Source organism: Ranitomeya imitator, chromosome 2 (assembly GCF_032444005.1).
Source record: "Ranitomeya imitator isolate aRanImi1 chromosome 2, aRanImi1.pri, whole genome shotgun sequence".
Taxonomy (NCBI): Eukaryota; Metazoa; Chordata; class Amphibia; order Anura; family Dendrobatidae; genus Ranitomeya; species Ranitomeya imitator.
This window is the reverse complement of record NC_091283.1, coordinates 307892633-308036811: the sequence shown is the minus strand read 5'-3', so window position 1 is coordinate 308036811 and position 144179 is coordinate 307892633. Positions and strand designations below refer to the sequence as shown.

General features: G+C 45.4%; 1 protein-coding gene across 2 annotated transcripts; it reads left to right on the top strand.

The window, feature by feature from the left end:
* Positions 1–41795: 41795 nt before the first annotated feature.
* LOC138663372 (oocyte zinc finger protein XlCOF22-like) lies at positions 41796–97775 on the top strand. Of its 2 annotated transcripts, none has more exons than XM_069749550.1 (7): positions 41796–41847; positions 52214–52363; positions 52493–52672; positions 52756–52879; positions 52963–53063; positions 53245–53335; positions 96351–97775. In XM_069749550.1, exons 1-7 carry the CDS (start codon positions 41821–41823, stop codon positions 97454–97456), a joined length of 1779 nt encoding a protein of 592 aa, XP_069605651.1. In that variant the 5' UTR covers positions 41796–41820; the 3' UTR covers positions 97457–97775. The 2 variants fall into 2 exon arrangements, with proteins under 2 accessions (XP_069605651.1, XP_069605649.1); XM_069749548.1 differs by having other exon boundaries at positions 96348–97775.
* Positions 97776–144179: the final 46404 nt, after the last annotated feature.

Here is a 144179-nt window from a genome sequence, read left to right as displayed (position 1 = left end):
GTAAAATTGATAAAGCAGTTTTATTCTTCGGGTTAGTACAATTACATCGATATCTCATTTTTTTCTTTTTTATGTTTTGGCGCTTTTATACAATAAAAACTATTTTATAGAAAAAAATATTATTTTTGCATTGCTTTATTCTGAGGGCTATAACTTTTTTTTATTTTTTCACTGATGACGCTGTATGATGGCTCGTTTTTTGCAGGACCACATGACGTTTTCGGCAGTATAATGTTTATTTATATCCGTCTTTTTGATTGCGTGTTATTCCACTTTTTGTTCGGCGGTTTGATGATAAAGAATTGTTTTTTGCCTAGATTTTTTTTAGGGTGTTCACTCAAGGGGTTAACTAGCAGGACAATTTTATAGGTCAGATCGTTACGTGCGTGGCGATACTAAATATGTGTACTTTTATTGTTTTTTAAAATTTACATAAAGAAATGTATTTATTGGAACAATATATATATATTTTTTTATTTATTTAGGATTTTTTTTTATCACATGTAAATATTTTTTGTTTTTTTACATTGCCCTGGGAAGGAAGGTGGGGGGGACACATCACACTAGAGTGTCAGATCACTGATCTGACACTTTGCAATGCACTGTGTCAGATCAGCGATCTGACGTGCACTGCTGGAGACTTGCAAGCGTTTGCTCTGAGCAGGCGCTTGCAAGCCACCTCCCTGCAGGACCCAGAAGGCCCCCCCGAGGCCATCTTGGATCCGGGGCTGCAGGGAGGAGGATGGAGGAGGCACTTGGAGCAACACAATCAAATCGTGTTGCTCCGAAGGTCTCCGGGAAGCACGCAGGGAGCCCCCTCCCTGTGCAATGCTTCCCTATGCCCCCGGAACGCTGCGATCATGTTTGATCACAGTGTTTCGGAGGTTGATGTACCAGGAGCGGTCTGTGACTGCTCCTGACACATAGTGCCTGATGTCAGCTGCGATAGTCAAAGTGGTTATCCTCAGATCAACTGGCCATGTACCTTGTATGGACTCAATGGACTGTCATCTTCCTACACTTGTTGTTACCTCCTCTCTGTGTGCGTGCCACAGGTGGAGTAACTGACCCTGGAATATGAAGCCAGGTTGTGATCCTCGGATCAACTGGCCTTGTATGGACTGGCATCTTCCTACGCTTGTCGTTAACTCTTCTCTGTGTGCGTGCCACAGTTGAGATAGCGACCCTTGAAGATCTGTAGTCACAGCTGCTATTATCCCGGCAAGTCAGCGGAAGGGCGAGACTCTGTAATGTGCACGATCTTGGGTACTGTGCTGGGATTGCCTGTTTTGTGGTTCAATAAAGCATTGCCACACTGTTTTACCCTCACCCTGTGTTGCCTGAGTAGCGTGTTACCCATGTTAAAAGGAGAGCTGGAGTTCGGCGAGACTATTCCTGGTCCATGCGTTTTCGGCTAGTTTGTGGCACTCATAGCATATCCGGCAGTGACAACCATAGACTTCTGCTGGAGAACTCTGGTTGTCATTCCAACCCATCGGTGACCCGCAATCATGTGATGGGGTCACTGATGGGTGGGATTTCCGATGCGCTTGCTGACATGTGCCAGAAAAGATGTGGGCTCAGCGCTGGAGCCCACATCAAAGTGAGGGAGTCCGACATCGGGGTACATTTACGATGTTGGAAAGGGTTAAAGGGGATTGTTTTTACAGAGACAGAAGTGGTAATCAATCATGTATACATACATATACAGTGGGGCAAAAAAGTATTTAGTCAGTCAGCAATAGTGCAAGTTCCACCACTTAAAAAGATGAGAGGCGTCTGTAATTTACATCATAGGTAGACCTCAACTATGGGAGACAAACTGAGAAAAAAAAATCCAGAAAATCACATTGTCTGTTTTTTTAACAATTTATTTGCATATTATGGTGGAAAATAAGTATTTGGTCAGAAACAAACAATCAAGATTTCTGGCTCTCACAGACCTGTAACTTCTTCTTTAAGAGTCTCCTCTTTCCTCCACTCATTACCTGTAGTAATGGCACCTGTTTAAACTTGTTATCAGTATAAAAAGACACCTGTGCACACCCTCAAACAGTCTGACTCCAAACTCCACTATGGTGAAGACCAAAGAGCTGTCAAAGGACACCAGAAACAAAATTGTAGCCCTGCACCAGGCTGGGAAGACTGAATCTGCAATAGCCAACCAGCTTGGAGTGAAGAAATCAACAGTGGGAGCAATAATTAGAAAATGGAAGACATACAAGACCACTGATAATCTCCCTCGATCTGGGGCTCCACGCAAAATCCCACCCCGTGGGGTCAGAATGATCACAAGAACGGTGAGCAAAAATCCCAGAACCACGTGGTGGGACCTAGTGAATGAACTGCAGAGAGCTGGGACCAATGTAACAAGGCCTACCATAAGTAACACACTACGCCACCATGGACTCAGATCCTGCAGTGCCAGACGTGTCCCACTGCTTAAGCCAGTACATGTCCGGGCCCATCTGAAGTTTGCTAGAGAGCATTTGGATGATCCAGAGGAGTTTTGGGAGAATGTCCTATGGTCTGATGAAACCAAACTGGAACTGTTTGGTAGAAACACAACTTGTCGTGTTTGGAGGAAAAAGAATACTGAGTTGCATCCATCAGACACCATACCTACTGTAAAGCATGGTGGTGGAAACATCATGCTTTGGGGCTGTTTCTCTGCAAAGGGGCCAGGACGACTGATCCGGGTACATGAAAGAATGAATGGGGCCATGTATCGTGAGATTTTGAGTGCAAACCTCCTTCCATCAGCAAGGGCATTGAAGATGAAACGTGGCTGGGTCTTTCAACATGACAATGATCCAAAGCACACCGCCAGGGCAACGAAGGAGTGGCTTCGTAAGAAGCATTTCAAGGTCCTGGAGTGGCCTAGCCAGTCTCCAGATCTCAACCCTATAGAAAAGCTTTGGAGGGAGTTGAAAGTCCGTGTTGCCAAGCGAAAAGCCAAAAACATCACGGCTCTAGAGGAGATCTGCATGGAGGAATGGGCCAACATACCAACAACAGTGTGTGGCAACCTTGTGAAGACTTCCAGAAAACGTTTGACCTCTGTCATTGCCAACAAAGGATATATTACAAAGTATTGAGATGAAATTTTGTTTCTGACCAAATACTTATTTTCCACCATAATATGCAAATAAAATGTTAAAAAAACAGACAATGTGATTTTCTGTATTTTTTTTTCTCAGATTGTCTCCCATAGTTGAGGTCTACCTATCATGTAAATTACAGACGCCTCTCATCTTTTTAAGTGGTGGAACTTGCACTATTTCTGACTGACTAAATACTTTTTTGCCCCACTGTATGTGTGTGTGTTTGAAGCCACGCCCATTCTGCATAGCCCTGCCCACTCCGCATAGCCACACTCCACACGCAAAGCCCCATATAATAAATATCTAATAAATATATATACAGTTAGGTCCATATATATTTGGACAGAGACAACATTTTTCTAATTTTGGTTATAGACATTGCCACAATGAATTTTAAACAAAACAATTCAGATGCAGTTGAAGTTCAGACTTTCAGCTTTCATTTGAGGGTATCCACATTAAAATTGGATGAAGGGTTTAGGAGTTTCAGCTCCTTAACATGTGCCACCCTGCTTTTAAAGGGACCAAAAGTAATTGGACAGATTCAATAATTTGAAATAAAATGTTAATTTTTAGTACTTGAGTTGAAAACCCTTTGTTGGCATTGACTGCCTGAAGTGTTGAACTTATGGACATCACCACTTTAAGGGAGGATATTAGCGAAGGAAATGAGGATGTCGAGTCCATATGGGTCGAAATTCATGGAGGGAAAAATGGTAACAAAATTCTCATTGGGGTCTGTTACAAACCCCCAAATATAACAGAAACCATGGAAAGTCTACTTCTAAAGCAGATAGATGAAGCTGCAACCCATAATGAGGTCCTGGTTATGGGGGACTTTAACTACCCGGATATTAACTGGGAAACAGAAACCTGTGAAACCCATAAAGGCAACAGGTTTCTGCTAATAACCAAGAAAAATTATCTTTCACAATTGGTGCAGAATCCAACCAGAGGAGCAGCACTTTTAGACCTAATACTATCTAATAGACCTGACAGAATAACAAATCTGCAGGTGGTCGGGCATCTAGGAAATAGCGACCACAATATTGTACAGTTTCACCTGTCTTTCACTAGGGGGACTTGTCAGGGAGTCACAAAAACACTGAACTTTAGGAAGGCAAAGTTTGACCAGCTTAGAGATGCCCTTAATCTGGTAGACTGGGACAATATCCTCAGAACTAATAATACAGATAATAAATGGGAAATGTTTAAGAACATCCTAAATAGGCAGTGTAAGCAGTTTATACCTTGTGGGAATAAAAGGACTAGAAATAGGAAAAACCCAATGTGGCTAAACAAAGAAGTAAGACAGGCAATTAACAGTAAAAAGAAAGCATTTGCACTACTAAAGCAGGATGGCACCATTGAAGCTCTAAAAAACTATAGGGAGAAAAATACTTTATCTAAAAAACTAATTAAAGCTGCCAAAAAGGAAACAGAGAAGCACATTGCTAAGGAGAGTAAAACTAATCCCAAACTGTTCTTCAACTATATCAATAGTAAAAGAATAAAAACTGAAAATGTAGGCCCCTTAAAAAATAGTGAGGAAAGAATGGTTGTAGATGACGAGGAAAAAGCTAACATATTAAACACCTTCTTCTCCACGGTATTCACGGTGGAAAATGAAATGCTAGGTGAAATCCCAAGAAACAATGAAAACCCTATATTAAGGGTCACCAATCTAACCCAAGAAGAGGTGCGAAACCGGCTAAATAAGATTAAAATAGATAAATCTCCAGGTCCGGATGGCATACACCCACGAGTACTAAGAGAACTAAGTAATGTAATAGATAAACCATTATTTCTTATTTTTAGGGACTCTATAGAGACAGGGTCTGTTCCGCAGGATTGGCGCATAGCAAATGTGGTGCCAATATTCAAAAAGGGCTCTAAAAGTGAACCTGGAAATTATAGGCCAGTAAGTCTAACCTCTATTGTTGGTAAAATATTTGAAGGGTTTCTGAGGGATGTTATTCTGGATTATCTCAATGAGAATAACTGTTTAACTCCATATCAGCATGGGTTTATGAGAAATCGCTCCTGTCAAACCAATCTAATCAGTTTTTATGAAGAGGTAAGCTATAGGCTGGACCACGGTGAGTCATTGGACGTGGTATATCTCGATTTTTCCAAAGCGTTTGATACCGTGCCGCACAAGAGGTTGGTACACAAAATGAGAATGCTTGGTCTGGGGGAAATTGTGTGTAAATGGGTTAGTAACTGGCTTAGTGATAGAAAGCAGAGGGTGGTTATAAATGGTATAGTCTCTAACTGGGTCGCTGTGACCAGTGGGGTACCGCAGGGGTCAGTATTGGGACCTGTTCTCTTCAACATATTCATTAATGATCTGGTAGAAGGTTTACACAGTAAAATATCGATATTTGCAGATGATACAAAACTATGTAAAGCAGTTAATACAAGAGAAGATAGTATTCTGCTACAGATGGATCTGGATAAGTTGGAAACTTGGGCTGAAAGGTGGCAGATGAGGTTTAACAATGATAAATGTAAGGTTATACACATGGGAAGAAGGAATCAATGTCACCATTACACACTGAATGGGAAACCACTGGGTAAATCTGACAGGGAGAAGGACTTGGGGATCCTAGTTAATGATAAACTTACCTGGAGCAGCCAGTGCCAGGCAGCAGCTGCCAAGGCAAACAGGATCATGGGGTGCATTAAAAGAGGTCTGGATACACATGATGAGAGCATTATACTGCCTCTGTACAAATCCCTAGTTAGACCGCACATGGAGTACTGTGTCCAGTTTTGGGCACCGGTGCTCAGGAAGGATATAATGGAACTAGAGAGAGTACAAAGGAGGGCAACAAAATTAATAAAGGGGATGGGAAAACTACAATACCCAGATAGATTAGCGAAATTAGGATTATTTAGTCTAGAAAAAAGACGACTGAGGGGCGATCTAATAACCATGTATAAGTATATAAGGGGACAATACAAATATCTCGCTGAGGATCTGTTTATACCAAGGAAGGTGACGGGCACAAGGGGGCATTCTTTGCGTCTGGAGGAGAGAAGGTTTTTCCACCAACATAGAAGAGGATTCTTTACTGTTAGGGCAGTGAGAATCTGGAATTGCTTGCCTGAAGAGGTGGTGATGGCGAACTCAGTCGAGGGGTTCAAGAAAGGCCTGGATGTCTTCCTGGAGCAGAACAATATTGTATCATACAATTAGGTTCTGTAGAAGGACGTAGATCTGGGGATTTATTATGATGGAATATAGGCTGAACTGGATGGACAAATGTCTTTTTTCGGCCTTACTAACTATGTTACTATGTTACCAGATGCTGTGTTTCCTCCTTTTTGAAGCTCTGCCAGGCCTTCACTGCGGTGGTTTCCAGTTGCTGTTTGTTTGTGGGCCTTTCTGTCTGAAGTTTAGTCTTTAACAAGTGAAATGCATGCTCAATTGGGTTGAGATCAGGTGACTGACTTGGCCATTCAAGAATATTCCACTTCTTTGCTTTAATAAACTCCTGGGTTGCTTTGGCTTTATGTTTTGGGTCATTGTCCATCTGTAGTATGAAACGACAACCAATCAGTTTGGCTGCATTTGGCTGGATCTGAGCACACAGTATGTCTCTGAACACCTCAGAATTCATTTGGCTGCTTCTGTCCTGTGTCACATAATCAATAAACACTAGTGACCCCGTGACTCTGGCAGCCATGCATGCCCAAGCCATCACACTGCCTCCGACGTGTTTTACAGATGATGTGCTATGCATTGGATCATGAGCTGTACCACGCCTTTGCCATACTTTTCTCTTTCCATCATTCTGGTAGAGGTTGATCTTGGTTTCATCTGTCCAATGAATGTTCTTCCAGAACTGTGCTGGCTTTTTTAGATGTTTTTTAGCAAAGTCCAGTCTAGCCTTTTTATTCTTGATGCTTATGAGTGGCTTGCACCGTGCAGTGAACCCTCTGTATTTACTTTCATGCAGTCTTCTCTTTATGGTAGATTTGGATATTGATACGCCGACCTCCTGGAGAGTGTTGTTCACTTGGCTGGCTGTAGTGAAGGGGTTTCTCTTCACCATGGAGATTATTCTGCGATCATCCACCACTGCTGTCTTCCGTGGGCGCCCAGGTCTTTTTGCATTGATGAGTTCACCAGTGCTTTTTTTCTTTCTCAGGATGTACCAAACTGTAGATTTTGCCACTCCTAATATTGCAGCAATTTCTCGGATGGGTTTTTTTCTGTTTTCGCAGCTTAAGGATGGCTTGTTTCACCTGCATGGAGATCTCCTTTGGCCACATGTTTACTTCACAGCAAAACCTTCCAAATGCAAGCACCACACCTCAAATCAACTCCAGGCCTTTTATCTGCTTAATTGAGAATGACATAACAAAGGGATTGCCCACACCTGCCCATGAAATAGCCTTGGAGTCAATTGTCCAATTACTTTTGGCCCCTTTAAAAACAGGGTGGCACATGTTAAGGAGCTGAAACTCCTAAACCCTTCATCCAATTTTAATGTGGATACCCTCAAATGAAAGCTGAAAGTCTGAACTTCAACTGCATCTGAATTGTTTTGTTTAAAATTCATTGTGTTAATGTCTATTACCAAAATTAGAAAAATGTTGTCTCTGTCCAAATATATATGGACCTAACTGTATAATATCTAATATATCTATTTCATAGGCACATCTTCTTGACCACAACAGCTTACACTGCCTGTGTTGCCCATAGCAACCAATCACTAAGCATCTTTCATTTCACCAGAGCTGTTTAAAAGATGAAAGCTGAGCTGTGATTGGTTGCTGTGAGCAACAGTTTTCCTTGTAGACAGTTGTGGTAACTGAGGCCTATTATTCTTCTCATTTCTATGCTGTTATCGTCCTTCTGGAAATTGCACAATTTATTACTCTGCCGACACAGACCACCCTGTGCCACAATCCAAAAAGATTTTGTCTGGCCGCACCCTACAACAGTACCGTCTCTATGGACATTTTTCATTTATATTTGGACACCCTGTGCCACAGACTGCAGGGGCCCAGAATCAGGAACTTCTCTTTGTCTGGCATGAAGTATCTCATTAACTTCAAACACAGATAAAAAAAGAAACACAAGGCGGACTTCTCCAATCCAGGAATCATTTTACTCAGTGTAACAGTTCCACCCTGACAATGCCGGGTTCACTTTATACCTATTTATACAGCTACAACTAATGCCGCTCTAAATTAGAAGAAAATCTGGCACTCCTTAATGCATCAAAATGAAAGATATTTATTGAAAATATGAGAGTCTCAAAATTATGTAACGTTTCGGTCTAAAATTGGACCTTCTTCAGACTGGCTAATACAGAAATAGAACATCGTGGCTAAATATTATAATGAATCAAGACCTGATGACACTGGACAGCTCACAATGCTATACAATAACTAAATTACCAAAGTTGTACATTATTGTAGTAGAACAGGGTGTGGAGAATGGGATGAACTGGATATATGAATTCATATGTATATGGAGCGCCCCCACGTCAGGGCAGCGGGGTACTCGGATCCGGGCACTTCTGTAGTCAGTGGGGATGTCACGGTGGCTAGACCCGGTCCGTGGCCCTTTGAGGGGCGTCCAATAGAAGGGACAACAGCTTTTAGGATAATGTTCGTGACGCCACCTGTGGTCAGGGTGACCGACGCTGCTTACGGGTCCGCTGGGGTGATGTTATGGCAGCTAGATTGTAGACCTTCCCACAGGTGAAGTATGTCCCCAGGGCTTCCCAGAGTATGGATAGAGGATGATGGATGATGTAAGGCGCAGTGAATAACGAGGACACAAGGTTGCAGTCTCTTTACCTTTACTGAAGGCTTCAGCATCCACAGTCCAGGCTAGGGACCACAGGGTAGGCAGAGTCCGGCCGGTCTGAAGGCAAATCCAGAGTCCCCTTATCCAGGTGGAAATCAATAGCCTTCCCCTAGCGCGCAGTAAAGGCCCCTTCACATTAAGCGACGCTGCAGCGATACCGACAACGATCCGGATCGCTGCAGCGTCGCTATTTGGTCGCTGGAGAGCTGTCACACAGACAGCTCTCCAGCGACCAACGATGCCGGTAACCAGGGTAAACATCGGGTAACTAAGCGCAGGGCCGCGCTTAGTAACCCGATGTTTACCCTGGTTACCATCCTAAAAGTAAAAAAAAAACAAACACTACATACTTACCTACAGCCGTCTGTCCTCCAGCGCTGTGCTCTGCTCTCCTCCTGTACTGTCTGTGAGCACAGCGGCCGGAAAGCAGAGCGGTGACGTCACCGCTCTGCTTTCCGGCTGACCGGCGCTCACAGCCAGTGCAGGAGGAGAGCAGAGCACAGCGCCGGGGACAGACAGCGGTAGGTAAGTATGTACTGTTTGTTTTTTTTTTACTTTTAGGATGGTAACCAGGGTAAACATTGGGTTACTAAGCGCGGCCCTGCGCTTAGTTACCCGATTACTGGTTACCAGTGAAGACATCGCTGGATCGGTGTCACACACGCCGATCCAGCGATGTCAGCAGGAGTCCAGCGACGAAATAAAGTTCTGGACTTTATTCAGCGACCAACGATCTCCCAGCAGGGGCCTGATCGTTGGTCGCTGTCACACATAACGATTTCATTAACGATATCGTTGCTACGTCACAAAAAGCAACGATATCGTTAACAATATCGTTATGTGTGAAGGTACCTTAATACAGTAGGTCCCTACTTGCATAAGCTCCAATAAGGTCCTCACTGTTGTTACTCCTCTCACTGTTCCCCATGGTCGGATAGAACAAAACACATATGACCGATGGCCTGAGGCTTTTTATAGGGACCCTAGAGACGCCCCAGCCCCCACAAGTTGCCACCGTGCCTCCTGTTTAAATGGTCGGGCAGCTAACGTGGAATTAACTGTCCTGCCAGTCTCTGAAGTAACGGCATAGAGCTCGTTACTCCCTCGGTGTTCTGGCTACCAGATCTACGCTTCAGAAAGAGGCAGCCTGCTTCTAGCTGGTCTCCCTCTGATGTTTCACTCCTGTTCATACGACTTCGTTGCTCACTCACTGCAACACACTTCCTTTCGTGTCCTTTCCTAGGACGCTGCCGCATGGGATGCAGGCGCAGCTCCGTGTACCCTCATCCTCCTCAGACCGCAGTCTGGATCTGACTGGAGATCACTCCAGCCAGCTCGACCTGGAGACCTTTCCTCGTCGGTCCCCAGCCAGGAACTCTCTCTTACTTCCTCCCCAACCCACCAGTTTTACCCAAGTGTGAGGAGTGGCCTAGTAGATAGAACCTTTTCTCCCCCTGGTGGTCTGGAGTGTGAAGTGTATGTAATGTTCGTGATACCTGGACAGAAGATCTCCCTCATAGCCTTCAGACATAACATCACTCCCCCTGGTGGAAGAATAACATTACTGCAACGAACCAGGACTCTGGGGCGCTGCATATATAAATACACACATCTCAATCACAGATGTCTTAGTGTATAGTACAATTTAACAGTGCAAGTAAAGGAAAAAAAATGAAAGAAAGGAGGGGAAAATTGTATAGAAATTTTTTTTTAAATGTATAGAAAGAAAAAGGAAAAGAAAGGTTTAAAGTAGAAAAAATGTTATTTGAAGAAAGAAAATTTTTATTGAAAAAAGGAAAAATGGTAAAAGGAAAAAAAATAAAATGAAAAAAAAAAAAAAAAAAAACGAAAAAAAAAAATAAATGAAAAAAACACTAATTGGAAGATAAATAAAATACTACTTAGCAGATAATGGGAATAAGTAATGGTGCCCAGTATAATTAGCACACAGGAAGTATAGAAAAGCTCCCAATGGAGTGCTGTGATGGCAAAATATAGTGTTAAGTTCAGAAATGCCAAAATGTGCAACAAAATGTCCCCCAGAGGGGTATTGTCCCCAGTATCGATGGTTCCATGGCCACTGTGCCTCCTTCTGAGTGACAACATTAAGATAAGTGCTCTTTGCTTGACATCATACTCCTGATGAACCTTGGAAGAGGGGAAATGCGTTGAGTTGCAGTGTAGCTCTGAGTGGCACCTTTTTGTTTTTTGTGGTTTTTTTTACACTGTTATATATTGTTCAGAGGAGTTTTTCTTATGATCTTGGTTGCAGCATCACTGTAATACGGGATGTGCCTGATGGGACAGACAAGGAACATATGATAATAGAAATAATACTATGTGGGCAATGTGCAATCCATATAGATTATGGCCATATGATTTATCTATCCGGGCTATGTGCAACTGAATCATGCTATGTCATTTATATTTGGGAAAATATCTATGTTCAAAATCTATGAAGTATTATTATTATTTATTTATATAGCACCATTGATTCCATGGTGCTGTACATGAGGAAGGGTTACATACAAGTTACAGATATCACTTATAGTAAACAAACTAACAATGACAGACTGATACAGAGGGGCGAGGACCCTGCCCTTGCGTGATTACATTCTACAGGATTATGGGGAAGGAGACAGTAGGTTGAGGGATGCAGGAGCTCCGGTGTTGGTGAGGCGGTAGCTTCGGTAGTGATGAGGAGGCAGCGGGGTCAGTGCAGGCTGTAGGCTTTCCTGAAGAGTTGGGTTTTCAGGTTCCGTCTGAAGGATTATGGGGAAGGAGACAGTAGGTTGAGGGATGCAGGAGCTCCGGTGTTGGTGAGGCGGTAGCTTCGGTAGTGATGAGTAGGCAGCAGGGTCAGTGCAGGCTGTAGGCTATCCTGAAGAGATGGATTTTCAGGTTCCGTCTGAAGGATCCGAATGTGGTTGATAGTCGGATGTGTTGGGGAAAAGAATTCCAGAGGATGGAGGATATTCGGGAGAAGTCTTGGAGGCGATTGGATGAGGAGCGAATAAGTGTGGAGGAGAGAAGTCTTGGGAGGACCGGAGATTACGTGAGGGAAGATATCGGGAGATTAGTTCAGAGATATATGGAGGAGACAGGTTATGGATGGCTTTGTAGGTCAGTATTAGTAATTTGAACTGGATACGCTGAGGGAATGGGAGCAAGTGAAGAGATTTGCAGAGGGAGGAAGCGGAGGAGTAGTGAGGAGAGAGATGAATTATGTAATAATATAGGGCACGGCACTCTTGGCTTCTAGGAGGTGCACAAGTTGGGTTTCCAACCCGTCAAATCAATGCAATAAATACTTGGCACTCAGGAGATGATAGAAAGTGAACAATTCGTTTATTGGGTGCATCCACAGTTTAAACGTTTTCGGTCTATTAAACAGACCTTCATCAGAAAATAGGTGCTGGATTACTGGAAGCCACGAGTAGAGTGGGCCCACAGGGGTGCCACTTATAGGGCAAGTCCAGGAGAACTGGGCGCCTAGGAGAGACTGGAGCTGCAGGAGTGGAGCGCTATAAGGAGGCGAGACACTCGCAAGGGAAGTAGCGCTGAGGACTCCAGAGAGACAGGCACCGGACCGCTGTGGTAGCGTCACACCTGTGGACGCTACCACAGCGGTCCGGTGCCTGTCTCTCTGGAGTCCTCAGCGCTACTTCCCTTGCGAGTGTCTCGCCTCCTTATAGCGCTCCACTCCTGCAGCTCCAGTCTCTCCTAGGCGCCCAGTTCTCCTGGACTTGCCCTATAAGTGGCACCCCTGTGGGCCCACTCTACTCGTGGCTTCCAGTAATCCAGCACCTATTTTCTGATGAAGGTCTGTTTAATAGACCGAAAACGTTTAAACTGTGGATGCACCCAATAAACGAATTGTTCACTTTCTATCATCTCCTGAGTGCCAAGTATTTATTGCATTGAGAGAGATGAATTAGTCGGGCAGCAGAGTTAAGGATGGACTGGAGAGCTGCAAGGGTGTTAGCAGGGAGGCCGCAGAAAAGGATGTTGCAGTAGTCAAGGTGGTAGATGATGAGGGCATGCACAAGCATTTTAGTAGATTGACAGTTGAGGAAAGGATGGATTTTTTAGATATTTTTGAGATGGAGGTGACAGGAGGTGGAGAGAGCTTGGATGTGTGGTTTGAAGGACAGGGCAGAGTCGAAGGTTACTCCGAGGCAGCGGACTTCCGGTATGGGGGAAAGCATGATGTCATTGATTACAATAGATAGGTCAGGTAAGGAAGATGTATGGGATGGAGGAAAGATGATGAGTTCAGATTTGTCCACATTGAGTTTGAGGAAGCGAGAGGAGAAGAAGGAGTATATGGCTGATAGGCACTCTTGGATTCTGGACAGCAGAGCGGTGACGTCTGGGCCAGAGAGGTAGATCTGAGTGTCATCAGCATAGAGGTGGTACTGGAATCCATGGGACTTTGAGTTGTCCCAAGCCAAGTGTATAGATTGAGAAGAGTAGGGGTCCTAGAACAGAGCCTTGGGGGACTCCAACAGAGAGAGGGTGGGATGAGGAGGTAGTGTGGGAGCCATCATTGACTTCATTAGCCAGTAATATGGGAATATATACCCATGTTAAGAATATGGATGTGGCTATGAGTGAAAGACCCTTGCTGTTAGTGATTTAGGCTATATCCATATTATGTCAGAAGTGATTTAGGATATATCCATATTTTATAACTTGGCACCTGTCTATGATATGAGGTGCTAGTTTCTGCTAACTCTTTGTAGGAGCAATACTAGTCAGTAATATTCTCTATGTACTTAAAGTAGTAAGAAGAGGCAACATTAGACTAGTTATATCCTTATTTCAGATAATTTATTGTACAGTTTAATCAGTTGCATCTTGGAATATTTACTACATTGAAACATATAGCCTCTTCTTTTTCTTTCACCCTTCATTTCTCCACTCCCTTGCCAATAAAGGGCATATAGGGCTAGCAGGGTCAGCTGTCGTCGAGCGGGGGCACCAGGGCACAGGTTTTAGGATGCCATCCTCCACTGGTAGGTAGGTGATTCAGGTCCGCACAGGGTCAGGCACCTCCCTGTGGTGTTGTTTTTGGTTGTTTTGGTGATGGTGTCTTTATTGATGCATTTACAATTTTAATCAGAATTTAATAAAGATATTTTTAATGATAGGAGATATGGCAAGCCCTTAATTATGTTCCTAGTTACTTATTCCTCTGAACTGTGAATCACTTTTTATGTATAGCACAGTCCCTTAGTATATAGTGTACTCACTTATTATGACTAACACAGTTCCTTAGTATAAAGTGTACTCACTTATTATGTATAACACGGTTGCAGCGCCCCAGGGTCCTGGTCGTTGCAGCAATGTCATTTTCCTCTAGGGGGGATTGATGTTACGTTTGGAGGCAATGAAAGGCAACTGAATCCAGGTATCACAAACATGCAACACATTTCGCACTCCAGGCCACCAGGGGGAGCTATGCTCCTATTTATTAGGGCACTCTTCACACTTAGGTAAAACTGGTTGCCTGGATAGGAAGTTAGGCACCTGCTGGCTGAGCTTTGCTCAGGTAGTTGGTCCCTAACAGGTGTGGGAGCCTGTCAGATGCCGAGACAGAAGGACATGGAGCTGCGCCTGCCCTAAGTGCGGCAGTTCCTAAGAACGGTCACAGAAAGAGAATTGTATTGTAAAGAGAGTGAAGAAGTCATAGCAAAGGAGTGGATACCAGGAGGAGTTCTGCCCTGCACAGGCTGCCTCCTTCTGAGGCGCAGGAACACCGAGGGAGCAACAGTCCTTTATGCCTTGCTCCAGAGACAGGCAGGACAGCTAATTTCACGTTACTGATCCGCCCCTACACCCAGGAGGCAAGGTGGCACCACTTAGAGGCTGGGGCATGATAGAGTCCCTGTAAAATGCCTCAAGCCACCGGTCATACGGGTTTGTCCTATCCATCTGGGGGACAGAGAGAGAGAGACATAACACAAATAACATCTACAATATCTGTGAGGACCTTATGAGAGGCTTAGCAGTAAGGTACTACAACACCACAGCACTTGAGGAAGGCTACTGATTTCTATCTGGACAAGGGGACTCTGGATTTGCCTCCAAACCGGCGGGACTCTGCCTGCCCTGTGGTCTGGTGCCCTGGACTGTGGATGCTGAAGCCCTCAGTAAAGGTAAAGAGACTGCAACCTTGTGTCCTCGTTCTTCACTGCGCCTCTCACCATGCACCATCTACACACTGGGAAGCCCTGGGGACATACTTCACCTGTGGGAAGGTATACCATCTATCTGCCATAACATCACCCCAGCGGACCCCTTAAAGCAGCGTCGGTCACCCTGACCGAATACCACAGGTGGTGTCATGAACATTATCCCTTTAAAGACCTTTGCCTTTTACACGGACGTCACAAGGGCCACGGACCGGGTCAGCCACCGTGACATCCCTCCTGTGAACTGAAGGACCTGGTACCGAGTACCCCTTGCCCCCGGGGGCACTCCAGTTTTGGCATCACGAACAGGATCTACTTAAGCCTGAAAATCGGGTCATGTGCGCCTAGAGACTGTCCCAGAATCGTGATTGAACTGTGATTTACTAAAGGACTGTGTATTGCAAAAGACCGCCAAAATTCCCACCAAAACCACCGCCATTATCGCGCCACGAGGAGCACAGGAGAAGAAGACAGGCGTGCCAACATGGGAGGAGACTACCAAAGCGGCGCCAAAAGTGACAACCGCCTCCTCCGATTGCTGCTACAAGAAGACGTGCCCAGCAGCCAAGGAGGTCCGCCCCCTTATTGGCAATGGCGGGAACAAGGAGAAGGAGCCCCGCCCCCAGAAAATAGAGGCGCAGCGTGCATGTGCGGCCGCAGATCCAGGAGCAGAGATGGCAACCAGCGGGTACCTGAATGACGACGAAGTGACCCAGAACTGTCTCGAACCACCAGAGGAGTACCCGGGCCTATCGCCACCAGAGGATGTAGGCTTCCTGGGGTCGCTAGCAGAGGAGCCGAGCCACCAACACAGTCGGCCCTGTGCAGGAAGATCGCACTGGAAGAATCGCAGTCCGGGCAGCAGCAGACTCCAGTGTCCTCATCAGCGGAGCAGACCGGCATCGGTGGAACCAAATCAGACGCATGAACAGAAAACGCCCCTGCCCCACGTAAAACGCCGACCTACAAGACCAAACGCCGTAAACCGTGTCCAGCAATATGGGGAACTAGGGCTGAGCGAAACGGATCGGACAAATTAAAAAATCACCAACTTTCGGCAAAGTCGGGTTTCGTGAAACCCGACTCGATCCTAGTGTGGAATCGGCCATGAGGTCGGCGATCTTCGCGCCAAAGTCACGTTTCGTATGATGTTTTCAGCGCCATTTCTCATCCAATGAAGGAGGACGCAGAGTGTGGGCAGCGTGATGACATAGGGCTCGGTCCCCACCATGGTAGAGAAGGGCATTACAGTGATTGGCTTGCTTTCTATGGCGTCACAGGGGCTATAAAGGGGCGTGCACGCCAACCGCCATCTTACTTGTGACGATCTTAGCATAGGGAGAGGTTGCTGCAGCTGCATCAGAAGAAGGGATATAGTTAGGTTACAATACAGTCCAAAAAGGAAAGAAATGAGCGGCACTGCCCCCACAACTCGGGTCCACACTGGACCGGCTTCAGGTGGTAACACAATATCTTGCTCGATGTCACTCTCCACAAACCGTGATAACATGGGACTTCGGGTGCTCTTCAGAAATAACAGTCTATAGTCCACAAATTCTTAAAAGGAGAAAATGAAGGCACTCACCAGTCTTCCAAAAGATTCCTTTATTAACACCAACTCCAGATAAAATTCATGGCCGGGGGAGAAGGAGCCGAAGCTCGTGTGAGCAGAGGGGGACGACGGCCGTTTCGCGCTGTGCCTGCGCTTCTACGGGTCAATCTGTGCTCAGGTAAGACAGCGGAAATAGTGTACCGGCCCTGACACCTCCCACTACCAAAACCCTCCCACAAATCACGAAATACACCAAATATAAAAAGCACATTTAAAAACATTAAGACAAACATCTGAGACTACTTCTAAAGCTCTAACATGAATCTATATACTATGTTCACAGTAATATCGTACCCGAAATATTGGCATAGATTCAAGCTTGCAATCTACCTGACTCCAGGGTATTGCCTCTGTCTCTATAAGAAAATGGACATGTCCACACGATCATTGAAGCCAAGCGGACCCAGCGCATTACTGCGCATGATCCACCTGGCCTCACGTCTCAGGAGTAAGTTATTCCAATCTCCTCCTTGGGCCGGCTGAATAACCCTTTCTATTCCAGCAAAGGTAAGACATTGCACATTACCACCATGCTCCTCTCTCACATGCGAAATCAGACGTGGGACTCCTTTCCCTGTCACCACAGACCGGCAATGTTCGCGAAAACATATATGTAGTGGCCGAATTGTCTTCCCAATATAATACAACCTACATGGGCAAAATATAACATACACCACATGGTCAGTTCTACAAGTGATGAAATCATTAACCGTGTGTTCCACGGCTCCCATACGTAAAACGCGATCGATCGTATGTTGTCGGCAGTATGAACAGTGCCCACATTTAAAATTGCCTTTGGGCGTGACAGAACTGAGCCAATTACTACCCTGCTTAGTAATGCGGTTCCTCACTATTTTATCTCTCAGTCTCACGCTCCTTTTGTTGGCTTTTAGCGGGCCTCTCACTACTATCTCCGACAGCTCTCTGTCACGTCCTAACAAATGCCAATTCTTCTTTATGGCCAACCTTATTTGCTGATCCATGTTACTATATTTGAAGCAAAAAGTAAACCGTTTCTCCAAATGTTGATTACGAACAGTTACCTTCTTGTCTACTTCTCTATTTCTCCTCTCATTACTCACTCTGTCCAAGGTGGTAGTTAATAACTTTTCAGGGTACCCTCTCTGTTTAAATCTGACCTCCATCTCTCTAGACTGACGCAGGAACCCCTCTTCCGTGTTGTTCATTCTACTTACCCTCACAAACTGACTGTATGGAAGGGCTCTTTTTGTATGCATAGGGTGAAAGCTGTCATAATGCATCATAGTGTTGGCTGCTACCGGTTTCCGATAAAGTGACATACAGATCTTCCCTTCTTTCACCTCTACTAGGATGTCCAGGAATTCTAGCCTCTGACCTCCAAACACGGAGGTGAAAGCCATATTCATGTCATTGACCTGATTTAAACTTGTTACAAAATCCTCGAATACGTCCTCCATGCCGTCCCAGATCACTACTATGTCATCAATGTATCTCTGATAAAATATGATGTGCTGCAAGAAGACATTTTCACTAGAGTATACATATTTCTCCTCAAACACACCCAAAAATAAATTAGCGAAGGTGCATGCTGCCGGAGTCCCCATCGCAGTCCCAACTTCTTGTACGTACCAATCATCCAAAAAGGTGAACGCATTGTGAGAAAGGATAAAATTTAACCCCTCACACACAAATCCAACGAAATCCCGACTTTTGCCTGTGGAATTCAGAATTAACTCAATTGCTTCAACCCCTATTTTCTGCGGAATCCTGGTGTACAAACTCTCTACATCGATTGATGCTAGAGAGAAAGTCTCCTGCCAGTCAAAACCTCGTATTCTATTAAGAAAGGAATTTGTGTCTTTCAAATAAGACGGAATGTCCTTCAAGATAGGGCGTAACAACCAATCTATGTACTGGGACAGGGGCTCAGTGAGCGACCCTATCCCAGACACTATTGGTCGCCCAGGAGGACACTCCACCGATTTGTGCACCTTAGGGATGTGGTACCAGTGGGGTCTGGTGGGGAACTTCGGCAGCAGCCTCTCCGCTTTCCGTTTGGAAATTACTCCCAACTCTACGTATTTCCTCAGATAAGTTCTCAACTCGGCTGTGTACTTTGATAGAGGGTTCTTGAGGAGAGGTCTGTATACTGTTTTATCCGACAACTGGCTCTTGGCTTCAGTGACATAGTAGGATCTGGGAAGTAACACTATCTTATCTCCCTTATCGGCAGCCCTCACTACCATGTCCTCCCACTTATTGATTTCTCTCATAGCTTTTTCTTCATCAGTTGTTAGGTTATTAGGGGCTTTAAGATACATCAATGCCTCCACATCCCGTATTACCTGCGCTTCAAATAAGTCTATTAGGTTGCCTGGAGATGCCATGGGCATAAATCTAGATGGGACTCCTCCCCTGAACGGGGCTTCACTCTCTTTATTCTCCCCACTCTGATTCACAATTTCATCGGTCAGTCCTACTAGCAACTCCGCATCGTCTTTCGTGTCAGCTAGTGCACCCGTCCCTGCCATGAAGCCCAACGGACCAATAGAACAGGGACTCTCTCCTTCCAAATTTCCATCATCCGTATTTTTATTATTAAACATTTTAAAGAGGTGAATTTTCCTGATCGACTTGAACAAATCAATTTTGAAATCAGTCAAATCGAAATCTTGTGGGATACTAAACCCTAACCCCTTGGACAGTAGTGATAAATGAGCTGAAGTCAAAACATGGTCAGTTAAATTAATAACAACATTTTCTACTGGGCTAATCAATATCTACGTGTCCACGCCACATGCTTCCGTTTTCGCTGTTTGCCCACGTCGTTTGTTCTTTCTACCCCTCTGGGTCTTTCTCCTAAAGGGGTCGAAACTCCAGGGGCTTCTGCTCCAGCTGTTGCAAGACATTCCAGGGAGCCTGTCGACATACCCGTACTGTCACTACAACTGGACTCGGATTCAGTAGTGAGATAGTCTCGTTTACGATTTTTGTTATTATTAACGTGATTTCGCCTCCATCTAGTGCCGTTTTTGCCTTTGTTACCGCCTTCACTGGAAGTATTCCAGGAGAAAACTCGGCCCGTATCAAAGTCCATTTTATCTCTTATATATTTATCTCTTTTCCTCTGCTTTATATTCGCCTGAATGGGTACGAGTTTATTATCCAGTTTCTTATGAAAAACGTCCCACTGGTTCTCATTGAGTCTGGATTTCAGCTCTTCTTGTGTCTTATTCAATTCGGCATTCACTACTTCATAATTCTGTAAATTAGTTTTCAGAACTAATGCCAATAATTCTTGTGAGCATTTCAACATAATACTTTCCTACTCCTTTCGGAAGGCGATATTATCATTATGCTGTGAAATTTGCTTCCAGACTCTTAGTCCACGTGGGACTCTTCCATTCTCACAGTATGATCTTAACGATTTATTCGTCCAAAAAAGTTTGACTTCCCTTTCTGCCAAACTCGTCATCTTAAATTCTAAGGCTTTAGTGCTTAACGCGTGTATCTCATCCCCCTGCTCACACTCTTGAAAATAATTTTCTACGTCCACCCGGCCAGCTTGTAATCCCAATCTGGGTTGAACGGTTGAGAGATCCATCTGTTCCATGTGTTGTAATCAACCACTTCGGACACTTCACCTGTCGAGTCTCACCTGGGACGTGCTCAGCTGAGTGCCTGAGTGCCTTCATTTTCTCCTTTTAAGAATTTGTGGACTATAGACTGTTATTTCTGAAGAGCATCCGAAGTCCCATGTTATCACGGTTTGTGGAGAGTGACATCGAGCAAGATATTGTGTTACCACCAGAAGCCGGTCCAGTGTGGACCCGAGTTGTGGGGGCAGTGCCGCTCATTTCTTTTCTTTTTGGACTGTATTGTATGCTATCTGTTGGAGCTGAGCACGTCCCAGGTGAGACTCCACAGGTGAAGTGTCCGAAGTGGTTGATTACAACACATGGAACAGATGGATCTCTCAACCGTTCAACCCAGATTGGGATTACAAGCTGGCCGGGTGGACGTAGAAAATTATTTTCAAGAGTGTGAGCAGGGGGATGAGATACACGCGTTAAGCACTAAAGCCTTAGAATTTAAGATGACGAGTTTGGCAGAAAGGGAAGTCAAACTTTTTTGGACGAATAAATCGTTAAGATCATACTGTGAGAATGGAAGAGTCCCACGTGGACTAAGAGTCTGGAAGCAAATTTCACAGCATAATGATAATATCGCCTTCCGAAAGGAGTGGGAAAGTATTATGTTGAAATGCTCACAAGAATTATTGGCATTAGTTCTGAAAACTAATTTACAGAATTATGAAGTAGTGAATGCCGAATTGAATAAGACACAAGAAGAGCTGAAATCCAGACTCAATGAGAGCCAGTGGGACGTTTTTCATAAGAAACTGGATAGTAAACTCGTACCCATTCAGGCGAATATAAAGCAGAGGAAAAGAGATAAATATATAAGAGATAAAATGGACTTTGATACGGGCCGAGTTTTCTCCTGGAATACTTCCAGTGAAGGCGGTAACAAAGGCAAAAACGGCACTAGATGGAGGCGAAATCATGTTAATAATAACAAAAATCGTAAACGGGACTATCTCACTACTGAATCCGAGTCCAGTTGTAGTGACAGTACGGGTATGTCGACAGGCTCACTGTAATGTCTTGCAACAGCTGGAGCAGAAGCCCCTGGAGTTTCGACCCCTTTAGGAGAAAGACCCGGAGGGGTAGAAAGAACAAACGACGTGGGCAAACAGCGAAAACGGAAGCATGTGGCGTGGACACGGAGATATTGATTAGCCCAGTAGAAAATGTTGTTATTAATTTAACTGACCATGTTTTGACTTCAGCTCATTTATCACTACTGTCCAAGGGGTTAGGGTTTAGTATCCCACAAGATTTCGATTTGACTGATTTCAAAATTGATTTGTTCAAGTCGATCAGGAAAATTCACCTCTTTAAAATGTTTAATAATAAAAATACGGATGATGGAAATTTGGAAGGAGAGAGTCCCTGTTCCATTGGTCCGTTGGGCTTCATGGCAGGGACGGGTGCACTAGCTGACACGAAAGAGGATGCGGAGTTGCTAGTAGGACTGACCGATGAAATTGTGAATCAGAGTGGGGAGAATAAAGAGAGTATAGCCCTGTTAAGGGGAGGAGTCCCATCTTGATTTATGCCCATGGCATCTCCAGGCAACCTAATAGACTTATTTGAAGCGCAGGTAATACGGGATGTGGAGGCATTGATGTATCTTAAAGCCCCTAATAACCTAACAACTGATGAAGAAAAAGCTATGAGAGAAATCAATAAGTGGGAGGACATGGTAGTGAGGGCTGCCGATAAGGGAGGTAAGATAGTGTTACTTCCCAGATCCTACTATGTCACTGAAGCCAAGAGACAGTTGTCGAATAAAACAGTATACAGACCTCTCCTCAAGAACCCTCTGTCAAAGTACACAGCCGAGTTGAGAACTTATCTGAGGAAATACGTAGAGTTGGGAGTAATTTCCAAACGGAAAGCGGAGAGGCTGCTGCCGGAGTTCCCCACCAGACCCCACTGGTACCACATCCCTAAGGTGCACAAATCGGTGGAGTGTCCTCCTGGGCGACCAATAGTGTCTGGGATAGGGTCGCTCACTGAGCCCCTGTCCCAGTACATAGATTGGTTGTTACGCCCTATGTTGAAGGACATTCCAGCTTATTTGAAAGACACAAATTCCTTTCTTAATAGAATACGAGGTTTTGACTGGCAGGAGACTTTCTCACTAGCATCAATCGATGTAGAGAGTTTGTACACCAGGATTCCGCAGAAAATAGGGGTTGAAGCAATTGAGTTAATTCTGAATTCCACAGGCAAAAGTCGGGATTTCGTTGGATTTGTGTGTGAGGGGTTAAATTTTATCCTTTCTCACAATGCGTTCACCTTTTTGGATGATTGGTACGTACAAGAAGTTGGGACTGCGATGGGGACTCCGGCAGCATGCACCTTCGCTAATTTATTTTTGGGTGTGTTTGAGGAGAAATATGTATACTCTAGTGAAAATGTCTTCTTGCAGCACATCAAATTTTATCAGAGATACATTGATGACATAGTAGTGATCTGGGACGGCACGGAGGACGTATTCCAGGATTTTGTAACAAGTTTAAATCAGGTCAATGACATGAATATGGCTTTCACCTCCGTGTTTGGAGGTCAGAGGCTAGAATTCCTGGACGTCCTAGTAGAGGTGAAAGAAGGGAAGATCTGTACGTTACTTTATCGGAAACCGGTAGCAGCCAACACTATGATGCATTATGACAGCTTTCACCCTATGCATACAAAAAGAGCCCTTCCATACAGTCAGTTTGTGAGGGTAAGTAGAATGAACAACACGGAAGAGGGGTTCCTGCGTCAGTCTAGAGAGATGGAGGTCAGATTTAAACAGAGAGGGTACCCTGAAAAGTTATTAACTACCACCTTGGACAGAGTGAGTAATGAGAGGAGAAATAGAGAAGTAGACAAGAAGGTAGCTGTTCGTAATCAACATTTGGAGAAACGGTTTACTTTTTGCTTCAAATATAGTAACATGGATCAGCAAATAAGGTTGGCCATAAAGAAGAATTGGCATTTATTAGGACGTGACAGAGAGCTGTCGGAGATAGTAGCGAGAGGCCCGCTAATAGCCAACAAAAGGAGTGTGAGACTGAGAGATAAAATAGTGAGGAACCGCATTACTAAGCAGGGTAGTAATTGGCTCAGTTCGGTCACGCCCAAAGGCAATTTTAAATGTGGGCACTGTTCATACTGCCGACAACATACGATCGATCGCGTTTTACGTATGGGAGCCGTGGAACACACGGTTAATGATTTCATCACTTGTAGAACTGACCATGTGGTGTATGTTATATTTTGCCCATGTAGGTTGTATTATATTGGGAAGACAATTCGGCCACTACATATACGTTTTTGCGAACATTGCCGGTCTGTGGTAACAGGGAAAGGAGTCCCACGTCTGATTTCGCATGTGAGAGAGGAGCATGGTGGTAATGTGCAATGTCTTACCTTTGCTGGAATAGAAAGGGTTATTCAGCTGGCCCAAGGAGGAGATTGGAATAACTTACTCCTGAGACGTGAGGCCAGGTGGATCATGCGCAGTAATGCGCTGGGTCCGCTTGGCTTCAATGATCGTGTGGACATGTCCATTTTCTTATAGAGACAGAGGCAATACCCTGGAGTCAGGTAGATTGCAAGCTTGAACCTATGCCAATATTTCGGGTACGATATTAATGTGAACATAGTATATAGATTCATGTTAGAGCTTTAGAAGTAGTCTCAGATGTTTGTCTTAATGTTTTTAAATGTGCTTTTTATATTTGGTGTATTTCGTGATTTGTGGGAGGGTTTTGGTAGTGGGAGGTGTCAGGGCCGGTACACTATTTCCGCTGTCTTACCTGAGCACAGATTGACCCGTAGAAGCGCAGGCACAGCGCGAAACGGCCGTCATCCCCCTCTGCTCACACGAGCTTCGGCTCCTTCTCCCCCGGCCATGAATTTTATCTGGAGTTGGTGTTAATAAAGGAATCTTTTGGAAGACTGGTGAGTGCCTTCATTTTCTCCTTTTAAGAATTTGTGGACTATAGACTGCTATTTCTGAAGAGCACCCGAAGTCCCATGTTATCACGGTTTGTGGAGAGTGACATCGAGCAAGATATTGTGTTACCACCTGAAGCCGTTCCAGTGTGGACCCGAGTTGTGTAGGCAGTGCCGCTCATTTCTTTCCTTTTTGGACTGTATTGTAACCTAACTATATCCCTTCTTCTGATGCAGCTGCAGCAACCTCTCCCTATGCTAAGATCGTCACAAGTAAGATGGCGGTTGGCGTGCACGCCCCTTTATAGCCCCTGTGACGCCACAGAAAGCAAGCCAATCACTGTCATGCCCTTCTCTACCATGGTGGGGACCGAGACCTATGTCATCACGCTGCCCACACTCTGCGTCCTCCTTCATTGGATGAGAAATGGCGCTCGTCCCCCTCTGCTCACACGAGCTTCGGCTCCTTCTCCCCCGGCCATGAATTTTATCTGGAGTTGGTGTTAATAAAGGAATCTTTTGGAAGACTGGTGAGTGCCTTCATTTTCTCCTTTTAAGAATTTAGGGATATAGTTAGGGAGGGAAGATTAACCCCGAAACGGCTTGTGCTGTAGCGATTTCCACTGTCCAACACCACCTTTTCTTTGCATGGACAGTGGAGTTTATAATTTTGTGCATCAGCGCTGTAGCTTATTAGGCTGCCTTATAAGGCTCCCTGATAGCTGCATTGCTGTTTGTACGCCGCTGTGCAAACCAACTGCTTTTTTAACCCCTTTACCCCAAGGGTGGTTTGCACGTCAATGACCAGGCCACTTTTTACAATTCTGACCACTGTCCCTTTATGAGGTTATAACTCTGGAACGCTTCAACGGATCCTGGTGATTCTGACACTGTTTTCTCATGACATATTGTACTTCATGATAGTGGTAAAATTTCTTTGATAGTACCTGCATTTATTTGTGAAAAAAATTGAAATTTGGCGAAAATTTAGAAAATTTCGCAATTTTCAAAATTTGAATTTTTATGCAATTAAATCACAGAGATATGTCACACAAAATACTTAATAAGTAACATTTCCCACATGTCTACTTTACATCAGCATAATTTTGGAACCAAAATTTTTTTTTGTTAGGGAGTTATAAGGGTTAAAAGTTGACCAGCAATTTCTCATTTTTACAACACCATTTTTTTTATGGACCACATCTCATTTGAAGTCATTTTGAGGGGTCTATATGATAGAAAATACCCAAGTGTGACACGATTCTAAAAACTGCACCCCTCACGGTGCTCAAAACCACATTCAAGAAGTTTATTAACCCTTCAGGTGTTTCATAGGAATTTTTGGAATGTTTAAATAAAAATGAACATTTAACTTTTTTTCACAAAAAATTTACTTCAGCTCCAATTTGTTATATTTTACCAAGGGTAACAGGAGAAAATGGACCCCCTAAGGAACTTATCTAGAGGTGTGGTGAGCACTTTGACCCACCAAGTGCTTCACAGAAGTTTATAATGCGGAACCGTAAAAATAAAAAATCATATTTTTTCACAAAAATTATATTTTTGCCCCCAATTTTTTATTTTTCCAAGGGTAAGAGAAGAAATTGGACCTCAAAAGTTGTTGTACAATTTGTCCTGAGTACGCTGATACCCTATATGTGGGGGTAAACCACTGTTTGGGCACATGGTAGAGCTCGGAAGGGAAGGAGCACCGTTTGACTTTTCATGCCAAAATTGTCAGGAATTGAGATGGGACGCCATTTTGCATTTGGAGAGCCACTGATGTGCCTAAACATTGAAACCCCCCCACAAGTGACACCATTTTGGAAAGTAGACCCCCTACGGAACTTATCTGGATGTGTGGTGAGCACTTTGACCCACCAATGGCTTCATAGAAGTTTATAATGCAGAGCTATAAAAATAAAACAAAATTTTTTCCCACAAAAATTATTTTTTAGCGCCCAGTTTTGTATTTTCCCTAGGGTAACAGGAGAAATTGGACCCCAAAAGTTGTTGTCCAATTTGTCCTGAGTACGCTGATACCCCATATGTGGGGGGGAACCACCGTTTGGGCGCATGGGAGGGCTCGGAAGGGAAGGAGCTCCATTTGGAATGCAGACTTAGATGGAATGGTCTGCAGGTGTCACATTGCGTTTGCAGAGCCCCTAATGTACCTAAACAGTAGAAACCCCCCACAAGTGACACCATTTTGGAAAGTAGACCCCCTAAGGAACTCATCTAGATGTGTTGTGAGAGCTTTGAACCCCCAAGTATTTCACTACAGTTTATAACGCAGAGCCGTGCAAATAAAAAATATTTTTTTTCCACAAAAATTATATTTTAGCCCCCAGTTTTGTATTTTTCCAAGGGTAGCAGGAGAAATTGGACCCTAAATGTGGTTGTCCAATTTGTCCTGAGTACGCTGATACCCCATATGTTGGGGTAAACCCCTGTTTGGGCACACGGGAGAGCTCGGAAGGGAAGGAGCACTGTTTTACTTTTTCAACGCAGAATTGGCTGGAATTGAGATCGGACGCCATGTCGTGTTTGGAGAGCCCCTGATGTGCCTAAACAGTGGAAACCCCCAATTATAACTGAAACCCTAATCCAAACACACCCCTAACCCTAATTTCAACGGTAACCCTAACCACACCTCTAACCCTGACACACCCCTAACCCTAATCCCAACCCTATTCCCAACTGTAAATGTAATCTAAACCCTAACCCTAACTTTAGCCCCAACCCTAACTGTGGCCCAAACCCTAGCCCTAACCCTAACCCTAGCCCTAGCCCTAACCCTAAACCTAGCCCTAACCCTAGCCCTAACCCTAGCCCTAACCCTAACCCTAGCCCTAACCCTAGCCCTAATCCTAGCCCTAGCCCTAACTCTAGCCCTAACCCTAGCCCTAACCCTAGCCCTAACCCTAACCCTAGCCCTAACCCTAACCCTAATGGGAAAATGGAAATAAATACATTTTTATTTTTCCATAACTAAGGGGGTGATGAAGGGGAGTTTGATTTACTTTTATAGCGAGTTTTTTAGCGGGTTTTTATGATTGGCAGCCGTTACACACTGAAAGACGCTTTTTATTGCAAAAAATATTTTTTGCGTTACCACATTTTGAGAGCTATAATTTTTCTATATTTTGGTCCACAGAGTCATGTGAGGTCTTGTTTTTTGCGGGACGAGTTGACGTTTTTATTGGTAACATTTTCGGGCATGTGACATTTTTTGATCTTTTTTTATTTCGATTTTTGTGAGGAAGAATGACCAAAAACCAGCTATTCATGAATTTCTTTTGGGAGAGGCGTTTATACCGTTCCGCGTTTGGTAAAATTGATGAAGCAATTTTATTCTTCGGTTCAGTACGATTACAGCGACACCTCATTTATATCATTTTTTTATGTTTTGGCGCTTTTATACGATAAAAACTATTTTACAGAAAAAATAATTATTTTTGCATCGCTTTATTCTCAGGACTATAACTTTTTTATTTTTTTGCTGATGATGCTGTATGGCGGTTCGTTTTTTGCGGGACAAGGTAATGTTTTCAGCGGTACCATGGTTATTTATATCTGTCTTTTTGATCGCGTGTTATTCCACTTTTTGTTCGGCAGTATGATAAGAAAGCGTTGTTTTTTGCCTCGTTTTTTTTTTTTCTTACGGTGTTTACTGAAGGGGTTAACTAGTGGGCCAGTTTTATAGGTCGGGTCGTTACGGACGCCGCGATACTAAATATGTGCACTTTTATTGTTTTTTTTTTTTTTTATTTAGATGAAGAAATGTATTTATGGGAATAATATTTTTTTTTTTTTTTCATTATTTAGGAATATTTTTTTTAATTTTTTTTTACACATTTGGAAACATTTTTTTTTAAACTTTTTTACTTTGTCCCAGGGGGGGACATCACAGATCAGTGATCTGACAGTTTGCACAGCACTCTGTCAGATCACTGATCTGACATGCAGCACTGCAGCCTTCACAGTGCCTGCTCTGAGCAGGCTCTGAAGCCACCTCCCTCCCTGCAGGACCCGGATACGCGGCCTTCTTGGATCCGGGCCTGGAGCAAGCAGGGAGGGAGGTAAGACCCTCACAGCAACGCGATCACATCGCGTTGCTGCGGGGGGCTCAGGGAAGCCCGCAGGGAGCCCAGTGGCGTAGGAAGGGGGGTGCGGGGGGGGCGGTCCGCTCCGGGCGGCACAATGCGGGGGGCGGCCGGCGCTGCAGAGCAGGAGGAGAAAGAAAAAAAAAAAAGACGCCCCTTTAAATCTTCGGGCGGTGCCGTCCGCCGCCACGACCAGGCTCCCCCCACCCCCGGGGCCCCCACCCCCCGCTCTAATACTCACCTCTCCTGGTTCCTGCGGCAGCTACAGCATCAGAGGGCGCGATGACGTCATCACTGTGCGTGCCGCTCAGCCTCTCTGTCCTGAGCGTCGCAGAGCCGGAGAGACGCTGACTGCACCGGACCTGCGCTAGGAACGGGAGAGGTGAGGATTTTACTTTTTTTTTTTTTTCTTTATGTCTGACTCTGGGGGCAATGCTGGACACACTGGGGCAATACTGGAGACCATGGGGCAGATTGCTGGACACACCGGGGCAATACTGGAGACCATGGGGCAGATTGCTGGACACACTGGGGCAATACTGGAGACCATGGGGCAGATTGTTGGACCCACTGGGGCAATACTGGAGACCATGGGGCAGAATGCTGGACACACTGGGGCAATACTGGAGACCATGGGGCAGATTGCTGGACACACTGGGGCAATACTGGAGACCATGGGGCAGAATGCTGGACACACTGGGGCAATACTGGAGACCATGGGGCAGAATGCTGGACACACCGGGGCAATACTGGAGACCATGGGGCAGATTGCTGGACGCACTGGGGCAATACTGGAGACCATGGGGCAGATTGCTGGACGCACTGGGGCAATACTGGAGACCATGGGGCAGAATGCTGGACACACTGGGGCAATACTGGAGACCATGGGGCAGAATGCTGGACACACTGGGGCAATACTGGAGACCATGGGGCAGAATGCTGGACACACCGGGGCGATACTGGAGACCATGGGGCAGATTGCTGGACACACTGGGGCAATACTGGAGGCCATGGGGCAGATTGCTGGACACACTGGGGCAATACTGAAGACCATGGGGCAGAATGCTGGACACACTGGGGCAATACTGGAGACCATGGGGCAGAATGCTGGACACACTGGGGCAATACAGGAGACCATGGGGCAGATTGCTGGACACACTGGGGCAATACTGGAGACCCTGGGGCAGATTTCTGGACACATTGAGGCAATGCTGGAGACCCTGGGGCAGACTTCTGGACACACTGGGGCAGATTTCTGGACATACTGGGGCAATGCATTTGCACTACTAAAGCAGGATGGCACCATTGAAGCTCTAAAAAACTATAGGGAGAAAAATACTTTATCTAAAAAACTAATTAAAGCTGCCAAAAAGGAAACAGAGAAGCACATTGCTAAGGAGAGTAAAACTAATCCCAAACTGTTCTTCAACTATATCAATAGTAAAAGAATAAAAACTGAAAATGTAGGCCCCTTAAAAAATAGTGAGGAAAGAATGGTTGTAGATGACGAGGAAAAAGCTAACATATTAAACACCTTCTTCTCCACGGTATTCACGGTGGAAAATGAAATGCTAGGTGAAATCCCAAGAAACAATGAAAACCCTATATTAAGAGTCACCAATCTAACCCAAGAAGAGGTGCGAAACCGGCTAAATAAGATTAAAATAGATAAATCTCCGGGTCCGGATGGCATACACCCACGAGTACTAAGAGAACTAAGTAATGTAATAGATAAACCATTATTTCTTATTTTTAGTGACTCTATAGCGACAGGGTCTGTTCCGCAGGACTGGCGCATAGCAAATGTGGTGCCAATATTCAAAAAGGGCTCTAAAAGTGAACCTGGAAATTATAGGCCAGTAAGTCTAACCTCTATTGTTGGTAAAATATTTGAAGGGTTTCTGAGGGATGTTATTCTGGATTATCTCAATGAGAATAACTGTTTAACTCCATATCAGCATGGGTTTATGAGAAATCGCTCCTGTCAAACCAATCTAATCAGTTTTTATGAAGAGGTAAGCTATAGACTGGACCACGGTGAGTCATTGGACGTGGTATATCTCGATTTTTCCAAAGCGTTTGATACCGTGCCGCACAAGAGGTTGGTACACAAAATGAGAATGCTTGGTCTGGGGGAAAATGTGTGTAAATGGGTTAGTAACTGGCTTAGTGATAGAAAGCAGAGGGTGGTTATAAATGGTATAGTCTCTAACTGGGTCGCTGTGACCAGTGGGGTACCGCAGGGGTCAGTATTGGGACCTGTTCTCTTCAACATATTCATTAATGATCTGGTAGAAGGTTTACACAGTAAAATATCGATATTTGCAGATGATACAAAACTATGTAAAGCAGTTAATACAAGAGAAGATAGTATTCTGCTACAGATGGATCTGGATAAGTTGGAAACTTGGGCTGAAAGGTGGCAGATGAGGTTTAACAATGATAAATGTAAGGTTATACACATGGGAAGAGGGAATCAATATCACCATTACACACTGAACGGGAAACCACTGGGTAAATCTGACAGGGAGAAGGACTTGGGGATCCTAGTTAATGATAAACTTACCTGGAGCAGCCAGTGCCAGGCAGCAGCTGCCAAGGCAAACAGGATCATGGGGTGCATTAAAAGAGGTCTGGATACACATGATGAGAGCATTATACTGCCTCTGTACAAATCCCTAGTTAGACCGCACATGGAGTACTGTGTCCAGTTTTGGGCACCGGTGCTCAGGAAGGATATAATGGAACTAGAGAGAGTACAAAGGAGGGCAACAAAATTAATAAAGGGGATGGGAGAACTACAATACCCAGATAGATTAGCGAAATTAGGATTATTTAGTCTAGAAAAAAGACGACTGAGGGGCGATCTAATAACCATGTATAAGTATATAAGGGGACAATACAAATATCTCGCTGAGGATCTGTTTATACCAAGGAAGGTGACGGGCACAAGGGGGCATTCTTTGCGTCTGGAGGAGAGAAGGTTTTTCCACCAACATAGAAGAGGATTCTTTACTGTTAGGGCAGTGAGAATCTGGAATTGCTTGCCTGAGGAGGTGGTGATGGCGAACTCAGTCGAGGGGTTCAAGAGAGGCCTGGATGTCTTCCTGGAGCAGAACAATATTGTATCATACAATTATTAGGTTCTGTAGAAGGACGTAGATCTGGGGATTTATTATGATGGAATATAGGCTGAACTGGATGGACAAATGTCTTTTTTCGGCCTTACTAACTATGTTACTATGTTACTATGTTACTATGTAATGCTGGAGACCCTGGGGCAGATTTCTGGACACACTGGGGCAATGCTGGACACTGGGGTAATATGCTGGACACACTGGGGGTAATATGCTGGACACACTGGGGGTAATATGCTGGACACACTGGGGCAATGCTGGACACTGGGGGTAATATGCTGGACACACTGGGGGTAATATGCTGGATACACTGGGGCAATGCTGGACACTGGGGCAATGCTGGACACTGGGGCAATGCTGGACACTGGGGGTAATATGCTGGACACACTGGGGGTAATATGCTGGACACACTGGGGCAATGCTGGACACTGGGGGTAATATGCTGGACACACTGGGGGTAATATGCTGGACACACTGGGGCAGACTGCTGGACACACTGGGGCAATGCTGGACACTGGGGCAGATTGCTGGACACACTGGGGGCAGTGCTGGACATACTGGGGCAGATTTCTGGACACACTGGGGGTAATATGCTGGACACACTGGGGCAGATTGCTGGACAACATGGGGGTAATATGCTGGACACACTGGGGCAGATTGCTGGACACACTGGGGCAGATTGCTGGACACACTGGGGGCAGGACTTGAGGCATGGGCAGAATGTAGATACGGGGCATGATTGGAGACACGGGGCAGGATTGGATCATGGGGCAGGACGGATACGATGGAGGCTGGTGGGGCAGGATGGGGAGATCATATGGTGTAGAATGGATAGTCATGAGGGCAGGATGTGAGAACATATGGCTGGAGCCAGGAATGAGATAAACGGGGCCAGGGTGGGGAATAGTGTTACCATAGGGGCTAATTAAGGGATATTATTACTGCAGTGATGTATTTATTTTATTTTTTGAGTATACTGTTTTAAATGGGGAGGCGGTCCTGTTACTGTGCAGAGTGACACTATATCACCTTTTTTTCTTCATGTGATGTAATGTAGAAGTTGTGAAAAATTAAGTAATGTGTTCTGCAAGCGGAGCTCGAGATAACTGTGTTATTTCCTGCAGAAACGAGTGCTGGCTGGAAGGAATGATGGCGGTCTGTGCTGGATGAAAGATGAAGGACTTCACCTAGAGACGTCACTGGTGAGTCAGTGTTACCTATACTCTGACACTATACACTGTATACTATATACAGCGGTCCTGTGTACAATGTCACCAGTGATCACTGTATTATCTATACATTATATACAGAGTTCCTGTGTATAATACCACCAGTGATCTCTGTATTACCTCTACACAGACACTGCATACTAAGTAGAGATCTCCTGTGAATACTGGCACTTATGGTGATAGTATTGTGTTTTTTTTTTTTATTACTGATCAGTATTGTAGTATTCAGTCACTATGTGGTGGTAATATGTGGTCTGGAAATGGTGTTGTGGTATTAGTCCCTTGTATGTAGTATTATTCGGTCACTATGTGGTCTGGTCATGGTGTGGTGGTATTAAGTCACAGGTTTGGCATGTGGGGGTGACACCATTAGGCCCAGTTTAAGTTCTACAAAACAGGAAAACCATTTTTGGTAACCTTTGTGTGTATTGAGCCGGGGGAGGGGGGGGCGCCAAACTCGGGAACAGCCCCGGGCGGCAAAAGATCTAGCTACGCCTCTGAGGGAGCCCCCTCCCTGCGCGATGCTTCCCTGTACCGCCGGCACATCGCGATCATCTTTGATCACGGTGTGCCGGGGGTTAATGTGCCGGGGGCGGTCCGTGACCGCTCCTGGCACATAGTGCCGGATGTCAGCTGCGATAAGCAGCTGACACCCGGCCGCGATCGGCGGCGCTCCCCCTGTGAGCGCTGCCGATCGCTATGACGTACTATCCCATCCAGGGTCAGATAGGCCCAGGGCACCTCGACGGGATAGTACGTCTAAGGTCACAGAGGGGTTAAAAGCAAAAATCCTGTTGCTCCTTTCTGCACAGTTCTCTTGTTTATTTGTCCACACTTTTGTGTGCAGCAGTCCTTTTTATTGCTGCCATATTTGTCCTGAGATCATTGTAGGGAGATTGAAATTGTACTACAGCCCTTGTATTTTTTGATATATCTTCCAGCCACGTTCTGCCACTTACATTGTGTAGTGTAAGGGTATGTGTCCACGTGCAGTAAATGCTGCGTGTTTGACGCTGCATAGAGACGCAGCGTCAAACACGCAGCGTCCAGATGTTACAGCATAGTGGAGGGGATTTAATGAAATCCTGTCTCCACTATGCGTGGTAACACGCACGCGGCGGCCCTGCGACTCCGGACTTGCTGCGCGTCTTTTCAGATCACAGCATGTCCGTATATCTTGCGGTGACGCTGCGGCGCCGCAAGATATAGCACAGGACCCTATGCGATGGGTGCGATGATCCCGGATGTGTGCTATGAACACATCCGGCATCATCGCGTCCCAGAAGGGGGTGGGGCTTAGCGCAGAGCGGCAAAGCCGCTCTGACGATACCGCCGGCCATCCTGAAGGTGGACACATACCCTTATACACTGGGCATGAGTTTTGTTGCAGTCTCCCCCACAAAAAAGGGAGATTTAAATTGTCACTAAGTGGATCTACGTCAGTTCTGTTAGTTTGTCGTACATCTTCCAGCCACGTTCTGCCACTTAAATTGTGTAGTGTAATAGACTGGGCCTGAGTTTTGGTGCAGTCTCCCCCCCAAAAAAAGGTAGATTTAAATTGGCACTAAGTGGATCTGCAGTGCCCCAGAGTCCTGGTCGTTGCAGTAATGTCGCTCTGCCACTAAGGGGAGTGATGTTATGTCTGATTGCACTAAAGGAGTTCACCTGACCAGGTATCACAGTCACACATTACACTTCACACTCCGGCCACCAGGGGGAGCAAAAGGCACTATGTATTAGGCCACTCCTCACACTCTGGTAAAACTGGGGGTTGGATAGGAAGTTAGAGAGAACGCAGCCTGGGAGAGCTCCAGGGAGGACCTGTCAGAGGTGGGTTCCTGGCAGGTACCTAGCAGAAGCACAGAACGTTACAGAGCCGAGCCTGCACTACCTTGCGGCGGCATCCTAAGGAAGGACACGAAGAGAAGGATATTGTGGAGAAATGAGAAACAAGATCACAGCACAAAGGAGAACCAGTAGGAGTCGTGCCCCGAGATTGGCAACATCCTACTGAGGCACGTAGCCGGAACACCGAGGAAGTAACTGACTCCAAGCATTACTTCAAACAGCGGCAGGACAGTTGATTATAGGTTGGCTGTCTACCTTACATCACCTAAGCAGACATAGGGGGCAAACGTGGAGAGGGGCATCTCTAGGGTCCCAGAATAGCTCCGAGCCTTCCCGTCAAATGGGTGCGTCCTAGCCAGATATACTTGGGGGACGGAGAGAGAGAGAAAGAACGAATACGAAAGTTGTGAGGACTATCCCGAATGCTCAGCAGGGAAGAACTACAACACACAGGCGCTAGTTGGTAGGCACTGATTTCCACCTGCAAAGTGAACTCTGGATGTGCCTTCGGGCCGGCCGGACTCAGCCAGCCCTGTTAGCAGTGCTCTGGATTGCGGATCCCGAAGTCTTCAGTAAAAAGGTAAAGAGACTGCAACCCTGTGTCCTCATTATTAACTGCGCCTCATATCATCGCCACCTACACTACTGGGAAGCCCTGGGGACATACTTCACCTGTGGGAAGGTATTCCATCTCGCTGCCATTACATCACCCCAGTGAACCCCTCAGCAGCGTCGGTCACGCTGACCGAATACCACAGGTGGCGTCACGAATCCTTGACAAACTTGCATCACCTTTCATTGGACGCCCATTAGCAGGGTCACGGACCGGGTCCAGCCACCGTGACAACCCTAGAACCGAGAAAGAGAGGACTGTTACCGAGTACCCCGCAGCCCTGCGTCTGGGGGCGCTCCAACTCTACATCAGTTCTGTTAGTTTGTCGTACATCTTCCAGCCACGTTCTGCCACTTACATTGTGTAGTGTAATACACTGGGCCTGAGTTTTGTTGCAGTCTCCCCACAAAAAAAGGGAGATTTAAATTGGCACTAAGTGGATCTATGTCACAGTTCTGTTAGGTTGTCTCACATCTTCCAGCCACGTTCTGCCACTTACATTGTGTAGTGTAATACACTGGGCCTGAGTTTTGTTGCAGTCTCCCCACAAAAAAAGGGAGATTTAAATTGGCACTAAGTGGATCTACTTTACAGTTCTGTTAGTTTGTCGTACATCTTCCAGCCATGTTCTGCCACGTACATTGTGTAGTGTAATACACTGGGCCTGAGTTTTGTTGCAGTTCCCCCCCCCCCCAAAAAAAAGGGAGATTTAAATTCTCCACAAGTTTATATACACCTTCTACCTTGTTTCACAGTACCATATAACGGTTGTTATTTTGGTTAGATTTTTCCAAAAATGAGGAAGTCTGGTGGAAGAGGCTGTGGGCGGTCGTTGCCAGCTGGTACCGATGGTGATGGTGGTGGTGGTGGAGCATCTGGTGGTAGTGGGAAAAGCAAAATAGCGCCAAAGGCTCGAGGTGTTGAGCCAGCATCATCGTCTGGCTACACAAGGCCTCGAAGGCTCCCTTATCTGGGAGTAGGAAAACAGCTTTTAAAGCCGGAGCAGCAGGAAAAAGTTTTGGCTTTCCATGCTAACTCAGCCTCTAGCTCTTTTGGCTCCTCTTCAGAAGGTTCAAAATCTAAAAGCAGCGAGTCATCAGTGGATGCTCCCGGTCAGGAACAAGTCGCTTCCTTGTGTCCTTCACCCAAACCAAAAGTGAAGGATGCGGCAGGAGAAACTACAGTTTACTCCATGGAGCTCTTTACACATACCGTGCCTGGGTTAGAGAGGGAAATTGTTAAAAGCCCATTACAAGATGAATCGGACATGGAGTGCACAGATGCACAGCCACAGTTAGATTATTATGCTGTTCCGTTGACTCAGATCACTACATTGCCCTCGCAGTGTACTGAGCCAGAATCTGACCCTGATGAGACTATGGTGCCCCGTCACAAACGCTGTAGTACCTTACACGGTGACACAGAGGAAGGTGCACATGACGTTGAAGAGGAAGTGATAGATGACCCAGTTGTTGACCCAGATTGACAGCCATTGTGGGAAGAGTGTGCCGCTGCCAGTAGCTCAGAAGCAGAGGAGGATGATCCACAGCAGCCATCTACATCGCAACAGCTTTCATCTGGCAGGCCCGTATCTGGCCAAAAATGTTTGTCAAAACCAAAAACAGTTTTAGGACAGCGTGGCCATCCAGTGAAAGTAGCACAGCGTGCAATGCCTGAAAAGGTAATCCATAGTAGGAAGAGTGCAGTGTGGGAATTTTTTAACCAAGATCCAAATGATCAGTGCAAAGTTATATGTAAGAAGTGCTCAAAGACCTTTAGCAGAGGGAAGAATCTCCTAAATTTAAATACAACGTGCATGCGTAGACATTTAACCAGCATGCACTTGCATGCCTGGACTAACTACCAAACGTCCAGTACCGTTGGTGCACCTGCTCAGAATGAAGATAGTCAGCAACGCTACATTGCTTCCCTCACTGTAAGCCCACCGGTTAGGACAACACCAGCAGCAAATGTGGAGGTATCGTCGCAAGGCCAAAGCAGTCAGGGAATCACAAGGTTCTTGGTAGGAAACACTGTAGGTAGGCCAACATCAAGAATACCATCACCAACTCTCTCTCAATCTGCCATGTCCACCACCACCCCCGCTAGTTCCACCATATGCAGCTCTCCAGTCCAGCTCACTCTACAAGAGACTCTCGTTAGGAAAAGAAAGTACTCATCCTGTCATCCACGTACATGGGGTTTGAACACCCACATTGCTAGACTAATCTCGTTAGAGATGATGCCCTACCAGTTGGTTGAAAGCGAAGCTTTCAAAGCCCTGATGGCCTACGCAGTACCACACTATGAGCTACCCAGTCGACACTTCTTTGCGAGAAAAGCCATCCCAGCCCTCCACCAGCATGTCAAAGACCGCATTGTCCATGCACTGAGGCAATCAGTCAGTAGAAAGGTGCACCTCAAAACAGATGCATGGACCAGGAGGCATGGCCAGGGACGTTATGTGTCCATCATGGCGCACTGGGTTAATGTGGTGGATGCTTGGTCCACAGGGGAGAGCCATAGTGGGACAGTTCTGCCTAGCGCACGGTCTAGGAAACAGCTTGCTGTAGGCGTTCGTCACCCCTCCTCCTCCTCCAGAAGTGAAAGCTCGTCCACAGAGCGCAGTCGCACGACCACTCCATCCGCAGCTGCCAGTGTTGCACACGAGGTGTCCCATTATGGAACAGCTAGTGGTAAGCGTCAACAGGCTGTGCTACAAATGAAGTGTTTGGGCGACAACAGACACATCGTGGAAGTACTGGCCGAGTACTTGCAGCAAGAAACTCAGTCATGGCTGGGCAGTGTACATCTTGAGGCAGGCAAGGTAGTCAGTGATAACGGAAGGAATTTTATGGCTGCCATAGCCCTTTTAGAACTGAAACACATTCATTGCCTGGCTCACACCTTGAACCTGGTGGTGCAGTGCTTCCTGAAAAATTATCCAGAGTTACCAGCCCTGCTCCTGAAGGTGTGAAGACTTTACTCGCACATTTGCCGGTCGCCCGTACCCTCCAGCCGAATGCAGAACCATCAGCGATCGCTGAATCTTCCCCAGCACCGCCTAATAATCGACGTTGCAACAAGGTGGAACTCCACACTGCACATGTTTCAGAGGCTTGCTGTCATTTGTTTGTGGGAGGATACATATACATGGGCAGGCAGTTGGATGGCAGACATGGAGTAGTCTGGTGTGCAGTGGTCGAAGCTCCAAGACCTCTGTCAAGTCCTTCAGTGTTTTGAGGAATGCACACGGCTGGTAAGTGCAGACGACGCCATCATAAGCATGAGCATCCCACTAATGCGCCTGCTGATGCAAAGTTTGACGCACATCAAGGAGCAGGTATCTGCAGCCGAGGAGGAGGGAAGCCTTGATGACAGTCAGGCATTGTCTGGTCAGGGAACTCTCCTGGACGAGGTGGCGGATGAAGAGGAGGAGGAGGATGATGGGGATGAATATTTATGGGAGGAGGATGCTTCTCAGGGGGCAATACAAACTGGTGGCGTTGCAAGGTCAGGTACAGGGTTTTTGCGGGCCACAAGTGATGTAGATTTTCAAGAAAGTGCTCCTCAACCTAGCACAAGCAGTGAATTGACACCTGGAACATTGGCCCACATGGCAGAGTATGCCTTGCGTATCCTAAAAAGGGACCCCCGCATTATCAAAATGATGACCGATGATGATTACTGGTTGGCCTGGATCTCGATACAAAGGAAAATTACAAAATATCATGCCACATGAGAACCTTGAGCAAATATTGGCTACCAAACAAGCAACTCTTGTAGACCGTTTGGTTCAGGCATTCCCAGCACACAGCGGCGGTGATGGTTCTCACACAAGCTTTAGGGGGCAACATGGCAGAGGTGTTAGAGGTGCACAAATCCGAAGTGACGTTGGACAGAGGGGTTTTATGACCAGGTTGTGGAGTGATTTCGCAATGACCGCAGACACGACAGGTACTGCTGCATCGATTCAAAGTGACAGGAGACAGCATTTGTCCAGTATGGTCACCAACTATTTTTCCTCCCTTATCGATGTTCTCCCTCACAGGTCATTCCCCTTTGATTACTGGGGATCTAAAATAGACACCTGGCCTGAATTGGCAGAATATGCATTGCAGGAGCTTGCTTGCCCAGCTGCTAGTGTGCAGAAAGAGTCTTCAGTGCTGCTGGTTCAATACTGACCAAAAAAAGGACACGTCTGGCTACCCAAAATGTTGATGATCTAACCTTCATTAAAATGAACCAATCATGGATTTCAAAGTATTTTGCCCCACCTTCCCCTCCTGACACATAGCTTGCCTTAAAAATGTCTTGCTTTTGGTCTCCTCTTACTGACTGCTCCAATTCCTCCATTTGCAGCTGCTGAATGTCCACCATAGGCCATTTTTATATCTCCGTAAATGGGCTGACTCCCCCACAGGGGCCTGGTCACCACTTGGCGCAAGCACCTGTGCGAGTGCCGTTTGCCTGGACAGGTGGGTGTGCCCACTCTTGGGCGACGGCACTGGCACAGGGTCCCTCATTGTACAGTGAAGTGTCTCTGATGGTGGTGGTGCACAACCAACGTCAGACACACTGTCGTAATATGAGGGGCCCTGTGCCAGTACCGCCGCCCACGAGAGAGTGTTCCCCCCCAGCTCGAACAGTGCTCTACCACTTGCAAAACTTACCTCTCCCTGCTCCACCACTGTGTAGTCTGTGCTGTTAAATCCTTCAATGGCACTGCCAATACAAATTTGTTGAAATGATAGATGATAGTAAAAATATACAGGGGCCCTGGCCTCCATTTAGACCAGTGAATACTTTGCGCCAACTACCACTGTCTACTACTCAGCAGAGGAGCCCACCCTTGTACCTAGCTATGCCACCAGTTTATTTATGAACATTTTTTTGGCTGACATTTAGCCCACTTTATTATTTTGGCCTACTAACTGTGTCAGTCACTTATTACAGTTGTCCTCCACTGAACAAAGCAATGCCACCTGTGTACTCCTGTTACCAATTTTGAACTGCATTTCGCCTACTTACTTACTCGGGCCTAGTAACTGTGTGAGCCTCTCATTACAGTTGTCCTCCTCCGCTGAACAAAGCTATGCCGCCTGTGTACTCCTCTTACCAATTTTGAACTGCATTTAGCCTACTTTTTTATTTTGGGCATACTAACTGTGTCTGCGCCACTCATTACAGTTGTCCTCCACTGAACAAAGCTATGCCGTCTTTTTAGTCCTGTTGCCAATTTTGAACTGCTTTTAGCCTACTTTTTCATTTTGGGCCTATATCTGTGTTTCCTTCTCATCCTGCCCATTGCCCAGCCACTGCTAGATGAGTCTGCTGGTACATTGACCCAGACCACTACATTCCTCTTGCACTCTACACAGCCAGAATCTGACCCTGCCGAAAGTCAGGTTCCCCTTCCCGCATACTATACCACCTTACACTGGAACAAAGAGGAAGGTGCAAATGAAAGTGCAGGTTCCTTCATCAGGTTGGGGGGGCATACTCATTGGCACTGGCACAGGGCCCTCATAGTACGCAAAAGTGTCTCTGCCAGTGGGAGGCGCCGCCCGCCGTCAAACACACCGCCGTACTATGAGGGGCCCTGTGCCAGTGCCAACTATTGGGCAAAGTTGAAATACTTACCTCTCCCTGCTCCACCGCCATCACGTATGCCGCGTTTCCTGGGCCCACAAAAATCTTGAGCCAGCCCTACCCCCCCACAACTTTAGCCAAATGACCCCCTGTTTTCAATGCCTAACTATTATTATAAATTAAGACTGACAAGCTTAATAATACGAATTGATGTTTTTGGCATTAAAATGGGCACTGTAGGTGTTTTACTGTCCTCCACTCTCTGCCGACTTTGATTCCCCATTGACTTGCATTGGGTTTCGTGTTTCGGTCAATCCCCGTCTATTCGCAATAATCGGCCGATTTCACCCGACTTTTGAGAATGTCGGGTTTTGCGAAACCCGACTCGATCCTAAAAAAGTAAAAGTCGCTCAACTCTGCCCAGGACCCCAGCGCTGCAATGCTAACCACTGCGCCACCGTGCTGCCCTATGAACCAGACAGCTCTTCGCCTTGCTTCTCATAAATTTTGAAGGAGTCACGCTTTGATGCAACATAGTTTTTTAAGCTGGTCAGTGATGCCACAGCAGTGGGCCTGTGTATACAGTATGGTACTGGGTAGGACAGAGCTGCAAGAAAGATACACAGACATACACACACAGACAGACAGAGGGTGAATAATGGCGGAAATGTCACTGACTGAAGAGAAGTTTCCATGTAGCGCAGAGGTGTCAAACTGCATTCCTCGAGGGCCGCAAACAGGTCATGTTTTCAGGATTTCCTTGTATTGCACAAGGTGCTGGAATCATTCTGTGCAGGTGATTAAATTATCACCTGTGCAGTACAAGGAAATCCTGAAAACATGACCTGTTTGCGGCCCTCGAGGAATGCAGTTTGACACCTCTGATGTAGCTTCTTCACTGCGGATATCATTCCCTGAGACCCCTGATCATGTGACCCCTGACTCCTCCCCTCATGTGACCTCATCACAGGTCCTGTGTGCACAGAGCAGCCATATATGTGGAGTGCGGCTCTGCAGGTGGAGGTATGTGGAGATTCCCCATTACTGAGCATGGGGGACATTAACCCCTTCAGCACTGAGACTCTTTTGGGGTTGTTGTTGCCCCTTTGTAAGAATTATAACGTTTTTGTTCTGTTTCCTGTAATAGATACATACGACCCAACTATGGAGGACAGGAAGTGAGGGAACGGATTGTTCTCCTAGTACAGGGTCCCTTTCTTGGCCCCCACACAGTGTAGTGCCCCCATTATGCCCCTGTAAGCAGGGTTCTGCCCCACAACCAGCTGCCTCGGGCACTTTACCATGAGCTGGTACCTCAGATTCTTCCCCGCACTCCTTTCCTTTGCTTGGCGCCAAATCTGTTCTGCCTTTGGGGCTCTGGCCTTTATAATATCAGTAACCTGCGTCATCAAGGTCTCCTGACCAGGTGCACCATCTAAACTCTTCCTCCCTGAAACCTCCCTCTACCCATTGATGTCACATGGTCCCGTCTGGACAGCAGATAGCAGTCTTTTTGTACAAATGCAGCAGAGCCCTGAGGAGTCTTTTTTATGACACTCCTTTTTACACCCTTTATGCAATATATATGATGCCGCTCACACAGTATAATGTTTCCACAGTACTGGCATCTCTCGTAAAAAAGGTATTTTCACACTACCGCCATACGCCCACACACAGTATAATGTTCCTACAGTACCTCCATACCCCCACACACAGTATAATGTTCCTACAGTACCGCCATACCCCCACACACAGTATAATGTTCCTACAGTACCGCCATCCCACCACACACAGTATAATCTTCTCATAGTACCTCCATACCCCCACACACAGTATAATGTGCCTACAGTACTTCCATCCCATCAAACACAGTATAATTTTCCTACAGTACCTCCATACCCCCACACACAGTATAATGTTCCTACAGTACCTCCATACCCCCACACACAGTATAATGTTCCTACAGTACCTCCATACCCCCACACACAGTATAATCTTCTCATAGTACCGCCATACCCCCACACACAGTATAATGTGCCTACAGTACCGCCATACCCCCACACAGTATAATGTTCCTCCAATACCTCCATTCCACCACACACAATATAATGTTCCTACAGTACCGCCATCACACCACACACAGTATAATCTTCTCACAGTACCCCCATCCCACCCCACACAGTATAATGTTCCTACAGTACCTCCATCCCACTACACACAGCATATCATGTCATAGTACCTCCACAGTATAATGTTCCTACAGTACTGCCATACCCCCACACACAGTATAATGTTCCTACAGTACCTCCATCCCACCACATACAGTATAATCTTCTCATAGTACCGCCATACCCCGACACATATCATAATGTTCCTACAATACCTCCATCCCACCACATACAGTATAATCTCACAGTACCGCTATACCCCCACACAGTATAATGTTCCTACAGTACCGCCATACCCCCACACACAGTATAATCTTCTCATAGTACCGCCATACCCACACAGTATAATGTTCCCACAGTACCGCCATACCCTCACACAGTATTTTGTTCCCACAATAGTGGCTTCCCACAGACAAAGGATAATGTTTCCACAGGACTGGCATCCCCCTCACACACCGTATAATGTCCCCACAGCACTGCCATCCCCCCACTTTCTTTACTGCCCTCTATATGCACAATATGGTACCATCCACCTCACTGACTACCTCCGACCACCGACAATTAATTAAATACTCACTTAGCCTCATTCTTGGTGCAAATACTAATGAACCCAGGATCTATGAGATATTTACCATACACTAGTTGGATAGGCAGGAGTGTGTCATCCATAAAGGTAGCCCACTCAGTTGCTATGATGCCTACGAATCGACAGTGCTTGTGGGATGTGGTATTGGTCACCCTCTCCATCCCATCATCACAATTTCAGCGATATCCACATTCCCATGACCGTAATACCGTTGAATAGATTAGTGAATCAGGGAGTGGAAAGCTCCTGATCCACCATTCAGCCTTCACTTCTGAGTCTGAGACTCCGTGCACTGCAGGCACAATGATGTCACTACATCAAACCCGTATTATGGAGCCTCAGTACTCATAACGCACAGACCAGAGCAGCACACCTCAGGAATCGGGTTGGCTGAGTTGTGTGTTTTTTTTTTTTTTTAAATATCAGGAATTGTGGTGGGGTTGTGGTGGACTGGGGTTGTGGTGGACTGTAAATACCTCTATACTGAGTGGGGTTTTTATTTTGTGTGGCAGGTTGTGGTGGCCATAATTAGAGGTGAGCGAATATCTTCGGAAAACGATCGCCAAACATAAATTTGCACAACTATGGTACATTCAGATTCATGATCGGTAACACGAGCATTTTTCTTAAGATGGGAAAAAGTTGGTAACATTTGGTAAAAGACATAATAGAAGCTGGCAATACATGTGCGTTAGTAAAATCACTGCCACCAATGTGGGAGACTGGGGTTCAAATCTTTGCTCTGCCCTGATGGACATAATATACCAGTAGTGGTTCATAACACCACGGTGCCTATCTCAATAAACAGAGGGAGTCACCCAACGTTTCAATATTATAAAGAGAAAGCTATTATCACAACTTGAGATGGATCAACTGCACTGCATATCCACCCCACATGAAGACCTGGAAGAACAACAAGTGCAACCCCTGGAAATTCTGATCCAACCCAGCAACTAGAGAGCAGTGCAGCTGGTCTGAAACAAAAGATCTTATATAAACTAAGATAAACTAAATACCATCAATACCAGAGATTGACTGCCAATGCTCATCAATAAAAGACCACCAAACAGTATGCTAGAGGATGCCAATAGAGCAGCTCTTGCATCAATACTTACCAGAACCATAACTCAAAATAATAACCTGATCTATGCTACTGCCTCAGCAATCATGGAAATGCTTGGCTATACAACCAGCAGTATGTGCCCCCTTGGAAAAAAAGACTGTAGACAAAGATCAAGGTGCCACGAAGGGAAGTCAGCCAACTATCAGAAATACAGAAGTTTGTAAAGATGAAGAATAAGACCAAGCTAGACATGTACAAAGGCCTGACCCCATATGAAGAGACTGCTGAACAAAGGCTCACAGCACTCACTGCAAGACTAGGGAGATACATTATTGAAGCTGAGGCCAAGAAGATAAATGCCCTGTTCTCCAAAGAACCATCCAAAGTGTGCTCCCAACTAAAGAGGAATAGCGCAAAGGCAGCAACTCCACCAATAGCAGAGACTGAACAATACTGGAGGAACATATGGGAGAAGGAAAAAACACAACACTAGTGCAATGTGGCTGCAATATTTGAGAATGAAACAGAGCAACCACCTAGAGCAAGAACCAGTCACTATTACAGAAGCAGACATCCAACAGCGGGTCAAGAACATGATCCTCACCTACTGGCTAAAGAAATTAGCATTGGTACATGAACACGTGGCAAAGCAGATGAACCAACTGCTAGAAGCAAGCCACCATCCAGCTTGGTTAACACACGGAAGAACAGTGCTGATCATGAAGGTTCCTCCCAAAGGAACAGCTCCATCCAACTACCGCCCAATAACCTGCTTTACAACAACATGGAAACTTCTGTCAGGCATCATAGCCACCAAGCTACAGAACCATATGAACCAGTACATGAATCCAGCTCAGAAAGGCATTGGGACTGACACCAGAGGCTTTAAGCACCAGCTCCGAGTAGATAGAGCAGTTGCTCAAGACTCAAGAACCATACAGACCAATCTCAGCACAGCCTGGATTGACTACAGGAAAGCCTATGACTCAATGCCACACACATGGATCTATGAATGCTTGGCTCTGTACAATGTCAACAGGAAATTAAGAACCTTCCTCAGAAACTCACTGGGGCTATGGAGAACAACATTGGAAGTCAACTCAAGACAATTGCACAAGAGACTATCAAATCCAACTATTTGAGACTATCAAATGCGGCATATACCAAGGTGATGCACTGTCCCCATTGCTGTTCTGCATAGGCTTGAACCCCTCAGTCAGATAATTACAGAGTCTGGCTATGGATACAAGTTCAAGAGTGGAAGCACCATCAGCCACCTACTCTACAGTAATGACATCAAGCTGTATGCGAAAAATGAATGAGATATCAATTACTGATCCACCTGACAAGGATCTACAGTGAAGACATTGGATGTCTTTCGGAAGGGAGTGCGTGTGTGTGTTGAGCTGCGTGTGTGTGTGAGCTGCGTGTGTATGTGTGATGCTGCGTGTGTGTGAGAGCTGTGTGTGTGTCATACAGTGGGGCTGTACGTGTGTTGCATTATACAGTAGGGCTGTTTGTGTGTGTGTGTCATTTTACAGCTGGGCTGTGTGGGTCATATAATGGGGCTGTGCTTGTGTGTGTCATTATACAGTGGGGCTGTGTGTGTTTGTGTCATTATACAGTGGGGCTGTGTGTCATTATACAGTGGGGCTGTGCGTGTATGTGTCATTATACAGCGGGGCTGTGTGTGTGTCATACAATGGGGCTGTGCGTATGTGTGTGTCATTATACAGTGGGGCTGTGCGTGTGTGTGTCATTGGTGCATTCACTCTGTGTCATTCTATGTGACTGCAGACTTGTGCTTCTCACATTGCTCGCAGTGCTGTGGTTATTTGGCGGGTGTGTGGCTGCAAGTTTGTGATTTGCATACATGCGGTCACATGCTGACTAGACTGGCATGGCCTAATGCAACTGTATTGAACAAGGCAAAAACAGTCTAGTCGAAAAGTGGCTGGGAATATATATCGCATACTTGCGGTTACAAGACCACCTGCTGCCGGCACCAGAGAATCTTCACAGCACACGATATGAGAATTCACACATAGTGACTGTAGACATGTAGCTTAAGATCCGACAACCCCTTTAAGGATGTGCCGCTACTCACGGGCCATTGCTGTGTGCATGTCCCCAGGCCAAAATTTGCCAGCCAGCCCCTGCTGATGGAGTACAATTACCAGCAGGGCACATAGCAGATGTACAGACATGATACAAGTACCTCGGCATCCCACAGGTATACGGTAACCATGATGAGGAGGCAAGGAAAGCAGCAACATTCAAATACCATCAAAGGGTAAGATAGGTCCTGAAGAGCCAGCTCAATGGGAAGAATAAAATCTGCGTCATCAATATATATGCCCTGACAGTTATCAGATACCCTGCTGGCATAGTGTTCTGGCCAAAAGAAGAGATGGAAGCTGCAGATGTGAAAACACAAAAGCTCCTCACAATACATGGAGGTCTGCACCCTAAGTCTAACACCCAAAGATTGTATACCAACAGAAAGGAGGGTGGTCGAGGCTTGATAAGCATCCAAGCCACCATCACGGATGAAACATCCAGGTATCCAGGAATACATCAGAAAAATGGCACCAAAAGATAAGATGCTGAGAGAAAGCCTAAGGCAGCAACAACAGATCTGGAAGGAAGAACGGGAACATGAAACGCCATGGCAAGACAAGCTGCTGCATGGGATGTACCATCGACAGATAATGGAGGTGGCTGACATGGAGAAATCCTACCAATGGCTGGAGAAAGCTGGACTCCGAGACAGCACAGAGGCACTAATCATAGCAGCACAAGAGCAAGCACTAAGTACCAGATCCATAGAAGCAGGAATCTACCACACAGGACAAGAATGCAGAATATATGCTAAGAAACCTCAGAAACCGTCCAACGCATAGTGGCAGGATGCAAAATGCAAACAGGAACAGTGTATACTGAACGCCACAACCAAGTATTGGGAATTGTATACAGGAACATCTGCACAGCATATGGGCTAATTCCCCCTAAGTCCAGGTGGGAGACCCCAGAAAAAGTGGTGGAGTATGAAAGGGCTAAAATCCTTTGGGACTTCAAGATCCAGACGATAAGCAGGTGTTGGCTAACCAACCAGACATTGTGATGGTAGACAAGGATCAGAAGACAGCAGTGATAATAGATGTGGCAGTTCTAAGTGAGAGCAACATCAGAAAGAAGGAATATGAGAAGCTGGAGAAATACCAGGGCCTCGAAGAACTGGAGAAGATGTGGAAGGTGAAGGCAACAGTGATTTCCGTGGTAAATTCAAGGGAATGGAGCACACTCAGCAAATCAGGTGGTGCAGGCTGTACTTGGTAAGAACCCAATACCAGTCAAATAAGCGAGAAAACAGCCGCACTCTCTTGGGTTATAGCTTGCAAAGTGGTGTATTTATTCACATGTGTTTGACATTCACATGTGAGCCCACACACTTCCAGGAAGCAGGATACCCCAACGCCACACCTAGAGGAGCCCTTTTTGGGACCTAATTTCAAACTTTCAAACAGTATCAGCTACTCAGTTTGAGAAAGACCCGGAATTGGGTCAAAACGTCACTTTTTTCTTATCCTGCTGTATGTGTACATATATTTGAATGTCAAACACATGTGAATAAATACACCACTTTGCAAGCTATAACCCAAGAGAGTGCGGCTGTGATTTCCGTGGTGACAGGTACACTTGGAGCTGTGACCCCCTAAGTGGGAAGAATGGCTACAACAGATCCCAGGTGCAAAATCTGAGCTCTCTGTCCAGAAAAGCGCAATGCTATGAACAACTAAGATCCTGCGCAGAACCCTCAAACTCCCAAGCCTCTGGTAGAGAACAATGAGAAAGGACAACAAAGACCACCTTCATTGGGGATGAGAAGGAAGTTTTTTTTATAGATGTCAGTGACATAATGTATATACGTATATACACTGCTCAAAAAAAAATAACAGGAGCACTAAAATACCACATCCTAGATATCTCTGAATGAAATATTCCAGTTGCAATTTTTTATTCATTGCATAGTGGAATGTGTTCAGAACAATAAAACATAACATTTATCAATGAATATCCCATGAAGGTCTGGATTTGGAATGATACTCAAAATCAAAGTGGAAAATCAAATTACAGTCTGATCCAACTTCAGTGGAAATGCCTCATGACAAGGAAAATATTCTCAGTATTGTGTGTAGCCTCCACGTGCCTGTATGACCTCCCTACTGTACAACGCCTGGGCATGCTCCTGATGAGGCAGCGGATGTTCTCCTGAGGGATCTCCTCCCAGACCTAGACTAAAGCATCCGCCCACTTCTGGACAGTCTGTGGTGCAACGTGACGTTGGTGGATGGAGTGAGACATGATGTCCCAGATGTGTTCAATCGGATTCAGGTCTGGGGAATGGGCGGGCCAGTCCATAGCTTCAATGCCTTCATCTTGCAGGAACTGCTGACACACTCCAGCCACATGAAGTCTGGCATTGTCTTGCATTAGGAGGAACTCAGGGCCAACAGCACCAGCATATGGTCTCACAAGGGGTTTGAGGATCTCATCTCGGTACCTAATGGCAGTCAGGCTACCTCTGGCAAGCACATAGAGGGCTGTGCGGCCCTCCAAAGAAATGCCACCCACACCATTACTGACCCACTGCCAAACCGGTTATGCTGAAGGATGTTGCAGGCAGCAGATCGCTCTTCACGGCTTCTCTAGCCTCTTATCACGTCTGTCACATGTGCTCAGTGTGAACCTGCTTTCATCTGTGAAGAGCACAGGGCGCCAGAGGCGAGTTTGTCAATCCTGGGCTTCTGTGGCAAATACCAAGCGTCCTGCACGGTGTTCGGCTGTGAGCACAACCCCCATCTGTGGACGTCGGGCACTCAGACTATCCTCATGGAGTGGGTTTCTAACCGTATGTGCAGACACATGCACATTTGTGGCCTGCTGGAAGTCATTTTGCAGGGCTCTGGCAGTGCTCCTCCTGTTCCTCCTTGAACAAAGGCAGAGGTAGCGGTCCTGCTGCCGGGTTGTTGCCCTCCTTCGGTCCCCTCCACTTCTCCTGGTGTACTGGCCTGTCTCCTGATAGCGCCTCAAGCCTCTGGACACTACGCTGACAGACACAGCAAACCTTCTTGCTACAGCTCGCATACATGTGCCATCCTGGATGAGCTGCACTACTGGAGCCACTTGTGTGGGTTATAGAGTCTGTCTCATGCTACCACGAGTGTGAAAGCACAACCATCATTCAAAAGTCACCAAAACTTCAGCCAGAAAGTATTGGTACTGAGATGTGGTCTGTGGTCCCCACCTACAGAACCACTCCTTTATTGAGGGTGTCTTGATAATTGCCAATAATTTCTTTCTGTTGTCTATCCCATTTGCACAATAGCATGTGTAATTGATTGTCAATCAGTGTTGCTTATTAAGTGGACAGTTTGATTTCACAGAAGTTTGATTTACTTGGAGTTATATTATCTTGTTTAAGTGTTCCCTTTATTTTTTTGAGCAGTGTGTATTATATAGATCGATAGAAGAAAAGCTGGTAATTCAGCAGCCGCGGTAGTGTAGAATCACTGCAGGAACCCGACAGGATAGAAGACACGGATTACATACATTAAATACAAATAGATTAGGCAGATATATAGATATCAGTGACAAATACAATTAGTACAGTGTGTGCAGCTTACTGTACATGTATTTAATTAATAAATGATAATTTTTCTGAAAAAAATTTTGTGAGCTCTGTGAGATCTCTGCTAGCACCGCGAGGAAGTCGCACGGTGCAGAGGCGAGTTCTCCGGGAGAATTTCACTGCGGTGAATTTCAACTCGCCTCTGCACTGTGCGACATTCTCATGGTGCTAGCAGGGATCTCACTGAGGTCACCGCAGTTCAGTCCGGCTGAGATTGCAGCCTCAGTGATGTCACCACTAGTCACTGATGCTGCGTTCCCAGCAGCTCATTCACCAGTGGTTCTCAGCCTGGACGGTCACATCTTGGCACCGTCCAGGTTGAAAACTATTTCTCCCCCAGACATGGATTACGGTGTGGGACAGAACGACAGACAGGTATGGGTATATTGATGTTTTTTTTATTTTTAGTTTTAGTCCAGGAGATTGAGGGCTTTGGTTGAATTAGACGACTGTGTAAGTGTGGTTTAATTGAGATTTTTAGGGTATGTGCACGCGTTGCATAATTTTCCGCACAGAATCTGCATCTCTTGGCAGAAAACGCAGGCCAAAATGGTTGCAGATTTAATGCGGAATTGATGCGGATTACTTGCGGATTTGATGCGGATTGTCTTGCGCTTTTTGATGTGCGGATTTGCCTTACTCAATGTATAGGCAATGGGTGCAGAAACGCTGCATTTCCGCACATAGAATTGGCATGCTGCAGAAAATAAACCGCTGCGTTTCTGGGCGGAATTTTCCACAGCATGTGCACAGCGGTTTTTGTTTTCCATAGTTTTACATGGTACTGTACACCGCATGAAAAACTGCTGCAGACCCGCAGGGCCAAATCCGCTGCAGATCCGCAGCCAAAGCCGCAACATGTGCACATACCCTTAAATGAATCTCTGTCATTCTTTCAATTAAAGGACTTTTTTCAGGGTGTCTGTGTTTTCTTACAATGTGACTATGGGGTTAGAAATGCAGGCGTCTTATTGACGCCTCCCCATTAATAACCTCAGGGCTTGATGACACCGGACAATACAAAGGTGACACCAACTCCCCCAACTATTACCTCCAACTATTACCCCACTTGCCACCGCTAAAGGGCAAGTGGGAAGAGAGAGGCTAAGTGCCAGAATTGGTGCATCTTAGAGATGTGCCTTTTCCGGGGTGGCTGAGAGCTGATGTTTTTAGCCTGGGGGGGCAGTATCCATGGCCCCTTCCTAGGCTATTAATATCAACCCGCAGCTGTCTACATAGCCTTTGCTGGTTATTAAATATAGGGGAACTCTACGTCACTTTATTTTGGGGGGTCCCCCATTTTAATAGCCACTAAAGGCTAATTATACAGTTGTGAGCTGATATTAATAGCCTGGGAAGCTCCATGGGTATTACCCCTTTCATAGGCTATAAATAAACGTCTGTGTGTGAATCAGACCTGAGATCTAACGTGATAGAAGATTACAGTGCGGGGAATTCGAGAAACATTCATATAGACGGCCGGTGGTGATGGAGTCAATGACCGACTCTGGCCAAATATGTTTCTAGAGCCGTAGTAAAAGATGAAGATGTCGTCCTCATCATGAAGTAGTTATTTCTCATGTCGCGTGTAATGAATATCTCCTGCAGTATTGCTAATGCCGATTCCAGTGTCGGTAAATGAGACGAGAATTAGCGTTATGGAAGATGAGCCTATGAAAAACGTATTCAGCTGCCGACTCCGAGGAAGAAACTGCTTGTTGTCTGCGGCCTAAATATATAGGTTTTATTAGTAGATGTAAAGAAGGAAACTAAATGCTGTAAAATAATAAATCTCCTCATATGTTCCCCTTATTATCTCCAGTAATTGTATTATTACACAGGATTTTTATGATGTTACATCGGCCCATCTTCTCATTCAGGTCTCTACAATATCGGATCCTCTCAGTGAAGATCTTCTACAAAAGAAAATGTTCCTGATTTACCCATCAAAGATGGATATGGACAAAGAAAAGATGGCAGAGGAAATATTACACCTCACCCTAGAGATCCTCTTCCGGCTTACTGGAGAGGTGAGAGATTCTGATGACATCACATTACCTCATTCTTATCTATGGGAATAACAGATGGACAGAACCGGAGAGGTGAGGACTCTGGAAATGTCTGTAGTGAGATTTATTATTGTGTCTCTCCATTATCAGGATTGCACAGTGGTGAAGAAGACCTCTAATGATCGCTGTCAGGACCCTGTTTCTGAGGGATACGGAAGACCCCTGAGCCCAATCATGGGGACCCCACCTCACCACCTGATACATGAGGACATTAATGACCAGAAGATCCTAGAGCTCACCTACAAGATGATTGAGCTGCTGACTGGAGAGGTGACACTGCTGGGAATGCTGGGACATTATACAGTAACACTATGAAGAGTTCGGGGGGATGACGCTATCATTGTATGTGTCAGATTCCTATAAGGTGTCAGGATGTCGCTGTCTATTTCTCCATGGAGGAGTGGGAGTATTTAGAAGGACACAGAAATCTGTACAAGAACGTCATAATGGAGGTTCCCCAGGCCCTCACATCTCCAGGTAATAGATAGGACTAAATACACACGGCCTATAATTATCTGTATGTAAAGAATTAATTCACTCCCTGTATGTGTTTCCTCCAGATCTATCCAGTAAGAGGACAACACCAGAGAGATGTCCCTGTCCTCTTCTTCCACCACAAGACTGCAAGCAAGAAGATCCCAATGCTCCTCAGGATCATCAGGTAGATGGAGAGAAGGTGTCAGGAGATCTCCCCTATGATGTGTAGACGCCGGTGAAGCTCCTGTGCTCAGTCTTGTTTTATCCCCCAGTATGTGTAGTGAGAACGGTGGAGATGGAGGATTAGAGCTGATCATAGATGTGACTTCTCCATCTGTCGGTGACTTTTATAATATTTGTTTCAGGGTGAAGATCTGACCCATATTAATGCTACAGAGACATATGTGAGAGATGATGAGTGGTGTAAAGAGGAGATTCCTACATATGGCTACCCAGGTGAGAAGTAACCACTAAATGCAGAGAAGTCACAGATTCTTCTCAGTCACCGGCTGTTAGGGCTAGCGGAACGCACCGAGTAAAAATAGATGTTTATTATAAATGGTGCGTTCGCAGCCTGGGGTCCACCGTGCAGGAGGATCCTGCTGCTAGTGAATGGTGGCACTGTTTGGCGGTATAGACTAGCTCTGTTACTTCACAGAGCAGCCGCGAGAGGAAAGCACTGAGCCCTGTTAGCTTTACAGGAGCACAAGCTTACTGCCGAACTGATAGCAGTCAGTGGTTATGCACACACGCAATCTCCTCACCGGAGGTGCCGGTATTCTAGGGGCTTATTTCAGCCAGGTCCCTGAATCACGTTCACACAATCTCCTCGCCGGAGGTGCCAGCATTCTAGGGGCTTAATCCAGCCGGGTCCCTGAACACATACATGCATAACCCAGTGGCGTATCTAGGGGGGGCAGCCGGGGCATGTGCCCCGGGCGCAGCTGGCAGGGGGGCGCAGTTGGGCCGCCAAATGTCTCCCCTGGCAGCTGCATTCTGCCGCCCCTGCACTCGGAGTCAGCTGTTCTCTGTGTCGGACTGTCAAGCTGACATCCGGCACAGAGACGCTGCAGCGCGCGGCTCCCAGTGTTCAATTGTACTCGTATCTTACGGACATGAGTACAATTGAACATCTGACTGCAGTGCCTGTCTAGAATGGAGCTGATTTTGGGAGGTAAGATGTCACCGGAAGGGGCGGGGCCTCCTTCAGTCCAGTGAAGACAGATAGCAGGAACCAGGAAGCTGCTGGAGTCGTGTGAGGAGGACTGAGGGTCTGCAACATGCAGCCATGTGAGGAGATTACCGAGGTGTGTGGGGAATGGAGGGATAATGATGAGGGGCTGTGTAGTGGATGATGAGACGCTGTGGGGATTGGAGGGATAATGATGAGGGGCTGTGTAGTGGCTGATGAGACGCTGTGGGGAATGGAGGGATAATGATGAGGGGCTGTGTAGTGGATGATGAGACGCTGTGGGGAATGGAGGGATAATGATGAGGGGCTGTGTAGTGGATGATGAGACGCTGTGGGGAATGGAGGGATAATGATGAGGGGCTGTGTAGTGGATGATGAGACGCTGTGGGGAATGGAGGGATAATGATGAGGGGCTGTGTAGTGGATGATGAGACGCTGTGGGGAATGGAGGGATAATGATGAGGGGCTGTGTAGTGGATGATGAGAGGCTGTGGGGAATGGAGGGATAATGATGAGGGGCTGTGTAGTGGATGATGAGAAGCTGTGGGGATTGGAGGGATAATGATGAGGGGCTGTGTAGTGGATGATGAGAAGCTGTGGGGAATGGAGGGATAATGATGAGGGGCTGTGTAGTGGATGATGAGAAGCTGTGGGGAATGGAGGGATAATGATGAGGGGCTGTGTAGTGGATGATGAAACACTGTGGGGAATGGAGGGATAATGATGAGGGGCTGTGTAGTGGATGATGAGAAGCTGTGGGGAATGGAGGGATAATGATGAGGGGCTGTGTAGTGGATGATGAGAGGCTGTGGGGAATGGAGGGATAATGATGAGGGGCTGTGTAGTGGATGATGAGAAGCTGTCTGGGGAATGGAGGGATAATGATGAGGGGCTGTGTAGTGGATGATGAGACGCTGTGGGGAATGGAGGGATAATGATGAGGGGCTGTGTAGTGGATGATGAGACGCTGTGGGGAATGGAGGGATACTGATGAGGGGCTGTGTAGTGGATGATGAGAGGCTGTGGGGAATGGAGGGATAATGATGAGGGGCTGTGTAGTGGATGATGAGAAGCTGTGTGGGGAATGATGATGGGCTGTGTAGTGGATGATGAGGGGCTGTGTGGGGAATGGAGCATGATGAGGGGCAGTGTGGAAAAAGAAGGAATGATGAGGGGCTGTGTGGGAGAAGGGGGGTGATGAGAGGCTTTGGGGGAGAAGGGGGGTGATGAGGGGCTGTATGGGGGTGATGGGCTGTGTGGGGAATGCGGGGATGAGAGGCTGTGTGGGTGATAATGGGGGGCTGTGTGGGGAATGGGGGATGAGAGGCTGTGTGGGTGATAATGAGGGCCTGTGGGGAATGGGGGGATGATGAGGGTCTCTGTGGAGAAGCGGGGTGATGAGGGCCTTTTTGGGGAATGATGAGGGCCTGTGGGGAATGGGAGGATGATGAGGGACTGTGTAGGGGTGATGAGGGGGAGATGGGGTTGATGAGGGGCTGTGTGGGGGATCAGGAGATGGGGGTGATGAGGGGCTGTGTGGGTAATGGGGGGATTTATTGTGTGGGGTTGAATTGGAGTGGAGATGGGAGATTTGAGGACACAAAATGAACAGCAAAGGGGGTGATGGGGCACAGAATAGAAACTGAGTAGTGGGTTCGTAGCATGGGGGCAGTGTAAGGGCACAGCCAGGAGGGGACAGTATACCAAGGAGGGGGAGTGTGATGAGAGAGTACAGTATAAATACTGAGCCCTATATGGGGGACACAGTGTGAGAGGACAGTGTGAAGAGGGGACCGGTATGGAAAGGAGAGGTCAGTGTGAAGAGCATGTATCATAAGAGGGACAGTGTGGGGGTCATATTTTGTGAAGACAATATAGTGAGGGGCAATTTTTCATTCAGGAGCATTATAATGACACTTGTATCTTTAAGGGCATCGTGAAGATGAAGAAAAGAAGAACGACTCCAGAGACGACATCATCTATAAGGTACCTGGATGTAAATGTTAATTGTGATACTGACTAACTCTCATGTTTTATTTATGTTAGGAGCATTAAAGGGGATGTCCAGGTTTGTAATGAGTCTGCAGTCATTCTTCGTGACTGCAGACTTCTGAGTTCTCACAGTGCTCATTGCACGCTGTCAGGATTCTCTCGTGCTGGCAATTTACATACATGTGGTCACGTGCTGACTAGACATGTGTGGCCTCCGTCAATGAAAATGAACTGAGCGAGGCCGGGCACGTCTAGTCGGAATGTGTTCAGAATTATACAAATCACATGCTTGTACTGACATGACCGTCCACCGGCAAGGGAGAATCCTAAAAGTGTCCAGTGCATTCGTTGTGAGAATTCAGAAGTCTGCGATGTCAGGATTCAGGTCAGCAGGTTCCAGTAGTCGTCACATGGACACGTCACTCATATGTGACTTTCACACTTATGGTCTGGTGACAACGAGCTTTTCTTCTGCTTCTCAGTTTTTCACTGAACATTGAGAGCATTAGGGAGAGGAGCTTGTGGGTACATGACTAAGTGCGCAAATCGCATATGTGCTGGGGGGGGGGGGGGGGGGCGCCAAAATGAATTCTTGCCCCGGGTGCCAGAAACCCTAGATACGCCTCTGGCATAACCACACTGGCGCAAAGCACATATTTGAATTGATGCTAGCGCATGGCCATGCGAGCCTTAAATAGTTGCAGCACATTTAGGACCTCTCAGAGAAGGACCAATGGAGTTGCTGCAGTACCTGAGCAGGTGACCCAAGATCTCCACTGAGAGATCTTGCCCTTGGCATGCTCAGAGTGCAAAGCAGGACTTAGTCCTAGCACCTACAAGGACCTTCCAGGAAGGACCAATGACCTAGCTGCAGTATCTGATCATGTGACCCTCGATCTCCACTGAGAGATCTTACTCTGGGCATGCTCAGAACGTGAAAAGCAGGACTTAGTCCCAGAAGCATCTGCTCACCACTGCCCAGCTCTGACTTCAATGGCAGAAGCAGGAAATGCAGCAGTAACTCTTAGCACAGAGTCAGACTGAGCGAGACGCTGGGATCGATGTCTCCGCTGAGCAGGCTCCACTGCGGCAGGAGAAGAATGGGAGACCGCAGCAGAGATGGCCCGAGATTCCCCCTGTGCAGAGGCAGGAACTCGACCCCTAACACCGGCTCTGGCTGCTTTATCGGTGGTGTAGTCCGGAAGTATTACCATGATCACCATTTTACCTCTGGACCACAACATTCTCCTTCACCCTAAACTATTCATATAACTTTGGTCATTGAAAGCTCTTTTCTATAGAACTTACAACCTGGAGGATCCATCTACCCCCTGGTCATTCTTAGTTTTCCGCTGTGTCCTACTATGGGACAAAAAAATATTTAGAGTCCTCAGTGGTTGATACCTTTTAATGGCTAACTGAAAAGATGGTAACAAATTGCAAACTTTGGAGACTACTCAGGTCTCTACTATGGGACAATCATTTTGTGCAGGCTGATTGCTTCTATAGCATGCAGATCTGCATGCTATACAAGCTATCAGCGCTGCAGCTTCTATACACTGACCTGAGAGACTTCCTGATTATCACTGCGCATGACAGGAAGCCTCTCAGGTCTGGAGACCCAGATGTCGTCATGACCAGTGGTACCAGTGACCTGTCACAAGCCAATACAGATGAATATGTAGTCAGAGCAGCACATAAAGCCCCGCCCACCCAAAGCCCCGTCCCAGAGCACAAGAATCTCATTAACTGAAAACTACAAATACAGATTAAACAACAATCACAAGATGGATTTCATCAACAGGTATCACTGTAATCAGTATAACGGCACCCACCTGACAGTGTCTGTAGGTTACTGTGCCTAATCCTGCTGACAGGTTCCCTTTAAGACACCTCAGCTCTGCACTATTATACACAGTTCTCTTTAAATGTGTAATATTTCTTCTTGAAACTCATCTGACAGAAAATATTGGACCTTACGATAGTTTAGATTTTGAAGTCACCGAGCCCCGTGCTCTAATTTCCCCAGAGAGGTTTCACCACTAGCTACTCATTTATTACTGATGGAGACTGTTCAGTTTGAGCATTTCAGTAGATGTTATTGTCTATAGTCACAGTTTTTGATTATAGTAGTGTCCAAAATACTCTGATTTATCCTCTTCCTGCAGCCAGTTTTGTGTTCTTAATCAGGCGCCATTTTTACAATTTTACATTTTGATGTGTGTCACTTTATATGGGGATAACTCTGGAATTATTCACAAAGGATAATAGAAAACAAATCGATCTTACAAATTATATTTTCAACTTCTCACAATACCGTACATACGGTTGTACACTACTCTCTGGGTACATGGCAGTGTTCAGAAGGGAAGGAGCGCCATTTAGCTGTTTGAATGCAGATCTAGCTGGAATAGTTTGCTGACACAATGTATTGGGAGCACTGTTCGTGGTCAACTGACAGCTCAAAAGATCTCCACCATGAACATGCTTGGCACTATCTTCTCTGCTTTCGATATCCCAAGAATTGCCTTGATCATCGCCTATAACACCATTACATGGATCTGGACTTACACTGGGACCTCTAGGCTTGGACCACGGTGTTACCTGTTATGACCTGGTGGTAAGGACAATAATGGACCTAGTGGGTAAGAGCACACGGAATGACCTGATAGTGACTAATAATATAGGACGAGCTCTGAGACGTGGGAACTCTGCTGACCGCAATCCCTAATCCTATCACACACACTAGAAATAGCCGTGGATTGCTCCTAACGCTCCCTATGCAACTCGACACAGCCTAAGAAACTAGCTAGCCCTAGAGATAGAAAAACAAAGCCTACCTTGCCTCAGAGAAATTCCCCAAAGGAAAAGGCAGCCCCCACATATAATGACTGTGAGTAAAGATGAAAATTACAAACACAGAGATGAAATAGATTTAGCACAGTGAGGCCCGACTTACTGAACAGACAGAGGATAGGAAAGGTAACTTTGCGGTCAGCACAAAAACCTACAAAAAGACCACGCAGAGGGCGCAAAAAGACCCTCCGCACCGACTCACGGTGCGGAGGCGCTCCCTCTGCGTCTCAGAGCTTCCAGCAAGCAAGACAAAAATCAAAATAGCAAGCTGGACAGAAAAATAGCAAACCAGAGAAAAACAAGCAGTAACTTGGCTTCAGCTGGGAAGACAGGTCACAAGAACGATCCAGGAGAGAGCTAGACCAATACTGGAACATTGACAGGTGGCATGGAGCAATGATCTAAGTGGAGTTAAATAAAGCAGCCAGCTAACGAATTAACCTCGTCACCTGTAGAAGGAAACTCAGAAGCCGCAGCTCCACTCACAACCACCAGAGGAAGCCCATGGACAGAACCAGCCGAAGTACCATTCATGACCACAGGAGGGAGCTTGACAACAGAATTCACAACAGTTACCTGCTATTCTGTGGTATTAGATGGCAAGAAGAATATTCGGGTAGCAGGGTCAGAATCGGAAGAACAGAATACAGAATCAGAAGAAACAAGAGTAGTCAGTAAACGGGCCACAGTCACAACAGGAAACAAATACACAAGCCGCAAGCTGAGCACGGAGGACTGAACCAGAGGAGAACAACGCTGTTTCTGACAAATTTCAGCCATGTACTTTGAGCTTTAGTAGGGTGTGGTACTTTCCAATTGGCTGAAGTAGGGAGCAGATTACTCCAGCTGGACAGCAGGAACAGATCCCAGAGGACATTGGACACACCATATGCAGAAGCCATAATATGACTAAATGACAGAAAACCAGAATAGTCTAAATCCTCATAAAGTGTTTACATTTTATAAATTCATTCATTGAGGGTTATAATCTATACACATGTGGTCAAAATTTTTGGTACCCCTCGTTTAACGACTGAAAAACCCACAATGCTGACAGAAGTAAAAAAATTACAAAAGTAATAAATAAAATATCTATGAAAATGAACAAATGAAAGTCAGACATTGCTTTTCAACCATTCTTCCACAGTATTAAAACAAAAAAATAAAACTCATGAAATAGGCCTGGACAGAAATGATGGTACCCCTGAAAATAATGTGACAAAATGGATGTTAAATCGTGGTGTGTCCAGTAACTAGCATCACAGGTGTCTACAATCTTGGAAACAGTGAGTGTCCTATATATAGGGCTACAGATACTCACTGTGCTCTCTGGTGACATGGTGTGTATCGCACTCAACATGGACCAGAGGAAGAGAAGGAAAGAGTTTTCTCAGGAGATTAGAAAAAAATTATAGAGAAACATGTTAAAGGTAAAAGTTATAAGGTCATCTCCAAGCAGCTTGATGTTCCTGTGACTACAGTTGCACATATTATTCAAAAATATAGATCCATGGGACTGTAGACAACCTCCCTGGACGTGGCCGCTGGAGGAAAGTTGATGACAAATCAAAGAGACTGATAATACGAATGGTAGCAAAAGAGCCCAGAAAAACTTCTAAACAGATTAAAGGTGAACTTCAAGCTCAAGAAACATCAGTGTCAGATCGCACAATCTGTCACTGTATGAGCCAAAGTGGACTTCATGGGAGACGACCAAGGAGGACACCCGTGTTGAAAACAAATCATAAAAAAGCCAGACTGGAATTTGCCAAACTACATGTTGACAAGCTACAAAGCTTCTGGGAGAATGTCCTATGGACAGATGAGACCAAAATGGAACTTTTTGGCAAGGCACATCAGCTCTATGTTCACAGACAGAAAAATTAAGCATATCAAGAAAAGAACACTGTCCCTACTGTGAAACATGTAGGAGGCTCTGTTATGTTCTATGGCTGATTTGCTGCATCTGGCATAGGGAGTCTAGAATCTATGCAGGGTACAATGAAATCTCAAGACTATCAAGGGATTCTAAGGGTATGTGTCCACGTTCAGGATTGCATCAGGATTTGGTCAGGATTTTATGTCAGTATTTGTAAGCCAAAACCAGGAGTGGAACAATTAGAGGAAAAGTATAATAGAAACATATGCACCACTTCTGCATTTATCACCCACTCCTGGTTTTGGCTTACAAATACTGACATAAAATCCTGACCAAATCCTGATGCAATCCTGAACGTGGACACATACCCTTAAGAGAAATGTGCTGTCCAGTGTCAGAAAGCTTGGTCTCAGTCGCAGGTCATGGGTCTTGCAACAGGATAATGACCCAAAACACACAGCTAAAAACACCGAAGAATGGCTAACAGGAAAACATTGGACTATTCTGAAGTTGCCTTCTTTGAGCCCTGACCTAAATCCTAGTGAGCATCTTTGGAAAGAGCTGAAACATGTCGACTGGAAAAGGCCACCTCCAAACACGAGACAACTGGAGCAGTTTGCTCTTGAGGAGTGGGCCAAAATACCTGTTGAGAGGTGCAGAAGTCTCATTGACAGTTACAGGAATCGTTTGATTGCAGTGATTGTCTCAAAAGGTTGTGCAACAAAATATTAACCCTTTCACTCTAGAGCCTGTTTTTGCCTTTGTGAGCGGGCCAATTTTTTCAATTCTGACAAGTGTCACTTTGAAGTCATAACTCTAACACTTCAACGAATCCTGGTGATTCTGAGATTGTTTTCTTTTGACATTTTTCTTTATGATAGTAGTAAAGTTTTTCTGATATAACTTGCGTTTATTTGTTAAAAAAATGGAAATTTTGCCAAAATTTTGCAAGTTTTGCAAATTTTCAAAATTTTAGTTTTTATGCTCTTAAATCAGTCATAACACACAAAATAGCTAATAAATAACATTTCCCACATGTCTACTTTACATCAGCACAATTTTGGAAATAATTTTTTTGGTTATAAGGGTTAAAATTTGACCAGCAATTTCTTATTTTTACAACAAAATTTACAAAACCATTTTTTTAGCGACCACATCACATTTTAACCCCTTTCTGACCTCTGACGGGATAGTACTTCCAAGGTCAGAAGCCCCTCTTTGATGCGGGCTCCGGCGGTGAGCCCGCATCAAAGCCGGGACATGTCAGCTGTTTTGAACAGCTGACATGTGCCCGTAATAGGCACGGGCAGAATCGCGATCTGCCCGCACCTATTAACTAATTAAATGCCGCTGTCAAACGCTGACAGCGGCATTTAACTACCGTATACGGCGCTCACAGCTCACCTGATTTTCTGCTACGTAGCAGAGAACAGCAGATCGCTGCTATGTAGCAGAGGCGATCGGGTTGTGCCTGCTTCTAGCCTCCCATGGAGGCTATTGAAGCATGGCAAAAGTGAAAAAAAAAAGTTTAAAAAATGTGAAAAAAATAAAAAAAATATAAAAGTTTAAATCGCCCCCCTTTCGCCCCAATCAAAATAAATCAATAAAAAAAATCAAATCTACACATATTTGGTATCACCGTGTTCAGAATCGCCCGATCTATCAATTAGAAAAAAGCATTAACCTGATCGCTAAACAGCGTAGTGAGAAAAAAATTCGAAACACCAGAATTACGTTTTTTTTGGTCGCTGCGACATTGCATTAAAATGGAATAACGGGCGATCAAAAGAACGTATCTGCACCGAAATGGTATCATTAAAAACATCATCTCGGCACACAAAAAATAAGCCCTCAACCGACCCCAGATCATGAAAAATGGAGACGCTACGAGTATCGGAAAATGGCGCAATTTTTTTTTTTTTTTTAGCAACGTTTGGATTTTTTTTTTCGCCACTTAGGTAAAAAATAACCTAGTCATGTTAGGTGTCTATGAACTCGTACTGACCTGGAGAATCATAATGTCAGGTCAATGTTAGCATTTAGTGAACCTAGCAAAAAAGCCAAGCAAAAAACAAGTGTGGGACTGCACTTTTTTTGTAATTTCACCGCACTTGGAATTTTTTTCCCATCTTATAGTATACGACATGCTAAAACCAATGATGTCGTTCAAAAGTACAACTTGTCCCGCAAAAAATAAGCCCTCACATGGCCAAATTGACGGAAAAATAAAAAAGTTATGGTTCTGGGAAGGAGGGGAGTGAAAAACGAACACGGAAAAACGAAAAATCCCAAGGTCATGAAGGGGTTAAGTGAGTTTGGGGGTCAATATGACAAAAAATACCCAAAAGTGACACCATTCTAAAACTGCACCTTTCAAGGTGCTCATAACCTCATTCAAGAAGTTTATTAACCCTTCACGTTCTTCACAGGAATTAATGGAATGTGGAAGGAAAAAATAATCATATACTTTCACAAAAATTTTCCTTTAGACCTAATTTTTTTTTACTTTCACAAGGGTAGCAGGAGAAAATGGACTTTCTCCTGAGCATGCCAAAACCTCATGTGGGGAAAATCTACTGTTTTGGCGCATGGCAGAGATTGGAAGGGAAGGAGCGCCATATTGGAGAGCAGATTTTGCTGGAATTGTTTGTGGGTGATATGTCACATTGTGAGAGCCCCCGACGTGTCTAAACAATGGAAACCCCCCAACAAGTGACCCCATTTTGAAACCTAACCCCCCTCCCCCCCCCAAAGGAACTTATCTAGATGTCTGGTGGGCACTTTGAACCCTCAAATGCTTCACAGAAGTTAATTACGTACAGCTGTGAAATTAAATAATCATATTTTTTCCACAAGAAAATATATTTTCGCCCTCAATTTTTTTCCAATAGCTAACAGGAGAAATTGGACCCCAAATGTTGTTGTGCAATTTGTCCTGAGTATGCTGACACCCCATATGTGGGGGAATACTACTGTTTGGGTACATGGCAAAGCTCAGAAGGGAAGGAGAGCCTTATTGGAGAGCAGATTTTGCTGCAAATGTTTGTGGGTGACATGTCAAACTGTCAGAGCCCCTGAGGTGCCAGAACAGCATGAGCCCCCAAAAGTGACTGCATTTTACAAAATACTTCCCTGAATGAATTCTTCTAGTAGAGCAGTGAGCATACTGACACCACAGCTGTTCCATAGAAAATTATACCATTGGACAGTGAAGAAAAATAATTACATTAGTAACATAGTAACATAGTTAGTAAGGCCGAAAAAAGACATTTGTCCATCCAGTTCAGCCTATATTCCATCATAATAAATACCCAGATCTACGTCCTTCTACAGAACCTAATAATTGTATGATATAGTAACATAGTTAGTAAGGCCGAAAAAGGCCGAATTTTTACCACTGAAATGTTGTTTAAACCCCAGAATTTACATTGGAAAATAGGTAGATAGGTAAATGGTCACTACACCCATAGATGAATTCGCAGAGGGGTGTCATTTCCAAAATGGGGTCACTTCACGGGGGATTTTGCTGTTATGGCACTTTGGAGAGCCACTAAGTGACAGAGCAACAGAATCCCCCTGGAGGGCCCCTATTTTGGAAATGACACCCCTCTGGGAATTCATCTATGGATGTAGTGACCATTTCCACTACATGGATGATTTCCAGAAACACATAGTGGAAGTTTTAGAGCAAAAATTGCAAAAATGTCATTGTAGTGCCCAATATATTGTCCCCAGCTTGCGTCTCTAGAGACACCCCCCCACCTACCCCCAGAAATTAAGTCAGCTCTACTCAAATGTGTCTGTCACTAAATAAACCAAATGCTTGACTGTCAAAACAGTTTAAAAACGTGGTTCTGTGTGGAAGATTTTAAATCAGCCATGGAGGCATAAGGCTGGCAAATATGGACATTGTGGACAATAATAGCGGGTATCATGCCTCATTCCTCACTTGGAACATACACGACATCTTCTCTGGGGGTTCTTTCTTGTTTCAGTTGCTGGAATGAGTGCAATAAAATGTCGGCCATTGAGTCTTCTGACATCTTCAGATTATAAAGGATTGGCGGGGACAACATTTTCAAAAACAAGATTTTCAATTACCTTATCCTGATAATCAATCAAAGTATCTGCATTTCCGGCTTTTTTGTATAACACAAAAGAATTATATGTGACCACCTGAAACAAATAAATGACTAACTTTTTATACCAGGTATATGATTTTCTTGATACCTGGTATGGCTGTAGAACCAGGTCTGCAAGGTCCACAGCCCCATATATTTGTTGTAGTCAATAAAAGACACAGGTTTTGGAGTAGTGGATCCCTTTTGGTCTGCAGTGTCCCTTGTGGCATCTTTGTGGATCGAGCTCAGGATAAAAATATCTTTTTTATCCTTGTACTTAGGGGCAAGCAGCTCTCCATTGCGTAAAGCCCCTGACTGCCCCTTTCAGAACTTTTCATTGACCAATGTTTGTGGAAACCACTGATGGTTTTTGCGAATGGTCCCACAAGCCCCTATGTTATGTTCAACCAGACTTTTAACCCCTTCCTGACCTTTGACGCCACGTAGGCGTCATGAAAGTCGGTGCCAATCCGACCTGTGCCGCCTATGTGGCGTCATGGAAAGATCGCGTCCCTGCAGATCGGGTGAAAGGGTTAACTCCAATTTCACCCGATCTGCAGGGACAGGGGGAGTGGTACTTCAGCCCAGGGGGGGTGGCTTCTAGTGGCTACGATCGCTCTGATTGGCTGTTGAAAGTGAAACTGCCAATCAGAGCGATTTGTAATATTTCACCTAAAAAACTGGTGAAATATTACAATCCAGCCATGGCCGATGCTGCAATATCATCGGCCATGACTGGAAACACTGATGTGCCCCACCACCACCGATCTCCCCCCTAGTCCTCCATTCTGTGGTCCGCTCCCCTCCATCGCCCTGTTTGCTCCCCCGTCCTCCTGTCCGCTCCCCCTGTGCTCCTATGCCACCCCCCGTGCTCCAATGCCCTGTGCCCCGATCTCCCCTCCTCATACTTACCGAGGCTCCCGGTGTCCGTCCGTCTTGTCCATGAGCGCCTCCATCTTCCAATCTTCGGCCGGCAGATTCGTTCCATGTACATTTTGATCACTGTGATAAAACCACACAGTGATCAAAATAAAAAAAAAAGTAAATGAACCCCCCCTTTATCACCCCCATAAGTAGGAACAATAATAAAATAAAGAAAATATTTTATTTTTTTTCCACTACAGTTAGAACCCTTAGAATTAGGCTATGTGCACACGGTGCGGATTTGGCTGCGGATTCGCAGCGGATTGGCCGCTGCAGATTCGTAGCAGTTTTCCATCAGCTTTACAGTTCCATGTAAACCTATGGAAAACCAAATCCGCTGTTCCCATGGTGCGGAAAATACCACACGCGAACGCTGTGTTGTATTTTCCGCAGCATGTCAATTCTTTGTGCGGATTCCGCAGCGTTTTACACCTGTTCCTCAATAGTAATCCGCAGGTGAAATCTGCACAAAAAACACTGGAAATCCACGGTAAATCCGCAGGTAAAACGCAGTGCCTTTTACCTGCGTATTTTTCAAAAATGGTGCGGAAAAATCTCACACGAATCCGCAACGTGGGCACATAGCCTTAGGGTTAGGGTTGGAATTAGAGTTAGGGTTGGAATTAGGGCTAGGGTTGGAAATAGGGTTAAGATTAGGCTTGTGGTTAGGGTTATGGCTAGGGTTAGGGGTGTGTTGGGGTTAGGGTTGTGGTTAGGGGTGTATTGGGGTTAGGGTTAGGATTATGGTTAGGTTTGGGATTAGGGTTAGGGGTGTGTTGGGGTTAGTGTTGGAGTTAGAATTGAGAGGTTTCTACTGTTTAGGCACATCAGGGGTCTCCAAACGCAACATGGCGCCACCATTGATTCCAGCCAATCTTGCGTTCAAAAAGTCAATTGGTGCTCCCTCCCTTCCGAGCCCCGACGTGCGCCAAAACAGTGGTTTACCCCCACATATGGTGTATCCGCGTACTCAGGACAAACTGGACAACAACTTTTGGGGTCCAATTTCTCCTGTTACTCTTGTGAAAATAAAAAATTGCGGGCTAAAAAATAATTTTTGAGGAAAGAAAAATGATTTTTTATTTTCACGGCTCTGCGTTATAAACTTCTGTGAAGCACTTGGGGGTTTAACCTTCGTCCGGCTGAGTAGGTACAATTGTAACTATTCCGTTTTAAAATTGCAATAACTTTTTTTTTCGAAAACCCGTAGAAGGCTGAAATTTTGTGACATCTCAGCAGTTTTGGTCCAGAATATATTGGCCAAATTTCAATAAAATATATATGAAGGTACAATTGTACCTCTGCAGCCTGTTAACCCTAGAACGCACACCCATAGAAATCTACACATTCACGCACCTGGGGCCTTTTAGGCCTGTTTACAATTATCATGGAATAACTCAAATAAAAATACTTTTCAAAGTTTATTGCAAAGTAAGGATGCATTCCCACTAGCGCAGGGGTCCGCCAGGACGGGATTCCGTAATGGATCTGACCTCCTGGTGACCCCAGCTAAGGCTGGCGGACGCATACCTGGGGCCTTGCAGGCCTGTCAGGTTACTTGTTTTCTATTTTCTGTAAAATTACTTTAGTTAGAATTTTGAAACTCTAGGTATTCCTCAGGTATATAGTTGTTAGTAATTTCCAGTTGTTCATATATTTTTATGTTATAGGCATTTCGGTATAACAACCTTTTTTGGGGACTACCCCATATTCACGCACCTGGGGCCTTTTAGGCCTGTACTAGGTTTACATGTGATACTCAGTCTTTTTGTCTGTATTGTTGCTGGGGAAGAACTTTTATGACTCTGCTATTGCTGGGAAGAGTGTGGATTCTGCATGACAACATGGTCATGTGATCCCAGGTCAGGTCATGTCATGTGATCCCAGGTATGCGTTCTAGGGTTAACGTTGTAAAATTATGCAGCCTGACGAAGGTTAAAGTGGTCACCGCACATCTAGGTTAGTTCCATGGGAGGTCTAGTTTCCAAAATGGAGTCACATGTGGGGGAGCTCAAATGTTTAGGCACACAGTGGCTCTCCAAACGTGACATGGTGTCCGCTAACGATTGGAGCTAATTTTTCATTCAAAAAGTCAAATGGTGCTCCTTCCCTTCCAAGCCCGGCCGTGTGCCCGAACAGTGGTTTACCCCCACATATCACTGTACTCAGGATAAAATAGATCCTAAAATTTATTGGGCAATTTCTCCTGTTGCCCATGTGGAAATTAACAAATTAAAGCCAAAATAATTTTTTTGTGAAAAAAAGTACTTTTTCATTTTTACGGATCAATTTGTGAAGCACCTGGGGGTTCAAAGTGCTCACTATGCATCTAGATAAGTTCCTTGGGGGGATGTTTAGGCACACAGGGGCTCTCCAAACGCGACATGGTGTCCGCGAAAGATTGGAGCCAATTTTTCATTGAAAAAGTCAAATGGCGCTCCTTCCCTTCCGAGCCCTGTCGTGCGCCCAAACAGTATTCCCCCTCCCCCCACATATAGGGTATCGGCGTACTCAAGACAAATTGTACAATAACTTTTGGGGTCCAGTGTATCTTTTTACCCTTGGGAAAATAAAAAAATTGTTGCTAAAAGATCATTTTTGTGACTAAAAAGTTAAATGTTCATTTTTTCCTTCCATGTTGCTTCTGCTGCTGTGAAGCACCTGAAGGGTTAATAAACTTCTTGAATGTGGTTTTGAGCACCTTGAGGGGTGCAGTTTTTAGAATGGTGTCACTTTTGGGTATTTTTAGTCATATAGACCCCTCAAACTGACTTCAAATGTGAGGTGGTCCCTAAAAAAAATGGTTTTGTAAATTTTGCTGTAAAAATGGGAAATCGCTGGTCAACTTTTAACCCTTATAACTTCCTAGCAAAAACAAATTTTGTTTCCAAAATTGCGCTGATGTAAAGCAGACATGTGGGTAATGTTATTTATTAACTATTTTGTGTCACATAACTCTCTCGTTTAACAGAATAAAAATTCAAAATTTGAAAATTGCGAAATTTTCAAAATTTTAGCCAAATTTCCATTTTTTTCACAAACGCAAAAATTATCGACCTAAATTTACCACTAACATGAAGCCCAATATGTCATGAAAAAACATTCTCAGAACCACTAGGATTCGATGAAGCGTTCCTGAGTTATTACCTCTTAAAGGGACACTGGTCAGAATTGGAAAAAAACGGCCAGGTCATTAAGGTCAAAATAGGCTGGGTCATGAAGGGGTTAAATAGGGGTATGCTGGTGTAGTAGTTGTCAACATACAGATTGTAGCCTTTTTGTAAAAATGGAGTTATCAGCTTCCAAACGATTTTTCCAGATGTCGCCAGATAAGTAGGGCATCCTGGTGGGTTTAGTTGTCTATCTTCTCCTCATAAATGCGAAAAGCTAATGTATATCTGGTTGAACTCTCGCACATTTTATAGAGCTTTATTTCGAACCTTGCCCTCTTAGAAGGAATAAATTGCTTGAGGTGCAGTCTTCCTTTGAATTTTACAAGGGACTCATCAATGGAAATGTTCTCTGTTGGGGTGTAAAGCTTTAAGAACTTTTCTGTCAAGTCTTCGATGATGGGTCTGATTTTGAACAGTATGTCATGTTCTAGGGCATTTCTGGGCAGGCGTCGACTGTTGTCTTTAAAATGCCAAAATCTCGTAAGCATTTCATAATGGGTCCTAGGAAAAATGGCAGGAAACATTGGGGTGGCTTGAACAGGACCAATAGGACCAAACTTTTTTTTTAACCATTCAAATTTTTATTGAGTAAAGAACACAACACGTGTAAAGTAAAAAAAAGAAAGGGGAGGGGGGAGAGGAATACAATCATTTATAGAATGTCCACTAGAGAGAGAAAGGAATATAACCACAGAGACATGAATGCAAACAAAATTATATAAGCATAACAGGCATTTTGATTAGCTAGGAGAGGGAGGGGAAGGGTAATCAGGAGAAGATATAAAAGATGACGAGATCAAAGGGTCCCACCACGTGAGGACCTTATTTTTTTTTATTAAAGACAATCAGCTGTGCTTGATTCATAGCTAAAGTGGAGGTTAATCTTCGATATTAATTCAGACCTGGAGGGAACAATAGGTGCTCTCCAATGTCTTGAAATGCAATGTCTAGCTGCTACAAGGATATTAGAAATAATGGGTTGAAGGGGAGGCGGGAAATCCATAAGGGAAATACCTAATACTGCTAAAGGACCATTTAAAATGAAAGGGAGTTGGGTTACCTCTGCTAGAATAGACTCGACCTGACGCCAAAATATTTTAATACAGGGGCAGTCCCACCAAACATGAGCCAGCGAGCCAATGAGATTGCAATTTTTCCAGCACAAAGGAGAGGAGGAATGCTGAAATTTAGCTAATTTAGTGGGAGTGAGGTACCATTGGAGATGGATTTTTTTAACCTGCTCAAGGTGACCAAGACATGAGGAAAATTTGGATGGGTGTATCATAGCATTATTCCAGTCCTCCAGGGAAGCCTCAAATGAAAGGGCAGCCTCCCAAGAGGACATAAAGGGGAGTCTATCAGTAATACCATAGGAGAGGAGGGCTTTGTAAATAATGGAAATACCATTAGGGATCAGAGTATTTGGTCTGAAAAATCTCTGGACTGGAGTCTCCTCACCCAAGGGGGATGCGGGCACCCCAAATAGGCTGCGACATCTCAAGAGGCTACGTATTTGAAAGTATTGAAAGAAGGCCCTAGCACGTAGGGAATAGAAGGTAGTAAGGTCTAAAAATGACCTCAAGCCAGACAAGTCATATAAATCACTCACTAGAAGTACCCCGCATTCTCTCCAGGCAGATAGAGACATACCCTCTATCGCATTGTCCAGAGCCTGCAGAGAAACATAATGAAATAAAAATGGTAAATGAGTAGGGCATAGTCCCGACCATATTTTAGATGCAGAGTTAATTGATTTAACCCCTTCATGACCCAGCCTATTTTGACCTTAAAGACCTTGCCGTTTTTTGCAATTCTGACCAGTGTCCCTTCATGAGGTAATAACTCAGGAACGCTTCAATGGATCCTAGCGGTTCTGAGATTGTTTTTTCGTGACATATTGGGCTTCATGTTAGTGGTAAATTTAGGTCAATACTGTGTTTATTTGTGATAAAAACGGAAATTTGGCGAAAATTTTGAAAATTTCGCAATTTTCACATTTTGAATTTTTATTCTGTTAAACCAGAGAGTTATGTGACACAAAATAGTTAATAAATAACATTTCCCACACGTCTACTTTACATCAGCACAATTTTGGAAACAAAATTTTTTTTTGCTAGGAAGTTATAAGGGTTAAAATTTGACCAGCGATTTCTCATTTTTACAACGAAATTTACAAAACCATTTTTTTTAGGGACCACCTCACATTTGAAGTCAGTTTGAGGGGTCTATATGGCTGAAAATACCCAAAAGTGACACCATTCTAAAAACTGCACCCCTCAAGGTGCACAAAACCACATTCAAGAAGTTTATTAACCCTTCAGGTGCTTCACAGCAGCAGAAGCAACATGGAAGGAAAAAATGAACATTTAACTTTTTAGTCACAAAAATGATTTTTCAGCAACAATTTTTTTATTTTCCCAATGGTAAAAGGAGAAACTGAACCACGTAAGTTGTTGTCCAATTTGTCCTGAGTACGCTGATACCTCATATGTGGGGGTAAACCACTGTTTGGGCGCACGGCAGGGCTTGGAAGGGAAGGAGCGCCATTTGACTTTTTGAATGAAAAATTGGCTGCACTCTTTAGCGGACACCATGTCACATTTGGAGAGGCCCCGTGTGCCTAAAAATTGGAGCTCCCCCACAAGTGACCCCATTTTGGAAACTAGACGCCCCAAGGAACTTATCTAGATGCATAGTGAGCCCTTTAAACCCCCAGGTGCTTCACAAAATGATCCGTAAAAATGAAAAAGTACTTTTTTTTCACAAAAAAAGTTTTTTAGCCTCAATTTTTTCATTTTCACATGGGCAACAGGATAAAATGGATCCTAAAATTTGTTGAGCAATTTCTCCTGAGTACGCCGATACCTCATATGTGGGGGTAAACCACTGTTTGGGCACACGGCAGGGCTCGGAAGGGAAGGCGCGCCTTTTAACTTTTTGAATGGAAAATTAGCTCCAATTGTTAGCGGACACCATGTCGCATTTGGAGAGCCCCTGTGTGCCTATGCAATGGAGCTCCCCCACAAGTGACCCCATTTTGGAAACTAGACCCCCCAAGGAACTTATCTAGATGCATACTGAGCACTTTAAACCCCCAGGTGCTTCACAGAAGTTTATAATGCAGAGCCATGAAAATAAAAAATAATTTTTCTTTTCTCAAAAATGATTTTTTAGCCTGGAATTTCCTATTTTGCCAATGGTAATAGGAGAAATTGGACCACAAATGTTGTTGTCCAGTTTGTCCTGAGTATGCAGATACCCCATATGTGGGGGTAAACCACTGTTTGGCCGCACGGCAGGGCTCAGAAGGGAAGGCACGCCATTTGGCTTTTTAAATGGAAAATTATCTCCAATCATTAGCGGACACCATGTCGCGTTTGGAGAGCCCCTGTGTGCCTAAACATTGGAGATCCCCCACAAATTACCCCATTTTGGAAACTAGACCCCCAAAGGAACTAATCTAGATGTGTAGTGAGCACTTTGAACCCTCAAGTGCTTCACAGAAGTTTATAACGCAGAGTCATGAAAATAAAAAAAAAAAATTATTTTCTCAAAAATGAATTTTAGCCCGCAATTTTTTATTTTCCCAAGGGTAACAGGAGAAATTTGACCCCAAAAGTTGTTGTCCAGTTTCTCCTGAGTACGCTGATACCCCATATGTGGGGGTAAACCACTGTTTAGGCACATGCTGGGGCTCGGAAGTGAAGTAGTGACGTTTTGAAATGCAGACTTTGATGGAATGCTCTGTGGGCGTCACATTGCGTTTGCAGAGCCCCTGATGTGGCTAAACAGTAGAAACCCCCCACAAGTGTCCCCATTTTGGAAACTAGACCCCGAAAGGAACTTATCTAGATGTGAGGTGAGCACTTTGAACCCCCAAGTGCTTCACAGAAGTTCATAACACAGAGCAGTGAAAATAATAAATACGTTTTCTTTCCTCAAAATAATTTTTTAGCCCAGAATTTTTTATTTTCCCAAGGGTTACAGGAGAAATTGGACCACAAAAGTTGTTGTCCAGTTTCTCCTGAGTACGCTGATACCCCATGTGTGGGGGTAAACCACTGTTTGGGCACACGTGGGGGCTCAGAAGGGAAGTAGTGACTTTTGAAATGCAGACTTTGATGGAATGGTCTGCGGGCGTCACGTTGCGTTTGCAGAGCCCCTGGTGTGCCTAAACAGTAGAAACCCCCCACAAGTGACCCCATTTTGGAAACTAGACCCCCCAAGGAACTTATCTAGATATGTGGTGAGCACTTTGAACCCCCAAGTGCTTCACAGACGTTTACAACGCAGAGCCGTGAAAATAAAAAATCATTTTTCTTTCCTCAAAAATGATGTTTTAGCAAGCAATTTTTTATTTTCTCAAGGGTAACAGGAGAAATTGGACCCCAGTAATTGTTGCGCAGTTTGTCCTTAGTATGCTGGTACCCCATATGTGGGGGTAAACCACTGTTTGGGCACACGTCGGGGTTCGGAAGTGAGGGAGCACCATTTGAATTTTTGAATACAAGATTGGCTGGAATCAATGGTGGCACCATGTTGCGTTTGGAGACCCCCTGAAGTGCCTAAACAGTGGAAACCCCTCAATTCTACCTCCAACACTAACCCCAACACACCCCTAACCCTAATCCCAACTGTAGCCATAACCCTAATCACAACCCTAACCCCAACACACCCCTAACCACAACCCTAACCCCAACACACCCCTAACCCTAACCACAACCCTAATTCCAACCCAACCATAGCCCTAAGGCTATGTGCCAACATTGCGGATTCGAATGAGATTTTTCAGCACCATTTTTAAAAATCCGCGGGTAAAAGGCACTACGTTTTACCTGCGGATTTACCGCGGATTGCCAGTGTTTTTTGTGCGGATTTCACCTGCGGATTCCTATTGAGGAACAGGTGTAAAACGCTGCAGAATCCGCACAAAGAATTGACATGCTGTGGAAAATACAACGCAGCGTTCCCGCGCGGTATTTTCCGCACCATGGGCACAGCGGATTTGGTTTTCCATATGTTTACATGGTACTGTAAACCTGATGGAACACTGCTGCGGATCCTCAGCCAAATCCGCACCGTGTGCACATAGCCTAATTCTAAAGGTATGTGCACACGCTGCAGAAAATGCTGCGGATCCGCAGCAGTTTCCCATGAGTTTACAGTTCAATGTGAACCTATGGGAACCAAAAATCGCTGTACACATGCTGCGGAAAAACTGCACGGAAACGCAGCGGTTTACATTCCGCAGCATGTCACTTCTTTCTGCGGATTCCGCAGCGGTTTTACAACTGCTCCAATAGAAAATCGCAGTTGTAAAACCGCAGTGAAATGCGCAGAAAAACCGCGGTAAATCCACGATAAATCGGCAGCGGTTTAGCACTGTGGATTTTTCAAATCCGCTGCGGAAAAATCAGAATATGTGTGCACATACCGAAACCCTAACCCTACCCCTAACCCTACCCCTAACCCTACCCCTAACCCTAACCCTAGTTCTTACCCCAACCTTAGTGAAAAAAAAAAAATTCTTTATTTTTTTTATTGTCCCTATCTATGGGGGTGACAAAGGGGGGGGGTCATTTACTATTTTTTTTATTTTGATCACTGAGATAGGTTATATCTCAGTGATCAAAATTCACTCTGGAACGAATCTGCCGCCCGGCAGATTCGGCGGGCGCACTGCACATGCGCCCGCCATTTTGGAAGATGGCGGCGCCCAGGAAAGAAGACGGACGGACCTCGGGCGGCCAGGTAAGTATAAGGGGGGGGAGATCAGGGCACGGGGGGGGCGTCGGAGCACGGGGGGGTGGATCGGAGCATGGGGGGGGTGGATCGGAACACGGGAGGGAGGATTGGAGCACGGGGGAGGATTGGAGCACGGGGTGAGGGATCGCTGTGCGGGGGGGTGGATCGGAGCACGGGGGGGGTCGCTGTGTGCGGGGGGGGGATCGGAGTGCGGGGGGGTTTGATTGGAGCGCGGGGGGTGTGATTGGTGCACGGGGGGAGCGGAGCACAGGACGGAGGGGAGCGGACCACAGATCGGGGGGCTGGGGGGGCGATCGGAGGGGTGGGGTGGGTGCACATAAGTGTTTCCAGCCATGGCCGATGATATTGCAGCATCGGCCATGGCTGGATTGTAATATTTCACCAGTTTTTTAGGTGAAATATTACAAATCGCTCTGATTGGCAGTTTCACTTTCAACAGCCAATCAGAGCGATCGTAGCCACGAGGGGGTGAAGCCACCCCCCCTGGGCTAAACTACCACTCCCCCTGTCCCTGCAGATCGGGTGAAATGGGAGTTAACCCTTTCACCCGGCCTGCAGGGACGCGATCTTTCCATGACGCATATGCTGCGTCATGGGTCGGAATGGCACCGACTTTCATGACGCAGCGTATGCGTCAAAGGTCGGGAAGGGGTTAAGAGACGATCCCCACAAAGAGGGACAGAGGAAACAAAGTTGTAATAATAATCTGAGGGACCTCCTAGGGGTATAGTGTGACTCAATGTTGAACCACTGAAGAAAAGCGTTCCCCTCCCACCAAATTTTAAGGGGTTCTAGTAGGGCAGCCCTGTGATACAGTTGGACTCTGGGAGCGCCAAGACCACCTCTCGAGTACGAGAGTGCCATTAATAAACGTTTTATTCTGTGGGGTTTGTTATTCCAAATAAATCGATCAATAATTGATTGGAAAGCTTAAATGTACCTAGAGGGAATGGTGAGAGGGAGACACCCAAAGAGATATGAGTTTAGGGAGAATTAACATTTTAGATGTTTGAATCCTAGCCATCCAGGATAGATGAGAATTGGAAAATTGGTCTATATCCTTTTTAATTTTGAGGAGCGTCGTGTCGCAGTTGATACGAACGATATCTTTTAAGTGAGTTATTTGTATGCCCAGATACGTGAAACCGAGAGGAGACCAGATGAAAGGATACTTGGCTTGAATTTGAAGTTGAAGGGGGGTTGGAATAAACAGGGGAAAAATTGTAGATTTGGATAAGTTAAGTTTATAGTAAGAAGCTTCAGCAAAGTGAGAAAGGATAGTGGAGACCGCAGACAGTGAGTCGAGGGGAGCAGAGCAGGTTAAAACTACATCATCAGCATAGAAGCCCATTTTATGTTTATGATTCCCCACCATTACACCCTTGATATCTGGGCACTGCCTCACAACAGCCGTAAGGGGCTCCATAATCAAAGCAAAGATGATGGGGGAGAGAGGGCAACCTTGGCGAGTTCCATTCAAAATAGAAAAGGTACGAGATTTAAAGCCAGCTGAACAGACAGAAGCACATTGATTGGAGTACAGGGCCATAATAGCTGTGAAGATTTGACCAGTGAGGCCGAATTTTTGCAGGGTATAATCAATATATCCCCAATGTACCCTGTCAAACGCCTTCTCAGCATCGAGTGATAGAAACACACTGGAGAGGCTCCCTCTCTCCACCACATCCAGCAGGTCAATCAGGCACCTTGTGCCATCTCTAGTTTGCTTACCCGGCACGAACCCAACCTGATCTGGGTGAACCAGAGTGGGAAGAACCGACAATAACCTGTTAGCCCAGATTTTAGCATAAATTTTTACATCACAATTTAGAAGAGCGATGGGATTAAAGTTACCAGGAGAGGTCATAGGCTTCCCTGGTTTGGGAAGGGTTGCTATAGAAGCTTCCAACACCTCCTTCCCGATGGTGCCTATTGACAGCCAGTAGTTGAATAGACGCAGGAGATAAGGAGAAAGAATAGGAAGAAACTGAGAGTAATAGGAGAAGGAGAAACCATCTGGACCTGGAACAGAATGTTGTTTGGCCTCCCTAATGATTTGAGATGTTTCAGAGACTTCAATAGGGGCATTAAGGAAAGATAGCTGTTCTGAATTAACCGAAGGAAGCTTCGCTTCATTCAAAAAGGCGACTATAGAGGCTTGAGAGGGTTGTGGAGTATTTGGATCAGAGTCAAGATTATATAACGAGGAGTAATATGATGCCAATTCCTCTGCTATGTGGATTGGGTTATAGATACGGGAACCATCTGGTTTTAGTAGGTAATGAATTTTGGATTGGGCTTCTTTTTTTTTAACGCGTCTAGCGAGTAAAGCACCTGCCCTATCACCCATAGAATAGAATTGAGCCTTCAATTTCCTGAGCGAATTCTCTGCTCTGCGGAGGAGGAGTTGGCGAAGGTGAAGGCGTGCTGTAGAGAGGTCAGAAAATAGTTGAAGGGCAGTTTTAAGAACCTGGTTGTATTTGCGTTTAGGTGTCGCCGCCATTTTAATAAAGAGGCCACGAGCTACTGCTTTGTGTGCAAACCAGAGGGAGTCATCGCGCACCTCCGCAGAATCATTGATAGAGAAGATTTCCTGTTCTCAATTAGTTGGGAGTTCGTTTGCTCAGTCAGGAGGTGGTCATTAAGGCGCCATTGCGAAGGGGGTCTAATTGCCAACAGGTCTATCAGGGAAACAGTCACTGGCGCGTGGTCAGACCAGGTTATATTGCCTATAGTGGCAGAGATACAACGGGGAAGGGCCAAATCATCTACCAAAACATAATCAATTCTGCTGTAGGAACCATGCCTAGGCGACCAAAATGTGTAGTCTCGTTCATTGCAATGAAGATATCGCCAAATATCGTGGAGATGGCAGGAGTTGATGAGTTGCGCCGCCTCACCCCTGGACAGGGAAGAAGTCGAGCAATCTAGTTTTTTAGATACGGGGATATTGAAATCTCCCGCAACCAATTTATAACCATGCTGAAAATCGCCTAGCGATTGAAAAAAGCTATTCAAAAACTTAATTTGGCCAAAATTTGGGGCATACACAGAGGCAATGGTATAGGGGGCATTATAGATTAAACATAATACTATAATAAATCTACTCTTGGGATCAGTTACAGAGCTGATCAGCTGGAAAGAATTAGCTTTACTACAAAAAATAGCCACCCCAGCTTTTTTAGTTTTCCCATTCGCAAAGAATTGGTGGGGATACAGGTTCGAGTACATTCTTACATTATCTTGTTCTAGCAAATGTGTTTCCTGTAAACATATAATATCATGATTAGTTTTAGAGAGTTGGCGCCATACGAGCGATCTTTTACCGGGGGAATTAAGGCCATTAACATTAATAGAATATAATGAAATACTCATAATGAACAATTATAAAATTGCGTATGGGGTTATGCACTCTGATAAACAGTCAAGGGTTGCAACAGAATCGTGGACTACCAAGTAATACCAGCAAAGAATGTGGTAAGGGAAGGAAGGGGGGAAACAGAACAAACAGCAAAAAAAAAAATAGTACAAAGGACCATTCAGGGAATTCCTGAGTCCAAAGATGAAAAAAAAAAAAAAACAATACACCTGTGGGGCAATAGACTGAGGAGGGACCCAGCCAAGGGAACCAAGCTCAGCAGAAAATTACTTCAAAAAAGAAAAATGAGAGGAAAAGTAGAACTATGCTGGGAAAAAGGAAAAATCCAGCCAGGAATCGGAAAAGTTTGTAACGTCAGGTGACCTTCCAGACCGGGATAATGCGGCGTCTTCCGGTTTTAGAACCTCCAGGCCTGGGGGAGTCAGAGGAAGAAGAAGGGGATCCGGGAGGAGTAAAGACCCCATTGGATCAGAGTCTTGGCTGCTTGTGATGGGGTTAGGCATGTGGTAACCGATCCGTCTTTGCGAATGCATAGCTTGGTGGGAAATCCCCAACGGTATAATATACCTTTCTCTCTCAGGATTGTGGTATAAGGCAGGAAAGCTCTATGCAGGGCTAAAGATCCTGGAGATAGATCAGGAAAGACAAAGATGTTTGCAAAGTGTTCGGGCAATGTCGGCTTAGCTCTGTGCTTGAAGAAATTCTTCTTTCATAACAAAAAAATGGATGGGCTAGTACATCTCTAGGAACAGAGGGGTCCAGACTTGAGGGTTTGGGGATCCGATGGATACGGTCAATTATGATGCCATCCTTAACAGCATGTGGGAGGACAGCAAGAATAAAGTCTTGTAGGAAGGCTTTGAGATCTTCAGCACCAACCATCTCCACAATGCCTCTGAGCTTGACATTATTCCTCCTGGACCTATCCTCTAGGTCCAGGGTTTTAGAGTGGGTTTTAGTAGCAAGCAATTGTAAATTGTTATGGGCGTCTCATAGTTCATTATGCGAGGCCACCAGCTCGGACATTTTATTCTCTAGATGATCTGTGCGGCTCCCTAGTTCATCCACCTCCCCTCTAAGTTCTGCCAGCATGGAGTGCATGTCTTCTTGCAGGGAGGTCCGGAGACCTCCCAGCATATCTCTCAGAAGAGACTCTGTGACCAGGGCATCAGAAAGTTCAGCCGCAGCTGTGCTCGAGGAGGATTGAGAGCCACGGCACACTACACGAGAGAATCTGGGAGACGGCGGCACCATCTTGGATTTCTGGAGCTGTTGCGAGGAGGCCGCAAAGAAATCAACTATGCGCCTAGAGGGGTCCGGTGTGGCCGGATTTGGTCTTCCCCATGTACTCACCAGCAGGTAAGGAGTTGGTGTGGGGAGATTCGGGGCAGAAGGTGCCGTCAGAACGTCGCTGTGTGCCGCTTAGTGAATCCTGGGTACGGAGCTAGGGTTGAGCGACTTTTACTTTTTTAGGATCGAGTCGGGTTTCGCGAAACCCGACTTTCTCAAAAGTCGAGTCGAGTGAAATTGGCCGATTATCGCGAAGAGTCGGGGATCGACCGAAACACGAAACCCAATGCAAGTCAATGGGGAAGCATAGTCGGCAGTGAGTGGAGGCTAGGAAAACACCTACAGTGGCCATTTTAATGGCAAAAACATCCATTCTTGTTACTGAAGCTTGTCAATCTTAATTTACCTTATAATAATAGTTAGGCATTGGAAATTGAGGGGTCATTTGGCTAAAGTTGTGGGGGGTAGGGCTGGTTCAAGTTTTTAGTGGGCCCAGGAAACATAGACTACATCATGGCAGTGGAGCAGGGAGGGGTATTTCAACTTTGCAAGTGCTGTGATCCTGAGCAAGCAGGGGGGCCCACTCATTCGCATTGGCACTGGCACAGGGCCCCTCAAAGTACGGCGGTGTGTTTGTATGGCGGGGGCGCCTCCCACCGGCAGCGACACTTTTGCGTACTATGAGGGGCCCTGTGCCAGTGACGTCGCCAACGAGTATGCCCCCCCACCTGATGAAGGAACCTGCACTTTTATCTGCACCTTCCTCTTTGTCCCCGTGTAATGTGGTATAGTATGCGGGAAGGGGAGCCTGACTTTCAGCAGGGTCAGATTCTGGCTGTGTAGCGTGCAAGGGGAATGTAGTGGTCTGGGTCAAAGTACCAGCAGACTCATCTAGCACTGGCTGGGCAATGGGCAGGATGAGGAGGAAACACAGATATAGGCCCAAATAATAAAGTGGGCTAAATGCAGTTCAAAATTGGTAACAGGACTAACCAGGCGGGATTGCTTTGTTCAGTGGAGGACAACTGTAATGAGAGACTGACACAGTGAGTAGGCCCAAATCAGTAAGTAGTCTAAATGCAGTTCAAAATTGGCAACAGTAGTAAACAGGTGGCACTGCTTTGTTCAATGGAGCAAAACAGCAAGGAGCGGCAGACACCGTTAGTAGGCCCAACCAAACTAGTAGGCCAAATGCAGTTAACAATTTGTAAATATAGGCTGAAAGCCTGAAGATCGAAGCTCAGGAAAACAAACCAGGAGAACACCAAGGAGCCGCAGACACCGTTAGTAGGCCCCAACCAAACTAGTAGCCCAAATGCAGTTTGCTATTAAAAATATAGGACGAAAACCTGAAGATCGAAGCTCAGGAAAACAAACCAGGAGAACACCAAGGAGCGGCAGACACCGTTAGTAGGCCCAACCAAACTAGTAGCCCCAATGCAGTTTCCTATTAAAAATATAGGCCGAAAGCCTGAAGATCGAAGCTCAGGATAAAAAAACAGGAGAACACCAAGGAGCAGCAGACACCGTTAGTAGGCCCAACCAAACTAGTAGCCCCAATGCAGTTTTCAAATTCCTATAGGCTGAAAACCTGACAATTGAAGCTCAGCTGTAGGACAGCTGTATTGAGTGGCGCAGACAGACACAGGTAGTAGGCCTTAAACAAAAAAGTTGGCTCAATGCAGTTTAAAAAAGGTTACAGGGGTGCACGGGCAGCATTGGTGTGGTCAGCGGAGGACGATTGCCAGGAGGGACCGCAGACAGACTTACTAGGCCTAAAATAAAAAAGTAGGCTCTATGCAGGTTTAAATAGGTTACAGGGGTGCTCATACAGGTATTGTACATATGACCAGGTTTTAAATACATCAGATAGGGATTACATACATTAGCTAGGACTGCTCTGATATGGGTATACCTTGACGTTTGGTAGAGCAGCTTAATATGCATTTTTTGCAAAAAACATATCAACCAAATACCCTGTTTTTTCCATCTTTTTACCAGCACTTGTTGTCCACTGTGATTTTTTTGCAACAGAGTGTTTTTGGTTTTACTGTGCTTTTTTGTGTTTTCAAGTCTCTTGGTGGTGTGAACATGTCTCTACGGGCTTGTTCACTGTGCGTGCAGCTCATATGTTCTGGTTTTACATGATTGTTTTCTTGTGTCCACAAGACTGGGGAGGCCTCTACCCCTCTTTTTTTGAGCCGTTCTGTCCAGCATGTCCACATGGACATTCCTTTTCTGAATCCTGCTCATACAGGTATTGTACATATGACCAGGTTTTAAATACATCAGATAGGGATTACATACATTAGCTAGGACTGCTCTGATATGGGTATACCTTGACGTTTGGTAGAGCGGCTTAATATACATTTTGTGCAAAAAACTATCAACCAAATACCATGTTTTTTCCATCTTTTTACCAGCACTTGCTGTCCACTGTGATTTTTTTGCAACTGAGTGTTTTTGGTTTTACTGTGCTTTTTTGTGTTTACAGGGGTACACAGGCAGCATTGGTGTGGTCAGCACAGGGACAATTGGAAGGAGGGACCGCAGACAGACTTACTAGGCCTAAAATAAAAAAAGTAGGCTCTTTGCTGCAGTTTTAAATAGGTTACAGGGGTACACAGGCAGCATTGGTGTGGTCAGTGGAGGACAATTGGAAGGAGGGACCGCAGACAGACTTACTAGGCCTAAAATAAAAAAAGTAGACTAGATGCAGGTTTAAATAGGTTACAGGGGTACACAGGCAGCATTGGTGTGGTCAGCGGAGAACGATTGCAAGGAGGGACCGCAGACAGACTTACTAGGCCTAAAATAAAAAGTAAGCTCTATGCAGTTTTAAATAGGTTACAGGGGTACACAGGCAGCATTGGTGTGGTCAGTGGAGGACAATTGGAAGGAGGGACCGCAGACAGACTTACTAGGCCTAAAATAAAAAAGTAGGCTCGATGCAGGTTTAAATAGGTTACAGGGGTACACAGGCAGCATTGGTGTGGTCAGCGGAGGACAATTGGAAGGAGTGTGACTCCGTTAGTAGGCCAAAATAATAAAGTGAGGTTAATGTCTGGCAAAAATGTTTTTTCACAAATAAACAGGTGGCATACCTAGGTACAGTGGTATTTGGCGCAAAGTATTAACTGGTGTAAATGTAGGACAGGGCCCCTGAATATTTTTACTAGTATCATACATGTCAACAAATTGGTATTGGCAGTGCCATTGAAGGATTTAACCGCACAGACTAAACAGTGGTGGAGCAGTGAGAGATAATTTTGCAAGTGGTAGAGCACTGTTTGAGCTGGGGGGAACACTCTCTCGTGGGCGGCGGTACTGGCCTCATGTTACGACGGTGTGTCTGACGTTGGGTGTGCACCACCACCGCCAGAGACACTTCATTATACTATGAGGGACCCTGTGCCAGTGCCGTCGCCCCAAAAGTGGGCACACCCACCTCTTCAGCCAAACGGCACCAAGTGGTGACCACGGCCCCGTGGGGGGAGTCAGCCCATTTAGGGAGGTGTAAAAATGGTGTATGCTGGACATACAGCAGCTGCAAATGGAGAAATTGGAGCAGTCAGTAAGACCAGTCCTAAAGCAAGACCTTTTTACAGGAAAGCTAGGTGTCAGCAGGGAAAGGTGGGGCAAAATAATTAGAAATCCATGATTGGTTCATTTTATTGAAGGTTAGATCATCAACATTTTGGGTAGCCAGGCGACTCCTTTTTTTGGTCAGTATTGAACCAGCAGCACTGAATACTCTTTCTGATAGCACACTAGCTGCTGGGCAAGCAAGCTCCTGCAATGTATATTCTGCCAATTCAGGCCAGGTGTTTATTTTGGATGTCCAGTAATCAAATGGGAATGACTTGTGAGGGAGAACATCGATAAGGGAGGAAAAATAGTTAGTAACCATACTGGACAAATGTTGTATCCTGTCACTTTGAATTGATGCTGCAGTACCTGTCATGTCTGCGGTCATTGCGAAATCACTTCACAACCTGGTCATAAAACCCCTCTGTCCAACGCCACTTCTGATTTGTGCACCTCTAACACCTCTGCCATGTTGCCCCCTACAGCTCGTGTGAGAACCATCACCATCACCGCCGTTGTGTGCTGGGAATGCCTGAACCAAACGGTCTACAAGAGTTGCTTGTTTGGTAGCCAATATTTGCTCAAGGTTCTCATGTGGCATGATATTTTGCAATTTCCCTTTATAGCGTGGATCCAGGAGGCAGGCCAACCAGTAATCGTCATCGGTCATCATTTTGATAATGCGGGGGTCCCTTTTTAGGATACGCAAGGCATAATCCGCCATGTGGGCCAATGTTCCAGGTGTCAATTCACTGCTTGTGCTGGGTTGAGGAGCACTTTCTGGCAAATCAACATCACTTGTCTCCCTCAAAAACCCTGTACCTGACCTTGTAACGCCACCAGTTTCTATTGCCTGAGAAGCTTCCTCCTCCCATAAATATTCATCCCCATCATCCTCCTCGTTCTCCTCCTCTTCATCCGCCACCTCGTCCAGGAGACTTCCCTGAGCAGACAATGGCTGACTGTCATCAAGGCTTCCCTCGTCCTCGGCTGCAGACGCCTGCTCCTTTATGTGCGTCAAACTTTGCATCAGCAGACGCATTAGGGGGATGCTCATGCTTATGATGGCATCGTCTGCACTAACCAGGCGTGTGCATTCCTCAAAACACTGAAGATTTTGTAGCTTCGACCACTGCACACCTGACAACTCCATGTCTGCCATCCAACTGCCTGCCCGTGTATGTGTATCCTCCCACAAATACATAACAGCACGCCTCTGTTCGCACAGCCTCTGAAGCATGTGCAGTGTGGAGTTCCACCTTGTTGCAACGTCGATTATTAGGCGGTGCTGGGGAAGCTTCAAAGATCGCTGATGGTTCTACATACGGCTGGAGTGTACGGGCGAACGGCGGATGTGCGAGCAAAGTCTTCGCACCTTCAGGAGCAGGGCGGGTAACCCCTGGATAACTTTTCAGGAAGCACTGCACCACCAGGTTCAAGGTGTGAGCCAGGCAAGTAATGTGTTTCAGTTGTGAAAGGGCTATGGCAGCCATAAAATTCCTTCCGTTATCACTGACTACCTTGCCTGCCTCAAGATATACACTGCCCAGCCATGACTTAGTTTCTTGCTGCAAGAACTTGGACAGAACTTCTGCGGGGTGTCTGTTGTCCCCCAAACACTTCATTTCCAACACAGCCTGCTGATGCTTACCACTAGCTGTTCCATAATGGGACACCACGTGTGCAACACTGGCAGCTGCGGATGGAGTGGTCGTGCAACTGAGGTCTGTGGACGAGCTTTCGCTTCTGCTGGAGGACAAGGAGGAGGAGGAAGGGTGGCAAATGCCTACAGCAAACAGTTTCCTAGACCGTGGGCTAAGCAGAACTGTCCCAATATGGCTGTCCCCTGTGGACCCTGCATCCACCACATTAACCCAGTGTGCCGTGATGGACACGTAACGTCCCTGGCCATGCTTACTGGTCCATGCATCTGTTGTGAGGTGCACCTTTCTACTGACAGATTGCCTGAGTGCATAGATAATGCGGTATTTAACATGCTGGTGGAGGGCTGGGATGGCTTTTCTCGCAAAGAAGTGTCGACTGGGTAGGTCATAGCGTGGTACTGTGTAAGCAATCAGGGCTTTGAAAGCTTCGCTTTCAACCAACCGGTAGGGCATCATCTGTGAGATTAGTCTAGCAATATGGGCGTTCAAACCCTGTGTACGCGGATGAGAGGATGAGTACATCCTTTTCCTAATGAGAGTCTCTTGTAGGGTGAGCTGGACTGGAGAGCTGCATATGGTGGAACTAGCAGGGGTGGTGGTGGTGGACATGGCAGACTGAAAGAGGGTTGGTGATGGTATTCTTGATGTTGGCCTACATACAATGTTTCCTACCAAGAACCTGGTGATTCCCTGACTGCTTTGGCCTTGCGACGATTCCTCCACATTTGCTGCAGGTGGTGTCATAAACGGTGGGCTTACAGTGAGGGAAGGAATGTAGGGTTGCTGACTAGCTTCATTGTGAGCGGCTGCAACAACGTTATGGGACGTTTGGTAGTTAGTCCAGGCTTGCAAGTGCATGGTGGTTAAATGTCTACGCATGCAACTTGTATTTAAATTTTTGTCATTCTGACCTCTGCTAAAGGTCCTTGAGCATTTCTTACAGATCACTTTGCACCGATCATTCGGATCTTTGTTAAAAAATTGCCAGACTTCACTCTTCCTACTATCGAATACCTTTTCAGGCATTGCACACTGAGCTACTTTAACCGGATGGCCACGCTGTCCTACAACTGTTTTTGGTTTTGACACACGTTTTTGACCAGATACGGGCCCGCCAGATGAAAGCTGTTACGATGTTGATGCCTGCTGTGGCTCCTCCTCTGCTTCAGAGCTACTGCCAGCGGCACCCTGTTCCCCCAATGGCTGCCAATCGGGGTCAAGAACTGGGTCATCTATCACCTCCTCTTCTATGTCCTGTGCACCTTCCTCTGTGTCACCGTGTAAGCCGGTGCTATAGCGTTCGGGACAGGGCACCATAGTCTCATCAGGGTCAGATTCTGGCTCAGTACACTGCGAGGGCAATGTTGTGATCTGAGTCAATGGAACAGCATAATAATCTAGCTGTGGCTGTGCATCTGTGCACTCCATGTCTGATTCATCTTGTAATGGGCATGGCCTGTTAACAATTTCCCTTTCTAACCCAGGCACGGTATGTGTAAAGAGCTCCATGGAGTAACCTGTTGTGTCGCCTGACGCATCCTTCTCTGTTGTTCTGGGTGAAGGACACAAGGAAGCAACTTATTCCTGACCGGGAGCATCCACTGACGACGCGCTGCTTTTAAATTTTCCACTTTCCGAAGAGGAGGCGAAAGATCTAGAGGCAGAGTCAGCAAGGAATGCCAAAACTTGTTCCTGCTGCTCCGGCTTTAAAAGCGGTTTTCCTACTCCCAGAAAAGGGAGCGTTCGAGGCCTTGTGTAGCCAGACGATGACGCTGGCTCAACAACTCGAGACATAGGTGCTATATTGCTTTTCCCACAACCACCTGATGCTCCACCACCACTACCATCATTACCAGCTGGCATTGACCGCCCACGGCCACGACCTCTTCCACCAGACTTCCTCATTCTTGGAAAAATGTAACCAAAGTAACAAACGTTATATGGTTCTGTAAAACCAGTTAGAAGGTGTACGTAAACTTCTTGTGAATATAAATCTCCCTTTATAGGTGTGTGAGACTGCTGGGAAAATCAGGCCCACTGTATTACCCAACACAGTTTCTGTGTCAGAAAGTGGCTGACAGATATGCCACAAACAGGACTGACGCAGATGCACTTAGTGGCAATAGAAATTTCCCTTTATAGGTGTGGGAGACTGCTGGGAAAATCAGGCCCACTGTATTACACTGCACAGTTTCTGTGTCAGAAAGTGGCTGACAGATATGCCACAAACAGGACTCACGCAGATGGACTTAGTGGCAATAGAAATTTCCCTTTATAGGTGTGGGAGACTGCCGGGAAAATCAGGCCCACTGTATTACACTACACAGCTTCAGTGGCAGACAGCGGCTAGCAGATATATATATATATATATATATATATATATATATATATATATATATATATATATATATATATATATATATATATATATATATATATATAAGGGACTGTGCTACAATAACAATCTCCCTACAATGATCTCAGGACAAGTATGGCAGCCAGCAGTAAAAAGGACTGCTGCACACAAAAGTGTGGACAAACAAGGAAACAAGATAACTGTGCAGAAAGAAGCAACAGGATTTTTGCTTTGAAAAAACCAGTTGGTTTGCACAGCGGCGTACAAACAGCAATAATGTAGCTATCAGGGAGCCTTATAAGCTACAGAGCTGATGCACAGAAATCTAGCCTCCACTGTCCCTGCAAAGAAAAGGTGGTGTTGGACAGTGGAAATCGCTACAGCACAAGTGGTTTGGGGGTTAATATTCCCTCCCTAACAATATCCCTGCTTCTGACGAAGCTGCAGCAACCTCTCCCTATGCTCAGATCGGCAGAAGAAAGATGGCGGACGGTGTGCACGCCCCTTTATAGCCCCTGTGACACCGCTGAAAGCAAGCCAATCACTGTAATGCCCTTCTCTAAGATGGTGGGGACTGAGACCTATGTCATCACGCTGCCCACACTCTGCGTCCACCTTCATTGGCTGAGAAATGGTGCTGAACGCGTCATATGAAACGCGACTTTGGCGCGAAGATCGCCGACCCCACACTGGGATCGGGTCGGGTTTCATGAAACTCGACTTTGCCGAAAGTCGGCGACTTATGAATTTGACCGATCCGTTTCGCTCAACCCTATACAGAGCTCCCGCGCTATTCGACCTGCTCCATCGGCAGTCAGGCCACGCCCCCCCAGGACCAAATTTTTGTTAACCAGCCCCATAGCTAATGTAAGTCTGAAAAATGTTTTCATTTCCAGGACATTAGTTGTTGTCCATGAATTTGACCTAGCATAATAAGATTGTGGATTATGGCTGATGAATTGGGACATATATAAATTTGTTTGTAGGATAATATGCTCTAGCAAGCTATCTGTCAGAAACAAATTAATAAGATTAACTGGTGCAAAATTTTCCGCCTCCACATTTATACCAGGAATGGCATTTAACCCCTTAAGCCCCGAGGGTGGTTTGCACGTTAATGACCGGGCCAATTTTTACAATTCTGACCACTGTCCCTTTATGAGGTTATAACTCTGGAACGCTTCAACGGATCTTGGCGATTCTGACATTGTTTTCTCGTGACATATTGTACTTCATTTTAGTAGTAACATTTATTCGATATAACTTGCGTTTATTTGTGAAAAAAACGGAAATTTGGCGAAAATTTAGAAAGTTTCGCAATTTTCCAACTTTAAATTTTTATGCCCTTAAATCACAGAGATATCTCACGCAAAATACTTAATAAGTAACATTTCCCACATGTCTACTTTACATCAGCACAATTTTGGAACCAAAATTTTTTTTTGTTAGGGAGTTATAAGGGTTAAAAGTTGACCAGCAATTTCTCATTTTTACAACACCATTTTTTTTTAGGGACCACATCTCATTTGATGTCATTTTGAGGGGTCTATATGATAGAAAATACCCAAGTGTGAGACCATTCTAAAAACTGCACCCCTCAAGGTGCTCAAAACCACATTCAAGAAGTTTATTAACCCTTCAGGGGTATCACAGGAATTTTTGGAATGTTTAAATAAGAATGAATATTTAACTTTTTTTCACACAAAATTTATTTCAGCTCCAATTTGTTTTATTTTACCAAGGGTAACAGGATAAAATGGATGCCAAACATTGTTGTACAATCTGTACTGAGTTCGCTGATAGCCCATATGTGGGAGTAAACCACTGTTTGGGCGCATGGCAGAGCTCGGAAGGGAAGGAGCGCCATTTGACTTTTAAATGCAAAATTGACAGGAATTGAGATGGGACACCATGTTGCGTTTGGAGAGCCACTGATGTGCCTAAACATTGAAACCCCCCCACAAGTGACACCATTTTGGAAAGTAGACACCCTAAGGAACTTATCTAGATGTGTGGTGACCACTTTGACCCACCAATTGCTTCACAGAAGTTTATAATGCAGAGCCGTAAAAATAAAAAATCATATTTTTTCACAAAAATGATCTTTTCGCCCCCAATTTTTTATTTTCCCAAGAGTAAGAGAAGAAATTGGACCTCAAAAATTGTTGGCCAATTTGTCCTGAGTACGCTGATACCCCATATATGGGTGTAAACCATTATTTGGGCGTATGGCAGAGCTCGGAAGGGAAGGAGCGCCATTTGACTTTTCAATGCAAAATTGACTGGAATTGAGATGGGACGCCATGTTGCGTTTGGAGAGCCCCTGATGTGCCTAAACATTGGAACCCCTCACAAGTGACACCATTTTGAAAAGTAGACCCCTTAAGGAACTTATCTATATGTGTGGTGAGCACTTTGACCCAACAAGTGCTTCACAGAAGTTTATAATGCAGAGCCGTAAAAATAAAAAATCTTATTTTTTCACAAAAATGATCTTTTCGCCCCCAATTTTTTATTTTCCCAAGGGTAAGAGAAGAAATTAGACCACAAAAGTTGTTGTGCAATTTGTCCTGAGTGCGACGATACCCCATATGTGGGGGTAAACCACTTTTTGGGTGCATAGCAGAGCTCGGAAGGGAAGGAGCGCCATTTGACTTTTCAATGCAAAATTGACTGGAATTAAGTTGGGACGCCATGTTGGTTTGGAGAGCCCCTGATGTGCCTAAACATTAAAACCCCCCACAAGTGACACCATTTTGGAAACTAGACCCCATAAGGAACTTATCTAGATGTGTTTTGAGAGCTTTGAACCCCCAAATGTTTCACTACAGTTTATAACGCAGAGCCGTTAAAATAATTTTTTTTTTTTTTTCGCAAAAATTATTTTTTAGCCCCCAGTTTTGTATTTTCACAAGGGTAACATAATAAATTGGACCCCAAAAGTTGTTGTCCAATTTGTCCTGAGTACGCTGATACCCCATATGTGGGGGGGAACCACTGTTTGGGCGCATGGCAGAGCTCGGAAGGGAAGGAGCGCCATTTGGAATGCAGACTTAGATGGATTGGTCTGCAGGAGTCACGTTGCATTTGCAGAGCCCCTGATGTACCCAAACAGTACAAACCCCCCACAAGTGACCCCATATTAGAAACTAGACCTCCCAAGGAACTTATCTAGATGTGTTGTGAGAACTTTGAACCCCTAAGTGTTTCACTACAGTTTATAACGCAGAGCCGTGAAAATAAAAATTCTTTTTTTTTTTCACAAAAATGATTTTTTAGCCCCCAGCTTTGTATTTTTACAAGGGTAACAGAATAAATTGGACCCCAAAAGTTGTTGTTCAATTTGTCCTGAGTACGCTGATACCCCGTATGTGGGGGGGAACCACTGTTTGGGCGCATGGCAGAGCTCGGAAGGGAAGGAGCGCCATTTGGAATGCAGACTTAGATGGATTGGTCTGCAGGCGTCACGTTGCATTTGCAGAGCCCCTGATGTACCCAAACAGTAGAAACCACCCACAAGTGACCCCATATTGAAACTAGACCTCCCATGGAACTTATCTAGATGTGTTGTGAAAACTTTGAACCCCCAAGTGTTTCACTACAGTTTACAACGCAGAGCCGTGAAAATAAAAAATCCTTTTTTTTCCCACAAAAATGATTTTTAGCCCCCCAAATTTTTATTTTCCCAAGGATAACAAGAGAACTTGGACCCAAAAAGTTGTTGTCCAATTTGTCTCGAGTACGATGATACCCCATATGTTGGGGTAAACCCCTGTTTGGGCGCACGGGAGAGCTCGGAAGTGAAGGAGCACTGTTTTACTTTTTCAATGCAGAATTGGCTGGAATTGAGATCGGACGCCATGTCGCGTTTGGAGAGCCCCTGATGTGTCTAAACAGTGGAAACCCCCAATTATAACTGAAACCCTAATCCAAACGCACCCCTAACCCTAATCCCAACTGTAACCCTAACCACACACCTAACCCTGACACACCCCTAATTCTAATCCCAACCCTAATCCCAACCGTAAATGTAATACAATCCCTAACCCTAACCCTAGCCCTAACCCTAGCCCTAACCCTAACCCTAATGGGAAAATGGAAATAAATACATTTTTTTTAATTTTATTATTTTTCCCTAAGGCTAGGTTCACATTGCATTAGGGAAATCCGTTTAGCACTAGCGGATTGCGCTAACGCAATGTCTTTTTAGGTGTCGTGTTTAGTGGTCGCGTTAACGTCCCCGCTCTGGAAGATCGGGGATCGGACCTCGGGCGCGCCGCGGACGCTGCAAGCAGCGTCTGAGGCGCGCCACAAAAGAACGGCACCTTGCTAGCGCGAGCCGAAAATGGCACGCTCTAGCGATGCGCTACACCCGAAAATCACATTGCTGTCAATGGTTGTGCTAACGGACCCGTTGCACGGCGTTAATTGTGACATTTTCGCCGTGCAACGCTGTCCGTTAGCGTTAACCCATTAACGCAATGTGAACCTAGCCTAACTAAGGGGGTGATGAAGGGGGGTTTGATTTACTTTTATAGCGAGTTTTTTATATCGGATTTTTATGATTGGCAGCCGTCACACACTAAAAGACGCTTTTTATAGCAAAAAAGTTTTTGCGTCTCCACATTTTGAGACCTATAATTTTTCCATATTTTGGTCCACAGAGTCATGTGAGGTCTTGTTTTTTGCGGGACGAGTTGACGTTTTTATCGGTTACATTTTCGGACATGTGACAGTTTTTGATCGCTTTTTATTCCGATTTTTTGTGAGGCAGAATGACCAAAAACCAGCTATTCATGAATTTCTTTTGGGGGAGGCGTTTATACCGTTCCGCGTTTGGTAAAATTGATGAAGCAGTTTTATTCTTCGGGTCAGTACGATTACAGCGATACCTCATTTATATCATTTTTTTTATGTTTTGGCGCTTTTATACGATAAAAGCTATTTTATAGAAAAAATAATTATTTTGGCATCGCTTTATTCTCAGGACTATAACTTTTTTATTTTTTTGGTTATGATGCTATATGGCGGCTCGTTTTTTGCGGGACAAGATGACGTTTTCAGAGGTACCATGGTTATTTATATCCGTCTTTTTGATCGCGTGTTATTCCACTTTTTGTTCAGCGTTATGATAATAAAGCGTTGTTTTTTGGCTCGTTTTTTTTTTTTTTTTCTTACGGTGTTCACTGAAGGGGTTAACTAGTGGGCCAGTTTTATAGGTCGGGTCGTTACGGACGCGGCGATACTAAATATGTGTACTTTTATTGTTTTTTTTGTTTTTTTTTTATGTAAAGAAATGTATTTATGGGAATAATATTTTTTTTTTTCTGCTTTATTTAGGAATTTTTTTTTTATTTTTTTTTACAAGTGTGGAAATTTTTTTTTTTACTTTTTCACTTTGTCCCAGGGGGGGACATCACAGATCACCGATCTGACAGTGTGCACAGCACTCTGTTAGATCGGTGATCTGACATACAGCCGGGCAGGATTAGAGCTGCAGCTGCAGCCTGATCCTGACCCGGAAGTGCTCCCTGCAGGACCCGGATGCAGCCCGGCGGCCATTTTGGATCCGGGGACTGCAGGGAGAAGACGCTCGGTACACGGTGAGCACATCACCGTGTACCGATCGTCTCAGGGAAGCCCGCAGGGAGCCCTCTCCCTGCGCGATGCTTCCCTGCACCGCCGGCACACCGCGATCATCTTTGATCGCGGTGTGCCGGGGGTTAATGTGCCGGGAGCGGTCCGTGACCGCTCCTGGCACATAGTGCCGGATGTCAGCTGCGATAGGCAGCTGACACCCGGCCGCGATCGGCCGCGCTCCCCCCGTGAGCGCGGCCGATCGCATATGACGTACTATCCCGTCCATGGGAATTAAGTCCCAGGTCACCTGGACGGGATAGTACGTCATATGGGATTAAGGGGTTAAATTAGAGATGACTGGAGTAGCTGAATCCGAAGCCTTCCACCTGGGCAATGTTGCATCAAGAGGCAAAGCCCCTTGGACATTGGTGTTTGCCAATTCACGAGCACTAGGGACAGCGCTAGTACTGTGCATTGTTCCCTGAGTTGGAGACATTTCTCCAGAAGCGCTATTTGTCCTTCTTGTTCTACTGGTCCTTGTGTGTGAGGATGGACCAGAATCACTGCTCATTTCTGAGCTATCACTGTCACTGCTACTAAAGTCCTCGAAATCCACACAGCCATCTGGCACTGCACTTTCTTCGCTGTCAGAACATAAAACTGCATAAGTCTCCTCTGCACTATAATACTGACAGGCCATTTTACTCGCTTTTTTCCCCCCGGAAATAGAAAACACTGACGTGACTGACTGACGTGTCGTGACTGATGTTACCAAATTATTGGGGAGGCAATTGAGGAAATCCTAATTCTTTAGCCTAACCCTAACTTTAGAATAAACCCTAACTTTAGCCTAACAGCAACCCTAACCCTAACAGCAACCCTAACAGTAACCCTAACTTAAGCCTAACAGTGACCCTAACGTAAGCCTCGCAGTAACCTTTACTTAAGCCTAACAGTGACAGTATCCCTAACCCAAACTGTAACCCTAACTTTAGCCTAACAGTAACCCTATCAGTAACCCTAACTTTAGCCTAACAGTAACCCTTACCCTAATAGTATCCCTAACTTTAGCCTAACAGTATCCATAACCCTAACTTTAGCCTAACAGTAACTATAACCGTAACAGTAACCCTAACTTTAGCCCAACAGTATCCCTAACAGTAACCCTAGCTTTAGCCTAACAGTATCCCTAACCCTAACAGTAACCTTAATTTTAGCCTCAACACTAACCCTAACTATAGCACTAACCCTAACCTAATCTGTTTTTTTTTTTTACTTTTATAACAAGATCGCTGAATGACACAGCTGTTTCAGCAGCACTTGTAACACTGTTTCTCCTCTAATCTCTCACTGACAGGAGATCTGAGGAGAAACAGCATTTTTATGAGGCAGATCACCCAGGAAAGTTCGTTGCTACAACAAACTTTCCTAGTGATTTGTCTCATTGGCTGGTGTGACACTGACGTCATCACGACCTGAACTAATCAGATCTCGATGAGGTCGGGGTCACAGTAAGTGTTGTGCGCTGGAATTGCCTTGTTATGAGGTACGTGGGGGTCCCGATGAGCACAAAACCGCCGACTGTAGACAAACGTCGGCACTGCACAAAGCCCTGCTAGTGCCGACGTTTATTTCTTGTTGGCGGTCACGAAGTGTTTAAGTTAAGGGTTCCATCATTTCTGTCCAGGCCTATTTCAGAAGTTTTATTTTTTTAAATTTTCTGCGGAAGCATGGTTTGAAGGCAATGTGTGACTTTCATTTGTTCATTTATAGATTTTTGATTACTTTTATTAGATTCAAGTTATTTCTGTGATCATTGTGGGTTTTTCTGTCATTAAAAGAGGGGTACCAACAATTTTGACCATGTGTGCAACAGGAATTAATATTTTTGCTCCCCAGCCACTTTCCGGAAATTCACACGCAGTGGATGTTTGAGAGTGAAAATTACACATTTGCCATTTTATTACCCAACACATAGTGCCCAGATTGTACTCCAGGAGACACACACCGCAAATTAAGTGGTTTCTTCTCACTATATAATATTGCTAAATACAGGGATCCTAAATGTTGTTTGAGCACACTGCAAGACTCAGAAGTGAGAGCGTATTTTGCTGGATTGGTTTATAGAAACTCTGTTGCTTTTCCACAGCCTATGAGCCACTAGTAGTGTGGAAACCTCTGTTTTTTTCATTGACAGATGATGGACCTGAGCGGGGACTTGTTTTTTGTGAGATGAGAATTGGTATTATTCTCACCTACATAACATTGATTGGTTTGTTTTTATTCGATAATTGGGAGGCAGAATGAACAAACAGTTGAACACCATGTGCAGCGCCCCAGGGTCCTGGTTGTCACAGTAATGTCATTCTTTCACCAGGGGGAGTGATGTTACGTCTGAAGGCAATAAAGGAGATTACTTTACCAGGTATCACAAACCATTCAACACACTTCACACTCCAGTCCACCAGGGGGAGCTATGCTCCTATTTAGTAGGGCACTCTTGACAATTAGGTAAAACTGGTGTTCTGGATAGGATAATAGGCAGAAGCGAACTGGGCTTCACCCAGTGAGCTGCTATCTGAGCTCCACTCAGGTAGTGGGTCCCTGACAGAGGTGGGATCCTGTCAGAGGCCTAGACAGAAGGCCACGGAGCTGCGTCGGCCCGACGTGCGGCAGCATCCTAAGAAAGAGACATTCAAAGGGAATTGTGTTGCAGAGAGTGAGAAACGAAGTTATAGCAAAAGGAGAGGAGAACCAGAAGGAGTTCTGCCCTGTAAAAGGCTGCCTCTTTTCTGAGGCACAGGATCCGGTAGCCGGAACATCAAGGGAGTCATCGTCTCCAAGCCTTGCTCCAGAGACCGGCAGGACAGCTAATTCCATATTAGTTGCCCGACCTTTACCCAGTAGGCACGGTGGCAAGTTGTGGGGGCCGGGGCGTGCTAGAGTCCCTGTAAAAAGCCTCAGGCCATCAGTCATATGGGTTGTTCCTATCCATCTGGGGGACAGAGAGAAAGACGTAACATCCAGAACACCACCAACAGTTGAGAAGCTCAGCAGTAAGGTACTACAACATCCAGGCGCTAGAGGAAGGCTACTGATTTCCACCTGGATAAAGGGGACTCTGGATTTGCCTTCAGACCGGCCGGACTCTGCCTGCCCTGTGATCTGGTGCTCTGGACTGTGGATGCTGAAGCCTTCAGTAAAAAGTTAAAGAGACTGCACCCTTGTGTCCTCGTTCTTCTCTGTGCCTCACACCATCCACCATCTACACTCTGGGAAGCCCTGGGGACATACTTCACCTGTGGGAAGGTGTACCATCTAGCTGCCATCACATCACCCATGCGGACCCCTAAGCAGCGTCGGTCAGCCTGACCGAATACCACAGGTGGCGTCACGAACATTTCCCCTTTAAAGACCTTTCTCCCCTTTTATTAATGGACCTCCCGAGGGCCACGGACTGGGTCAGCCACTGTGACATCCCCCTTGAGAACCGAAAAGCCCGGTACCGAGTTCCCCTAGCCCTTGGGGGCGCTCCACATGCACTACTGGTTCATCCAACAAGGTTTTCTATTAGACTGTGAACTGTCATTGTCTTGGTAAATAAAGGTTTTTTACATAGCTTGCCATTTTTATGGACAGTTTAAGTAGAAATATTCAAAAATATAAAATTCAAGGATATTTTATTTAAAAAATTGTTTTTTATCTTAGCAGATGACTGTACCAGGAGATCAGTGGGACAGCTGACATCTTCAATTTTTAAATCTGATGATCTTGAGATCCTACAAGATACAACTGAAGTGAATGCCATTACTCCAGATATATCATCATCCATTCACAGGCAAGATCTGTCATCTGATCCGATGAAACAGGTCCCATCTTCTGATTCATTACTGACTACTAAGGAAAATCAAAGTCACAAAAGAGGCATTAGAGAACAAACTGCTCCTAAAGCAAAGAAGCCTTTTTCATGTTCAGAATGTGGGAAATGTTTTAACCATAAATGGCATCTTGTTAGACACCAAATAATTCACACAGGTGAGAAGCCTTTTTCATGTCCAGAATGTGGGAAATGTTTTAAAAGGAAATCAGATGTGGTTAATCACCATAGAACTCACACAGGGGAGAAACCTTTTTCCTGTTCAGAATGTGGGAAATGTTTTAAAAGGAAATCAGATTTGGTTAGTCACCAGAGAACTCACACAGGGGAGAAGCCTTTTTCCTGTTCAGAATGTGGGAAATGTTTTGCCCTCAAAGAGAATCTTGTTAGACACCAAATATCTCACACAGGGGAGAAGCCTTTTTCATGTTCAGAATGTGAGAAATGTTTTAACCGGAAAGGGAGTCTTGTTAAACACCAAATAACTCACACGGGAGAGAAGCCTTTTTCATGTTCAGAATGTGGGAAATGCTTTAACATGAAAGGGAGTCTTGTTAGACACCAAATATTTCACACAAGGGAGAAGCCTTTTTCATGTTCAGAGTGTGGGAAATGTTTTAACCAGAGAGGGAGTCTTGTTAAACACCAAAGAACTCACACAGGGGAGAAACCTTTTTCATGTTCAGAATGTGGGAAATGTTTTAACCAGAAAGGGAGTCTTGTTAAACACCAAAGAACTCACACAGGGGAGAAGCCTTTTTCATGTTCAGAATGTGGGAAATGTTTTATCCAGAAATCAGATTTGGTTAATCACCAAAGAACTCACACAGGGGAGAAGCCTTTTTCATGCTCAGAATGTGGGAAATGTTTTAACCTGAAAGGAAGTCTTGTTAAACACCAAAGAACTCACACAGGGGAAAAGCCTTTTACATTTTCTTAATGTGTGAAATATTTAACTTGGAAATTGTAGACATCACATATGGAAGAAGCCTTTTTATGTTCATAATGATGGAATAGTTTTAACCAAAATTGAATTTTCTTAAATGGGTTGTCTCTTGTCATTACTTATGTTTGCTGACAAAAGGATAAAGCTAAACTTTATTAATTCCAAATGTAAAACTATACCCATAATTTACCCCCTGAAGGTTAGTCAGTAGGTGACTAATAGAAAAAACATGTACCCCACAGTTAAGTATATAGGGTGAGGTGACATATACACACTCACTCTCCAAGCCTCTCATTTCTACGGGTTTCATTGTCCTCACCAAAGGCGACTCATCAGGGGACAATTTAATATTGACCTATATTCAAGCGAGACTAGACAAAAAAAAACCTAAAGTCATGTATCATGTTATCCAAAACAGTCAGAATACCAGTTACATATTGGCAGATCCCAGACCTCAATCTGTACACTTTGTAAGTTTATAAGCCACTCCAGTGTCAGGAATAGATAGTATGTGAAAATACAGTATAGTTCTTGTGTTTTTCTCCTATAGGGACTGCCCTAGTTTGGTATTGTAACAGGTGTTAATTAGTAGTGCAGACAAATTGTTCTAGACTAAACGCCATTTTCATATTCCCCAATATGTACCACTCAGGGAAAACTTACCTGCTCCAAAGATCAATAGCAGCTTCTAACCAATGGCCATGCTGCGGTCTGTCAAGGAATGAGTGCCATATCGTTATAAAGACTAGGGATGTGTGCAATCATAATGTCTGGGAGATCTGTGCCATTATTTAGTATGAATATGGAGATTATCTCTGAAAGTTAAGTGTTCCCTGAGCAGTATATACTGTATTTTCACATCCTATCTATTCCTGACATTGGAGTGGTGTATAAACTTACGAAGTATATAGTTTGAGGTCTAGGATCTGCCAATATGGGGCTGGTTTTCTGACTGTTTTGGATAACATGATACATGGTTTTTTTTTCGTCTAGTCTCGCTTGAATATAGGACAATATTAAATAGTCTCCTGATGAATGAATCCAATGAATATTCATTTCTCTTAAGTAGCGGCACACGTGACCGCCGGCAGGAAGCTGGTGGTTGACACTGCGCACTACTGAAGAGCAATGAATACTCGCCGCTCTGTGTGCACACAGTCCCGGCGAGTACTCTGGCAGCTGTTCTCTGCTTGTGATGTCCCTGCCATGTGCTGCTTACAAGCATAAAGCAGCTGCTGGTGCAGCGCCCCAGAGACCTGGTCGTTGCAGTATGACGCTCTGCCACTAAGGGGAGTGATGGTACGTCTGATGGCACTAAGGAGTTCTCCTGACCAGGTATCACCAGAACACATTACACTTCACACTCCAGCCACTAGGGGGAGAAAAAGGCTTTATTTATTGGGCCACTCCTCACACTGGTAAAACTAGGGGTTGGGGAGGAAGTTAGTCAGAAGCTGACTGGGTTGGATTCAGGCAACATCCCGTGGCAGGGGATGTTGCAGGGAGAAGACACAGGGGGGTCCCTGTCAGGCGTGGGAACCTGGCAGGTGCCTAGCGAACAGAGCAGAACATAACGGAGCCGCGCCTGCACACCCCGCGGCGGTATCCAAGAGAGAGACACGAAGGGAAGGATATTGTGGAACAGTGTAAACGAGATCAAGCACAAAGGAGTACCAGTAGGAGTCTGTTGTGAATTCTGTTGTCGGGCTCCCTCCTGTGGTCATGAATGGTACTTCGGCTGGTTCTGTCCATGGACTTCCTCTGGTGGGTGTTTCTGAGTTTCCTTCCACAGGTGACAAGGTAATTCGTTAGCTGGCTGCTCTATTTAACTCCACTTAGATCTTTGCTCCATGCCACCTGTCAATGTTCCAGTATTGGTCTAGTTCACTCCTGGATCGTTCTTGTGACCTGTCTTCCCAGCAGAAGCTAAGTTCCAGCTTGTATTTCTTTGGTTTGCTATTTTTCTGTCCAGCTTGCTATTTTTATTGTTGTCTTGCTTGCTGGAAGCTCTGGGACGCAGAGGGAGCGCCTCCGCACCGTGAGTCTGTGCGGAGAGTCTTTTTGCGCCCTCTGCGTGGTCTTTTTGTAGGTTTTTGTGCTGACCGCAAAGTAACCTTTCCTATCCTCGGTCTGTTCAGTAAGTCGGGCCTCACTTTGCTAAATCTATTTAATCTCTGTGTTTGTATTTTCATCTTTACTCACAGTCATTATATGTGGAGGGCTGCCTTTTCCTTTGGGGAATTTCTCTGAGGCAAGGTAGGCTTTATTTTTCTATCTTCAGGGCTAGCTAGTTCCTTAGGCTGTGCCGAGTTGCATAGGGAGCGTTAGGCGCAATCCACGGCTATTTCTAGTGTGTTTGATAGGATTAGGGATTGCGGTCAGCAGAGTTCCCACGTCCCAGAGCTCGTCCTTTATTATCAGTAACTATCAGGTCATTCCGTGTGCTCTTAACCACCAGGTCCATTATTGTCCTGACCACCAGGTCATAACAGGAGTCGTGCCGTGAGACTGAGGCAACATCCTACTGAGGCGCGTAGCCGGTGGCCGGAACACCGCGGGAGTAACTGACTCTAGGCCTTACTTCGAACTCCGCAGGACAGTTAATTATAGGTTGGCTGTCTACCTTACTACACCTACGAAGACATAGGGGGCAACAGTGGGAGAGGGGTGTCTCTAGGGTCACGGAAGACATCCAGGCCTTCCCGTCATACGGGTGCGTCCTAGCCATAACATACCTGGGGGACGTTGAAACTAGAAACATCTGGAACCAAAGAGAGAGAGCTCTAGAGAACGAACGAGAACAGCAGTTGTGAGGACTATTCCGAATGCTCAGCAGGGTAGGACTACAACACACAGGCGCTAGTGGTAGGCAACGATTTCCATCTGCAAAGGAAACTCTGGATGTGCCCATCGGACCGGCCGGTCTCAGATAGCCCTGTTAAGCGTGCTCTGGATTGAGGATCCTGAAGTCTTCAGTAAAGAGGTAAAGAGACTGCAACCCTGTGTCCTCGTTATTGACTGCACCCTACACCATTACCATCCACCTTACTGGGAAGCCCTGGGGACATACTTCACCTGTGGGAAGGTATACCATCCAGCTGCCATTCCATCACCCCAGCGGACCCCACAGCAGCGTCGGTCACCCTGACCGAACACCACAGGTGGCGTTACGAACCCCTGACAGACTGCACCACCTTTATTGGACGCCCCTTAGCAGGGTCGCGGACCGGTGTTATGTAGGCAATCCAGTGACACAGTGTGCCAGCAATCAGAGCACATACAGTGATCTGATAATAACCCAAAAACAATAGAACGAGCTCTGAGACGTGGAATCTCTGTAGACCGCAATACCTGAACCTATCCTAAACACAACTAAAGGCAGCTGTGGATTGCGCCTGACACTACCTATGCAACTCGGCACAGCCTGAGGAACTGACTAGCCTGAAGATAGAAATACAAGCCTGACTTGCCTCAGAGAAATACCCCAAAGGAAAAGGCAGCCCCCCACATATAATGACTGTTAGCAAGATGAAAAGACAAAACGTAGGGATGAAATAGATTCAGCAAAGTGAGGCCCGATATTCTAGATAGAGCGAGGATAGCAAAGAGAACTTTGCAGTCTACAAAAAACCCTAAAGCAAAAAACCACGCACAGGGGGCAAAAAGACCCACCGTGCCGAACTAACGGCACGGCGGTACACCCTTTGCGTCTCAGAGCTTCCAGCAAAAACGAATAGACAAGCTGGACAGAAAAAACAGCAACAAAAGCAAAGAAGCACTTATCTAAGCAGAGCAGCAGGCCACAGGAAAGATCCAGAAGCTCAGATCCAACACTGGAACATTGACAAGGAGCAAGGAAGACAGAATCAGGTGGAGTTAAATAACAAAGCAGCCAACGAGCTCACCAGAACACCTGAGGGAGGATGCCCAGAAGCTGCAGTACCACTTGTGACCACAGGAGTGAATTCAGCCACAGAATTCACAACAGTACCCCCCCCCTTGAGGAGGGGTCACCGAACCCTCACCAGAGCCCCCAGGCCGACCAGGATGAGCCACATGAAAGGCACGAACAAGATCTGGAGCATGGACATCAGAGGCAAAAACCCAGGAATTATCTTCCTGAGCATAACCCTTCCATTTAACCAGATACTGGAGTTTCCGTCTAGAGACACGAGAATCCAAAATTTTCTCCACAATATACTCCAATTCCCCCTCCACCAAAACCGGGGCAGGAGGCTCAACAGATGGAACCATAGGTGCCACGTATCTCCGCAACAACGACCTATGGAATACATTATGTATGGAAAAGGAGTCCGGGAGGGTCAGACGAAAGGACACAGGATTGAGAATCTCAGAAATCCTATACGGACCAATAAAACGAGGTTTAAATTTAGGAGAGGAAACCTTCATAGGAATATGACGAGAAGATAACCAAACCAGATCCCCAACACGAAGTCGGGGACCCACATGGCGTCTGCGATTAGCGAAAAGTTGAGCCTTCTCCTGGGACAAGGTCAAATTGTCCACTACCTGATTCCAGATCTGCTGCAACTTGTCCACCACAGAATCCACACCAGGACAGTCCGAAGACTCAACCTGTCCTGAAGAGAAACGAGGATGGAACCCAGAATTGCAGAAAAATGGAGAGACCAAGGTAGCCGAGCTGGCCCGATTATTAAGGGCGAACTCAGCCAACGGCAAAAAGGACACCCAATCATCCTGGTCTGCAGAAACAAAACATCTCAGATTTGTTTCCAAGGTCTGATTGGTTCGTTCGGTCTGGCCATTAGTCTGAGGATGGAAAGCCGAGGAAAAAGACAAGTCAATGCCCATCCTACCACAAAAGGCTCGCCAGAACCTTGAAACAAACTGGGAACCTCTGTCAGAAACAATATTCTCAGGAATGCCATGCAAACGAACCACATGCTGGAAGAACAAAGGCACCAAATCGGAGGAGGAAGGCAATTTAACCAAGGGCACCAGATGGACCATTTTAGAAAAGCGATCACAGACTACCCAAATGACCGACATCTTTTGAGAAACGGGAAGGTCAGAAATGAAATCCATCGACATATGTATCCAAGGCCTCTTCGGGACCGGCAAGGGCAAAAGCAACCCACTGGCACGTGAACAGCAGGGCTTAGCCCTAGCACAAATCCCACAGGACTGCACAAAAGTACGTACATCCCGTGACAGAGATGGCCACCAGAAGGATCTAGCCACTAACTCTCTGGTACCAAAGATTCCAGGATGACCAGCCAACACCGAACAATGAAGTTCAGAGATAACTTTACTAGTCCACTTATCAGGGACGAACAGTTTCTCCGCCGGACAACGATCAGGTTTATTCGCCTGAAATTTTTGCAACACTCGCCGCAAATCAGGGGAGATGGCAGACACAATGACTCCTTCCTTGAGGATACTCGCCGGCTCAGATAAACCCGGAGAGTCGGGCAGAAAACTCCTAGACAGAGCATCCGCCTTCACATTTTTAGAGCCCGGAAGGTACGAAATCACAAAATCGAAGCGAGCAAAAAATAACGACCAACGGGCCTGTCTAGGATTCAAGCGCTTGGCAGACTAGAGATAAGTAAGGTTCTTATGATCAGTCAATACCACCACGCGATGCTTAGCTCCTTCAAGCCAATGGCGCCACTCCTCGAATGCCCACTTCATGGCCAGCAACTCGCGGTTGCCCACATCATAATTACGCTCAGCAGCAGAAAACTTCCTGGAAAAGAAAGCACATGGTTTCAACACTGAGCAACCAGAACCTCTCTGTGACAAAACCGCCCCTGCTCCAATCTCAGAAGCATCAACCTCGACCTGGAACGGAAGAGAAACATCTGGTTGACACAACACAGGGGCATAACAAAAACGACGCTTCAACTCCTGAAAAGCTTCCACGGCAGCAGAAGACCAATTAACCAAATCAGCACCCTTCTTGGTCAAATCGGTCAATGGTTTGGCAATGCTAGAAAAATTACAGATGAAGCGACGATAAAAATTAGCAAAGCCCAGGAACTTTTGCAGACTTTTCAGAGATGTCGGCTGAGTCCAATCCTGGATGGCTTGGACCTTAACCGGATCCATCTCGATAGTAGAAAGGGAAAAGATGAACCCCAAAAATGAAACTTTCTGCACACCGAAGAGACACTTTGATCCCTTCACGAACAAAGAATTAGCACGCAGGACCTGGAAAACCATTCTGACCTGCTTCACATGAGACTCCCAATCATCTGAGAAGATCAAAATGTCATCCAAGTAAACAATCAGGAATTTATCCAGATACTCACGGAAGATGTCATGCATAAAAGACTGAAACACAGATGGAGCATTGGCAAGTCCGAACGGCATCACTAGATACTCAAAATGACCCTCGGGCGTATTAAATGCAGTTTTCCATTCATCTCCTTGCCTGATTCTCACCAGATTATACGCACCACGAAGATCTATCTTAGTGAACCAACTAGCCCCCTTAATCCGAGCAAACAAGTCAGATAACAATGGCAAGGGATACTGAAATTTAACAGTGATCTTATTAAGAAGGCGGTAATCAATACACGGTCTCAGCGAACCATCCTTCTTGGCTACAAAAAAGAACCCTGCTCCCAGTGGTGATGACGATGGGCGAATATGTCCCTTCTCCAGGGATTCCTTCACATAACTGCGCATAGCGGCGTGTTCAGGCACGGATAAATTAAATAAACGACCTTTAGGGAATTTACTACCAGGAATCAAATTGATAGCACAATCACAATCCCTATGCGGAGGTAGGGCATCGGACTTGGGCTCATCAAATACATCCCGGTAATCAGACAAGAACTCTGGGACCTCAGAAGGAGTGGATGACGAAATAGACAAAAATGGAACATCACCATGTACCCCCTGACAACCCCAGCTGGATACCGACATAGAGTTCCAATCCAATACTGGATTATGGGTTTGTAGCCATGGCAACCCCAACACGACCACATCATGCAGATTATGTAGCACCAGAAAGCAAATAACTTCCTGATGTGCAGGAGCCATGCACATGGTCAGCTGGGCCCAGTACTGAGGTTTATTCTTGGCCAAAGGTGTAGCATCAATTCCTCTCAACGGAATAGGACACCGCAAAGGCTCCAAGAAAAACCCACAACGTTTAGCATAATCCAAATCCATCAGATTCAGGGCAGCGCCTGAATCCACAAACGCCATGACAGAATACGATGACAAAGAGCATATCAAGGTAATGGACAGAAGGAATTTGGACTGTACAGTACCAATGACGGCAGACCTATTGAACCGCTTAGTGCGCTTAGGACAATCAGAAATAGCATGAGTGGAATCACCACAGTAGAAACACAGCCCATTCAGACGTCTGTGTTCTTGCCGTTCAACTCTGGTCATAGTCCTATCGCACTGCATAGGCTCAGGTTTAATCTCAGACAATACCGCCAGATGGTGCACAGATTTACGCTCGCGCAAGCGACGACCGATCTGAATGGCCAAAGACATAGACTCATTCAAACCAGCAGGCATAGGAAAACCCACCATGACATCCTTAAGAGCCTCAGAGAGACCCTTTCTGAACAAAGCTGCCAGCGCAGATTCATTCCACAGAGTGAGTACTGACCACTTCCTAAATTTCTGACAATATACTTCTATATCATCCTGACCCTGGCACAAAGCCAGCAAATTTTTCTCAGCCTGATCCACTGAATTAGGCTCATCGTACAGTAATCCGAGCGCCAGGAAAAACGCATCGACACTACTCAATGCAGGGTCTCCTGGCGCAAGAGAAAATGCCCAGTCCTGAGGGTCGCCGCGCAAAAAAGAAATAATAATCAAAACCTGTTGAACTGAATTACCAGAAGAATGAGGTTTCAGGGCCAGAAATAGCTTACAATTATTTTTGAAGCTCAGAAACCTAGTTCTATCACCAAAAAACAAATCAGGAATAGGAATTCTTGGTTCTAGCATAGATTTCTGATCAATAGTATCTTGAATCTTTTGTACATTTATAACGAGATAATCCATTGAAGAGCACAGACCCTGAATATCCATGTCCACAGCTGTGTCCTGAAGCACCCAAATGTCTAGGGGAAAAAAAAGACTGAACACAGAGCTGAGAAAAAAAAAATGATGTCAGAACTTCTTTTTTCCCTCTATTGAGAATCATTAGTATGGCTCCTTGTACTGTTATGTAGGCAATCCAGTGACACAGTGTGCCAGCAATCAGAGCACATACAGTGATCTGATAATAACCCAAAAACAATAGAACGAGCTCTGAGACGTGGAATCTCTGTAGACCGCAATACCTGAACCTATCCTAAACACAACTAAAGGCAGCTGTGGATTGCGCCTGACACTACCTATGCAACTCGGCACAGCCTGAGGAACTGACTAGCCTGAAGATAGAAATACAAGCCTGACTTGCCTCAGAGAAATACCCCAAAGGAAATGGCAGCCCCCCACATATAATGACTGTTAGCAAGATGAAAAGACAAAACGTAGGGATGAAATAGATTCAGCAAAGTGAGGCCCGATATTCTAGATAGAGCGAGGATAGCAAAGAGAACTTTGCAGTCTACAAAAAACCCTAAAGCAAAAAACCACGCAAAGGGGGCAAAAAGACCCACCGTGCCGAACTAACGGCACGGCGGTACACCCTTTGCGTCTCAGAGCTTCCAGCAAAAACGAATAGACAAGCTGGACAGAAAAAACAGCAACAAAAGCAAAGAAGCACTTATCTAAGCAGAGCAGCAGGCCACAGGAAAGATCCAGAAGCTCAGATCCAACACTGGAACATTGACAAGGAGCAAGGAAGACAGAATCAGGTGGAGTTAAATAACAAAGCAGCTGCAGTACCACTTGTGACCACAGGAGTGAATTCAGCCACAGAATTCACAACAGACCGGGTCTAGCCACCGTGACAGCCTCAGAACCGAACCAGAGAGGCCTGGTACCGAGAACTTGTGGTCCTGTGTCTGGGGGCGCTCCACTGGCATCAAAGCAGGACACTGAGGGTTTTTTATATATGTTTTCTGATGGGGCCCTGCATACTAGGATAGGGATGAGGGTGATCATTCCTGCCAGGATATGAATGAGGGATCCATGCATACCAGGCTAGGGACAAGGGGGCCATGTGTATCAGGATATGGATAAGGGATCCATGTATACCAGGATAAGGGTGAGGGAACCATGTGTATCAGGATGGGGGTGAGGAGACCATATATACCAGGATAGGGGATAATTAAGTACAGAATTGGCCACATTTTTTGCTTCTATTTTTTTTTTGCCTAATTTCCTCCTCTAAAACCTAGGTGCATCTTATCTCCTTTCTGCCAGCTGACGGGATAGTATGTCAGCTAGCAGACTCCCCCGCTTTGAGGTGGGCTCTGGTGATGAGCCCACCTCAAAGCCGCAGCATGTCAGCTGTTTTCAACAGCTGACATGAGCGCGCAATGGGCGCGAGCAGAATCGCGATCCACCTCCGCCCATTAACTAGTTAAATGCCACTGTCAAAGTCTGACAGCGGCATTTAACAAGCGCCGCCGGAAGCGCTCGCACCGCTGACCCCGTCACATGATCAGGGGTCATCGGTGCATTGCCATAACAACCTGAGGTCTCCTTGAGACCTCTATGGTTATTGATGGCCGATTGCTTTGAGCACCACCCTGTGGTAGGCGCTCAAAGCAACCCTACATTTTTGCTTCATAGAGGTGATCTGTGTTTCACCTCTATGTAGCAGAGGTAATCGAGTTGTCCATGCTTCTAGCCTCCTATTGAGGCATGCCAAAAAAAAAAAGTTTAAAATATAAAAAAAAATAAAAGTTCAAATCACCCCCCTTTTGCCCCAATCAAAATAAATTAAAAAAATCACACCTACACATATTTGGTATCGCCGCATTCAGAATCGCCCAATCAATAAAAAAAGAATTAACCTGATAGCTAAACGGCGTAGCGAGATAAAAAATCAAAATGCCAAAATTACATTTTTTTTGGTCGCCTTGACATTGATTTAAAATGCAATAACGGGCGATTAAAAAAATGTATCTGCACAAAAATGGTATCATTAAAAACATCAAAAAATAAGCCCTCACCCGACCCTAGATCACGAAAAATGGAGACGCTACGGGTATTGGAAAATTGAACAATTTTTTTTTGTTTTAGAAAGTTTGGATTTTTTTTTTCACCACTTAGATAAAAAAGAACCTAGACATGTTTGCTGTCTACGAACGCATATTGACCTGGAGAATCAAAATGGCAGGTCAGTTTTAGCATTTAGTGAACCTATCAAAAAAGCCAAACAAAAAACTTGTGTGGGATTGCACTTTTTTTTCAATTTCATCACACTTGGAATTTTTTTCCCCGTTTTCTGTTACATGACATGGCAAAACCAATGGTGTCATTAAAAAGTACAACTCATCCCGCAAAAAATAAGCCCTTACATGGCCATATTGATGGAAAGTAAAAAAGTTATGTCTCAGAGAAGAAGGGGAGCGAAAAAAGAAAATTAAAAAAGCTCCGGGGGTTAAGGGGTTAAAGTCCAAAAAATACGATTTTTTTTTTGCAGTGAACTCATTGCTCATGTTGGCCTTATCATGATAATTTATAAAATGGTGTATGATTTTCCCTGGTTATCACACACGCTGCATGTGGCCCCCCTCGCAGCCCCTGCACTAGGGGATATCTGTCCCTGGCTCCTGTAACCTTACACTCTCTCCTCACTCCTTCCTTTCCCCCCTTCCTGTAGGAATGTCTTTGTCTCCAAACACATGAACTTGCTGTATGTGAGGGAGATATTACAGAAGCCGTAATGCAGCGCCAGTGTGTGATAGAAACATAACAGTTACATATTTGAAACGTGCTTTGATAGAGCTTCGCTACAGCACCTCTTGCTAAATTCTAGCTCCCAAGGAACCTGAGAAAAGGATTTCTCCTGAGTGGAATAGCTAGTCCGAGTTCGGAATCATTAGAAAGCTAATTTCCATATAAGATGAGTGATGTGTACGCCGTTACTCTGCTAGGTTCTCCAGGCAATTCATGATAATGATAAGTTTTGCTAGCAAATCTATAACTCTGAGGAAAGGGGAGGGGGGGGTAACTCAACCCCCTTTAGTGATGTCACAGCCTACAAGTATAAGTTACTGCCAGTCAGCCCAGCCTTCAGTATTACCTGAGAAGCTGTTGCTCCATGACCCTCTGATGCATTGGGATGTCTGGCTCCTCCCACCAGCATGGTTAGCCTGGAATGACCTAAGCAACATGTGAGTGTTTATCTTTAATCCGTGTTTTCTTTTATAATTGCTTGTACATACCTTAATTGTCTCACATTGCAAAATCTATATATACCTTTTGTAAACACTGCCTACCTTTTCGGAGTAAAACATAAAATTTATTAGTTTCGTCTTCTCCATGTTCTATAGCGTATTTTCACGTGCCTGAAGTTAATTACTAGTGTTGAGCCACCTCCCTAGTGTTCGGGTTCAGTTCGTCGAACAGGGACGTGTTCGACGAAATGTTCGACGAAATGTTCGTCGAACGTTCGACGAACACCATCGAACCCCATTGAAATCAATGGCAGACAAACACATGGAAAACACACAGAAAACACCTTAAAACGGGTCCAAAAGCTGACAAACACTCTGAAAAGTCACAACTACATATAGTCTTGCGAAAAGAAAAGAGGTGGAGGAGTAAAAGGAGGAAGAGACACAGATATAGGCATGGCATGCCCTTCTAAAATCAAGAAAGGCTGGAGTAAAAATCTAAACTCACTCTACCAACACCCAGACGTCTTGACAAAAAAAAAAAAATATCTTTAGGTAGAATGGCGGCGGCTCCATTCAGAACACTTTCCTTAGAAGACATAGTGGTACCCCCGTTGGGAGTTGTGCCAAAAATGAACCCAATACATTCAGACTAATCCACCATTTGTCATATCCAAGGGGCAGGTCAGTAAATGACAACATTGATGCAGAACCAAGTACTGTACTATGTACTGTACCTCCTTTGACAAGGCAATCAGGCGGGTCAAGAAGTTGGTAAGGGGCACCCTAATGGCCAAAACAGACATTGAGGGGGCGTTCCGGTTACTACCTGTGCCTCCGAATAGTGTCCTCCCATTGGGCTGCTTCTGTGAAGGAGCATACTACATAGATCGCTGTTTGCCCATGGGGTGCTCCATATCCTGCTCACTATTTGAGGCGTTTAGTTGCGTCCTTGAATGTGTTGTCATGGACGTTTGTAAGGCGGCACATATTACCCATTACCTCAACGACTTCTTATGCCTGAGCCCAAAAGATTCGCTACACTGTGAAAACACGCGGTAGTCCACCTGTGAGAAGGAGAGAGCTGGAGGGAGAGTGGAAACCCCAGAGCCGAGGGGTTAGATTGAGAAAGAAAGAAGGTGGTGTAGCTTGCTTCATGGGTGGAGTACTCTGCTGAGTAGCAGAAATTGCTACTAGGCCCAAAAGGATATCCTGGGCTAGATGCCGTTAAAAATAGCACTTAGGTAAACAGGCGGTGTAGCTTGATTCATTGGTGGGGTACGCTGCTAAGTAGCACTAAATTCTACTAGGCCCAAAAGGATTTCCTGGGCTAGATACCGTTACAAAATAGTAGTTAGGTAAACAGGCGGTGTAGCTTGCTTCATGGGTGGGGTACGCTGCTGAGTAGCACTAAATTCTACTAGGCCCAAAAGGATTTCCTGGGCTAGATGCCGTTACAAAATAGTAGTTAGGTAAACAGGCGGTGTAGCTTGCTTCATGGGTGGGGTACGCTGCTGAGTAGCACCAAATTCTTCTAGGCCCAAAAGGATTTCCTGGGCTAGATGCCATTAAAAAATAGTACTTAGGTAAACAGGCGGTGTAGCTTGCTTCATGGGTGGGGTACTCTGCTGAGTAGCACAAAATGCTATTAGGTACAAAATGATTTCCTGGGCTAGATGCAGTTAAAAATTAGTAATTAGATCAACAGGCGGTGTAGCTTGCTTCATGGGTTGGGTACGATACTGAGTAGCACTAAATTCTACTAGGCCCAAAAGGATTTCCTGGGCTAGATGCCATTACAAAATAGTACTTAGGTAAACAGGCGGTGGGTGGCTGGGCTACTTTGCTGACTAGCAGACACTGAAGCTTTGGAGCAGACCTCTGAATCCCTTTCCAGCACGCCTATTCCCCTTTCCACCAGCAGCAGGCCTTTTGCCACTCATTTTAGTGCTTAACTAATTGGCAACTCTGTATATGTAGTTGTTGGCACAACAACCGATGGATGAAAACCGAGCAAAACTGAGTGGCCAAACTGTGGTACTAGGCCCAAAACTAATAACTGGATTAGATGCACTGAAAATTGAGATACACAGGCGGTGTAGTTAGTTTCACAGGTGGGCTACTCTGCTGATGTGCAGACACTGCTCCTAGGCCCCAAACTATCAACTGATTAGATGCAGTGAAAATTGAGATACACAGGCGGTATAGTTTGTTTCACAGGCGGGCTACTCTGCTGACGTGCAGACACTGCTCCTAGACCCAAAACTAATAACTGGATTAGATGCAGTGAAAATAGAGATACACAGGCGGTGTAGTAAGTTTCACAGTCGGGCTACTCTGCTGACGTGCAGACACTGCTCCTAGGCCCAAAACTAATAACTGGATTAGATGCAGTGAAAATAGAGATACACAGACGGTGTAGTTAGTTTCACAGGCGGGCTACTCTGCTGACTTGCAGACACTGCTCCTAGGCCCAAAACTAATTACTGGATAAGATGCAGTGAAAATTGAGATACACAGGGGGTATAGTTAGTTTCACTGGCGGGCTACTCTGCTGACGTGCAGACACTGCTCCTAGGCCCAAAACTATTAACTGGGTAAGATGCAGTAAAAAATTGAGATACACGGGGGGTGTGGCCTGACAGCAAGAGGGAGCAGTCGCATCTTGCTGGAGCTCTTGCTCTAAGACTGCTTTCCAGAGGCCTTTTTACTGGAAAAAGAAATCTATACATCGCCAATAGATCTCTAAGGATACCGTGACCACCCGAGGAGGGCACGAAGGTCCAGAGGAGCACGTCGCTTCTTCTAAAACCTGGCAGAGGGAGGTGTGTTGTGAATTCTGCTCTTGGGCTCCCTCCGGTGGTTATGAGTGGTAGTACTGCGGTAGTTGGATCGCAGCATTTATCAGGTGAATCTATTTTTTGCAATTTGGGCTGGGCTATATAGCCTTGCTTTATCCTTTAGTCAGTGCCATTTGTCCTTTGTTGTTGGAGGATTCACATCCCTTCTGGGCTCTCCTGTTCGCTGTGCTTTTCTTCAAAGATAAGTCCTGGCTTGGTTTTTGCTGTCCACCTGCTGTGGACCTTATAGTTCTGTGCATTTTTCATGTTTTGTCTTGTCCAGCTTTGTTGTGAAGGATTTTTTGCAGCCTAGCTGTGTCTCTGGAGATGCAGATATACCCTCCATGTCTTTAGTCAGATGTGGTGTTTTGTATTTTCTGTGGTGGATATTTTCTAGTGTTTTTATACTGACCGCATAGTACTCTGTTCTATCCTTTCTTTTTAGCTAGTATGGCCTCCTATGCTAAATCCTGATTTCATGTCTGCGTATGTTATTTCCCTCTCCTCTCACAGTCAATATTTGTGGGGGGCTGTCTATCCTTTGGGGATTTTCTCTGAGGCAAGATAGGTTTCCTGTTTCTGTCTTTAGGGGTAGTTAATTCTTAGGCTGTGTCGAGGGGTCTAGGGAGCGTTAGGTACCCCCCACGGCTGCTTCTAGTTGCGCTGCTAGTTCAGGGTTTGTGGTCAGTACAGGTGCCACCTTCTCCAGAGTACGTCTCATGCTGCTCCAAGGCCACCAGATCATAACAGTACAACTGGCCAACAATGAGTTAATTGCATCTCAGAAGAAGGGAGGAAAGATTTTGAGCCTTTTATTTTTCCTTAGCCTGTTTGGTCTGTTCCTCCCTCTTAATCTCTGGGTGGCTGTGGAACCTAGTAATAACATGAGTGTTCAGGAGTTAGTTTCTCGTGTGGATCAGCTTGCTGCTAGGGTACAGGGTATTTCAGAATATATTGTTCAGACTCCTGCCTTAGAACGTAGGATTCCCACTCCTGATTTATTCTTTGGTGACAGATCCAAATTTTTGAGTTTCAAAAATAACTGTAAACTGTTTTTTGCATTGAGACCCCGGTCTTCTGGTGATCCCATTCAGCAGGTTAAAATCATCATATCCCTGCTGCGTGGTGACCCACAGGATTGGGCATTTTCCCTGGAAACTGGCAATCCTGTTGTGAATTCTGTGGCAGAGCTCCCTCCTGTGGTCACAAGTGGTACTTCGGCTGGTTCTCTCTGTGAGCTTCCGTTGGTGGAGGAAAGTGGTACTGCGGCTTCTGAGTTTCCTTCCTCAGGTGATGTGGTGAAGTCATTAGGTGCTGCTCTATTTAACTCCACCTAGTGCTTTGATCCTGGCCTCCAGTCAATGTTCTAGTATTGGACCTGTTTCCTCCTGGATCGTTCCTGTGGCCTGCTGCTTTGCATAGCTAAGTTACTCTTTGCTATTTGTTTGCTGTTTTTTTCTGTCCAGCTTGCCAATTTGTTTATTACTGCTTGCTGGAAGCTCTGGGACGCAGAGGGTGTACCTCCGTGCCGTTAGTTCGGTACGGAGGGTCTTTTTGCCCCCTTTGCGTGGTTTTTGTAGGGTTTTGTGTTGACCGCAAAGTTACCTTTCCTATCCTCGCTCTGTTCAGAAAGTTGGGCCTCACTTTGCTAAATCTATTTCATCTCTACGTTTGTCTTTTCATCTTAACTCACAGTCATTATATGTGGGGGCTGCCTTTTCCTTTGGGGTATTTCTCTGAGGCAAGGTAGGCTTATTTTCTATCTTCAGGCTAGCTAGTTTCTCAGGCCGTGCCGAGTTGCATAGGGAGCGTTAGGCGCAATCCACGGCTGCCTTTAGTGTGGTTGGAGAGGATTAGGGATTGCGGTCAACAGAGTTCCCACATCTCAGAGCTCGTTCTTGTTTTTTTGGGTTATTGCCAGGTCACTGTATGTGCGCTGACCTCTATGTCCATTGTGGTACTGAATTACCTTTCATAACAGTACTGGAGGCCAAAAGTACTAATGATTCTCAACAGAGGGAAAAAAGAAGTTCTGAGACCATTTTTTTTTCTTTGCACTGTGTTTTGCCTTTTTTTTCCCCTAGACATTTGGGTGGTTCAGGACACAGGTGTAGCAATGGACATTAAAGGTCTGTCTTCATGTGTGGATCAGCTCACGGCAAGAGTACAAAGTATTCAAGACTTTGTGGTTCAGAATTCTATGTTAGAACCGAGAATTCCTATTCCTGATTTGTTTTTTGGAGATAGAACTAAATTTCTGAGTTTCAAAAATAATTGTAAACTATTTCTGGCTTTGAAACCTCGCTCCTCTGGTGACCCAGTTCAACAAGTTAGGATCATTATTTCTTTATTACGTGGCGACCCTCAGGACTGGGCATTTTCTCTTGCTTCAGGAGATCCTGCATTAAGTAATATCGATGCATTTTTCCTGGCGCTCGGATTGCTGTACGATGAGCCTAATTCTGTGGATCAGGCAGAGAAGAATTTGCTGGCTCTGTGTCAGGGTCAGGATGAAATAGATGTATATTGTCAGAAATTTAGAAAGTGGTCCGTACTCACTCAGTGGAATGAAGGTGCGCTCGCAGCTATTTTCAGAAAAGGTCTCTCTGAAGCCCTTAAGGATGTCATGGTGGGATTTCCTATGCCTGCTGGTCTGAATGAGTCTATGTCTTTGGCCATTCAGATCGGTCGACGCTTGCGCGAGCGTAAATCTGTGCACCATTTGGCGGTATTACCTGAGCTTAAACCTGAGCCTATGCAGTGCGATAGGACTTTGACCAGAGTTGAACGGTAAGAACACAGACGTCTGAATGGGCCATGTTTCTACTGTGGTGATTCCACTCATGCTATCTCTGATTGTCCTAAGCGCACTAAGCGGTTCGCTAGGTCTGCCACCATTGGTACGGTACAGTCAAAATTTCTTCTGTCTGTTACCTTGATCTGCTCTTTGTCATCATATTCTGTCATGGCATTTGTGGACTCAGGCGCTGCTCTGAATTTGATGGACTTGGAGTATGCTAGGCGTTGTGGGTTTTTCTTGGAGCCCTTGCAGTGTCCTATTCCATTGAGAGGAATTGATGCTACGCCTTTGGCCAAGAATAAGCCTCAGTACTGGACCCAGCTGACCATGTGCATGGCTCCTGCACATCAGGAGGTTATTCGCTTTCTGGTGTTGCATAATCTGCATGATGTGGTCGTGTTGGGGTTGCCATGGCTACAAGTCCATAATCCAGTATTAGATTGGAAATCCATGTCTGTGTCCAGCTGGGGTTGTCAGGGGATACATGGTGATGTCCCATTTCTGTCTATTTCGTCATCCACCCCTTCTGAGGTTCCAGAGTTCTTGTCTAATTACCGGGATGTATTTGATGAGCCCAAGTCCGATATCCTACCTCCGCATAGGGATTGTGATTGTGCTATCGATTTGATTCCTGGTAGTAAATTCCCAAAAGGTCGACTGTTTAATTTATCTGTGCCTGAGCACGCCGCTATGCGGAGTTATGTGAAGGAGTCCTTAGAGAAGGGGCATATTCGCCCGTCATCGTCGCCATTAGGAGCAGGGTTCTTTTTTGTAGCCAAGAAGGATGGTTCACTGAGACCTTGTATAGATTACCGCCTTCTAAATAAGATCACGATTAAATTTCAGTACCCCTTGCCATTGTTATCTGATTTGTTTGCTCGGATTAAGGGGGCTAGTTGGTTCACCAAGATAGATCTTCGTGGTGCGTATAATCTTGTGCGTATTAAGCGAGGCAATGAGTGGAAAACTGCATTTAATACGCCCGAGGGCCATTTTGAGTATCTAGTAATGCCGTTCGGACTTGCCAATGCTCCATCAGTGTTTCAGTCCTTTATGCATGACATCTTCCGAGAGTACCTGGATAAATTCCTGATTGGGTACTTAGATGACATTCTGATCTTCTCGGATGATTGGGAGTCTCATGTGAAGCAGGTCAGAACGGTGTTTCAGGTCCTGCGTGCTAATTCTTTGTTTGTGAAGGGATCAAAGTGTCTCTTTGGTGTGCAGAAGGTTTCATTTTTGGGGTTCATCTTTTCCCCTTCTAATATCGAGATGGACCCTGTTAAGGTCCAAGCCATCCATAATTGGACTCAGCCGACATCTCTGAAAAGTCTGCAAAAGTTCCTGGGCTTTGCTAATTTTTATCGTTGCTTCATCTGCAATTTTTCTAGTATTGCTAAACCATTGACCGATTTGACCAAGAAAGGTGCTGATGTGGTCAATTGGTCTTCTGCTGCGGTGGAAGCTTTTCAAGAGTTGAAGCGTCGTTTTTCTTCTGCCCCTGTTGTTGTGAATTCTGTGGCAGAGCTCCCTCCTGTGGTCACAAGTGGTACTTCGGCTGATTCTCTCTGGGAGCTTCCGTTTGTGGAGGAAACTGGTACTGCTGCTTCTGAGTTTCCTCCCTCAGGTGATCTGGTGAGGTCGTTAGGTGCTTCTCTACTTAACCCCACCTAATGCTTTGATTCATGCTTCCTGTCAATGTTCCAGTGTTGGACTTGTTTTTTCTCTGGATCATTCCTGTGGCCTGCTGCTCTGCTTAGCTAAGTGCTTCTTTGCTATTTGTTTGCTATTTTTTCTGTCCAGCTTGTCTATTTGTTTTGCTGGAAGCTCTGGGACGCAAAGGGTGTACCTCCGTGCCGTTAGTTCGGTACGGAGGGTCTTTTTGCCCCCTTTGCGTGGTTTTCTTTAGGGTTTTGTGTAGACCGCAAAGTTATCTTTCCTATCCTCGTTCTGTCTAGAATATCAGGCCTCACTTTGCTGAATCTTTTTCATCCCTACGTTTGTCTTTTCATCTTACTCACAGTCATTATATGTGAGGGGCTGCCTTTTCCTTTGGGGTATTTCTCTGAGGCAAGGTAGGCTTATTTTTCTATCTTCAGGCTAGTTAGTTTCTCAGGCTGTGCCGAGTTGCATAGGGAGCGTTAGGCGCAATCCACGGCTGCCTCTAGTTGTGTTTGGAGAGGATCAGGGATTGCGGTCTGCAGAGTTCCCACGTCTCAGAGCTCGTTCTATTATTTTGGGTTATTGTCAGATCACTGTATGTGCTCTGACCTCCATGTCCATTGTGATACTGAATTGCCTTTCATAACAGTACAGGAAGCCAAAAGTACTAATGATTCTCAATAGAGGGAAAAAAGAAGTCCTGAGACCATTTTTTTTTCTTGGCATTGTGTTTTGTCTTTTTTTTCCCCTAGACATTTGGGTGGTTCAGTACACAGGTGTAGCGATGGACATTAGAAGTCTGTCTTCATTTGTGGATCAGCTCTCGGCAAGAGTACAAAAGATTCAAGACACTATTGATCAGAAATCTATGTTAGAACCAAGAATTCCTATTCCTGATTTGTTTTTTGGAGATAGAACTAAGTTTCTGAGTTTCAAAAATAATTGTAAGTTATTTCTGGCCTTGAAACCTCGTTCTTCTGGTGATCCAGTTCAACCGGTTTTGATTATTATTTCTTTTTTGCGCGGCGACCCACAGGACTGGGCATTTTCTCTTGCGCCAGGAGATCCTGCATTAATTAATATCAATGCGTTTTTCCTGGCGCTCGGATTGCTGTACGATGAGCCTAATTCAGTGGATCAGGCAGAAAAGAATTTGCTGGCTCTTTGCCAGGGTCAGGATGAGATAGAGGTATATTGCCAGAAATTTAGAAAATGGTCAGTGCTCACTCAATGGAATGAATCTGCGCTGGCAGCTATGTTCAGAAAGGGTCTCTCTGAAGCCCTTAAGGATGTCATGGTGGGATTTCCTATGCCTGCTGGTTTGAATGAGTCTATGTCTTTGGCTATTCAGATCGGTCGACGCTTGCGTGAGCGTAAATCTGTGCACCATTTGGCGGTATTACCTGAGCTTAAACCTGAGCCTATGCAGTGCGATAGGACTTTGACCAGAGTTGAACGGCAAGAACACAGACGTCTGAATGGGCTGTGTTTCTACTGTTGTGATTCCACTCATGCTATCTCTGATTGTCCTAAGCGCACTAAGCGGTTCGCTAGGTCTGCCACCATTGGTACGGTACAGTCAAAATTTCTTCTGTCCGTTACCTTGATCTGCTCTTTGTCATCGTATTCTGTCATGGCGTTTGTGGATTCAGGCGCTGCCCTGAATTTGATGGACTTGGAATATGCTAAGCGTTGTGGGTTTTTCTTGGAGCCCTTGCAGTGTCCTATTCCATTGAGAGGAATTGATGCTACGCCTTTGGCCAAGAATAAGCCTCAATACTGGACCCAGCTGACCATATGCATGGCTCCTGCACATCAGGAGGTTATTCGCTTTCTGGTGTTGCATAATCTGCATGATGTGGTCGTGTTGGGGTTGCCATTAGGGTTGAGCGAAACGGGTCGAACATTTTCAAAAGTCGCCGACTTTTGGCTAAGTCGGGGTTTCATGAAACCCGATCCGACCCCTGTGCGGGGTCGGCCATGCGGTACGCGACTTTCGCGCCAAAGTCGCGTTTCAATGACGCGAAAAGCGCCATTTCTCAGCCAATGAAGGTAAACGCAGAGTGTGGGCAGCGTGATGACATAGGTCCTGGTCCCCACCATCTTAGAGAAGGGCATTGCAGTGATTGGCTTGCTGTCTGCGACGTCACAGGGGCTATAAAGAGGCGTTCCCGCCGACCGCCATCTTACTGCTGCTGATCTGAGCTTAGGGAGAGGTTGCTGCCGCTTTGTCAGAAGCAGGGATAGCGTTAGGCAGGGTCCATTAACCACAAAACCGCTTGTGCTGCAGCGATTTGCACTGTCCAACACCACCCTCGGTGTGCAGGGACAGTGGAAGTTTTTTTTTTTTTTTTTTTTCCCCTCAGCGCTGTAGCTCATTGGGCTGCCCTAGAAGGCTCCCTGATAGCTGCATTGCTGTGTGTACGCCGCTGTGCAAACCAACTGCTTTTTTCAAAGCACAAATCCTCTTGTTCCTTCCTTTCTGCACAGCTATCTTTTTTGTTTGTCCACACTTTTTATTTCATTTGTGCATCAGTCCACTCCTTATTGCTGCCTGCCATACCTGGCTGAGATTACTGCAGGCAGGGAGATAGTAGCTGCCTGCCATACCTGGCTGAGATTACTGCAGGCAGGGAGATAGTAATTGTAGGACATTCCCTGTTTTTTTTTTTTTTTTTTTTTTGGTGGGAGATTAAGATTGGCAATTTGGCATTTCTGCTAGAGTGCCATCCCTGTGTGTGCCATCTCTCTCACATAGTGGGCCATAGAAAGCCTTTTCATTTTTCTGTATTTTTTTTTGTGGGGTGTATAAATTCTCCCTGATAAAAATACAGTGGGAGATTAATATTGGCCTTTGGGCTTGTGTGCCAGTCCTGAGTGTGCCATCTCTCTCACAAATAGTGGGCCATAGAAAGCCTATTTATTTTTTTTTTTGGTTTTATAAATTCTCCCTGAAAAAAAGGGAGATTAATATTGGCCTCTGGGCTTGTGTGCCAGTCCTGAGCGTGCCATCTGTGCCAGCCCTGAGCGTGCCATCTCTCTCACAAATAGTGGGCCATAGAAAGCCTATTTAATTTTTTTTTTTGTTTTATAAATTTTCCCTGAAAAAAGGGAGATTAATATTGGCCTCTGGGCTTGTGTGCCAGTTGTGAGCGTGCCATCTGTGCCAGTCCTGAGCGTGCCATCTCTCTCACAAATAGTGGGCCATAGAAAGCCTATTTAAATATTTTTTTGGTTTTATAAATTCTCCCAGAAAAAAAGGGAGATTAATATTGGCCTCTGGGCTTGTGTGCCAGTCCTGAGCGTGCCATCTGTGCCAGCCAGCCCTGAGCGTGCCATCTCTCTCACAAATAGTGGGCCATAGAAAGCCTATTTAATTTTTTTTTTTGTTTTATCAATTTTCCCTGAAAAAAGGGAGATTAATATTGGCCTCTGGGCTTGTGTGCCAGTTGTGAGCGTGCCATCTGTGCCAGTCCTGAGCGTGCCATCTCTCTCACAAATAGTGGGCCATAGAAAGCCTATTTAAATATTTTTTTGGTTTTATAAATTCTCCCAGAAAAAAAGGGAGATTAATATTGGCCTCTGGGCTTGTGTGCCAGTCCTGAGCGTGCCATCTGTGCCAGCCAGCCCTGAGCGTGCCATCTCTCTCACAAATAGTGGGCCATAGAAAGCCTATTTAATTTTTTTTTTTGTTTTATCAATTTTCCCTGAAAAAAGGGAGATTAATATTGGCCTCTGGGCTTGTGTGCCAGTTGTGAGCGTGCCATCTGTGCCAGTCCTGAGCGTGCCATCTCTCTCACAAATAGTGGGCCATAGAAAGCCTATTTAAATATTTTTTTGGTTTTATAAATTCTCCCAGAAAAAAAGGGAGATTAATATTGGCCTCTGGGCTTCTGTGCCAGTCCTGAGCGTGCCATCTGTGCCAGTCCTGAGCGTCCCATCTCTCTCACAAATAGTGGGCCATAGAAAGCCTATTTTATTTTTTTTTTGGGTTTTAGAAATTCTCCCTGAAAAAAGGGAGATTAATATTGGCCTCTGGGCTTGTGTGCCAGTTGTGAGCGTGCCATCTGTGCCAGTCCTGAGCGTGCCATCTCTCTCACAAATAGTGGGCCATAGAAAGCCTATTTAAATATTTTTTTGGTTTTATAAATTCTCCCAGAAAAAAAGGGAGATTAATATTGGCCTCTGGGCTTCTGTGCCAGTCCTGAGCGTGCCATCTGTGCCAGTCCTGAGCGTCCCATCTCTCTCACAAATAGTGGGCCATAGAAAGCCTATTTTATTTTTTTTTTGGGTTTCAGAAATTCTCCCTGGAAAAAAAAAGGGAGATTAATATTGCCCTTTGGGCTTGTGTGCCAGTACTAAGCGTTCCATCTCTCTCTCTCTCTCAGTCAGTGGGCCATAGAACGCATATTTTTGGTTTTATTTGTTTTCTAAATTCTCCCTGAAAAAATCATTTTATTTTATTTGGTTTCTAAATTCTTCCTGATAAAATCATATTTTTTTTATTATTTTTATTTCTAAAGTCTCCCTGAAAAAAAAAAAAAAAAAACAGTGGGAGATTAATATTGGCCTTTCTGCTTGTGTGCCAGTCTTGACTCCTGGGTGTGCCATCTCTCTCTCTCTCTCTCTCTCTCTCTCTCTCTCTCCAATTGTGGTCCATAGAAAGCCTATATTTTTTTTCCTTGATTTGGGTTCTAAAATCTACCAGAGAAAATAACTACATCAATCATTGGTAGAAAAATATTGGCCTCTGGGTTTGTGTGCCACTCCTGACTCCTGTGTGCGTCATCTCTCAGTCAGTGGGCCATAGAACGCCTATTTTTGGTTTTATTTGTTTTCTAAATTCTCCCTGAAAAAATCATTTTATTTTATTTGGTTTCTAAATTCTTCCTGATAAAATCATATTTTTTTTATTATTTTTTTTTCTAAAGTCTCCCTGAAAAAAAAAAAAAAAACAGTGGGAGATTAATATTGGCCTTTCTGCTTGTGTGCCAGTCTTGACTCCTGGGTGCGTCATCTCTCAGTCAGTGGGCCATAGAACGCCTATTTTTGGTTTTATTTGTTTTATAAATTCTCCCTGAAAAAATCATTTTATTTTATTTGGTTTCTAAATTCTTCCTGATAAAATCATATTTTTTTTATTATTTTTTTTTCTAAAGTCTCCCTGAAAAAAAAAAAAAAAAAACAATCAAAAAAAACAGTGGGAGATTAATATTGGCCTTTCTGCTTGTGTGCCAGTCTTGACTCCTGGGTGCGTCATCTCTCAGTCAGTGGGCCATAGAACGCCTATTTTTGGTTTTATTTGTTTTATAAATTCTCCCTGAAAAAATCATTTTATTTTATTTGGTTTCTAAATTCTTCCTGATAAAATCATATTTTTTTTATTATTTTTTTTTCTAAAGTCTCCCTGAAAAAAAAAAAAAAAAAAACAACCAAAAAAAACAGTGGGAGATTAATATTGGCCTTTCTGCTTGTGTGCCAGTCTTGACTCCTGGGTGTGCCATCTCTCTCTCTCTCTCTCTCTCTCTCTCTCTCTCTCCAATTGTGGTCCATAGAAAGCCTATATTTTTTTTCCTTGATTTGGGTTCTAAAATCTACCAGAGAAAATAACTACATCAATCATTGGTAGAAAAATATTGGCCTCTGGGTTTGTGTGCCACTCCTGACTCCTGTGTGCGTCATCTCTCAGTCAGTGGGCCATAGAACGCCTATTTTTGTTTTTATTTGTTTTATAAATTCTCCCTGAAAAAATCATTTTATTTTATTTGGTTTCTAAATTCTTCCTGATAAAATCATATTTTTTTTATTATTTTTTTTTCTAAAGTCTCCCTGAAAAAAAACAAAAAAAAAAAAAACAAAAAAAAAACAGTGGGAGATTAATATTGGCCTTTCTGCTTGTGTGCCAGTCTTGACTCCTGGGTGTGCCATCTCTCTCTCTCTCTCTCTCCAATTGTGGTCCATAGAAAGCCTACATTTTTTTTCCTTGATTTGGGTTCCAAAATCTACCAGAGAAAATAACTCCATCAATCATTGGTAGAAAAATATTGGCCTCTGGGCTTGTGTGCCACTCCTGATTCCTGTGTGCGTCATCTCTCACTCAGTGGCCCATAGAAAGCATATAGTTTGTTACATTTGTTTTCTAAATTCTCCCTGCAAAAATCTATTTTTTTTTTTTGGGGGGGTTTCTAAAGTGTTCCTGAAAAAAATAAAAATAAAAAAAAAATAATAGTGTGACATTAATATTAACATTTGTGCTTCAGTGACAGTCCTGCGTGTGGGGCATCTCTCTAATTTGCAGCCACCAAAAAAAGAGTGTGTAACATTGGGCCTGATTTTCGCTGTGGTCTCACCAACCTGTAAAGGGGTAGCTAAATCATACTGAAGTTATAGCTCACCGTGTAAGTTGTGTGACTGCAACAAATAACGTTAGTTTGGTTACGTTTTTAAAACAATGAGGAAGTCTAGTGGAAGAGGTCGTGGCCGGGGGCGTTCATTGTCAGCTGGTAATGAGGGTAGTGGTAGTGGTGGAGCATCAGGTGGTCGTGGGGGAAAAAATATTGCACCTAAGTCTGGAGCTGTGGAGCCAGGTTCGTCGTCCGGCTACACAAGGCCTCGAACGCTCCCTTTTCTGGGATTAGGAAAACCGCTTTTAAAGCCGGAGCAGCAAGAGCAAGTTTTGGCTTATCTTGCTGACTCAGCCTCTAGCTCTTTTGCCTCATCTCGTGAAACTGGTAAAAGTAAAAGCAGCGCGTCGTTAGTGGATGTTCACGGTCAGGGACAAGTCACTTCCTTGTCCTCTTCAGCAAAAACAACAACAGAGAAGAATGCAGCAGGCGACACAACGGGTTACTCCATGGAGCTCTTTACACATACCGTCCCTGGCTTAGAAAGTGAAGCAGTTAACAGTCCATGCCCATTACAAATTGAATCTGACATGGAGTGCACTGACGCACAGCCACAGCCAGACTACTATGCTGGTCCTTTGACTCAGACCACAACATTGCCCTCGCAGGGTGCTGATCAAGAATCAGACCCTGATGAGACTATGTTGCCCCATCACGAACGCTATACCACCGAACGACACGGTGACACAGACGAAGTTGCGCAGGAGGTACAAGAAGAGTTATTAGATGACCCAGTTCTTGACCCCGATTGGCAGCCATTGGGGGAACAGGGTGCAGGCGGCAGCAGTTCTGAAGCAGAGGAGGAGGAGGGGCCGCAGCAGGCATCAACATCGCCACAGGTTCCATCTGCCGGGCCCGTATCTTGCCCAAAACGCGTGGCAAAGCCAAAACCTGGTGGAGGACAGCGTGGCCATCCGGTTAAAGCTCAGTCTGCAATGCCTGAAAAGGTATCCGATGCTAGAAAGAGTGCAGTCTGGCATTTTTTTAAACAACATCCAATTGATCAGCGCAAAGTCATCTGTCAAAAATGTTCTACTTCCTTAAGCAGAGGTCAGAATCTGAAAAGTCTCAATACTAGTTGCATGCATAGACATTTAACCACCATGCATTTGAAAGCTTGGACTAACTACCAAACGTCCCTTAAGGTTGTTGCACCCTCGGCCAATGAAGCTAGTCATCAACGCAACATCCCTTCCGGCAGTGTAGGACCACCATTTAGCGCACCACCTGCTGTATCTGTGCAGGTATCTTTGCCAGGCCAAAGCAGTCAGGGTCAGGGAATCACCAGTTTCGTAGTAGGAAACACTGCATCTAGGGCACCGGCGGCAACAATACCATCTCCCACCGTCTCTCAGTCTGCCATGTCCACCGGCACCCCCGCTAGTTCCACGATCTCCAGCTCTCCAGTCCAGCTCACCCTACATGAGACTATGGTTAGAAAAAGGAAATACTTAGCCTCGCATCCGCGTACACAGGGTTTGAACGCCCACATAGCTAGACTAATCTCGTTAGAGATGATGCCCTACCGGTTAGTTGAAAGCGAAGCTTTCAAAGACCTGATGGACTACGCTGTACCACGCTACGAGCTACCCAGTCGACACTTTTTTTCCAGAAAAGCCATCCCAGCCCTCCACCAGCATGTTAAAGAGCGCATCGTCCATGCACTCAGGCAATCTGTGAGCACAAAGGTGCACCTGACAACAGATGCATGGACCAGTAGGCATGGCCAGGGACGTTACGTGTCCATCACGGCACACTGGGTAAATGTGGTGGATTCAGGGTCCACAGGGGACAGCAAGTTTGGGACAGTTCTGCCTAGCCCACGGTCTAGTAAACAGTTGTCTGTAGCCGTTCGCACCCCCTCCTCCTCCTCCTCCTCGTCCTCCTGCAGAAGCAAGAGCTCGTCCACAGACCGCAGTCGCACAAACACTCCATCCGCACCTGCCACTGTTGCACACCAGGTCTCCCATTATGGGGCAGCTACTGGCATACGTCAGCAGGCTGTATTGGCTATGAAGTGTTTGGGCGACAATAGACACACCGCGGAAGTTCTGTCCGAGTTCTTGCAGCAAGAAACGCAGTCGTGGCTGGGCACTGTAGATCTTGAGGCAGGCAAGGTAGTGAGTGATAACGGAAGGAATTTCATGGCTGCCATCTCCCTTTCCCAACTGAAACACATTCCTTGCCTGGCTCACACCTTAAACCTGGTGGTGCAGTGCTTCCTGAAAAGTTATCCGGGGTTATCCGACCTGCTCCTCAAAGTGCGTGGACTTTGCGCACATATCCGCCGTTCGCCTGTACACTCCAGCCGTATGCAGACCTATCAGCGTTCTTTGAACCTTCCCCAGCATCGCCTAATCATAGACGTTGCAACAAGGTGGAACTCAACACTGCACATGCTTCAGAGACTGTGCGAACAGAGGCGGGCTGTTATGTTTTTGTGGGAGGATACACATACACGGGCAGGCAGTAGGATGGCAGACATGGAGTTGTCAGGTGTGCAGTGGTCGAAGATTCAAGACATGTGTCAAGTCCTTCAGTGTTTTGAGGAATGCACACGGCTGGTTAGTGCAGACAACGCCATAATAAGCATGAGCATCCCCCTAATGCGTCTGCTGATGCAAAGTTTGACGCACATAAAGGATCAGGCGTCTGCACCAGAGGAAGAGGAAAGCCTTGATGACAGTCAGCGATTGTCTGGTCAGGGCAGTGTACATGACGAGGTACCGGGCGAAGAGGAGGTGGAGGATGAGGAGGATGATGGGGATGAGTATATTTTTAATGAGGAAGCTTTCCCGGGGGCACGGGAAATTGGTGGCGTGGCAAGGCCGGGTTCTGGTTTTTTGAGGGACACAAGTGACGTAGATTTGCCTGCAACTGCCCCTCAACCAAGCACAACCGCAGATTTGACAACGGGAACTTTGGCCCACATGGCGGATTATGCCTTGCGTATCCTCAAAAGGGACACACGCATTACAAAAATGATGAACGATGACGATTACTGGTTGGCCTGCCTCCTTGATCCTCGCTATAAAGGCAAATTGCAAAATATTATGCCACATGAGAACTTGGAACTAATATTAGCAACAAAACAATCAACTCTTGTTGACCGTTTGCTTCTGGCATTCCCTGCACACAGCGCCCGTGATCGTTCTCACACGAGCTCCAGGGGCCAGCAGACCAGAGGTGTTAGAGGGGCAGAAATCAGAAGTGGCGTTGGACAGAGGGGTTTTCTGACCAGGTTGTGGAGTGATTTTTCTATGACCGCAGACAGGACAGGTACTGCAGCATCAATTCAAAGTGACAGGAGACAACATTTGTCCAGTATGGTTACAAACTATTTTTCATCCCTTATCGACGTTCTCCCTCAACCGTCATTCCCATTTGATTACTGGGCATCCAAATTAGACACCTGGCCAGAATTGGCAGAATATGCATTGCAGGAGCTTGCTTGCCCGGCAGCTAGTGTCCTATCAGAAAGAGTATTCAGTGCTGCAGGTTCAATACTAACAGAAAAAAGGACTCGTCTGGCTACCCAAAATGTAGATGATCTAACCTTCATTAAAATGAACCACAACTGGATTTCAAAATCTTTTGCCCCACCCTGCCCGGCTGACACCTAGCTTTCCTATGAAAAGGTCTTGCCTGTGGACTATTCTGAATGACTTTTCCAATCTCGTAATTTTCTTCACCTGATTGTCCAGCATACGACATGTTTCCACCTCACGAAATGGCCAAACTCCCCACACGGGGCCGTGCTATCGCCACTTTGCGCTTGGACCCTTGAGAGTGCTGTTTGTCTGAAGAGGTGGGTGTGGCCGCTTTTGGTCGACGGCACTGCCACTGGGTCCCTCATAGTACAATAAAGTGTCTCTGGCGGTGGTGGTGCGCACCCAACGTCAGACACACCGTTGTAATATGAGGGGCCCTGTGCCTGTACCGCCGGCCACAAGACAGTTCCCCCCCCCAGCTCAAACAGTGCTCTACCACTAGCAAAATTATCTCTCACAGCTTCACCAATGTGTAGTCTAGCCGCTGACATCCTTCAATGCCTGGCACTGACAATACCATTGTTTTGACATTTTTGTTATGTTAGGCCTTCGAAGCCTGTCTGCGGTCCCTTCTTTCTACAACTACTACACTGACCAGGCCACTGCTGGCCGTGTTACCCTGGAACCAATTTAAAAGTGCCTACAGTCAGCCCAATTTTGTTATGTTAGGCCTTCGAAGACTGTCTGCCGTCACTCCTTCCACTAGACTTCCACTGACCATACACTGCTGCCCATGTACCCCTGGAACCAATTTAAAGTGCCTACAGCCAGCCCAATTTTGTTATGTTAGGCCTTCGAAGCCTGTCTGCGGTCACTCCTTCCACTAGACTTCCACTGACCAGACCACTGCTGCCCGTGTACCCCTGGAACCAATTTAAAAGTGCCTACAGCCAGCCCAAGTTTGTTATGTTAGGCCTTGGAAGCCTGTCTGCGGTCACTCCTTCCACTAGACTTCCACTGACCAGACCACTGCTGCCCGTGTACCCCTGGAACCAATTTAAAAGTGCCTACAGCCAGCCCAAGTTTGTTATGTTAGGCCTTGGAAGCCTGTCTGCGGTCACTCCTTCCACTAGACTTCCACTGACCAGACCACTGCTGCCCGTGTACCCCTGGAACCAATTTAAAAGTGCCTACAGCCAGCCCAAGTTTGTTATGTTAGGCCTTGGAAGCCTGTCTGCGGTCACTCCTTCCACTAGACTTCCACTGACCAGACCACTGCTGCCCGTGTACCCCTGGAACCAATTTAAAATTGCCTACAGCCATGTGTTATTATTTTAGGCCTTCGATGCCTGTCTGCGGTCACTCCTTCCACTAGGCCTCCACTGACCACACCACTGCTGCCCGTGTACCCCTGGAACCAATTTAAAATTGCCTACAGCCAGCCCAATTTTTTTATTTTAGGCCTTCGATGCCTGTCTGCGGTCCATTCTTTCAACTACTACTACACTGACCAGGTCACTGCTGTCCGTGTACCCCTGGAACCAATTTAAAATTGCCTACAGCCATGTGTTATTATTTTAGGCCTTCGATGCCTGTCTGCGGTCACTCCTTCCACTAGGCCTCCACTGACCACACCACTGCTGTCCGTGTACCCCTGGAACCAATTTAAAATTGCCTACAGCCATGTGTTATTATTTTAGGCCTTCGATGCCTGTCTGCGGTCACTCCTTCCACTAGGCCTCCACTGACCACACCACTGCTGTCCGTGTACCCCTGGAACCAATTTAAAATTGCCTACAGCCAGCCCAATTTTTTTATTTTAGGCCTTCGATGCCTGTCTGCGGTCCATTCTTTCAACTACTACTACACTGACCAGGTCACTGCTGTCCGTGTACCCCTGGAACCAATTTAAAATTGCCTACAGCCATGTGTTATTATTTTAGGCCTTCGATGCCTGTCTGCGGTCACTCCTTCCACTAGGCCTCCACTGACCACACCACTGCTGTCCGTGTACCCCTGGAACCAATTTAAAATTGCCTACAGCCATGTGTTATTATTTTAGGCCTTCGATGCCTGTCTGCGGTCACTCCTTCCACTAGGCCTCCACTGACCACACCACTGCTGCCCGTGTACCCCTGGAACCAATTTAAAATTGCCTACAGCCAGCCCAATTTTTTTATTTTAGGCCTTCGATGCCTGTCTGCGGTCCATTCTTTCAACTACTACTACACTGACCAGGTCACTGCTGTCCGTGTACCCCTGGAACCAATTTAAAATTGCCTACAGCCATGTGTTATTATTTTAGGCCTTCGATGCCTGTCTGCGGTCACTCCTTCCACTAGGCCTCCACTGACCACACCACTGCTGTCCGTGTACCCCTGGAACCAATTTAAAATTGCCTACAGCCATGTGTTATTATTTTAGGCCTTCGATGCCTGTCTGCGGTCACTCCTTCCACTAGGCCTCCACTGACCACACCACTGCTGTCCGTGTACCCCTGGAACCAATTTAAAATTGCCTACAGCCAGCCCAATTTTTTTATTTTAGGCCTTCGATGCCTGTCTGCGGTCCATTCTTTCAACTACTACTACACTGACCAGGTCACTGCTGTCCGTGTACCCCTGTAACCAATTTAAAATTGCCTACAGCCATGTGTTATTATTTTAGGCATTCGATGCCTGTCTGCGGTCCATTTTTTCAACTACTACTACACTGACCAGGTCACTGCTGCCCGTGTACCCCTGGAACCAATTTAAAATTGCCTACAGCCATGTGTTATTATTTTAGGCCTTCGATGCCTGTCTGCGGTCACTCCTTCCACTAGGCCTCCACTGACCACACCACTGCTGCCCGTGTACCCCTGGAACCAATTTAAAATTGCCTACAGCCAGCCCAATTTTTTTATTTTAGGCCTTCGATGCCTGTCTGCGGTCCATTCTTTCAACTACTACTACACTGACCAGGTCACTGCTGCCCGTGTACCCCTGGAACCAATTTAAAATTGCCTACAGCCATGTGTTATTATTTTAGGCCTTCGATGCCTGTCTGCGGTCACTCCTTCCACTAGGCCTCCACTGACCACACCACTGCTGTCCGTGTACCCCTGGAACCAATTTAAAATTGCCTACAGCCATGTGTTATTATTTTAGGCCTTCGATGCCTGTCTGCGGTCCATTCTTTCAACTACTACTACACTGACCAGGGCACTGCTGGCCGTGTACCCCTGGAACCAACATCAGAAAATATAAAAATAAGTATTTTGCTTATAAAAAAGAAAATACTGGTGAGATATCAAATGCAGACATTTTAACATTAAAAACAAACACACAACTCTAATCTGGTACAGTACTAAAAATGGCCACCAGCTACAATTACTTTCTCCTGCAAGTAGTTAACTGAAAGTTTTTTTAAATTGAAAACACAAATATGGCATCCACCGAGTGTTGTCCTGTCGCGTCTTCTTTATATTATTGCCGAGAAGATGCAAAATAATGAAAATAATAAAATCATTAATTACCAAAATAATAGAGAAAGTCAACACCACATTGCAAATAAACATTCATTCCAAATAAAGAAGCAGGGCGCGTCCGAGGGTGAGTATATACCTAATAAGAATATAATCACCCTCGGACGCGCAATGCTTATTTCCAACAGCCTTCCTTCCTAAGAATCAGCCCTTCCGTCGTGTAGAGAGACGTTGTGTTACACTCCAAGGTGTTCCCCAGGTTGCCTTTCCTGAGCTTCGATCTTCCGGCTCTCGTTTAGTAGTTCTTGGAAACTACTCTGCATTAGGCCTTCAAATTGGGTATGGGGTGTAGAGAGATGGTGTGTTCCACTCCAAGGTGTTCCCCAGGTTGCCTTTCCTGAGCTTCGATCTTCCGGCTCTCGTTTAGTAGTTGTTGGAAACTACGCTGCATTAGGCCTTCAAATTGGGTATGGGGTGTAGCGAGAGGGTGTGTTACACTCCAAGGTGTTCCCCAGGTTGCCTTTCCTGAGCTTCGATCTTCCGGCTCTCGTTTAGTAGTTCTTGGAAACTACACTGCATTAGGCCTTCAAATTGGGTATGGGGTGTAGAGAGAGGGTGTGTTACACTCCAAGGTGTTCCCCAGGTTGCCTTTCCTGAGCTTCGATATTCCGGCTCTCGTTTAGTAGTTGTCGGAAACTACGCTGCATTAGGCCTACAAATTGGGTATGGGGCGTAGAGAGAGGGTGTGTTACACTCCAAGGTGTTCCCCAGGTTGCCTTTCCTGAGCTTCGATATTCCGGCTCTCGTTTAGTAGTTGTCGGAAACTACGCTGCATTAGGCCTACAAATTGGGTATGGGGTGTAGAGAGAGGGTGTGTTACACTCCAAGGTGTTCCCCAGGTTGCCTTTCCTGAGCTTCGATCTTCATGCTCTCGTTTAGTAGTTGTCGGAAACTACGCTGCATTAGGCCTACAAATTGGGTATGGGGTGTAGAGAGAGGGTTTGTTACACTCCAAGGTGTTCCCCAGGTTGCCTTTCCTGAGCTTCGATCTTCCGGCTCTCGTTTAGTAGTTGTTGGAAACTACGCTGCATTAGGCCTTCAAATTGGGTATGGGGTGTAGCGAGAGGGTGTGTTACACTCCAAGGTGTTCCCCAGGTTGCCTTTCCTGAGCTTCGATCTTCCGGCTCTCGTTTAGTAGTTCTTGGAAACTACACTGCATTAGGCCTTCAAATTGGGTATGGGGTGTAGAGAGAGGGTGTGTTACACTCTAAGGTGTTCCCCAGGTTTCCTTGCCATTGCTTCGGTCTTCCGACTCTCGTTTAGTAGTTGTAGAAAAGTACACTGCATTAGGCCATACAAAATGGGTATGGGGTGGAGAGAGATGGTGTGTTACACTCCAAGGTGTTCCCCAGGTTGCCTTTCCTGAGCTTCTATCTTCAGGCTCTCATTAAATTGTGGTTAAATGGAACAACTGCATTTGGCGTACTAGTTGGTTTGGGGCCTACTATCGGTGTCTGCCACTCCTTGCTGTTCTCCTCCACTGAACAAAGCTGTGCCGCCTGTTTACTACGGTTGCCAATTTTGAACTGCATTTCGACTACTTACTGATTTGGCCCTACTCTCTGTGTCAGCCTCTCATTCCAGTTGTCCTCCACTGCAATGCCCCCTGGTTATTCCTGTGTTACCAATTTTGAACTGCATTTAGCCCACTTTCTTCTTTGGGCCTATATCTGTGTTTCCACTTCATCGTGCCCATTGCCCAGCCAGTGATAGATGAGTCTGCTGGTACATTGACCCATAACGCAACATTCCCCGTGCACGCTACACAACAACATTGTGACCCTGCTGAAAGTCAGGTTGCTCTTCCCGCATACCATACCACCTTACACGGGGACAAAGAGGAAGGTGCAGATGAAAGTGCAGGTTCCTTCATCAGGTGGGGGGAGGAATACTAGTTGGCGACGTCACTGGCACAGGGCCTCTCATAGTACGCAAAAGTGTTGCTGCCGGTGGGAGGCGCCCCCGCCGTGCAAACACACCGCTGTACTTTGAGGGGCCCTGTGCCAGTGCCAATGCCAACGAGTGGGCCCCCCCTGCTTGCTCAGGTTCACAGCACTTGCAAAGTTGAAATACTTACCTCTCCCTGCTCCACTGCCGTGACGTGGTCCAGATTTCCTGGGCCCACTAATTACTTGAACCAGCCCTACCCCCCACAACTTTAGCCAAATGACCCCCAATTTCAAATGCCTTCCAATTATTATAAGGTAAATTACGCTTGACAAGCTTCATTAAGAAGAATGGATGGTTTTGACATTAAAATGGCCACTCTAGGTGTTTTCCTGGCCCCCACTCACTGCCGACTATGCTGCCCCATTGACTTGCATTGGGTTTCGTGTTTCGGTCGATCCCGACTTTACGTCATAATCGGCCGATTTCACTCGACCCGACTTTGGACATAGTCGGGTTTCGCAAAACCCGGCTCGACTCTAAAAAGGTCAAGGTCGCTCAACTCTAGTTGCCATGGCTACAAGCCCATAATCCAGTATTAGATTGGAAATCCATGTCGGTGTCCAGCTTGGGTTGTCAGGGGGTACATGGTGATGTTCCATTTTTGTCAATTTCGTCATCCACCCCTTCTGAGGTTCCAGAGTTCTTGTCTGATTACCGGGATGTATTTGATGAGCCCAAGTCCGATGCCCTACCTCCGCATAGGGATTGTGATTGTGCTATCAATTTGATTCCTGGTAGTAAATTCCCAAAAGGTCGACTGTTTAATTTATCCGTGCCTGAGCACACCGCTATGCGCAGTTATGTGAAGGAATCTCTGGAGAAGGGGCATATTCGCCCGTCATCGTCGCCATTAGGAGCAGGGTTCTTTTTTGTAGCCAAAAAGGATGGTTCGTTGAGACCTTGTATAGATTATCGCCTTCTTAATAAGATCACTGTTAAATTTCAGTACCCCTTGCCTTTGTTATCTGATTTGTTTGCTCGGATAAAGGGGGCTAGTTGGTTCACCAAGATTGATCTTCGTGGTGCGTATAATCTGGTGCGTATTAAGCGAGGCAATGAATGGAAAACTGCATTTAATACGCCCGAGGGTCATTTTGAGTATCTAGTGATGCCATTCGGACTTGCCAATGCTCCATCAGTGTTTCAGTCCTTTATGCATGACATCTTCCGAGAGTACCTGGATAAATTCCTGATTGTGTACTTGGATGACATTTTGGTCTTCTCGGATGATTGGGAGTCTCATGTGAAACAGGTCAGAACGGTTTTTCAGGTCCTGCGTGCTAATTCTTTGTTTGTGAAGGGATCAAAGTGTCTCTTTGGTGTGCAGAAGGTTTCATTTTTGGGGTTCATCTTTTCCTCTTCTACTATCGAGATGGATCCTGTTAAGGTCCAAGCCATCCATGATTGTACTCAGCCGACATCTCTGAAAAGTCTGCAATAGTTCCTGGGCTTTGCTAATTTTTATCGTCGCTTCATCTGCAATTTTTCTAGTATTGCCAAACCATTGACCGATTTGACCAAGAAGGGTGCTGATTTGGTCAATTGGTCTTCTGCTGCTGTGGAAGCTTTTCAAGAGTTGAAGCGTCGTTTTTCTTCTGCCCCTGTGTTGTGTCAACCAGATGTTTCTCTTCCGTTCCAGGTCGAGGTTGATGCTTCTGAGATTGGAGCAGGGGCTGTTTTGTCGCAGAGAGGTTCTTATTGTTCTGTGATGAAACCATGCGCTTTTTTTTCCAGGAAGTTTTCGCCTGCTGAGCGGAATTATGATGTGGGCAACCGAGAGTTGCTGGCCATGAAGTGGGCATTCGAGGAGTGGCGTCATTGGCTTGAAGGAGCTAAGCATCGCGTGGTGGTATTAACTGATCATAAGAACTTGACTTATCTCGAGTCTGCTAAGCGTTTGAATCCTAGACAGGCTCGTTGGTCGCTGTTTTTCGCCCGTTTTGACTTTGTGATTTCGTACCTTCCGGGCTCTAAAAATGTGAAGGCGGATGCTCTGTCTAGGAGTTTTGTGCCCGACTCTCCGGGTTTATCTGAGCCGGCGGGTATCCTCAAGGAAGGAGTAATTGTGTCTGCCATCTCCCCTGATTTGCGGCGGGTGCTGCAAAAATTTCAGGCTAATAAACCTGATCGTTGTCCAGTGGAGAAACTGTTTGTCCCGGATAGGTGGACAAATAAAGTGATCTCTGAGGTTCATTGTTCGGTGTTGGCTGGTCATCCTGGAATCTTTGGTACCAGAGAGTTAGTGGCTAGATCCTTTTGGTGGCCATCTCTGTCGCGGGATGTGCGTACTTTTGTGCAGTCCTGTGGGATTTGTGCTCGGGCTAAGCCCTGCTGTTCTCGTGCCAGTGGGTTGCTTTTGCCCTTGCCGGTCCCGAAGAGGCCTTGGACACATATCTCTATGGATTTTATTTCAGATCTTCCCGTCTCTCAAAAGATGTCAGTCATTTGGGTGGTCTGTGATCGCTTTTCTAAGATGGTCCATCTGGTACCCTTGTCCAAATTGCCTTCCTCCTCTGATTTGGTGCCATTGTTCTTCCAGCATGTGGTTCGTTTGCATGGCATTCCAGAGAATATAGTTTCTGACAGAGGTTCCCAGTTTGTTTAGAGGTTTTGGCGAGCCTTTTGTGGTAGGATGGGCATTGACTTGTCTTTTTCCTCGGCTTTTCATCCTCAGACTAATGGCCAGACCGAACAAACCAATCAGACCTTGGAAACATATCTGAGATGCTTTGTTTCTGCTGATCAGGATGACTGGGTGTCCTTTTTGCCTTTGGCTGAGTTCGCCCTTAATAATCGGGCCAGCTCGGCTACCTTAGTTTCACCGTTTTTCTGCAACTCTGGGTTCCATCCTCGTTTCTCTTCAGGGCAGGTTGAGTCTTCGGACTGTCCTGGTGTGGATACTGTGGTGGACAGGTTGCAGCAGATTTGGACTCATGTAGTGGACAATTTGACCTTGTCCCAGGAGAAGGCTCAACGTTTCGCTAATCGCAGACGCCGTGTGGGTCCCCGACTTCGTGTTGGGGATCTGGTTTGGTTATCTTCTCGTCATATTCCTATGAAGGTTTCATCTCCTAAGTTTAAACCTCGTTTCATTGGTCCTTATAGGATTTCTGAGGTTATTAATCCTGTGTCTTTTCGTCTGACCCTCCCAGATTCTTTTTCCATACATAACGTCTTCCATAGTTCACAGCAAGCAAAAAAGAAAAGGGCACACAGCAACAAGTGACAGCAAAAAGTACAGCCAAGAAGCAACGAAGAGTGGTGGTGGTGGGAGACTCACTACTGAGAGGCACAGAAGCAGCCATCTGCAGACCGGACATAACTGCAAGAGAAGTATGCTGCCTTCCAGGTGCGATGATCAAGGATGTGACCGATAGGATACCAAAGCTCTTCAGCTCCAAGGACGTCCACCCATTTCTTCTGATACATGTTGGCACCAATGACACGGCAAGGAAGGACCTACCGACAATCTGCAAGGACTATGAAGAGTTGGGGAAGAAAGTAAAGGAACTGGATGCACAGGTAGTTTTTTCTTCTATCCTTCCAGTAGACGGGCATGGCACCAGGAGATGGAACAGGATCCTTGATGCAAACAACTGGCTAAGACGATGGTGCAGACAACAAGGATTTGGATTCCTGGACCACGGTGTGAATTACTGGTATGATGGACTCCTCGCCAGAGACGGACTACACCTCAACAAACCTGGGAAACACACATTCGCCAGAAGACTCGCTACACTCATCAGGAGGGCGTTAAACTAGAAGAAGAGGGGACGGGAAGAAAAGCATTAGACTCGAACAAAGACGACCCAGGAAAACATACTCAGAAGGGAGGTAAGAACATTTCTAAAACAATCCACAGTGAGGAGATTGGAACAAAACAAAATCCTCTAAACTGCATGCTCGCAAACGCCAGAAGCCTGACAAACAAGATGGAAGAACTAGAAGCAGAAATATCTACAGGTAACTTTGACATAGTGGGAATAACCGAGACATGGTTAGATGAAAGCTATGACTGGGCAGTTAACTTACAGGGTTACAGTCTGTTTAGAAAGGATCGTAAAAATCGGAGAGGAGGAGGGGTTTGTCTCTATGTAAAGTCTTGTCTAAAGTCCACTTTAAGGGAGGATATTAGCGAAGGGAATGAGGATGTCGAGTCCATATGGGTTGAAATTCATGGAGGGAAAAATGGTAACAAAATTCTCATTGGGGTCTGTTACAAACCCCCAAATATAACAGAAAGCATGGAAAGTCTACTTCTAAAGCAGATAGATGAAGCTGCAACCCATAATGAGGTCCTGGTTATGGGGGACTTTAACTACCCGGATATTAACTGGGAAACAGAAACCTGTGAAACCCATAAAGGCAACAGGTTTCTGCTAATAACCAAGAAAAATTATCTTTCACAATTGGTGCAGAATCCAACCAGAGGAGCAGCACTTTTAGACCTAATACTATCTAATAGACCTGACAGAATAACAAATCTGCAGGTGGTTGGGCATTTAGGAAATAGCGACCACAATATTGTGCAGTTTCACCTGTCTTTCACTAGGGGGACTTGTCAGGGAGTCACAAAAACATTGAACTTTAGGAAGGCAAAGTTTGACCAGCTTAGAGATGCCCTTAATCTGGTAGACTGGGACAATATCCTCAGAAATGAGAATACAGATAATAAATGGGAAATGTTTAAGAACATCCTAAATAGGCAGTGTAAGCGGTTTATACCTTGTGGGAATAAAAGGACTAGAAATAGAAAAAACCCAATGTGGCTAAACAAAGAAGTAAGACAGGCAATTAACAGTAAAAAGAAAGCATTTGTACTACTAAAGCAGGATGGCACCATTGAAGCTCTAAAAAACTATAGGGAGAAAAATACTTTATCTAAAAAACTAATTAAAGCTGCCAAAAAGGAAACAGAGAAGCACATTGCTAAGGAGAGTAAAACTAATCCCAAACTGTTCTTCAACTATATCAATAGTAAAAGAATAAAAACTGAAAATGTAGGCCCCTTAAAAAATAGTGAGGAAAGAATGGTTGTAGATGACGAGGAAAAAGCTAACATATTAAACACCTTCTTCTCCACGGTATTCACAGTGGAAAATGAAATGCTAGGTGAAATCCCAAGAAACAATGAAAACCCTATATTAAGGGTCACCAATCTAACCCAAGAAGAGGTGCGAAACCGGCTAAATAAGATTAAAATAGATAAATCTCCGGGTCCGGATGGCATACACCCACGAGTACTAAGAGAACTAAGTAATGTAATAGATAAACCATTATTTCTTATTTTTAGTGACTCTATAGCGACAGGGTCTGTTCCGCAGGACTGGCGCATAGCAAATGTGGTGCCAATATTCAAAAAGGGCTCTAAAAGTGAACCTGGAAATTATAGGCCAGTAAGTCTAACCTCTATTGTTGGTAAAATATTTGAAGGGTTTCTGAGGGATGTTATTCTGGATTATCTCAATGAGAATAACTGTTTAACTCCATATCAGCATGGGTTTATGAGAAATCGCTCCTGTCAAACCAATCTAATCAGTTTTCATGAAGAGGTAAGCTACAGGTTGGACCACGGTGAGTCATTGGACGTGGTATATCTCGATTTTTCCAAAGCGTTTGATACCGTGCCGCACAAGAGGTTGGTACACAAAATGAGAATGCTTGGTCTGGGGGAAAATGTGTGTAAATGGGTTAGTAACTGGCTTAGTGATAGAAAGCAGAGGGTGGTTATAAATGGTATAGCCTCTAACTGGGTCGCTGTGACCAGTGGGGTACCGCAGGGGTCAGTATTGGGACCTGTTCTCTTCAACATATTCATTAATGATCTGGTAGAAGGTTTACACAGTAAAATATCGATATTTGCAGATGATACAAAACTATGTAAAGCAGTTAATACAAGAGAAGATAGTATTCTGCTACAGATGGATCTGGATAAGTTGGAAACTTGGGCTGAAAGGCGGCAGATGAGGTTTAACAATGATAAATGTAAGGTTATACACATGGGAAGAGGGAATCAATATCACCATTACACACTGAACGGGAAACCACTGGGCAAATCTGACAGGGAGAAGGACTTGGGGATCCTAGTTAATGATAAACTTACCTGGAGCAGCCAGTGCCAGGCAGCAGCTGCCAAGGCAAACAGGATCATGGGGTGCATTAAAAGAGGTCTGGATACACATGATGAGAGCATTATACTGCCTCTGTACAAATCCCTAGTTAGACCGCACATGGAGTACTGTGTCCAGTTTTGGGCACCGGTGCTCAGGAAGGATATAATGGAACTAGAGAGAGTACAAAGGAGGGCAACAAAATTAATAAAGGGGATGGGAGAACTACAATACCCAGATAGATTAGCGAAATTAGGATTATTTAGTCTAGAAAAAAGACGACTGAGGGGCGATCTAATAACCATGTATAAGTATATAAGGGGACAATACAAATATCTCGCTGAGGATCTGTTTATACCAAGGAAGGTGACGGGCACAAGGGGGCATTCTTTGCGTCTGGAGGAGAGAAGGTTTTTCCACCAACATAGAAGAGGATTCTTTACTGTTAGGGCAGTGAGAATCTGGAATTGCTTGCCTGAGGAGGTGGTGATGGCGAACTCAGTCGAGGGGTTCAAGAGAGGCCTGGATGTCTTCCTGGAGCAGAACAATATTGTATCATACAATTATTAGGTTCTGTAGAAGGACGTAGATCTGGGTATTTATTATGATTTATTATGATGGAATATAGGCTGAACTGGATGGACAAATGTCTTTTTTCGGCCTTACTAACTATGTTACTATGTTATTGTTGCGGAGATACGTGGCACCTATGGTTCCATCCGTTGACCCTCCTGCCCCGGTTTTGGTGGAGGGGGAATTGTACTATATTGTGGAGAAGATTTTGGATTCTCGTGTTTCAAGATGGAAACTCCAGTATCTGGTTAAATGGAAGGGTTATGCTCAGGAGGATAATTCCTGGGTTTTTGCCTCTGATGTCCATGCTCCCGATCTTGTTCGTGCCTTTCATGTGGCTCATCCTGGTCGGCCTGGGGGCTCTGGTGAGGGTTCGGTGACCCCTCCTCAAAGGGGGGGTACTGTTGTGAATTCTGTGGCAGAGCTCCCTCCTGTGGTCACAAGTGGTACTTCGGCTGATTCTCTCTGGGAGCTTCCGTTTGTGGAGGAAACTGGTACTGCTGCTTCTGAGTTTCCTCCCTCAGGTGATCTGGTGAGGTCATTAGGTGCTTCTCTACTTAACCCCACCTAATGCTTTGATTCATGCTTCCTGTCAATGTTCCAGTGTTGGACTTGTTTTTTCTCTGGATCATTCCTGTGGCCTGCTGCTCTGCATAGCTAAGTGCTTCTTTGCTATTTGTTTGCTATTTTTTCTGTCCAGCTTGTCTATTTGTTTTGCTGGATGCTCTGGGACGCAAAGGTTCACCTCCGTGCCGTTAGTTCGGTACGGAGGGTCTTTTTGCCCCCTTTGCGTGGTTTTCTTTAGGGTTTTGTGTAGACCGCAAAGTTATCTTTCCTATCCTCGTTCTGTCTAGAATATCGGGCCTCACTTTGCTGAATCTTTTTCATCCCTACGTTTGTCTTTTCATCTTACTCACAGTCATTATATCTGGGGGGCTGCCTTTTCCTTTGGGGTATTTCTCTGAGGCAAGGTAGGCTTATTTTTCTATCTTCAGGCTAGTTAGTTTCTCAGGCTGTGCCGAGTTGCATAGGGAGCGCAATCCACGGCTGCCTCTAGTTGTGTTTGGAGATGATCAGGGATTGCGGTCTGCAGAGTTCCCACGTCTCAGAGCTCGTTCTATTATTTTGGGTTATTGTCAGATCACTGTATGTGCTCTGACCTCCATGTCCATTGTGATACTGAATTGCCTTTCATAACACCCTGTGTTGTGTCAACCAGATGTTTCGCTTCCGTTCCAGGTCGAGGTTGATGCTTCTGAGATTGGAGCAGGGGCTGTTTTGTCGCAGAGAAGTTCTGATTGCTCGGTGATGAAACCATTTGCCTTCTTTTCCAGGAAGTTTTCGCCTGCTGAGCGAAATTATGATGTGGGCAATCGAGAGTTGCTGGCCATGAAGTGGGCATTCGAGGAGTGGCGTCATTGGCTTGAAGGAGCTAAGCTTCATGTGGTGGTCTTGACTGATCATAAGAACTTGACTTATCTCGAGTCCGCCAAGCGGTTGAATCCTAGACAAGCTCGTTGGTCGTTGTTTTTTGCACGTTTTGACTTTGTGATTTTATACCTTCCGGGCTCTAAAAATGTGAAGGCGGATGCTCTGTCTAGGAGTTTTGTGCCCGACTCTCCGGGTGTATCTGAGCCGGCGGGTATCCTCAAAGAGGGAGTAATTGTGTCTGCCATCTCCCCTGATTTGCGGCGGGTGCTGCAAAAATTTCAGGCTAATAAACCTGATCGTTGCCCAGCGGAGAAACTGTTTGTCCCTGATAGGTGGACGAATAAAGTTATCTCTGAGGTTCATTGTTCGGTGTTGGCTGGTCATCCTGGAATCTTTGGTACCAGAGAGTTAGTGGCTAGATCCTTTTGGTGGCCATCTCTGTCGCGGGATGTGCGTACTTTTGTGCAGTCCTGTGGGATTTGTGCTCGGGCTAAGCCCTGCTGTTCTCGTGCCAGTGGGTTGCTTTTGCCCTTGCCGGTCCCGAAGAGGCCTTGGACACATATCTCTATGGATTTTATTTCAGATCTTCCCGTCTCTCAAAAGATGTCAGTCATTTGGGTGGTCTGTGATCGCTTCTCTAAGATGGTCCATTTGGTACCCTTGTCTAAATTGCCTTCCTCCTCTGATTTGGTGCCATTGTTTTTCCAGCATGTGGTTCGTTTACATGGCATTCCAGAGAATATCGTTTCTGACAGAGGTTCCCAGTTTGTTTCGAGGTTTTGGCGAGCCTTTTGTGGTAGGATGGGCATTGACTTGTCTTTTTCCTCGGCTTTCCATCCTCAGACTAATGGCCAGACCGAACAAACCAATCAGACCTTGGAAACATATCTGAGATGCTTTGTTTCTGCTGATCAGGATGACTGGGTGTCCTTTTTGCATTTGGCTGAGTTCGCCCTTAACCCCTTAGTGAGCGAGCCAAATTTTTGAAATCTGACCAGTGTCACGTTATGTGGTAATAACTCTGCAACGCTTCAACAAATCCCAGTGATTTTGAGATTGTTTTTTCATGACACATTATACTTTATGATAATGGTAAATTTAGTTCAACATTTTTTGTGTTTATTTATAAAAAATATAAAAATTTGAGAAAAATGTTAAAAAATTAGCAATTTTCTAAATTTGAATGATTATCCCTTTAATCCAGATAGTCATACAACAGCAAACCATTAATAAATAACATTTCCCACATGTCTGCTTTACATCAGGACCATTTGTAAAATGTTATTTTATTTTGTTAGCATTTTAGGAGGTTTAAAAATGTAGCAGCAATTTTTCATTTTTTCAAAGAAATTTACCACATTTATTTTTTTAGGGACTTATCCATGTTTAAAGTGACTTTAGGGGTCCCATATATTGGGAAACCCCCAAACGTGATACCATTTTAAAAACAGCACCCCTAAACATATTGAAAACTGCTGTCAGGTAGTTTATTAACCCTTCAGGTGCTTTACAGGAATTAATGCAAAATGGCATGACAGAAATGAAAATGTGTATTTTTACCACCTAAATGTTGCTAACTTCTAAACAGATTACTATAGCCGGCAGACTCTAAGGCCACTATTTGGTCATGAATTGCCATCGCAAACATCAGGACAACAAAATCATGATCTGAGGGCACCAATTGGGATAAAGAAGAAGCCCCCGCCCTCTGTTAACCATTTATAATGATGTAGTCACTATTGACAGCAGCATCTAAGGGGTTAAACAGATTTAGAAGGTTCAAATACTGATCGTGGCTGGTACAGCAAGTTGTCAGCTATAGTGTACAACCAACAGATGCTGGATTGTCATCTGTATGGGGAGACTATTCTCTTATATCTCAGGTCAGTTAAAAGACGTATTGGCGGTCATTAAGGGGTTAATAATCGGGCCAGCTCGGCTACCTTGGTTTCACCGTTTTTCTGCAACTCTGGGTTCCATCCTCGTTTCTCTTCAGGGCAGGTTGAGTCTTCGGACTGTCCTGGTGTGGATACTGTGGTGGACAGGTTGCAGCAGATTTGGACTCATGTAGTGGAAAATTTGACTTTGTCCAAGGAGAAGGCTCAACGTTTCGCTAATCGCAGACGCTGTGTGGGTCCCCGACTTCGGGTTGGGGACTTGGTTTGGTTATCTTCTCGTCATATTCCTATGAAGGTTTCCTCTCCTAAGTTTAAACCTCGTTATATTGGTCCGTATAGGATTTCTGAGGTTCTTAATCCTGTGTCTTTTCTTCTGACCCTTCCAGATTCTTTTTCCGTACATAACGTATTCCATAGGTCATTGTTGCGGAGATACGTGGCACCTATGGTTCCATCTGTTGATCCTCCTGCCCCGGTTTTGGTGGAGGGGGAGTTGGAGTATATTGTGGAGAAGATTTTGGATTCTCGTGTTTCAAGGCGGAAACTCCAGTATCTGGTTAAGTGGAAGGGTTATGCTCAGGAAGATAATTCCTGGGTCTTTTCCTCTGATGTCCACGCTCCCGATCTTGTTCGTGCCTTTCATATGGCTCATCCTGGTCGTCCTGGGAGCTCTGGTGAGGGTTCGGTGACCCCTCCTCAAGGGGGGGGGGGTACTGTTGTGAATTCTGTGGCAGAGCTCCCTCCTGTGGTCACAAGTGGTACTTTGGCTGGTTCTCTCTGTGAGCTTCCGTTGGTGGAGGAAAGTGGTACTGCGGCTTCTGAGTTTCCTTCCTCAGGTGATGTGGTGAAGTCGTTAGGTGCTGCTCTATTTAACTCCATCTAGTGCTTTGATCCTGGCCTCCAGTCAATGTTCTAGTATTGGACCTGTTTCCTCCTGGATCGTTCCTGTGGCCTGCTGCTCTGCATAGCTAAGTTACTCTTTGCTATTTGTTTGCTGTTTTTTTCTGTCCAGCTTGTCAATTTGTTTTTTACTGCTTGCTGGAAGCTCTGGGACGCAGAGGGTGTACCTCCGTGCCGTTAGTTCGGTACGGAGGGTCTTTTTGCCCCCTTTGCGTGGTTTTTGTAGGGTTTTGTGTTGACCGCAAAGTTACCTTTTCTATCCTCGCTCTGTTCAGAAAGTTGGGCCTCACTTTGCTAAATCTCTGAGGCAAGGTAGGCTTATTTTCTATCTTCAGGCTAGCTAGTTTCTCAGGCCGTGCCGAGTTGCATAGGGAGCGTTAGGCGCAATCCACGGCTGCCTTTAGTGTGGTTGGAGAGGATTAGGGATTGCGGTCAACAGAGTTCCCACGTCTCAGAGCTCGTTCTTGTTTTTTTGGGTTATTGCCAGGTCACTGTATGTGCGCTGACCTCTATGTCCATTGTGGTACTGAATTACCTTTCATAACACAATCCTGCTTTGCTTAATGTTGATTCTTTCTTTCAAGCATTGGGGTTATTGTATAATGAGCCTAATTCTGTGGATCAAGCTGAGAAAATCTTGCTGGACCTGTGTCAAGGTCAAGAAGCGGCAGAATCGTATTGCCAGAAATTTAGAAAATGGTCTGTACTGACTAAATGGAATGAGGATGCCTTGGCGGCAATTTTCAGAAAGGGTCTTTCTGAATCCGTTAAAGATGTTATGGTGGGGTTCCCCACGCCTGCTGGTCTGAGTGATTCTATGTCTCTGGCCATTCAGATTGATCGGCGCTTGCGCGAGCGCAGAGTTGTGCACACTGTGGCGTTGTCCTCTGAGCGGAGCCCTGAGCCTATGCAGTGTGATAGGATTTTGTCTAAAGCTGAACGACAAGGATTCAGACGTCAGAATAGGTTGTGTTTTTACTGCGGCGATTCTGCTCATATTATTTCTGATTGCCCTAAGCGTACAAAGAGAATCGCTAGTTCTGTTACCATCAGTACTATACAACCTACATTTCTGTTATCTGTGACCTTGATCTGCTCATTATCATCATTTTCTGTTATGGCATTTGTGGATTCAGGCGCTGCTCTGAACTTAATGGACTTAGAATTTGCCAGACGTTGTGGTTTCCCCTTGCAGCCTTTGCAGAACCCTATTCCTTTAAGGGGCATTGATGCTACACCGTTGGCTAAAAATAAACCTCAGTTTTTGACACAGCTGACCATGCGCATGGCGCCAGCCCATCAGGAAGATTGTCGTTTTCTGGTGTTGCATAATTTGCATGATGATATTGTGCTGGGTTTTCCATGGTTACAGCTACATAATCCGGTGTTGGATTGGAAATCTATGTCCGTGACTAGTTGGGGTTGTCAGGGGGTTCATGGTCACGTTCCTTTGATGTCAATTTCCTCTTCCCCCTCTTCTGAAATTCCTGAGTTTTTGTCAGATTTCCAGGATGTATTTGATGAGCCCAAATCCAGTTCCCTTCCACCACATAGGGACTGTGATTGTGCTATTGACTTGATTCCAGGTTGTAAGTTCCCTAAGGGCCGACTTTTCAACCTGTCTGTGCCAGAACATGCCGCCATGCGGAGCTATATTAAGGAGTCTTTGGAGAAGGGGCATATTCGGCCATCTTCTTCACCATTGGGAGCAGGTTTTTTTTTTGTTGCCAAGAAGGATGGCTCCTTGAGACCCTGTATTGATTATCGCCTCTTGAATAAGATCACGGTCAAATTTCAATATCCTTTGCCTTTGCTTACTGATTTGTTTGCTAGGATTAAGGGGGCTAGCTGGTTTACTAAGATTAACCTTCGAG

Excerpts from the sequence above, each read along its gene's own strand:
- LOC138663372 (XM_069749548.1), top strand. The coding sequence starts at position 41,821 with ATGTGGAGTGCGGCTCTGCAGGTGGAG. Across the intron at positions 52,673-52,755 it reads TTGAGCTGCTGACTGGAGAG|ATTCCTATAAGGTGTCAGGA; the intron begins GTGACACTGCTG and ends TGTATGTGTCAG. Across the intron at positions 53,336-96,347 it reads TCCTACATATGGCTACCCAG|CAGATGACTGTACCAGGAGA; the intron begins GTGAGAAGTAAC and ends TTTTTATCTTAG.